At 36.9% G+C, this 144179-nt stretch overlaps 2 long non-coding RNA genes across 4 annotated transcripts; both read right to left on the reverse strand.

Annotated features, from left to right (window-relative positions):
• Nucleotides 1-5333: 5333 nt before the first annotated feature.
• Nucleotides 5334-99483, reverse strand: LOC123639411. Of its 3 annotated transcripts, none has more exons than XR_006735720.1 (10): nt 98798-99482; nt 73109-73253; nt 72425-72529; nt 71717-71913; nt 70996-71185; nt 69819-69946; nt 38418-38622; nt 17984-18343; nt 9713-9875; nt 5334-9614 (listed from the first exon to the last, which is right to left on the reverse strand). It is a non-coding gene; the product is annotated as an uncharacterized LOC123639411 (long non-coding RNA). The 3 variants fall into 3 exon arrangements; XR_006735721.1 differs by having other exon boundaries at nt 72425-72533; XR_006735719.1 differs by lacking the exon at nt 69819-69946 and having other exon boundaries at nt 71717-71845; nt 72425-73253; nt 98798-99483.
• Nucleotides 99484-101138: 1655 nt separating this feature from the next.
• Nucleotides 101139-106950, reverse strand: LOC123639412. Its single transcript, XR_006735722.1, has 3 exons — nt 106872-106950; nt 105861-105984; nt 101139-101364 (listed from the first exon to the last, which is right to left on the reverse strand). It is a non-coding gene; the product is annotated as an uncharacterized LOC123639412 (long non-coding RNA).
• Between the last annotated feature and the right edge of the window lie 37229 nt (nt 106951-144179).

A 144179-nucleotide genomic window follows, 5' to 3' on the forward strand; every position in this document is an offset into this window, starting at 1 on the left:
AGATTGTGCAGAAACGGAATAAGAAGTGATGAAGCCATGAACGCCTTAGGAGACAGATATGCTCTAAATTTAGGAGACTATAACTGCTTACAGATGTTGGGGGGCCAGCTGGCTTTAAAGATTTGGATTTGATAAAACTGAGTAAAATGTTTGCTGAAATTACTTTTCATGATCTGGATAAGAAGGGGCCATAACCAAGAAGTACATATTTAAAGTGAAAATAAAATTTGCAAAAACATGTGCAGTATTTGCGTGAAGCCTGGTCTCTTTCGGGTGAGTCTCGTGCCTTTCTGTCCTTGAATTTAAAATACATTTGTGCTATTGAAACAAATGGATGCACCCACAGGTACACATCTACATATACACCCAGAGCGAGCAACTATTAAATTTGTTCATTATTGTTCCCTTTGGAGTTCTCCCGTCAATTTGAGTCATTTGTTTATTTTACCTAGGCTTTTATATTTTCTTTAGAGACATTAATGCCTATCTGTAAATAAACAATAGTGTGTTCTCCATAAATTGCTTGAAATCTCAGACCTTCTGCATCTAGAGTAGTCAGCAGGTTAAGAAATATTTTCATATACTAATGGGTTTTATCAGAACACAGTGTCCTATTTAAAATCAACTGATTCATCCTTCAAAATCTGTCTGGAAATAAACAGAGCTCTGTTAATTGTTCTTGTTTACTACGGATGTTAACCACCATTTTATCATTAGGGGTGGCATTCCTAGAGCAATTCAATTTGTGAGACAGGTAAGAACACCTTATCTCAAAATATCTGAAATCTTACTCAGGTATACACATGTGAAAAAAAATATATGACCAGTTTTGAAGATTTCAAAGGAAAGAAAATACAGTTCCAAGTTTTTCATTAATGTACATTTCTCTACAGAGAAATGAGAGGTTGTATATGTTTATCTGTAAAGATGGATGCTGATATGTCTTCAAAGTTGTGTGTAAATGTACATGCTGGTTTGAACCATCAATCCCACAAAGTCTCCAAATGACAATTTTGTGTCAGCTCAGAGAAGCACAAGACCTTTTTCTTTGGTCTTGTGGTGAGAAGACCAGCTATGTAAATTGTTTTACTTATATTCAAACAATTGCAACAAATGCTACTAGTTTCTTGGTTGCCTTGTGATTTTATGAAATTCAGAAGGAAGACAAATGTGAAGGAGCCAGATTGTACAAGAGAGACTAAGATAAACAAAGGACTCTAGCACAAGTTAACAATGTAAGTAGAACAGGGCGTACAACTTAAAATATAGGTAATCTCTCAATATCAAGAGATACTCTTGTGAACATTTTGACATTAACTTTAATGAGGAACAGGTAGACATTGTTATTTAACAGTTGGCACGGTGTACTATTAGCTGACTCATGGTTTTCAAATACTTTCAGGTGCTGACTTGAGAGTCAGAAGTCCTGTGTCCCTCACTTCTAACCTTGCTAGTAGCCAGCAGTGTGATCTTGGAACTCCATTCCCTAATATGTAGAATCGGGGAATCAGAAAATGTAATTTATGGCTTCCTTCCATTACTAAAAAAAATTATTTCATTCTAGAAATTTAGAATCCAAGTTGAAAAAGTAAATAAAAATAGCACACTTTAACAGACACTCAGAGGGAACAAAACAAGGGAATGCATATAGCAAGGGAATCTGATTCGCTTTGTACAAACCAGCATAACACTGATTTAAAAAAAAAATTCAAACAAAATTTTCTGCACATTTACCTTCTCCTAGGAGTGCGGATTGGTACAATATTCCTGGAAAGCAATTTGGTAATATATATGAAGAGCCGCAAAGATGCCCACTAACTTCTGACTCAGTAATTCCACTACTAAGAATTTATTCTGAGAAACAATAGAGATAAAAATTGATGGGCAAAGATGCACCACTGCTTTATTTATAAGAGGGGAAACTAGAAAAGCAAAGCTATGTATTTTACAAGAAGATACTGTTTAGAGCATAGTTAATTCATATGGTTAGAAATATGTGATTCTTTGTTGTTATGATATATAATGTCAGCATCTTGGCACACTGATACCAGGAAGTGGCAGATGTGTATATCTTCATTTAACAAATATTTGTGTTTCTACTACAGGCAGACATGATTCTAGGCTCTGAGGACAAAGCAGTAAATAAAAGAGGCACACTCATCCCCTGGTCTCCTGGAGCTTATGGTCTAGTGAGGTAAGACAATAAACAAACAAACAGGTAAATATGTAGCATTATCAGATGATGAAAAGTGCTATCCATGGAGAAAAATGAATCTGGGCAAGGTGATGGGAGTCTGGTGTAGAAGACATGATTTTATAAAGGACAGTTTGTTGGCGGGGAGGGTGCTGGGCTCCCTGATCAGAGATTTTTCAGCAGAGCCCCGAGTCAGTGAGATAGGGCACATGTAGATATCCAGGAAGAATATTCTAGGCAGAGGGAACAGCAACTTCAAAGGCTGTGAAGTAGAAGCACATTTGGTGTATGCATGGAGTACCCCAGAGTCAGCAAGGGGGAGAGTGTCAGGAGATGAAGACAGAAAGATGGGGTGAGAGCAGGCCATGTGGGCCTCAGGGGGCCTGTAAGGACTTTGAACTTAATTAACCAAGCAGTTAAGTCATTGATATTTATTGAGCCCTCATTATATAACCTAATTTTGAACTAGCAATAAATTTCCTGCTAAAACATACTTCTAGAATATTTGTTATTGTTTGCCTAGGAAGGGGTTTTTATTATTATTATTATTTATTTCAGGATATTATGAGCGTACAAACATTTTGGTTATATTTTATATCTTTGCCTCACCCAAGCAAGGATTAGAGGCATGTCCTTCCCCTCTACAATGCTCACCGTGTCCATTAGTTGTGAGTTGGCCCCCCCAACCCCCTAATCCCTGCAGAATATTACTACCATGTGAGCACCATAGTGTTGATCAGTCAGTGCTAATTTGATGGCGAGTACATGTGGACTTTATTCTTCTGATCTTGTAATTAAACAAACTTATGAAAGAGAAAAAAAACCTAATGGAATGAAACAATGAACTGTAAAGGTAAATATTGTTACCTTGAACCAAGCAATTTAATTTGTATTCTTCTTGATAAGGAGTAAAGGTGGAGAGAAAGGTAAGAAGGCCTGGTATCGCTGGCCTATGTCTCCGATTGTCCTGTGTTTAGGTGTCTCTTTTATGGAAGGTTGTGAGAAGGGCCATCTGCTTAGAATTGTGAGAGATTTCCTCAAACCCCATCCCGCACTCCACCCTTTGGCCATCAGTGTTTCAAATCCAGGGATAGTCTAATCTATAAATGCAGGGCCTGGGACAGCCATTTCTGGAGTAGCTATCCTTGGGAGAGCTGAGTTCAAGAATTGGTTTAGAGGTGGAAAACCGGAAGCCCATGACCAAGAGGATCAATGTGATTCAGTACTCACAGAGGTCCTGAGTTCTGCTCTCCTGTATAGAAACTACCTACTCTGATTCCCAGCTGGTGGTTAAACCTTCTCCTCAGTCATGCCTCACATGCAGATGTGGGTGACTTTGGTGACAAAGGGAGATCAGAGGAAGTGTGTGGCCAGCATGTGATCATTCCCAGCATGTGAGCAAAGACAATGCAGAGTACACACTACTTGGTGAGGTCAAACTATAATTCAAAATGTCAGGCTTTACTACCCAGAGAATGAGGGAAGATTTCCAAACTCTAATTTCACCTTCTTAGGAGGCCATTTTGGGATTTGAATGTGTAGGATGATGTACAGTTTTTCTTAAGACCCCCAAACCCAGATTCCATGGATATTATTCTCTATTGAAACCTCTGATGAAGAGAAACTTCCGATGAGAGCATGGAGTAATACAAAGTCAGAAGCATGGTTCTGCCCCATTTCCACATTTTCACTCTTTCCTGGTGCTGGTGTCTCCTGCTTGTGCAGAGAACACTGGCAAGATTGAGAGACCTACTCATTCCCTTGCTGAGTGGCCACGCATTTGTGTGCATTTTGCATAGGAATACCCTGTGACATTTATCGCCCATGAGTAATTCTAAAGAGGCCAGTATCAGATTCAATATCCAGAGATATTGGGAGATACTGAGCCCCTCTTGAAGACAACCATTTTCACACAAGTTGCCTCGGCATTACGGCAAGTGTTGGAGTTTACATACAACCCCACAAGAGTGAAGGAGGGAAACTGGGCGAATACATGGCCACCCTTGAAACCACGGGCGTGCCAGCAGCTTAGATTCATCTTATCCCATATGGGTAATAGCTAATTGCAGCCCCCTGAGACTCAGCAGTAATTAATTAATCTAAGTAAGTATGTCCATTAAAACCTACTATCTGCTTCTAATGGGACTTATGAAGATATTTAGAAGTGAGTATATTCTCCAGGGTAAAATACTCTGTGTGTTGGAAAAATTCCTGAGAACCACTGACTTAAGCTTTTCATGAATTCCTTGACAAATTCATTTGCAAAATCCTTGACTCTTGCCTATTGAAATTTGGCTGATGTTCTATATCCTGACTTGGATCTTTCCCTGATTCTAGGGAACTTTCCTTGCACCGGATCTCTATAGTAATGTTGTCTACACCACTTGTATTACATTTTATCTTGAGTGGTGTACTAATATCGACTCCAGTACAAACTTAAACACTCCTCACTCTTGCAGCAGGTGTGTGTGTGTGTGTGTGTGTGCGCGCGCGCTTGCCCTGCTTCCCTAAACATACAACATCTTTTCTATGGTGATAATGGCCTTTCACTTTTTTATTCCCCATTGTTCTCCCCTCCCCTGCCCCTCCCCCATCTTCCTCCCTTTCCCATTCCTTTATCCATGAATATCTGAATGCCTTCTAGGTATCAGTCAGGGACACAACAAGGAACTGGGGACATAGGGGTAAGTATGGGGTTTAAAGGACAAATTCAGTTGTAACAAAAGAACTCTGGATATAAATGTGGTATCACTGATTTTCACTACATTGTATTTTATAGCAATATACCTAAGTTATTCTATAATTTTAATTTAATATTTGTTACTAATAACAAATAACTTTTCTGTATCCACAATTATTCCATAGACGTTATCAATAAAGTCAAATTCTAATTTTTATATATGTAAAAGATAAATGAGCATCAAAGTTACGGGTGAATTGATACATTTTGTGATTTATCAATGTGAAAAACACACATTGATATGAAATAAAATGTGGGGGTGGGGAATGGGGAGCATATAGTTTTCGTACCCCCAGTGGGTGGTTTCTAAGGAAAAGGCATCACTTGTCTTACTGGGGCAGCCCAGAGATTTTCAGAGTACAGGCTAAGATCCCATTGTGTGGAAGAAACACAGAGGCATAAGATAACAAAAATAATTTTTATTAGAATTTTCATTGAGAAAGATACAGAAAACCAGTAGAAATAAGTATAGGTCAATAGTCAATATTAAAACAGCTCAAGCAAAAATACATATACAGAAAACAGTAAAAATGAATATAGGTCAATAGTCAACATTAAACAGTTCAGTTAAACAAAATTAAACTTTTGATCCAACCTAGGCACTCAAGTCACGTATGGACAGAAGGTGCAACTAGACATGCTTGAAGAAGTCTGTCTTTCTCAAAGATGCTGCTTAGATCCAAAGGTGCTGTTTTAGGTTAACATCTGAAGGGAGGGGAGGGCATAGGAGGAAGAGAGAAGGAAACGGGGAGAAAATAGAGAGGAAGAAAGAGAAACTAATATTTCATGAGCTTTTTTTAAAAAAAATAAGTGATGTTCAATACTTTGTCAGGCACCGTATTTATGCATTACTTCATTTAATCCTCACAACAGCCCTGCAAGGTAACTATTACTTTTCCCCATTTTAAACATAAAGAAAGAGGCTCACAGAGTTTAAATCACTTGTCCCAGGTCACATAGTTGAAGTAAGTGGCAGAGAGATTAGAACCCAATTCCACTCCTAAGTCCTCCTTCTTTCCAGTCACATCAGATGTTTCTCCACCACACCCCACCCTCAAGTGGAAAACAACTCTTAGGGGATGTTGATCCAGCCCCCTCCAATGTATACCTTTTTTGGTGCTTGGGAGTAGAGAAATCTGGACCACATTCCAAGAGGACAAGTCTGATTTGTCTACTTCTTCTTTGTTTCAAAAGAAAGACCTCAACAGTTGGTGAGAGAAGGCATGGAAAGATTGAATATTGCCTGCCAGACTGGTGGGCTATTAATAGTTCCCCTAAAGCATGTTCGTTAATAGAAAACGGAGGAAAATGTATGATAAACAGACACGTGCAAACCCAAATGTACATATGAATCAACTCTTGTAACCTAGGTTCCTTAGCTGTCAAAACCTAAGGATAAAGAAACTCAATGGAACACCAAGCACGTACCAGCACCATCCACTAAGTCATGTCTCCATCACGTTCACAGCCGTACAGGCTACCGGTCTCTATACTGATGGCCCCTTCTTAGTTGATGATTTTTCACAATGTATTTCATGGCTTCCATCCCTACATGAGACTTTATTACTATCACATAGGAATAAAAAGCCATAAAGCACTAGAGTGAATTGATCTTGGTCGGATGCAAAACTTATTTTCTTCACATGACTTCACAACCATTTCAAAGCTAACCAATCATTTCATGCTACATTAAGGAACATTTTAAACTACATGTAAGTGACAGGAAGCACACTTAAATTGTGACATCACGAATTAACAAGATTTTTATCCTTCAACGACATTCTGAGCTACAAGGACCAGGAAACAAGACCAGGAGACACTCAGCAACATTCAACCATCGAATTCACCAAACAAAAGACACTGGGAGAATTCCTGGAGTAAAGCTCACCACTTTGACATTGAACTTGGAAACACATAAGGCAAGACAGAAGACAGACAAATCATTGATGCAAACTGAAACCAGGGGAATTATTTCAAGCCTCTTGCTGCAACATCTTCCCCGGAAAGCTTTCTTACAAACCCAACTGCCGGCTTTTAGACTTTTCATTTGGGGGCAGGTGGGGAGTGAAGACCTTAGCACCTGCTTGCACTATGTAACCACTAAGCCTTCTCTACACCCAAATTACAAAAAGGAAAGAAGAAAGGATGGCATGCTCAGGGATCACAAGTGCTAACTGCTCATCTAGAGCCTTTCATAGAGGCTGACACCATTCCCCACCCCTATCTACAAAAGCAAATATCTAACTATGCCAGAAACCAATACTGTGCACTGAAATCTCTCAGTGATCTAACTAACTCAGGTCCAAAGACCAAGATCATTCTTTATGCTACATTAAAGTGACATTGCTCTTGGTATTATTAATACACTTCTAAGTGTCCATGCTGAAACCCAATTCTCTGGGACCACTGAAAACTCAATACCATGAGGTCCCACGGTTTTTCTGTCCTTTCATAGATAAACTTGAGGTGCCTATTTACCGACCCCTGAAACAGCATTCCAGACTACTAAGCACTGCCCTCTGCTTTTTAAAAAAACATTGTATTATTCAAACTCACATAAGAAACAAGAACTTGAGTCCCTCATTAGGAGTAAAGTCTAGGGCAAAGCTATTTCCATAGAGGTTATTACAACGAAATCTTGATTTATGTGAATCACAAGGAAGAGACTGGAAATAGTTAAATGAAAGGAAGTGCATACATAAATTCAATTATCATGCAGGAAACATGCAAATGATTTAAGCACTGCATCTGAAACTCTAGTTTATATTCATTAATCTCAGGTTGCACTTTTGAAGGAGAAAGACATGCTAATTGGGTCCAGATTAATGCACTCCCAAACCTCTCCAATTTGTTTTTAGGTGAGGGTTAAATGATATGTTTTAAAATAAACACAGCTGCTCATCTGCCTCCACCTTCTACCTCCCCGACTCCACCTCTGCCTCTTCCCCTAGCTGGCTCAGCTCCGTCCCCCATAAGCCACCCCCCAGTGGCTCACCTCCTCTCCCATACCTCACCCCTGCTGGCCCGGCTCCCCACCCTGCCACACCTCTCCTTCCTGTAGGGAAGGGATTAAAGACCCCTAACAATTTCCTTTTGAAGATATACTGCAAGAATAGCACTGTTTCTTAGTCATTTCAATACTTTCCTTTCCCCACAAGCCACCAAACTCCAGGAAGGGACTCAATCACACATCACATCTGATGCTTCACGTGGCACCAAGGATGTGCACAGATGGGAAAGCAGCCCCCCGTTTTCTCGGACAGCAGGTTCTTTCTACAAGTTTGGACCTGGGTCCTTTGAACCAGTACTAAAGGGTGGTTTCAAAACGTCCAGGCACATGCTTGCTTAAAGCCAAATTGCTTCAGGTTGGCATGGCGATCCTGTGACTCAGTTATGTGGGAAACAAGAGGCTCCGGAGAGAACTTGGGGGTTTTAGCGGCTGTTTTTCCGCTGTGGCTTACTCAGCCAGCAAACACTGGCACAAAGCAGGGGGCACTCTACATTCTTTCCAAAAGGATCCCTTTCTTTCTTTCTCCTTCCTCCCTGGCAAACTCGTCTTTAAAAAAAGAAGAATGCTATTTATTTATGTATTTATTTCATTTATGTAGACATTAAATAGCATGTTTTAGGGAGAATCTTATCTTGTGAGTAATGAAGCTTTTGAAATAGTAAAATATTCTTTTTTGGGACCTAATCTTTAGAAAAAGGCAACAAAGGAAGAGGAACTATGGGCTGCTGGGAATAAATTCAGGCACAGAGCTGGGATGGCAGGGAATTCTCTCTGAAAGAGCAGCCTCCAAGGGGTTAAACCAGGCACCAAAAAAAAAAAAAAAAAAAGAGAGAGAGGGAGAGAAGCCTTCAAACTAATTTCACAGTGAAAGCGATGTTTAATTTGAATCATGCTCGTCCCAAAGGAAAAAGGTTAGTCTTGTCACTTGACACATACCCCTTCCTCCTTTCATATGAATTGAAAATTCAGATTGACCATTAATCACAAGGTGACACGTTCTTTTTTTCCTGTTCCAAAAATCAAATGAAAGGCCTTGGAGCACGTCTGCGAACCCACTGGTTGGCTAATTCTCCCAACCTACGTTCACAACAGAGAGAAGACGAAAACAAGGGCACAAATGTACACGGAGACATGAACTACTGAACGTGCACTCACAGCGACACACACAAACACGGACAGCGAGCGACAGTCACTGGCTCTGAGAGCCTTTGCGCCTAAATTGATTTCTGCATATTCGCAAATGTAAAATTAGTCATAGTAAATAACAACAAGGGCAAGACTGGTATTAAATCTGTCAACATCCAGACACATGCTCAAAGCACTCTTTAGTTAGGAAATACACTTATGATAGTCATTGCTCCTAGAAGAGAAAATGATTATACGCTAACCAAACCCTAAATACAAGCTAAAGATATTCACCTCATGAAGCCATTCCTCAACTAGCCCCTTGGCACTTGCTGGAATTATTCACAGCACGAGCTCTACTTTCTCATTTTCTGCTGACTCCATGTGGGTAATTTCTTTCTCATGATTAAAAGTGAGCTTGGCAGATCCTTCAAAGCGTGGCTTTAGGTGTGGTGGGGCTCCGAGTGCATCCTTTGTCTATGGCAGGTTTCTAATAATTCATCATTGGACCATTGGATGGGCAGGTCAGGGGAATAGTCATGCACCTAAAATGATTTTTTAAAAGGCAAATTTTAGAGATATCTTTATATAAACATATTGGTATACTGAAACATGCAGCTGACAGATGAAATGAACTGTTTACCTTGGAAAGAATAGGCAGGCTTTTCTCTTCCAAATAATCACTCCAGCCTTTCTGAATGTCATCCCAAAGCGACTCTGCCTCCTTCGACTTATCCAGCATCTGAGGTTGTGAGATAACCCTTGCAGCACTGGCCTCCTTCCCTGGCCCCTTCATTATTAGCCTCCTGGTGAGTGAGATAGAATACAGTGAATGTAATAACCCTACTTCACACAACAGGCTCGCTCTCTCTTTTAAATTGAAAATCCCCTTATTACAAAACAAGGGGTGTTCTTTTTCTTCTACCTTTAAGTAGGACTGCCACATTCATTGCTTTTTACAAAAACGCAGCTGCTTTTTAAGCTACAGATAAATAGAATCTGCTAGGCAGTAATTCGACTCAGTCTGAATGCATTATTTTCTAAGACACTTTAGCGAGGGGCTTTTTATTATAAACTGGAATGAACAAGGAAAGTCCTTTTCTCTTCTAATTATGAATATGTTTCTTTTCCCTACTATTAACCTACAATGTCAGATTGATCTTCTTCTTCATCTTCTTTTTCTACAGCCAGTTCAATAAATCAACATTTTTTTTTTCCTGGAAAATCAGAGGGCTAATGATTAAGTCTTCATAAACTTCAATGACAAAAATAAAAATAGCACAAGGGAAAAACAAATGCAAATGCTAAAACCATAAATAAAGACGATGAAGTGGCCCTCTGATGTCCAAGGTAACAAATCCTGTTTTGACACCAAAAGTTAAGGTAAAAGGGATTTACCTGTTAATTTCAATTAATTTAATTTTAATAAAATTAAGGCTTTTGGGGCATCTTATTATATTTGTTCACCTAGAGAGGAGATATTAAAAAAAAAAAGGTAACATTTCTATACAGTGCACCCAAACCTCTTGTGTTTGTTGTTTACTTGTAATTTGGGGCAATAGTTTGCAATTTTATCAGTCATCCCTACACTTCTAGAAGCAATGAAATAAAGAATTAAAACATGAGATGAAACACTGTGATAAAGCGTATTCAATCTGAGCTTCTGCCGACATTTCTTTAACTCTGAATATAAACACTGAGAAAAATGGTGAATTCCTAATAATATCAAAAGGCAGTCTTGAAACTAGGTGTTGGTTTAATTTTGATCCCAATGTTGATATTTCTGACTATAATATTACAACAGACCATGGTGGCTACGCTCTGGGTCTATATGGATATATTGCCTTGCCAAAGGCAGGGTTGGGGGGAGAGAAATCCCACAGGGTGTCAGTGGGGTTCCAATTAAGGAAAAATAAATAGTGCTGCAGCCCTGACAGTAAGTGGAGATTACCAGTATATCACAGAAGCACAGGCAGGTGCCCCATTTAAAGCTGATGCTGTCATTCCCTTCCTTCGGCAGTAATGGAAAGCAAAGTGCTGAAGACGAACTGTGTGCGGCAGATAGTTTCAGAACGATTTATTCTTGTTTGTTTACATTATTTCAAGTTTATCTCCAGTAAGAGTGATAGTGGGAATTAAAGGGGCCCTGTGCAAAGCACGAAGTCTTTCATGAACCATGAACTGAGATCACATGCATATTCAAAATACCCCAGACGCAACGTACATCAGAGAGAGGGAAAGGGAGAGAGACAGAGACAGAAAAAGAAACTTTGAAATCATATTTGTATCTAAAACCATGCTGCCAAACACATTCCTTTTGAAATTTTTTTTAAAAGGGGATATTTATCACAAGTGAGATGCAGACCAAATTTTCAGAACACCCGCTCTAGGAAGAGCGTATGTGCCCTGCGTGGTGGTGACAGAGCTTTAGAGATTCTACTACTATGCTTAGATGTCAATCAATTGTTTGTCTTCTGATATGCCTGGGAACACTGCAGCACTGTCAGGTTGCCGGCCTTGGTATCAGGAGTCTAAGTGATGCTGTGGCAACACAAAAAGCCCGGTTTACCCAGAATAAATAACCAAGCCCCTTCACTGAGAGCACAAATTGGAGCATATTAGGCATCGCCATAGAGTGAGATTGAATGGCCGTGCGTCAATATCTCCATTGAGCCAACATCACAATAACAAGTCTGCTTTGGCAGTCAGGAATGTTTATTGTTGTACTACTGATATGTGAGGCAAATAAAAGAAGCGAAAGATTTCAGCTGTATATTTGAAGGAATTTAATTTCCTAGATAGCCTGATAGAGAAACGCATCATTTTTATAGAAACAGGTTTTACTGAGTTACTCACAGAAATACCTTTGAACATCTGCTTTCCTCAATTCATTCTTTCCTCCTGTTAACCCCGAACAATCATTAACACAGACAAAAGGTAGATTAGGCGGGGTTGAATGTGAGCTAGGGAGGACAGCAAGCATATAACCATCACCTTCTGCCACCTGTAGTATTGCTCTAAGGTCATGAAAAGGTATGTGACAATAATATAAGCCACCAGCCAGAACTCTTGGCCCTTATTAAACTTTCAAAATAATTAAATAAGTAGCTCTACTGAGAGCAACAGAGAAGGAGAGAGAACAGCTGTCCTGTTGACGAAGACCCCAACGGGACAGTGCTTTGACAAACTGGCTTCATTTCATTCTCTGTTGGAGAAAAGAAAAACGAAAAGGAGAAGCTAAGAAAGATGGGAAGTGGGAAGGGGTGATGAAGAGGAGAAAGATGAGGAGGAAGAGAAAGGAGAAAAAAGTAAAAAAATATCCAGTGATTGCAGCAAACGGATTATTTCATTCCTTTCCATGTAAAAATAATCCTCTTCACACAATTCCCCTCTCTCTGCCTCACACTCTGCCCCTGTGAGGTATAACATGAGTTATCTGTGACAAAGCCTGTAAACAGTAGTTATCCAATAAGAAGCAGCTATTACTGTTATTGGCACTGTTAATTAGGTGACCTGAAAGCCCCTGATTAATTCCCCAGCCATCCCCCAAACTCTAAGAATACCCAGCAAAGTAAAATAACCCAGACAGACAGACACTGGCCCTACCCTCTTCCTTTCTTCCACCAGATTCAAATCATTCTATGCCTGCAACAGAAAGTCTGAACATGGACTTTTTGTTTTACTCCAGGTCCTAAAGACTAGGAAAGATGATAGATCTTAGAAATGAGAAAGAGAAGGCATTAAATGTGTAATGATTAGAGCCAACTGGCTAAGCCCTTCTCTGTTCTGAAACGGTGATAGGTATAGCCAAGTTTCCAGTTTACTAAGACACGACATCCACAGGCAGAAACTAGGATCCATTTGTTTTTGGAGTTGTGGCCTCCCAATCCCAAGTTCAAGTTTAGTGTGCACATCTCACACGTGGCTGTGCACACGCGTGTAGACACACACACCCTTTGATTAACAACTTCTCAGGTGTCCTGTGACTCCAGTCAAGAAACAGACCTGCTTTCATTCCAACACCTGAAAGTCTCCACTCTTCCCCAGCTGGTGAAAAAAACACCAAGTGACATTGCAAATATCAGGTGAATCTGACTTTACAAAATTCCCAAAATACCTCATCTCTACTACACAAAATGCCAGCTAACTCCACCCTGGTTGTGAAAGAACAGCGTCAAACTGCGACTCTACTGTCAAGACAGATTAAATTTCAAATGATAAAGTAGAAGCTTCTTCTTAAACATACTTTATACATTTCAAATTTAACTTAAAATTTTTTTAAAAAAATTTAAATGAAAAAGATAAGCTATAGTATGAACATGAACTTTGGCATAAGCATACTTGCTTTCTTTTAAGGAAAAAAAATACATTTCTGTGAATTTGAAAAAAGTCTGCTCTTCATCTCCTTGTATGCAAGCCTTTTTTCTCAATAGGGTTGTTTGAAATGATTTCATTTATGGAACGCCAAATATCTTATGATGATCAAACTTGACAAATTAGCGTACAAGAAAATGCAGACTCTTAGAAGGGCAACTTCAAAACGACTTTCTCCTCCTGGTGGCTGTTTGCCCACGAACATGCCTTCCAAGCCAGACAGAGGCTCCAAGCTCCACTGACCACAGGAAATTCCAGCCAAGATTCTAATCTCCTCTGCCGAAGGCGTTACAAAGGCCATGTATGGCAACAACAAAACAGAGCATGTGATTGAATTTAGTGTGTCCTACAAATGAGGAAACACCGATATCTCCCCAGAATCACATTCAGCATGGAGATGCTCACAATATAAAAAGTCAGACAAGCTTTTTACTTTCTTGTCAAGGCTTCCTGACATCCAACACTTTCATAAGGTCAAGAAATGTGTCCCCAGCTGCTGTTTTCTGTTCTCCTTCAGGGAACACGGTGAAGAAGGGGCTGCCCAGCTGCCTTTTAGCACTTCACACTTGGATGGCTCCCTTCCTTACTGGGGGGGCATGTCTGCTGCATGTGGACTCACAGAAGAAAACTCAAGATCAATTTAACACAAAAGAAATTCACATATTTTTGCCTCTTTATCATTCTGGAGAGTGCATATGGTTTGGTTAAGTAAAAAAAAAGTTTTATATAATGAAGATTGCTGAGGCATAAGTCACATAGGTAAAAACTGAGATGTAAGATGGTACAAAATCTAAAAGCTAATTAAATTCAACAAGGGCTTCTCAAAAGAGAACATGCCCACTAATCTTTTTGTGCTAATATTTTGTTTTTCAAGGGGGCAATAAGTGGAGAGTCGTCATGGTCGTAGATTCTACAATGTGATTCTTTAGCAAAAACCTGAGAAGGGGAAAAAAAAAGATTAGATGCATGCATGGATTTCTGTGATGAATGGATGTTGGGGCCAAGATGCAAAGAATAGATAAGTTGGAGCTTTGGAGGAACTAAATTTGAAGTCAGCCAGTAAAACAGATTGAACCTTATTACCTCTAGTCACTGAGAAATTCCCGAGACAGTTGGATGCAATTTGAAAAGGTCAGAAAAATATTTTCTGCACAGCATTACTGCTTCATGGTTTAAGGGTGTACATTTGTGAGATGCCAACTCTAATCATTTTTATTGACTTTGCTTTCCAAAGACAGACAGACAGTCTGGGAGGCAAGACCACTAGATAAGAGAAAGACAATCTTATAAATGAAAATCTCTCTTATTTTGTTCTCTCACTTGTGACTATGGAGAATTCCAAATCTTGCCTATTTGAGGAGGAATTATACCAACTTCAATGAAGACTGACAAAATGGAAACCTAGGAGAGCATCACTATAATTCTAGCGAGGTTTTCTTTTAATTGCTATTTATTTAGCCTCTACTAGATGCTAAACAAAAGTGAAAGGTAAATGATGTTGCACTTTAATCCAAGTGTGAACGTTTAAAATGAAACACCATAGAATACACCAGAGTATGGACATTAATTTACTGTCGGCATTTCCTTTGAGGGATGATGGCTTCATGAAAGAGGGAAGTTCACAGGAGAATGCAAAAATTAAATGAAACAAATATACACTCAAGATATTATTTTAATGAAGGATCTATTCTCATTAGAGCTCTTCCAAATATAAAGAAAAAATGATTTCTCCTTTTACTTTAAATGAGACTTGTATGTAACAAGACCCTTTGTTAGCAAATATATTTGCAGGTCTTTCTTTTTTTTTTTTTTTGGCATGCAATGAGAAGTCAAAGCTGACTTTTCAATACAGAATGGCATGATCCTTTCCACTCTTGCAAAGGTTTAATTAACATCTGACTTTGCTTTCTTTGAGGAGCCATATGCGTTAGAGGCAAACACAACCCTATTTATTCTTCTCTTGTTCAGCAGCAAGGCCAAAACTTTTAATGGCCTTGAGACCTGGCCCCATGAATATGTCCTGGTAGCTTACCAGGGCTTTTTGACCAGCAAGATGTCTTTTCCTTTGGAAAGCCTTCATTCTGATTGGTGCCCTATCTTACAATACTCAAGGATTTTAAATTGTACCTTGTTATCAACAGGGCCACTTCTACCAGCAGCACAAGAAGTCAATCACAAAATAGCTTTTCATAATATTGGGTACCCAGAAGAAAGGTGAAAGAGAAATCTCATTTGCTAGACACCTAGATTCTTGGCAGTGAGGGTAGAAATATCTAGCTTGTAATTGACTTTTTTTTTTCCTATTTCCCCCGAATATTTGGCATTGGCTGGACATAAGCAATAACATTTTGTGAGTTTTTAAAAGTTTCACCTTGTGCAGCATCTTAGACTTTATTTTTATTAAAAAGAGAAAAGTGTTTACTAAAATTTTGTGATGATTTATAGGTCTCCAGTGGATAACATTGAAAACACAAAGTTTTCCACATCTTTATTTTTATAGGCTGTGTTTTATGGGCAGAAAAAGTATTCAGTGTACCATTTTTTGATTTCCACTACTTAAGTTCCCCATAAGGAAAAATTGTGAACCTTTTGCATAACACTTTAATATCATTAATAACGATAATAACAATCCTAAAATATTACTACTATTAAAAAAATACTGGTAATAGTGATAGTAGTCCCATTGGTTGAGCATTTACTATGTGTGGATATCATGCAAATGTATCATCTCATTTAATCCTCACAGTTGACTTCAATAAATATGATTTTTTCCTCCAAATATTGCCCATGAAGAGAATAAGGCTCAGGGAGGCCAAGAGATTGATCTGGGTCAGAAAACCAGTAGGTATTGATTCTGGGACTCAAACCCAGGCTTATCTGATTTGAGACCTTATTATTTCAAAGCCTTGAGCTTTTAACAACCATGCTCCACAGGCATTTCAGGAGTAGGAGTGCCAATCCTCCCAAATCAAACAGCATTTCTGAAGCTGTGTTGAACCAAATTTCACTGTTCATACAGACTGAGCCATGTCCACCAAACATTTGCTAAAAGCCCACAAACTGCAGCCACCTCCTAGAGCTACAAGCTAGCAGTGGATGACAGACATCTTTCCTATCCTCATGGAACTTAGTTCACCAAGAGAATAACACAGTCATAGCTGTCACCTTAACCACTTTGCATAGTTCACCAGTAGCCAGTACGTTCTGGAGCCTCACTGCACACACATTGCTTTTCTATTTGAATTATCTTTGAATTATGTTCAGGAATGAGCAAGAAGAGAAAGTTTCTTTCTCGTTGGGGCTACATTAAGGCCAATGTGTTAGTTCAGTGAATCCTTCTCCAAACACAACTTTTAAAGGGAAAATGTGTAGCTATTTTGTTATTATCACTGACAGGTAGGATAAAAAGGAAATAATGATGGGGTCACAAGGCTTTTGCACATAAACTATTGCAGGTCTTTTATTGCAACAGAATGTCCCAAACATAGACAGGTTTTAAGAAAATGTTATTGTACCATTATTTGGCAACTATTTCTTCTAATCAGTTTACCAAATGTGTCCCCAGCAATAGTTCTTATTTATAGAGAGATTATGACCGTAAGTGTCGCAGTGCTGTTTGGCAGTCCCAGCACATGCTGTCCAGATACCTGTCTTCACCTGCCTTTTGTAGGCTCACTCTGATCCCTTGGAAGAGAGCCTAGTTTACTTGTCAGCCTCCCCCACCAACCCCCTTCCAGAAGGAGACCTTTCTTCCAACCCTGAAAGCAAACTCTCCTGTTAACAAAGCTGTCTTGGAGCTCAAGAGGCATGAAAATGAGCCAAGATGAGAAATACCAGTAGCTGGGCTGCACTTTTGCAGAATAAAGTTACTGTTGAGGTCTAAAAGTGAAAACATTTGAGGAAAAAAAAAACCAGAAAGGGAATCAGGTGCAGCTACTGAAAGATAGAGAGAGGAATAGATTAAGAGGAGGCTGGTACACGAAATGAACTTAAATCTGGAATATGAATCCCCCAGCGTTTCCAACTCCTTGCTTTTCTTAAACACAGAGCAGGGCAGAGAACAATACAGAGGAATGTGGAACCAGGCCTTTTCTTTGCAACCCCCCAAGTGCTTGCAAACAAAAGGAATCCAATGCTCAACCAAGGGAGAAGTGTAAAATACCCTCCAAAGTAATCTGAATTTTAACATCTCCTGCCAAGAAATCAGTTTTTAAGCCTTGATTTCTTCAAAAGAAGATGCCTGAAAAGATAATTTTAAGTCGGGTTAATTTGCTAACTTCTATTTTTTCTTTAATAGCAATCTGCTCTCAAAACAAATTATAACTTCATAAAAAAAAAAAAATTCCGTAATGTAAGTTCTGGGAGAAAACATCAAGTCAGCTGATTGTATGAGATATCTATTTTACCTGATTCTTCTTCTAAGCATAAACTCAGCTTCTGGCATTGGTATCATTAAAGTTAACTTTCTAGAAATGATGCTAAGGAATAATAACATACAATTAAAAGACAGCATTTATAGAAATAGAAGCAGTTAACACACCTAGGATGCTGTGGAGAATGAAAACGGCCTTTCCTTCTTCCTTTTTTTGGAGCAAGCATAGTAATTTAGTGGTTTCTAAAAGCCTATGATTAGATTTTTATTTTAATCATTCTTCCAACATTTCGGTGCCACAATGTTAAATGTTTTCTGTAGCTGGCTGTCCTTCTCGAGGGACTTTGGCAGCAGGAGAACACAAATGTTATCCTAGTCCATTTTCTGCGAATTATAGGATTCTCCAGAGCATATTCTCCCCAACTTTGGGAGATAGCATGGCTTCAATTTTCCTGAATAATTTTCAAAATCAAATTTGAAAGTTTTTATGAGAGATGATCCTCCCTGGTGGGTGATATGAAGCATGACCTAAGGGACAAACATGAAAATAATAAGCATAAAACATATTAGCATATAGATGCCTTTGAAATAATAAACAGTAGAAAACCAAAATGCTTATCCCCAAAAGAAAGTTATGAGAAAATATAAAATTAACGTACCCTTCTCGGATGACAACCCTAGCCTGAAAGCCAAACAGAATATTCTCATTCAGGGAAGGCTGGGATGGCCAGAGAGTTGGAGAAATAACTCCCAAGCCAACTCCACTTTGCTCTTTGGATCATCATCAATATTCTCTATTTACTCTTCACTCCATGACACCCCTCTCCTCTTTCAAACAGAAAAAAAAAAATTATCAGGAAAACAAGCATTTTCCTTTTATTTCCTCTAAGGGCCACCACCAGGCAAACAGATGCAACATTCTCTTTTTCTTATTTTTTTTCCCTCTCCTTTATCCATCTTTCTCAAACTCCTGGCCTCAGGCGATCCTTTCGCCTCTGCCTCCCAAAGTGCTAGGATTACAGGCGTGAGCCACTGCACCCAGGCTTTATTCATCTTTCTTGTTTCCTTAGGTGGCATATGAAATGCAAGCCTTGGTTGTTCAATTACCAAGGGGACTAAGGAGTCTCAGTTGAAAAATGGGACAAGACTTAGTCTTTTTTTTAAACAATAAACCATGAACACCATTGATTCTTTTTCTATTTTAAATTGGTACAGCCTTCTGAGATCCTAAGAGAGCATATTGTGGTGTTATAGGAAAAATAATGGTCTTCAGAGTCAGCCTGATTTAAAAACCTAACCTGAGTAACCTCAGAAAACTTGATTTAACACAATCAATTTCAGTTTTTTTAATCTACAAAACAATGATAATGCTGTTCACTTGCCTGGGTTGTGACAATTAGAGGTTGTAGATGTGAACTACCTGGAACATAGTAGTTGCTTGATAAAAGTAGTTCTTTTCACCTTTCTCCATGGCTTTAGTGAAGACTCCAAAATTTTGTGATTCTAGGATTTGGTAAGCCAAGTACTTTCCACCCTCACTTTACATGTATGTGAATGAATGTATGGCCCCAAAGATATTTTTTAAGGAGAGATGCCACAAAATATGATGCTTTGTTCTGGATCCATGGTGGCATGGGATTATGAAGGAGTAGTACAGATTGCACTAGAAATAATAAGGTCAAGAAAATAGAGGTCCTACAGAAATATTTTACCTTGTGGTGCCAAGAACAGGATTTTATTTATTTTTTATTTATTTATTTTTTTTGAGACAGAGTCTCACTCTTTTGCCCTGGCTAGAGTGCCGTGGCATCAGGCTAGCTCACAGCAACCTCAAACTCCTGGGCTTAAGCAATCCTTCTGCCTCAGCCTCCCGAGTAGCTGGGACTACAGGCATGCGCCACCATGCCTGGCTAGTTTTTTTCTATATATATTTTTAGCTGCCCAGATAATTTCTTTCTATTTTTAGTAGAGATGGGGTCTTGCTCTTGCTCAGGCTGGTCTCGAACCCCTGAACTCAAACAATCCACCCGCCTCGGCCTCCCAAGTGCTAGGATTACAGGCGTGAGCCACCGCGCCCGGCCCAAGAACAGGGTTTTAAATTTAACTTTGTAACAATTGACAGGAAGCCACAATTATTTTATTTGATTCAGAGGAAATAAGGATTTGCTAACTATACCTTACATTATCAGATACAGGTGAATTCCCTGAGCAAGCTCATGCAAGATTGTTGAAACACGAGGTTCCCATACCTGCACACCATGCACATTATTTTGGTCCTTTTCATATTTATTTTTAAGGGCTCTCAATACAGCATTTAGAACACTAGGAAAGGGTGCTTCTCCAAGGATACCATTTAATATCTCAATTTCTTTTCAACTTTGAACTTCTGATTGATACTAATTACTAAACAAATGTGGTGTGTTTTGGTCTCCTGGCAAGGAAACATTCATTATAAAACACTGAATTCTGTAGAGATTTGAAAATCAAACTTGGCTTATGTGACTTTTTTCTGTTTCTGTGGAGCACTGGGCTTGAACATATCCTTCATTATTTGATGACTACTTATATGTCAACAGTTCCATTTCTTTCAAAATTGACCTGGCAATATCTTGAATGTTTATAATTCCTCACCAATATCTCCCACACTACTGACACACGGTGATGAGATTAGGATGGGGACAACCTAAGAAGGAAAAAGCCTCCATGTGTATGTTTTCTTGACAAACTTGCTGTTGCTTCAAGTTGAGTTTGTGATAAGCAAGTTGCTGAGAATGTTCTGGACGCTCTGTGTGAACGCGGAGTGATGGTCCTGTGTTTACCTTTTCCTGTTCAGCCTTACCGCTTTGAGCCTACATCTTGAGACAGACACCGGTGGAGGGCGCTCCTGCCGTGTGCCCTGTAACCCTCAGCTGTCTCGTCCACTCAGGCCTGGAGAGGCCTGGTTTATTGCCCTTTGGGGCTAATTTTTAAAAGAACATATTTAGAAACATACAGCCCAGTCAATAAACCAAAAGCTAGTGTTTCCTTGGCTTTCAGGATTTGAAAATATTTTGATTGCCTGCGTACCTTCTGAGAATGGCTCCTCTGGCTATAAAAGTAAAAGTCCTATTTCACAAATCCAATAAATACACATGTATACAAAAGGTATATTCTCAACTGTCTGCCAGTCATTCAGCAAGGTAAAACATTTTCTCTTCTGTAATCCAGAAAGGATTTGAAGTTCTACCAACCTGTAGAGGAGATTGCAACTTTTTACAGGGCCTTGTTTGAATGCTAACCATGTACAGGTATAAATGTTCTATAGTCTCTTTCAGAATTTAAAACCATCCCAGGTGAGTAGCAGGGAATGGCCAGGTCTACCTTCCTGCAACTTCTAAAAATCTTTTCTTGTTTTGTTTTGTTGTTATTCTCAAATCTTTCTTCCCAGTTTCCACTGTCAGACCTTAGAGTATGTTAGAGCTTGACAAAATATGTATTGCAAGGGATAGAATAAAAATAAACCTTTCAAGTCAATCTCCATTAGTTATTCTTAAAATTTTTTGGTAGATTTTTCTTCATGTTTTTTTTTAGTGGTCAAAATATGTTTTTTGCATCCAAATTGGGAAGGAAGAAGTTAAGTCATCTCTATTTGCACATGACATTATCCTATATATAGAAAACGCTAAAGATTTTACCAAGAAACTATTAGCGCTGATAAACAAATTCAGTAAAGCTGCAGGACACAAAGTTAACATACGAATATTAGTAGTGTTTTTATACACTAACAATGAACTATCCAAAAAGAAAATTAAGAAAGCAATCCCATTTACAGTAGCTACAAGATGAAAATAAAATACCGAGGAATAAATTTAACCAAGGAGTTCAAAGACCTACACAATGAAAACTATGAAACATTGCTGAAAGAAATTGAAGGAGAAAGAAAAAACAGAAGGATATTTTGTGTTCATGGATTGGAAGAATTAATATTAAAATACCCATAATTAAAGCAATCTACAGATTCACTGCAATCCTTATCAAAATTCCAATGACATTTTTCACAGAAATAAAAAAAAAAAAACCTTAAAATTTGTATGGAACCACAAAAGACCCTAAATATTCAAAGCAATCTTAAGTAAAAAGAATATCACTGGAGGCATCGCACTACCTGACTTTAAAATATAGTACACAGCCATAGTCATCAAAACAGCATGGTACTAGCATAAAAACAGGCATATAGACCAATGGAACAGAAAAACGAACCCAACAAATAAATCCACTTATTTGTCAATTGATTTTTGACAAAAGTACCAAGAACATACAATGAGGAAAGGATAGTCTCTTCAACAAATATTGAGAAAACTGAATATCCATATGCAGAAGAATGAAAATAGACCCTTACCTTGCACCATATACAAAAATCAACTTGAAATGGATTAAAAACTTAAATGCAAGACCTGAAACTGAAAAACTACTAGGAGAAAACAGGGGAAAACCTCCCTGACATTGGTCTGGATAACAATGTTTTGAATATGACTCCAAAGCACAGGCAAATAATGAAATTACATTGAACTAAAAAGCTTCTGCACAGCAAATGAAACAATCAACAGAGTGAACAGACAACCTACACAATGGCAGAAAACATTTGCAACTCATACATGTGATAAGGGCCTAATATCCAAAATACATAAGGAACTCACTAGCAGGAACCCAAATAACTTCATTAAAAGATGGGCAAAGGACCTCAACAGACTTTCTCAAAAGAAGACATACAAATGGCCAACAGGTGTATGAAGGTTCCATGAATGGAACTTCTACAGAAGTGAAAGATTAAATTTCCTTCCCACCAGAAAAAAAAAAAAAAAAAAGATCGTTTTTCAAATATTCTGAGTGACTGGGAAAACTACAAAGTCAACAAAATAACAATGTACCTCAGATATAAGCCCTTCAAGGATAAAGACATCCAAACATGAGATATATAATGGAATAATAACAATGGTTAGGGGATGATAATAGTCGTGATAGAAGCATGTCTCCTTCATTTATACTTAAATTATTCCCTTATATTTCCCACTTCCTCTTGCTCCTGTGATGACTTAGCACTCACAATTTCACCAGCAGATAAATCTTCCTGTTATCTAGAATGTTTATGTCACTTGGTGAACTGTTGTTTAAATAACAAACTGGCATATTTCCATTTCTCATCCCACCCACTGACACATGTAATTTGTAAAAAGCATGTCCCATCCGTCTCTTTTTCAGTTCTAAAGCAGTTAGACATATTTATGTCGAGTCATAGGTAACGCTGCAGTATTAGAAACATAATGAATAAAACTTGTTTACCCCTAGGATTTTGTTTTTCCTCATCCAGTCCATGACCTGCCATATTGTGCCCTTGCCACATTACAATCCTGATGAAAAAGCAAATATTCCTAGTCCTGTGCCCTGATTATCCACTTGCCTTTCTGCCTTGCTAGAAGAGCTTGGGGGCATCTGGAAGCCAATGTCTGAGAACCCTTTCCAAAGATACTAACTGAAGGTGATAAGGGAAGGGTGCACAGGGGAGAATGTCCTCATTCCTTAAGGTCAAAATCAATAACTAATTAGTTTAAAAAAATTGTTCCCTGAAAGTGGAACATACATGCAGACATTATTAAAAATTATCTATAGCATTAATAATCCCGCAAATATCTCATTTATCACTGTGATATACATCCTAGAGTCAGACTCTGAATCTTAAATCTGTCCCTCACCAGCTCCCCGATCAGTTTGCTTTGTACTTGCAGTGTCAACCATCGTGGGGTGTGGAAAGAAGAAAACATATGGAAAGGTGCCTTATAAAGTGTGAACTACTCTTTAAATACTGGCAGTGTTTTTTGGAGATATGGTTATCACGGTGATGGTGATGCTGGTGCTGATAGCTATTAGATGAGGACTAGCTAATTTCATCATACAGTGTATGAAAGGAAAGATACAAGGGAAGAGAGTATGAAGACCAAGAGTGTAATTTAGTATAAACATATGATCTTGTTGATCTGACACTGAAAGGGAAAAATCGTGGGCTCATCCAAAAGGTCTTACGTAAAATGGATTTTTTCAATTCTCTTCCAATGTATTTGAATATGTTTACAAATAACAGATGCTTAATAATGGATGTCATTTATTGGGGTTTGTTATCATATATTTAGTATTGCTAAGCAATTTGCATGAATTATCTCATTCAGTTAGTGGGGTCAGGAATTGTTATCCTACCATATAAGGTAACATCAAAATTGTATAACATAATTATATATTACATAAAAAGAATCAATAGGATTATGTAAACCCAAAATAAAGCTGTTTCTTTTTTGAATGGGATTTCATGAAACTGACTAATTCAGGAGAGAAGAAGATGCCAGACAATGGATTTGGGCATCTGGACTGATTGGAGGAGGTGGCAGAGAAAAGAATTGATAAAACAGCACTGTTGTGTGGATGGAAAATAGGAACGATTTCAAGGAAATGCACAGGTAATCAACATAATTCACAATTTGAGGGAAGGTATGGTACCTCTGGCTATAGAACCCTGTTCCCTAGTACACAAAGAGATCCCTGAAAATTGTGCCATTCTTCTGAAGACTCATTAGCCATTACATTGTACTTACTGTCCACTCCCTGATTACCTATGGCTAGAGGTGATTTTCATCAATTTTTAGGGGATTTACAATTCTATTTTGGCTTCTGCATTTTTTGCAGCACTCACCTGGGACAAAGCCCACACCATCAAGCAGGTTCTGTGCTGAGGTATGCAAACTAATCTTTACTATCAGCACGACCAAACCCAACTGGGCAGGCAAATTTATTATTACAATTTCTATAATATGTTTTACTTCAAATCTAAATCTGATTATTCTATCACAATTTGTGTCAGTGAGAATGAACTTGAGTAACCATGAATAAGACAACATAAAATCCCCAATACCAATTTTTCCATTTAGCTTGACATTGGGCTTGTTAAGACAGTATTTTAACTACCATCAAAATCCAGAGTATTCATTTACAGAACTAATCTTCTAGTCTCTTCTTCTTTTTCCTTTTCCATGGAAGGGCAAGTAGGTAGGCAAATCAATAAAGAGATACAAAATAGGAAAAGTGATTGTGTCTACAGATTCCTACTTCTTAGAGTAAAATCGTAGTAATTCTCTTTACATCACTGGGTTAAATTGAAGAGTATATTTAAGAATAGCACAGAACTAAAAGGTCATGGTTATAGAGTGATTTTAAATAATTGAAAAGGTGGCTAAATTCCTTAAATGACTTATTTTCAAACCCCAGAAGCCACATTTTAATGACATGAGATGTGGAAGATCAGGCTGGTGGGTTTGAATCCTGGCTCTATCACGTAATATTTGTGCTTTAGCTTTCTCATTCATAAAATAGGGAGAATAATATCCCCCACATCAAAGAGTTTTTGTGAAAATTAGATGTAAAGTGCTTAGAACAGTGCCTGGCACATAGTAAACATTCTATAAACACTAGGCATCATCATCATCATCGTCATCATTATTCACAGTCAGACGTTCATCATTTGAGAGACAAAGGGAAGCCCCCACGCTCTGTGGCTTCAGCATAAGAGGGAATTAAGTATCATTTCATTATCTCAATGATAGCAAATTTATTCATTATCACCTATAGAGTGCTTACTATGTGCCCAACACTACAGTATTAAACAGGGCAAAAAAATTTCCCATCCTGATAGAGTTTACATACTCATGGGATGAAAGACAATACACAAATTTGTAATATAATGTCTTGTCGTGAGTACCATGAAAAAAGCTCAAGGAAGTTAGAGAACTGCAGAGTGACCTTTACTCTGGCGACACGCAGCCAATCTGGCAAAATTGCTCAGTGCGGGCCCTGCTTTTCTCCGGAAAGGGATTCTCATGCTGACATTCTAAGCAACTGCTTCGCTGAAATCCCAACCATTTGGATGCAACAAAAATAATCCAGCATATGAACACATCCAGATAGACATATGTACGCTGGTTTTCTAAAATGTAATGTGTATGTAATTTCCCGAATGGCTGGTTGTCACATCCATCTGGTCTTATTTCCATAGCACTTGAATGCACCACGAGGATAAAAACCCTAAAAGCTAGAAAACAGAATTTAAATACCCAAACACATACGAGGTGTGTTTTCAAAAGCGGCAGACCTCAAGTGAGCGCTGTGGCAACTTCGTTAACTTCTCAGCCACAATTGAGAGTAGCCGAGACTACACATAAAGGCCACAGAACATAAAAGACATTCCACCGCAGACCTCATTAAGTGGACTTAAGACAAGCTTGACAGGCTAATGACAAAAATCTAATTTGGACTTTCTGGACGTAAGAACTCTGAACAAGTCCAAATACACTGAAATTCGACCATGCATGCTATCTGAAAAGGCAACGACCCAGTGTCAATTAGGGCCACGCAGTTCATGAATCAAAGCCCCAGGGATGGATGTGGTCCTATTCAACTACATTGAATAGGAAATCATGTTCTATGTGTTTTGGGGCTTGGGCTCTGGTCCTATTTAAATTGCACAGATGTTGTAGGTTCCTAAATTAACAGTGGTCTCTGGGGAGATGTTCATCAGGCTGCACATATTGAACAAAGGCATGGCTAGATGTAGACACTAGACTGTACAGAAAGCATTTTTGCTATTGTTTTCCCTTTCCCTAAAAGGCCTTTCTTGTTTCTAAATTCCGTCAGCACCTACAGAGTATGGACTATGTTAGATTTCACTTAGTTCCATGCTGTAATAAAATTCTCTAGTTGCTCTTGGTATGTTTATGTCCATACCCCAAGTACTTTTATATCCCTTGAGTGGAGAAGCACTCACTTTTATGAAATACTGTGATGGCACTTGTGTATGCCACACATAGGGGAAGCTACCTTACAAATATTATTAATCCCCATATCAATCTTATGTTCAACTCAATTTTATAGACAAAGGAGCTGAAGATTCATATAATTTTCCTCACCTCTAGTGAAGAATCAAGGATCTAAACCCAGGCCATCTGACTTCAAAGCTCACATTCATATTCTACTACTCAGTGAAAGGAGGAATACATGCTTATTGAATGAATGCATAACCGAATGAATGAATGAATGCATGCATGAACGAATGCATTCCTCACTATCCTCAGAATTAAAGAAGGAAAAACTTATCACTTAAATGATATCATTGTTGTAATAATAGGTATATAATAATAGGACAGTTATTTAGAATCCTTGAAGGTATTGTGTCTTATACTTTTAATGTTCCTACGGTGCCTTTTTCAACACCTGACAGAGAGAAGGTAATTATAAGATATTTGTTGAATCAGTAAAATATTTTAACCTAATACAACAAATTATAAATGGATGAAATGATTTCCTTGGGTCATTTACCCTTTCCTGTGACTAACTCCTTATATAAAGGAAGAATGGATTTTTTTTTTAATCTGGCTCCATATGCTACTTTCTTAAGAAATTTCTAGACATTTCTCCATGTTTAGATCTCTGCGCTTTTGTCCAGGCCTGAGGGAGACCTCTAAGCTCTTGGTCCTAGCTTTTCCCACTTCCATACAACAGTGGAAATGGTCATGTTTAACTGTTGTGAGCCATGCAGTGAATCAGAATATCTTAATCAGTGTTTTTTGAGAAGAAACTAAGTCTATCTACTTGTCAAAACCTGAATAATGCCCAGGATTACTCATTCCTGGGCCCTATACAGTGTAGGAATGAGCCCTATCCTATATAGGGCCCAGGCATGAGTAAATAGAGCTATTCACTTAAGACATTATTCTGTTTGCCAGTATTTCATGGAGAAACAGCATTCTTAGCTTCTTTTTCTGAGTGTCCAAAGACTCCAAATATATTCTCTTACCTTCGACTTCTCTGTTTTTCACTGTAGTAAGTGACATTAGGTAAATCACTTAACATCTCTGTGTACTCCATTTATAAAAAAACAATGTAATGTCACTTGTCCTGTCTTGTTTCTGTGAAGATCACATATGATAATGTGTACAGAATTATTTTTGAGCTATAAAGTGTTACATAGCCGTTAAAAATTATTAGAAAAGGAAGAAGCCAGAAGTTCATGTACTGTATACGTTCAGGACGCCAGGTATTTAATTTTGCCCTTATGTAAATGATATATGTATGTGTACCCATACATACACACACAGACAGGTACAACACCTGGGACAAAATGGGCTTGTGTGTGCATGCGTGTGTGTCTGTGTGTGTATGTATGTGTGTGTTTATATAGGAGACATTACTGCATAAAAATCTAAGTTTATGAATGTCAGATTTTAATACTTTATCCAATTGCCTCTGTTGGTTTCTAACAGAGCTATTATATTTTAAACAGTAATTATACTTGATGGTAGCCATTGGGTTAATGCGTTTATATACACCATATGCTTCATTCATCATAACACCACTATAAAGAGGTATTACTTTCTCTCTTTTGCAGATGAGTAAACTAAGGCCCAAGAGAGTTAACAAAATGCCCCAAGGTCACACTGCTAGCAAATGACAGAGGCAGAGTCTGAATTTAGGTCTGCCTGTCTACCAAGCATTGCTTATCAATTCAAATCCCATTTATTCGAAATTTGCATTAATCCAAGTGTATATTAATCCATGTGCTATACTTTTCAGGGAACAAGTTCAAATGAATTCTACTCTTTGTGAAATGTTAGAGTTTCTTCGACCAGAAAATAAACTAATCAAAAATATGTACCTGTAGTCCCAGCTACTCAGGAGGCTGTGGCAGGAGGATTGCTTAAGCCCAGGAGCTGGAGGCTGCAGTGAGCTATGATTGTACCACTACACTGTAGCCTGGGCAACAGAGTGAGATCCTGTCTCTATTTTTTTAAAAAAATATAGCTTTTTCAAAATAACCAGGAGCTTTAAAAATTTTTTAATGTCTTTCAGAGGGTTTATGGACTCTGGGTCATACATGCATCCTGCAATACAGGTCATTGAGAGTTACGAATGGGGTTAATGGCCATGGTTTTTATGCATTGTAACCACTGTTGACTGCAATAGCACCTTGAGTGCCCCTACTGTGTGCACAACACACGGTGTGAAGCTGGGGGTGGGCATAGGAGGGATTAAAAAAGAAATAGTAGACTTCCCTCAGGGAGCCTACAATCTATCCTTTGGAAGGGAAACCAGAATACACAAAGCAGTCAGAGTCAAATTAATTTTAGAATGCATTAGCAATACTTAGAAGTAATAAAACCAAATCAAAATTTCTTCAAAGGATTAAGTCCTTCAGCCTTTAACTCAGTCAGACTTGCCTCCCTCACAGGCCAATTAAAGTTCAAAGAAAAGATTCATACACTTCATTTACAGATCCATGGAACCTTGGGCACAAGTGATAAATCCTTAATAAGTTGGAAAGATAGCTATATTTATTCTTAAAATTAACTAATTTGCACACTGAGTTTAGGTGACTTGCCTAAAGACAATTCATTAAAATGCCTGATTAAACTCCGTAACTCCACTTCTGATCTGACATCACTGACCTGTTTTCCCATTTTAAAGGTGCTGTGTAGAAATGCTCATATGTACCAGCAAAGAGTCTGACACAAAACAAGCTCACATCTACACATGCAGACCAAAAAACCAAATATTTAAAGAATCTCATGCTAAGTAAAAAGTATCTGAAGCATTGTTTTGCATACAGTAGATATACTTTTTAGGGAGGATTTTTTTTTTCTTTGTGTATGCTCTAAAAGCAGGCTTGGTTTGTTCAGTAGATGCCTTAGTGAACCCAGAAGTACGGAGAGTTAACACATCTGACAGTCAAACTGGTTGGCTGACGCTAGAGTCTAAATTCAGATCTTGGGTGACTTTATTAAAGTATGTACACACACACACACACACACACACACACACACAACTTCAGTTCTATAGCAACGAACTCCCCTGAACTATCCTCAGAGCCTTCAGCAAGTTACCTTTAGCCACTGGGAAATAAAATCTTCCAAGTTTTCATCTCTAAGAATAAAGGAATTTTACATTAAGCACCTTTGAAAGGCCCAACGCTAAAATGATAATCAAAGGCAAGACAATTCAGGAGGTGACTGTAGTATGTTTTTCCCGAAAGCATACTATAATATTACATAATCATCACTATAACACATAAATTTTATTTTGAAAATACTGGATTAGCTTCATTGATTAGACACAAAATACCAACAATTCGTTAAAATTGGTATTGATACAGAAAACAGAACACAAATAGCCCAAGCAGTTAATACAAAATGCCCTTTTTTCTTCTACTTTTGATTTAAGCCATTTCAAGCCCTTCCTGTTTTCCTGGACCAGCTAACAGTACTTCAACATTTTTGTAGCAAAGATGTACCTAAAGCAGAGTCATTTTCACAAATTTCTTATTTTTAGTACTAGACTCCATTGTAATTTTGCTGGATCTAAACCTATTTTAGAGAACCCAAATTACACGAAACTTGGGGGATAGAAATTAGCATAATTGAAATAATTCAATTTTTGGTAATTATAATTCTCACTTAAACCTAAATTAAATATGCCAAACTATAATTATGTTCAAATTTGCATCATGAAAATTACCCCCATTTTGCTCATGGCATCTTAAAATAACCTAACAGGGAATCTTAAACTCTTAAGGTTGAGTCAAGAGGCCTTATTCTCACAGCCTTTGGGAAGAGGAGACTTATTATTCATTAAGCACAGTTATTTAGCCTCTTGGGAAAGGGAAGATGGGTCCATTATTTCCTCACTATATGATGGGCAGGATTTGTACTGTAATCTTCGGATAGCTCTAAGTTACGGTGCCATTAATGAGAGCTAAGTGCCACAGCACAAGGTAAAGATTAATGCTTTCTTTGGAGAGAAAGCATAAGCAAAGCGGGTCATGCATTAGGACAAAGGTAATGGGAACCAAAGGCACAAAAAGCCTGTAACACTTTAAAACTAGGCACTTGAAAATTAGCACTGTTTTGTGATCCATTGAAAAGTGATTAAGGATTCAAGGCAATCTGAAGGCAATAAGAACTCACCTTTCAGCCCTGAGACTTGCTCATTGATTCTTAAGAATCCTAGGATCAAACCTTTATTATTATGTATTTGGGAGGCAAAAAGAAAACACCCATAAATACTACTCAGTGTAAGCTGTCTGTTTAACTAACCTTTCTGCTATTTGATTTGATTAAATTAACCAGCTGATGTGATTAAGCTTGCAAGATGGTTTATTTATCTTCATCTTCAGGACAGTAGGTGGATATAATCTGTGACTATATTGATCAAGAAATGGATGTGTCTGGATGTACAGGGCTGGCATATTGTCAAAGCACATGATGGGTTTCTCACAAAAAACATACGAATATATCTCTAGTTGAGTAAAATATTCACACTAATATCAGAATAAGGCAGAAGAACCCTGGCTGACATCCCATCTGTTCTTATGAATTAAATTTAGAAATCATATGTAATATAGACATTTCTGTCTGAATATCATAAAACCCTGACACATCTAGGCTTTCATTAGAAAGCTCCACGATGTGACTTGAATAACAATCTGTCTTGGCTAATTAGTATTTTCAGTTTAGCATATTCACTTCCAGACATATTGCTGTTTGCACATGGTAATTTAGGTAAACAGATACCATCCACAGCTGCATCAATTAACACTGCTAATCAAAACTGAATTCAGGTAATTAGGCACATTTATGCAAAAAAATGTGTAATTTTGGAAAAAAGCTCAATTCTTCAATAATATGTCAATAAGTAAAAATCTCCTTTTGCTTATGAAGATAAAGAATGAGGGGAGAGAAATCAGCATTAATATATATATCATGCAGTGTAAAATTCCTAAATTAAATCTGTCTTTAATTGGCCTGTATTTTCAGAAATTGGGTCATAGTTTTCATAAATGTTTTCCTCAGTGTTTCCACATAGTAAAGTTGATTCACATCTGCCTAAGGGTTTAATCATCATCAAACAGGACTCAAATGGTTAAAGAATTCTCAAGTATTTATATACTTAGAAAGGATGTTGGTCAAACTTGCTCTTCCATCTTGCCTAGCATCTCTTAGGGAAGATTCTCTCAGTAGGTCTCGTGTTATGACACACTCTAATTTTCTCTATTACGAAATATTTTCATTTGCAGTTGGAATCACAATAGTAATTCCTTATTTTCCTGCAAATGTTCTTCAACTTCCCTGATTCCACACAGTGCCCTTTTGTTGCTTTTTCAATCATTTTCAAAATGAATACCGTGAATTGTTTTTCCTTCCTCTCTACAAACATAAACCAAACTGGTAACTTTGATTCAATATCATAATCAGTTCAGAAAAACTATTTGTTGGCAAGTAATAAGTGGCTAACTAGTGACTGATAGGTCCACAGGCATAAAGGCAAAGCTAAATTGGAGCAAAATTGGACCAGTTTTAGGAGCATCTGAAGAGTAGACATAGGACTAATCTAGCATCTAGCATGGATATGCATAGCATGTGAGTGTGTATACACACCCACATACACACACACACACATTTCAACTTCTCCTTTCCGTGTGAGACTTTGAAGCTGAGATTTATTTCTTAGTATAAGCACCCAGTCTTTACAAGGAAGTATTGGGTTCAGTGTGCCTAGCTTTACTTTAATGCTAATAGTCACTTTCAATTTAACAAACATTTCCTCGGTGCCTACCATGTATTGAGAATTCTTCTAGGCCCCATGGGTGAATACAGAGATGGATTTAGACCAATCATGCCCTCTGAGCCAACTTCAGAGAGTTTACAAACCCACAGAATCAATATTCAAAAGATAGATGAAGTCACCAAGTGAAAATTTATTTGTCAATCCTGAATTTTCGGAACCTACTGAGCTAATTTTATAGAGGTTTACTTTTTGTTTAACTGAGGCTAATTCTCTTGTTCTCATAAGAAGTCAGGAAATTGTTCTGCCAATTGTTTTACACAATGTCGTTTTCTCACATCGCAGTAATACAACTTGTATGTTTATTTTTTTATATTTATCAAAAAGACTTGCCCACGTATTTGTTTAAGTGCATTTGACATAAACAATTGGACAATTCTCTATGGCTCAATTTCAAGAGCAGGGGTTGTAAGATACAGAGACACATTTATCAATAGTTTGTCAAACTATTCACACCAATGAAACTGGATGAGGTGGGACAAAGACACCTCTCACTTGAAGACTCTGTTAAATATAACTATTTACGAATTTTAAATGAAAGATAGGTAAACGCAATCATTTTAAAGTCAAGTTTTAAAAGAGCCTAATGACGCGCTTGGGACTCTGACTCGGGGGGATGGGCGGGACATGGACAATGTATATGACCTGAACTTATGTACCCCCATGATGAGCTGAAATAAAAAAAAAACAAAAACAATAAAAGAGCCTAATGACTCGTTTTCAATGAACTAAATGGTTACTATTTGGGGAGTGGGATTTCTTGTCTCCGTGAAATGAGCTAACTGCTGAAGTTCACTGTCTGGGTGGACCAGCGAACAACTCAAGCATTCTAAACCTCCCCTTCACCTACTTCCTCCAGAGTGAATCGGGAGAGGATTAATTCTTTCACCGTGGTTCTTGAGTTTTAGTACATTCCTTTGTCTGGGGAAAGGGTTTAAACTTATCTTCCAAGAATCCCGTTCTCGTAGTCACCAAGTGTTAGTGCGGTGGCAGTCTATGGTTATCCCAAGGGCAGCTTTGGTGAAGGAGGACTTGAGATGCCGCACCAGCTCCCAGCCCAGGCTGTGCCACTGACTGTTATCTGACGTCAGGCAAATCATTCTCCACTCTGAGTTTGAGTTTCTGGTCCTTAAAACATGGCTCATAGACCTACCTCCCTGGGTTGGTGCCCAATAATGGGAGATGCCCAATAAAGATCTGTTGAAACTGAATAAAAAGGTCCCTTAGTAATGGTTCCAGAAATGCTAATGCTGAAGGCACTTCACTTAAAGTTATCTTTTTAAGCAATTCTCCAGATTCCAAAGTAATCTGTAGAGGGAGTGTGCCAGTTTTAATACAACTAGCATAGATTGCATCAAATAAGCCACACACCACTACACCACATTAGATCACCTTCCAACTCACTGGCAAATTGGTGCTAGGGAATTAACCCTCCCAATTAAATCAGAAAATTAACATTGGGTCATTTATTGTTTCTAGATGTTTTTATGATTTTATCAAACAAATTACAAAACATAATTCTCTTGACCATTATTAATCAAACAATTTTATTCTAGACTTATTGTGTGTTGAAGAGAATAATATCTTTAAAAAATTCCTATGTGACTACTTTTTTAACTATGAATAATTAAAAAAAACAAAAAAGAAACTTGAAAATCCTTGAGTTTGCCACTGTTATTTCTCCTTAGTCTGGCCAAGTAAAATTGCTCATGATAGGTCTTCTCTAAATTTTTGTGAAATTAAATTAAGTCACTGACTCACAAACAATGTGCAATGAATAAAACACCCTTGGTCACTTTATAAAACAGTCTTTTTTTAAAAAAATAGAAGGAGTCCAGCTAAAATATGTGGTCCATGGAAATATTAAATGGATTAATCTTGGCCTGTTCATGGCAAAGAATGCTATTTCACAACTATAAGAGAAAACGTCAGGTCTGGGAGTGTGCGGATTAGAGGGGAACCAACAGTCAGAAAACAAAAGCAACATAAAGAAATAAAAATGTCTTCGAAGCACACTGAATTAAAACAAATGATTGGATTTGGGATTTAGCAAAATATAAGCATATTTTCCTTTGCTCTTTCACCAACACTTTTTCTACACTAAGACAATATGAATTTTACCTTTCCAAGCCATGATTTTCTATTTATGAAAAAGATCACTGATAATTAATGGCAAAACAGAGAAAGATGTCATCAGTAAGTAGTTCAGCCCATTAGCTTTTTTATGCTGTAGAGAATGTTGTTGTATTTACAAGAAGTTTTAACACTAAAAATTATTTTCATTTAGTTCTGGTAAGAGGTAAAACAAGATGAATCTAAATTAGAGAAGATTATTGAATTTTGTCCGAGGAATTAATAGTGCTTATTTTAGGGATAGAATTTAGTGGTCATGTTTTTCTTTTAGTAAAAATTATCTTTAATAGAAAAGCAAGTATTATCATGAAACAATTGCATTTTTTTAAAGTTTGACAATTCTACTAAAGCTAAAGCTAATAAACTACACTTTATCAGACAAGGTACAGGACAACGTATTTGTTTACAATTCACGGTTGAATACGTGTCTCACAATTAAGAATTAGGAAATTATCCTTACAGCAAACAGATCTTAGTTAAACATATTATTAATCTATGTTTCAAGGTATTATCTAACTCTCTGGAGGATGCCAGAGTCACTTTGCCAGTTGAATAATCTCAGTCATTCTATCACAAGTTTTTCATCCTTGACGTTTTTCATGGGCTTGGAGTAGAAGCCTACCTTTCAGAAGGATGTTAAAAAAAAAATACATGAAAAGCTTGTGCAAAAATAAACTGTAGCACCTCAGGCCTCTTAATTTTTACACTATAATGCCTTAGAAATTTCTACCTTGCCACATTCAGAGTGAATTCTTTGATGAAAAGAGAGAGAAATAAATTACGTATGGAAGGAAGAGAGCCTTTATTATCATTTTAATAGTTCACAGACACATAAAAGGAAGACACATTCACTATGTGGTGGGAACTAAAACTAAAAATATTCACTGACTTAGTAACAAAAAATGTCATATGTCATGAAAAATGAAAACAGTTTTTTGAAACAATGTGAACGTACAACTTTGCACAAAAGCTTAGAAAATTTAACAAAGAAAAATAAAACTACACCATTAAATGGCATTGTGAATAATGAGTTTGCTCCTCCTTTGACGTTTTTTTAACTAAATGAAAATACTGACTATATCCAGAGACTCTCGGGAATCATGGGGAATAAAATTTGAGGCATCAGAAATAATCAACTGTTAGGAACTGCTTCCTAAGCAACCGAAACAAAAAGCACACATTTTCAGGAGTAATCGTGTAGATGTAACACGAATATGATATGCAGTTTAGGTGGTTGGCACTGGATTGGGATAGAGATGTCATTGTTATTTATTCGGGACATTCCTAGGTTGTTGTTTATTTTTTTTTACTGGGGACATGCATTTTCTACGTATGGAGATTTGGTTCCATGTTCCCTGCTTTTGTTGGGGGGGGTGGTTTTGGTGTTTTGAATGGGGGGAGAGTGGTGCCTGGGACTCTCCTCACGTGCTCCCAGTTATCTATACATTATTCTATATTCTCCGCCACCAGGATGCTTTTGCCAGAGCTATGGTCCTTTTAATGCAGCATACCATTCAGATGTATAAAAATGAAAATTTTTTTAAATTTCAGAATATTATGGGGGTACAAATGTTTTGGTTATGTGAATTGCTTTTGTAAAGTAAGTTTGAGTCAAAGTTATAAGTGTGTCCATCACCCAGATAACGTGCATTGAAATAGGAAGGCTTTATTATTATTATTATTTGAATGACATAGGACCTGCTCAATGTTTGCATTTAAATTAAACAGAATAATTCAGCTCTGGCTTTTAATTTCAGAAGGGTTAATCATCCTAACAGAGGTCAATCAAACTTTAATCTTCAATAAAATTGCTACAGCCCCAATTACCTGCAGGACATTTATTATATTCCTATTTCCATGCGAAAGAATGCATTGCTTTCATTCTGCATCACTAATCTCCTAACTCTTCACATTAGCACATTTTACTAAAAACATTAATTCCTTTGAAACTCTAACAAGAGTTCATTTCTACACATCTCAGGAGATAATCCTCTTTTAACAAAAACGGGACATCAGCTATGAACCATTTTCGAGGCCCTTTCTAATCCTGCTAGACCTGGGACACTCCAACAAAGCACTTACAATACCAAATCTCAATTACACAAAATATTATGGAGGTTTAGGTTAAAATAACAATATATGATTTTAGGAACTTAATCCTCCCTATTTTCTGTGATTGTGCCATTCATCTGCTTATTTCTATTCATAATGTTTACTGCATACAGAGGTTACTGATTTGGAGGAAGCAAATGTTAACCATATTTGAATAACTATAGAAACACTCAAATTCATTGAATCATTCACTTAATAAATATATAATGAATGCCCATTATATGCCAGATATTGGGCTGGGGGGTGGGAATCAAAGTTAAAGAAACATAAAGAGAGTCTCCATTACGAGAATAACATTCTCCTGTGAAAACGATGTTCAGAATACAATAAAAATAATGACATAAACCTCTACTTTCAGCTGTTATTATCAGTGTCATTAAATTTTAGTGAACATTAGAAATGTGTTAAGTCAAATTTTAACAAAAATTTTAATGAACAGTATTTAAAATTATCTGGACACTTAAAGGCTTTAAAATTCATAATCCCATAAAATGATTCAGTTTTTTTATTTGGGAATATGAAATTTGATGGCCAAATATTAAAATCAATATATTGAGACTGTCTAGTCTCCCATGGTTAGCAATAAAACCATGAGAAAGTTTAAATGGGCTTATTAAAAATATACATGCTGTGCACTAATTTGTTTCCAAAATGTTATTTCATGACATTTAAAAACTGCTGTTAACACAAAAGACAATAGTAATAGGCAAAAGACAAATGATTGCATTTTGCCATGATACAGTGGTCTGGAAGACCATGGACGGAAAGTAAAAGAATTTTTACCCCAATTATATTGCAAATTGATCATCTTGGTATTATAGGAGTGGTGTGACACAGCATAAATAACCCAAACTTGCCTACTACATGTTTTCTGAGTCCCCTTCCTCCCTCTTTGTACTCAGATGAAGTGCAGAGGCATATACACAGAGGTGCATGTCCCCCTCATCAATATTCACAGTCATTAATTAGTAATATGTGCAGGCTAGCATTTAGGAAATTCCTCCGAGCTTGAATATTCAATCAAGCAAAGCAAATCACAGTAAAAAGAAAATACAGGTATAACAGTCAATGACCAGACTTGCATTGGAAAATAGCATAAAATTTCAATAAATACTGGTCTTTATAAATGTTGTTTAAAAAAAAAGAAAAGCACCAATTATTTTGTGAGACTTAAGACCTTAGCCCTCCTCTCTCTCACTCTGAGCACTTCTTGAAACGGAACTAGAACCTCTACATATTCTATACCTACACTTGCTTTATTCCCGTTCCTATAACTAGGTTGACACAACAGAATAAAGCATAGCCACGGGTTTTACATCGTTGAGCAACATAAATCCAATGCTACACAATATAAATGTTCAATTGATATTTGTTACCAAATACTTATTCTGGAAAACTGATAAAGATTAGGTAGACACAACAACAGGCAAAATATTGCTCTATATTTCATTCTCAGCATCAAAAGCTATTTAGTTATATTTCCAAATTTGTAGATGTAGGAAAAAAAAAAAAAACCTAAAGCTTTCAGAGAATATGCTGTAAATGCTCAAAAAGCATACGGATATTTTTATGGATCATTTTGGACACGAAAGAAAAAAGCACCCACCGAATCGAATTAAAATCTTAATAAGAAAACCCAGGATGTGGAATTAGGAAAGAAACATACCTTTGGCTGAACAAGTTCTCAATTTCTCATCTTGCCTACACAGCTCTGCCGTTCCACCTCCAGCAAAAGTCGGCTCCGTGTCCCTTGTGATCTCTGTGACAATGCCATCATATCACTGGCAAATTTTTCGATTAAACTTTGCAGACGTAGTAGCAACTTTGTTAATTATGATATTAGCCAGCTGGCGGGGACGATCAGTCACCCACTGTAAGAAAGCCAGACAAAGAGACATCTAATCATTGCAACCAGAACAGATAAATTTCGTTCCTTTCTCATACTTGTCACAGATTCTATCCCTCCTGACCCTCTCCTCAGCCATCGACTGTCAAATTTAGATTCCGAGAGCTCCCAGCTTCCCTTTAGCCCTGCCTTAGATCTGAAACTCCGGTTATCAGGAAGACATGCGTCAGCAGCTGTCTCGGAGCAGGAAAGCAATCAGGTGAATACTACTTATTATCTCGCATTGCTTTCCGTGGAGTGACAAGATTGATTTGGAACCAAGAATACATTCAGATCTCAGACATGTAGTTCCTAGGGTTTGGAGTTCAGGCAGTAGGGTATGTGTAAAGTTGCTATAGGAAGGACTTCAACCCTGAGGTTAAGCTCAGGATATTAGAAAGTTAAGGAGAGTTTTAAAAAAAATTATGCATTCCTTTTTCAGATGGTTTCCTATTTTCTCTTCCACCTCTGCGCTACCTTGGTGATGTCTATGAGCAGACTGTTACCCAGTGGAGCCAGCAGCACGACTAGGTAGCCTAAGTCAGGCCTGCTCAACACTGGTATCAGTATTCTGACGTTATCAAGTTGTCTCCACCCCTTCTTTTGTCACCAAGAAGAATATTCTATAAATTCCAATTCCTGAATGGAATTTTTATACCCTTGTATAAAAATTCAAATCATATTTATATGGAATAAATATGAGAAACTAATTTGGGCATATCAGTTAAAAATAACTTACACAATTTTGGGTTGGGGGACAAACATCTTTACATCTTAACACAAAATTTCCCTTCAGAAAAATCAGTCTATTGAAATCATATGTAACTGTGTATCAATTGATTAATATACACAGACAATGAATTTACTGAAATTTCGAGGTATATTAGGTATTATATAGTAACATTCTTATAAAATGATATAATAACATTTTTGAAAGTGAAGTGTCCAATGGATCAACAAAGAGCTTGGTCTACATGGTACGCCATTAAACTGATATGATTTTTACTAAAGGATTGTTTTCTGCATTGAAATGTTTAAGCATCAACAAAATAAAAAGTTTACACTGCAGAAATTGAAAAGGAATACCATACAATAAACATATAGCTATATTTGTCAACAAATTAGTAGGTCTTTCTGGGATGGAGGAATGTCATGAAAAGTTAAAATGTGATTCTGAAATTGATTTTACATAAGAATTCTGTATATTTGGCCCCCAAAAGGGACCAAAATGGTTATCTGTATCTGTGAAAATTGTAGGTATAATGCGCTGTATTAATAAATCATGGTATGTACCCTAAATTTACATTTTGTTTTTACATGAGGACATTCCTGAGATGGAGGGCCCAAAAGTGCTGAGAAAATAAATGAATAAATATGTTTACAGGCAACTTAAGATATATGCAATGAGGATAAGATGATTTAGGGGCCACAAAACCACACAGCAAGATACTTTCATCCTGGGAATACAAAGGGGTTTCTAAAATCCCACCAGAACTGGGTTGGGATGGGAAAAATACCATTTCAGAAGTGCTTAGAAATTTTACATCTGTAACTGTATGAATCTAGATATCTTCCTGAGAGTAAGATACTCTTTATCCTTTATGTCTTGGGCTGATATTAAGAAATGAGTCACATTCCATAAAAAGCAAAAGAACAAAGAAATCGTAAATGTCAGAGGAGAAGAGTGTGTTGTGGCACAATATCAAGGACAAAGAGTCTTTGATATGACTTTCAGTGACCTTGTGTTTGGAAATGAGCTGTTTCCATCACATTTACTATCATGGCTTTGGCAAGTGTCACACGGCCCGGCACACGGTAGTTTCTCAAGAAATACATGTTGATGAAGAATAGAAACTGGCGTTGCACACAGCAACCTTCTCAAAGCCCAATTCGCCTATTTTTGAAATTAAATAAGGCAAAAATTCACTCTTTAGGCCTTATGTTGATTGCCATATAGTAATGACTCATATGTTTATCCAAATTATATCTTTAAAATACTGAAAAGAATCCTTCCTAAAAAGAGTTCAAAATAGACATTTCTCTTAACCTTTTAAAATATGCTCACTATAGCTCCTATAAAAATGACTTTAACTCAGGGAGTTAGAAAGAGTTAAAAAGATCTTTATTCTTTGACTGTAGAAAAGACTTTTTCCTAGGAAATTCCCAGAAAACAAATATGTTATGTATGCAAAGTTTTCCACTGAAGTAATATCTATAAGAGAAAATGGAAACAACTTAATGTCCCCAAAGATAGAAATTGATAAATAAGTTTTGGCAATTAATCATATGCAGTCATTATGGGGGAATGAGGAAGACTGAGAAAGCCAATTTCTTATGACTATACTGAATAAAAAAGCAGGATACAAAATCGTGCATATATTGATTGCTGAGTATATTTGAACAAAGACTAGAAGGAGAAATGCTAAAATAGGAAATATGTTCTGTGGTACCAAGAAATACTGTCTTCGTTTTCAAAAGCTTGCTTAAACACCATTCTAACTGTTAATCTCAAAAAGAAGAAAAAAAGACTCTATCTGTAATATGGGAACAATAATTATGTCTACTTGATGGAGTTTTGATATTATACCAAATAATATAAATATGCATATAAAACCCTTTGCGTATGTCCTAACCTGCTGGAAACACTCATTATATAGCTTAGTTATTATTTTTACTACAACGATCATATGAATAATTCTGACATGTCTGTCTATGCTACATCACTTTTTTCCCTATGAAACATTACCAAAAATTCACTGAATTCAACGAGGCATTCTGAAACAAGGAAAACTCAGTATTTTAAACTCGAGAGACCAGGCACAGAAATATAGCCTAGAGGGTAAACCTGATTTATAAAATAATAACAGCAATAATAATAACCAACAGATACATGAGACATCATTACAAATTATAATGTGTATAAGACCTACAAGACTTTTGTAATTTTAGAAGGCCTGTAGGTCTTCTAAAGAGGGCTCCAATTTTAACTTCTTTATGGCTGTCTATGGCATACCTACAAAGACGTAGAACTGCTGGAAACACTGAGATTAAAGTAGGAAAAACGGACCTGGAGAAATTGGCAACACTTTGAGAAATTTTAATGCTCTTACTTTTCTTGGCACTCTTACTTTGATTTTCCATTGTGGGCATTTGCTGATTTCTACTCCCTGTAGCCACAAAGCTCAACTCAGCAGAGTCACCTAAGGCTTCTCTTTCTCTAGGGCATGGAAGTGTCAGACATCACAACAGGTTGTTGATGATATAAATACAATGCATAGGTGTGGAATTTTTTAAAGGTTGAAACAGTCAGTGAGAACACAGCCATCTAGATTTGGAAACACTCTCCATGGAGAAGGATCCATTTTGGATCCGCACTGACCACTAAGCCCTACTCACGCTACAGATGCTTTTATTGGTGTGCCGCAGTCTCCTACTGGCCCTTATGACAGCCCTTCCTACCTTTCTGATCACTTGGATATGTTCAAGTCTCATGTATATTAATTTTATTTCTGCCTTCCAGCCTGCTAGATGTAGAAGCAAATGCCTGAAATTCCCTTCCATTGAGCCGTAGTATCAGGAGTCAGACATCCTCCCTCTACCCATCCCTAGCTCCTTACTTATTAGCTCTGGGACTTTGAACAGGTTATTAAACATCATTAAGACTGTTAAACCACAACATCTTGTAGCTATTATGAAGACGGTGAATAATACATCTCAGCTGCTTAGCACATAGTGGGTATCTAATAAGTGCTCTGTCATTGCTAAAGTAGCAACAGAATCCCTGAGAAGCAGCACTGTCCAGCAAACAGGAGGAGCAAGAGATCCAGAGTCAAGCTTCTTGAGTGAATTCAAATCCTGGCTTTCTCCCTTAAATAATTAATAACAACAATAATAGTAATAATATCTTCCCCATAGAATTATAAGAATTAAATGTCTACTTATAATGTACTTACCCCGTAGTTAATAATGGTTTTCAATTATTATTGTGACCCCGCCTTCTATATTAGTTGATTATTACTTTCCCATTGCTTAATTTGTCTTAGTAAAAATCAGTCAGGACTTTGAATATGAAGAGCTGGGAATATGTATATTTACAAATGCTTGATAATATATAGATATGGATCCTAGCGACAGCACTATTTATAAGAGCAAAAAGCTGAGAATGATCTAAAAAGTCACCAAAGGTAACTGGTTAAAGAAGGTGTGTTATATTCATACTGGAGAATGCCATGCAGCCATTAAAACAAGTGAAATAGGAGTACTGACATAAAATTATTTCTATGATATGTTTTAATGGAAAGAAGAATGGTGTAGAACCATGTGTAGTATACATTATTCTTTTGTTTCATGAAGATTTTGCATATGATGTTTTTCATGAGGATATTTCACAACTCTTTGTGAGTTATTTAGAGGATATCTCTGAAAAATATGCAAGGAACTGTTCACCTTGTTGCTTCGGGAGGGAAATGGGGGTCTGAGGACAGAAGAGGAGGGAGAACCACTCTTCATTATATCCTTTGCAGTTGTATGAATTTATGTTATATATGTAGCTCTCTTTTTAAAACAGTAACAACTTTAGAAAAAAAAAATTCACTTTTCATACTTGAAGGTGAAACCAGTCAACTTTAGTTTGCTTCCAGAACTCCTCCACTGGCCCATGCGAGTGGACACGATTCCATGGCTTACGTCTGCCAACTTGATCAACACAACACACAGCACTGCTTTTCTGCGCCATAACATGACCTCAGGACCGTTTGCTTCCAACTCAAATTTCAATGCCATTTTGAACACCACTTGTTGCATTCTCAAGGCTAAGTTCTCTAGACGCCAGTGGCGTGTCCAGAGCTAAGAGCTGCTAACAGGGGAGAAGATGCTGTATGATATACACTCCTAGTACGTAACAAGTTGTTAATTGACAACTTGAAAGTTTGATATGGACTTAAATGTGGGGTTTTCCTTGTCTTTTCAAATATGCAAACTTGAGAATTTATTGCTCAAGACAAATGTTATCTAAACAAACGTTAATTGATACCCTCAGAGGAATCTTTCAAGTGTCACATTTTCTCTCTGTTTGAAATGCGTAGTCTTTCCTACTTTTAAAAGTTGCAACTACTAATCACAGAGTCTACCTTGGGCACACCTGACGCTAAACATCAGAGTGCTTGAATCTATAAGGGGGTGATGATTTTAGGCAACCTGTTGCCTCAATTACCTCGTCTGTAAAACAGCATAAAACTCAGGAGAAAGATGACAGCTAAATAGGTTGGTTGATGTACTATACAAAATGGCCAACGCTCAGAAGCACTTGCTAACTGGGCATTCTCAGCAGCAGCAGTGTCATTTTCATCACCATCAATTTTAAACACCGTTAAATGGTCAATCCCAGCTCTAGGGTCTAAAAAACCGCTGGTTCTTTCTACTTGCTAATTTTTCTTTTCTAGAGCAAATGTTATCCATGAAATGAACATAGGTCTATACAGCAATTGGTAATACTTATCCTATATACCAGGATTTCTCAAACTCTAATGATCATGCAAATCACCTGGGGATATTGTTAAAATGCAGATTTTCATTCTGTAGGTCTGGGATTGAGCCTGACAGTCTACATTTCTGCCAAGCTCTCAAGTGCTGCTGCTGCTGGTTGTGTAATACTAAGGTTATATTCCACCGTGGATGTCACAGAGAGTAAGAATGACCTGATAATGAACACAATGAACATTCAACCGTATAGTCATGTGATTTTTTTTTCTTCTCTCTCTCTCAGCACTTAAATCTCAATCATGAGATAAAATGAAAGCGTACTATAAAACTACAGTTAGAATTTCCTCCCTATATCAACTCCTGGTCAATACAAAGGCAAGAACAAAAAACAATCATATCATTCTTTTTATTATCTTTCTAACTGACATATAATAATTACACACATTTATGGGTACAGTGTGATGCTGTGATCCAGGTATACACTGCATAATAATCCACTCAGGCTGTCTAGCATATCCACCACCTCATATCTCTATCATTTCTTTGTGGTGAGAACATTCAAAATCCTCCCTTCTAGCTATTTGGAAATATACAATGTTGCTAACCATAATCATCCTATGCAATATGCAATAAAACACTAGAACTATTCCTCCTATCTAACTGTAACTTTGTCCCCGCCGACTAATCTCTCTCTACCCCCAACATCATTCTTAATAAATAGAAAGGTCAAATTTACGAAGCTTTTTGTTAAGTGAAAGGGCAAATATTTTAACCTTGGGATATTTTAAAAGAGTGATAACCGTTATTTCCTTTCTTGTCATAACACAAGTGTACATAGTTTATATTCATTCTATTTGGTACAACAACAAAATAAAGTATTAACAAAATTCTTTTTCTGTGAACTGTATGCTTCCTTTGTGCAACTAAATATGCATGTCTGTTTCTTATACAACTACCTAAATCTAAATGATTTAATCAGAAAGAACATTGCGTCTTCACTAAACTGAAACCGTCTAACTTGTAACAATTCCGGAATCATTTGCTAAGCTTTCATTATTATTTCCTATTGCCATGAGCTAATTCCCTTGATTTTCTTGAGAATAATTGGTGAACAAATAATAGAAATTGAATATGGTAAAATAATACTCTAAATTCTACAAGCCCGCCATCTAGGCAAAGGTTTATGAGAAGCTATAGGGTCTAACTCAGTGTCCTGTTTTTCAGGCTTTCTTGTCTGAAATCTAGGTAAGACAATATTTATAGTACAACCAAGTACCACATACACTTGAAATATATTTGAAAAAATGCATCCATGAGACACTCTTACTCCATGTAAGGCACTCATATTTCTAATATTTTCCTCCCTTTTTTTTTTTTAAACCCAGGTTTTGATCTACTAAGTTGATTTCATGAGCCACTGCTGGGTTATTCAAACTTCTGAGTTTGAAAATAACACGGCCTGGGGCAACTTGTGGGACCCAAGGCTGTTTTTCTGAAAGTTTATAGGTACAAGAGACTCTCAAGAAGTGAGGCCACAATGTGATAGTCTCGAACAAAAGGCATGGTCAGAGAGCCTCTACCAAGGCCTTTTAGTGGCAGTTAATAGTTAGAAACCATATCTCCACCAATCTGGCCAATATAAATATTTTCTCCCTGCTTTCTCTGGAGAATAATGCAAGAAAATCACCTTTCACATTTAGGTAAAATAATGGAGGTGAATTTAATCACCCAATTACTATTAGGAAGTAATAAAAAAGGCAAGAATGAATATAGGTCAGAATTGATGAACATAAAGAAATGTACAGGTAGCAATTTAACATCTTTTAAATAAATTCTAATACAGTAGGCTGCATATACCTGGGAGTTACACCAGCAACACGATATTACTTTAGCAAAATTTGAATTTTTAGGGACTTGTAAATCACAAGAAGGCATGGAAATAAAAGGAGAGATTTCAGTTTGTGTAGATCCATTTCATGCCAGATCATAACTTTCAGAAGTTCAAGTAGAACAAAATAATAGACTGAGTGAAGGTATTTTTGTTTCACTTTTATAGAAGAAACACAGCCATCAGGTGTGTGAGCTAAGAAACAAAAGCATATAAAGTCAGGAAGCCTAAATGAAATACGACTTCGAAACCACATATATTTGCTTGGCTGGTTGCTAGAGCCTTTCTTTCAAACTGAAGCATTAACTGGAAAAATAAATAAATAAAGCCACATCCCACTTGGTAGCAAGACAGATAAACTGGATATAGGAGAGAAAAGCTATCTTTAGGGGGTCCCGGCGTAGTTTTGCCTGAAGAAGGATTGGGTAACCTTTCACATTTCCTTCCTGCACAGTTATTCTCAGATGCCATATGGGAAATACAAAAATAGTGATGAAAATCTCCCTAGTTCAGAGTTGAGTACTCTGTGGGGGCTTGAGAAGACACGTGTGAGTGGAAGAAAGTTAGATGAATATTTTTAAAACAGTAATATTATGGAGTTATGATTAGGGATTAAATTTTGTATATATTTTGCCTCTAAATGTATCTAAGAAAAACATACATTCTAACAATTCACTAATAGTTATTAACATATTTAGTATATATATGTTGGGATAAAATACATTTTTAGTAGACTAGAAGTTTATTTCACAATATTTTCCTTCTTGGAGAGAGATTTTTCCATAACTCTCTCAAGGGCCTCTGGCTCTTGGAAAACATCGGTTTTTTTTTTTGCTCAGCTGAAATTATTCTGACAGCTTTGACATTACATTATCATCACAAGATCATGGTATACTTAAAGATAAATGAAGATCCATGGAGAATTAAAAAGAATTAATATAAGTCTCCAAAATACCAGATTAGAATATCAAAGGTTATTCAGATGAAAACTTGATATTTTTTTGGTTCAATTAATCATAACACTATATGCTTTAATGTGGGTAAGAAAACAATCCTTTCTGTTTCCTCCACCCCTGCTTCATACAAGAATGGACATATTTCAAAGATTTGTTTTAAAAAAGATGATATTTTAGTATCCTAAGACCTAGAATGATTTCTCTATATGGATTTGGTTTTCTTTGCAACTCAGTCTTCCTCACTCCTATCAAAAAGAGTAATATTGCTCAGAAGAATCTTTATATTTCTACAGTGGATCTTTCTAAATAGGTTGTACACCTTTTGAATAGGATACTATGCTATCATACCATTTACTAAATTGCAAAGATTGGCATTTCTCATTTTCTATGCAAATGTGACCCTACAAAACACACACACATCCATAAGTGCATAGTTAAATACTCTCAGGTCTGGTAGTCCCTTACAGAGCAACATAACTAAATTGTTTGGGGGATTTTTCAAGAAAATTTGCCATGCCCAAAAGAAAAAAAAATATTTAAAATGAGAAGTGGGGTTTGTGCCTGAACTTTAAAATGGCAATTTTTATTTTGTTTATTTGTTTGTATAATTATTAATTTATTTTAGGAGCACCAGCCGGAATTGGAATATGGAAGACTATGCATTAAGAAGAAAGATGAAACAGATGCAATACACAGTTAAGATCAAAGAGCCCCATCAATTCATTCGGAGAGTCAAAAATCCAGCTGAGCCTCAGAGCCCTGTCTGCATAATAAGAAAGGTTGACTAAAACATAAGGATTAAACAGATGAGCTGTCTCCTGCGGAGGCATGGGAAGGAAGTCCCACTGAGACACTTGTAAAGACACTCTGGAAGCTCACACCTGCTCCTCCACAGCCAAACCTACAGGGGACCCGCACGGCCAAAGACTTTCCACTAATGTACTAAATGGCCAGCTTTAAGGGAAAGAAATATATGTCTGATAGACATCTTTTTATTTGTCAAGACGTTTTCAGTCCAGGCAAATGACATATTAATAAATCGCCTCCATTTTTCTAAGGTGACCTACCAACTACTTGACTTTCAAAATAAGAGAAAAAATAGAGAGTGGAAAATTTCCTATACCATGAAACAGTATTTGGAATGTGGCTACCTCATAATCAATTATTTTTCCAAATAAATAGTGCTTTTCCTGAGATAATCTTGAATAAAGTTGGTAAATATATGCTAGCTCCATTTCCAGTCTCAGAAAATTATCATTTTTTAGTAGCATGGAGTATATTCCAATTTTTATGAACACATTGCCAGGCTATACTTAAAGCTATACTAAATTATTTAACCTGGTTCAATATAGTAAAAAGACAGTACAGGAATCAAATGCATCTAAGATTCTGTGCCTGTGACAAATGTTACATTTATTCTAATGACCTCCCCACAAAGTTACATCGTAGCTACTGATAAGAAGTGATTCTGAATATCAAAACAATTTTCTTTGAAGAAAGCTAAACTATTTTTTTCCTAGGGCTGTTGTAAAATAGCATGAACTACTTTTTAAATGCTAAGCAAGCTAATCCTTCAACATAGACCTACTGGGGAAAAACTGTACGATGTTATACATTAGATTTCAAATAAAATTTTAAAACTCTAACTTTGGTATGGATTAACTTTGTCAAGCACTTGATGTAGGGTGATTGAAATATGCAATTAATAGATAGACTCAAATAAATAACAAGCATTAGCTTTTATTTTATTCATCAAAACAAGCAATACTCAATTTGAAATGATAGCAGCAAAATCTCCCCAGAGTAGAACAAGCCACAAAATGTCAAGAAGTGACATCGTGGGGTAGAAATGCAGACTCTGACCCCCTCCTTTCTAGTCTAATTATTACATTATCATTCACGTAATAGTGTCAAACAGTGTTGATTACGTGGAAGACACTATGAGGGACACAGAGAAGAATTAGACGTGAACCGTAAGTAACAACACTAAACTCTCAGTGTCAAATGTATGACGAGGATGTTTGCTGTTGAAGTTGACCATTGCAGGATGAAGAAATAGAAGTCTTCATTTAAGAGGTGGAATTTGACTTAGTACTTAATAAGGTAGAGACGGAGGTAAAGAGGAAGAAATTGGCTTTCCAGGGGGAAGGAACAGAGACAGGATAGCCTAGAATTCAGTTTGAGAGAGTGTGCGTGATTCCATTTGGCTAGCGGATAGAAGAGACACACCTGAGTGAAAAAGGCAACAAAGGAGTCTGTACTGTAACACTACAAAAACAAGTTAAACTTTTCCCCTCAGTCTTTCTCAAGATCAAGTCTTGAGAATCACCTGACATGCTTATTGAAAACTCAGGTTATTAGACCCACTCCAGACATTGAGAATTAGAATCTGGGGCCATGAGACCTAGAAACTGGATTTTTGAACAAGTTCACAAAGTTATGATATTTTTAATCTCTGTGAGGCAACAGGAACACTTTAAAGCATTTTGGGAAAAGTGAACTAAAGGATATATTTTCAAAAAACTTTGGGAAGGGAAGGTTGAGACACAGTAGGAAGAAACTCTGGTAAAAAGTCCAAACCAGAATTCTTTATTTAAAGCCAGGTCTGTGGTAATAATATTCATCTTTGCTCCAAAGAAGCATCACTATTTTCAATCTTCTGCAAAGCAGAAGCCCTTGATCCAAAAATCTCATCATATTTTCCTATATATCAGCATTCCAGTTTATTTTTAAAAAGGACTCTGAAGTTCAGCTGGTATCAGTAAAACATTTCCATTATCTTTAAAAAGATCTTAACAGTACACTACTCTGCTTCTGATAACAATACTTCAAGTATCCATTTTCAGAAGGTCTTACTCAATTCTGACCATTCAGATAAATAAAAGTGAGTCTGGGTAATCATTAGAGAAATTAGCAAATCATCCATAAATACTATCATATTGGTTAAAAACTAAGAAAATAAGTAATATTTGGTACTGGTGAAGGTACTAGGAAGAGGACAATTTATACCTGTTTATGGGAGTTTAAATTGATACACTATTTCAAGGGACAACTGGTAGTGCTTAACAAAATTTTTAATGCACATATTGTTTAACAACAAAAAAGTGCTCATAGTCTAGCTTAGAAAAGTAACTACAAAGGCACACAATGATAGGTAGATACCTAACTACATACATAGCGAGCACACACACACATACAGATGTTTATATAATCATTAATTACAGAAATAAGTGGGAGAAAATTTACAAGAACATCAATAAGAAAATAGTTACATCAATGTGTGGACATACTATGGAAAACTATGCAGTTATAATCTTAAATTCTGAAAAATCTGTTACTGGGGAATAACATTCAAGAAAAATAATTGATTTGAAAAAGCAAATTATGGAAAAATATGTATAGAATAATCCAATTTTTAATGAACAAAGATGACATGTTCATATATGTATTAATATATGTGTACACGTGTCTGTTTACAGGGAAACCTCAGTTAGCAGCAGTCTGGAGAATGGGAAAGGAAATGAAGACAGGACTTTCCCTTTTAACTTACACATCTATATCACTTAAATTGTTTTAACAATGAGCAAAAACTCTTCCGTAACTTGAAACACTTAAAATATTAACTTTGAAGTAGCTGAAAAATTCATATAGTATTTGAAAAATCTATTAAACGCTTGTCAAGGATTTTAAATAACTTCAGAAAATAGTGTCACTTGAAGATGGTGTGGAGTGGGAGCTGGCTTCCTTTCCTTCTGATTAATTCCCAAATTTAGTGAAATTGCCATCTTTAAAAATCATTCAGAAAAGTGAATAATGTACCTATTGACTTCTATGTCACAAAAAGCTTTCCATTTTAATTATCTATTAAAAGATTTATCAATCTTTCCATCTGAGGGAGGAGACTTTATATTTTTAAAGAGGAGAGTATGAAATAAATACGTATACGTAATACTAGAATTTATAGGCTAAAGTATGTAATTATGCTACTTGATCATTAGATACCTTTCATAAGTCCACACCACTCATTCTTTGATTTAATACTGTTAGGTACTTGGTTCCCATAGAATATCATAGCTTATAATATACAAGAAGTAATTTAATAGCAATTCATTTTCAAAATGATGCCTGATAGATGCTATTTAAATTACTAACTTTATTCTATATAAACATGGGTTTTTTCCTGTACCTTACATGGCAGTTTCTAAAATAATTAACACAAACTAACTTATGAATTTTTTAAAAGTCAGAAAATTTCTTTGAACTTTCAAACATTAGAAAAAGAATAAAACTTCATAACAAAATTCCATATAGTTAGGTAGACCTAGGTATTTCCTAGATTTCATTTTTCAAGTTTTTTTTTTTTTAGCCATTTGTTCTGAGTTTAGCTTCATTTCAATTGTCAAAAACATAAGAGGAAAAGTAAATCATAAAGTAGTTATGGTGTAAATTAAATCAAGTTTTCAAATGTTTAACAGTATCCCAGATACACATGTATCCCTTGCTGGGTGTATGTGTTATAGAAAAAGGAATAGCTTTTCCAAGGCTATTCACATAGGAAATAATGATGAGAAAACTACTTACTTCAGGGTTTCATAAAATTTGATGTCAATTAGCAAACCCTACACCTGTTATTTTATTTAGGTTACTTTTAAAGGCATGTTTTACAAACTGTGAGAACACTGGAGGCAACATTAGATTCTTGAGCAAACTTATTCTTTCCATAAATGTAAAATTAAAAAGCTTAAGAACATGAAAAAATAAGATGAAAGATTTCCTCTAGATACATGATAAAACGAAATTGACAACCATTGTTGAAATATTTTTTGCACATAAATCTGTAAAAATTGGAGATTTTTATCTCTTCATTGTACAAATGACCTACAACTTTCAGAAACTCTTTGAATATATAGTTATAGATAGGTCAATACAGAGAACAGCTAGCAAGGAAAAGAAAATTATGAACAAAGAGCTTATAGAAGGGACAAATACCTGTGAAATAATTAGAAAATATTTTTAAAATAATAATGTGTTACTATGTCCAGTACAATCAGAGAATAAAAGGATGGGCCACAGAATACCCATGATAATTTTTCTGGTGTTTCCCAAATCCACAGGCATAGTCATTTTTCCTCATAACTATTCCAAACATGTAAACATATATTTTCATAATATATTTAAACATTATTCAGCTTCAACAATGCTCATTTTTTTCTTCCCATCCCACTCCTGGGATGCACTACCCTGTAGCCATGTGAGAATGATAAAGATTAGAGTTAAAATATGTCAAGTTCCATGACACAGGTTAGTAACTCAACAAACATTGGCTGCTCTGATGATTTTTATTTCTTTCCCCATCAGGAAAAATTGTTTATTCATTTAACAATTACTATTGAGCTCCTACTGTTAATACATGCTTAACAGTATGTTCGGCACAACAGTGATGGGGACAGAAGATGAATAAATAGGTAAGGTCTCTAAAGAGACATGAGTTATTTTTCTCATTTTAAAGTTTTTTCAGAGAAAGCAATTCTATGACTTCCCCTAGCAATGTTTCCAGGTGTCCGATGGCCTATTTCAGCATCTTAAATACCTCCCTTTGTTTCTTATTTCTACTCATTTCCAAGAAACATACATTTAGAGGATGATGGGTGTGCAGGTTTTCTTGTTTTTATTTTTTTACAAAACTTTCAGGTTATAAGGCAGAGGGTAATGGGCAGCAAGGCAGAATAATAAAATCACATTCACATTTGGTCTAGTTTAGGCCTAACTGTAAAAAGCTTAGAGTGAAAAGGAAAACAGTTAAATTTTAAATTTAGTCGGCATCAATTATATCAGAAATATAGACTGCTCTCCATAGACTTCTCAATATTTCAAATTTAGTTTCTGTCAGTCATTATTTACTTTTGTCTAATTTAATTGAAAAATGTCTTTCGATATAATTACTCTCACACAGCATGCTCAGGTGTACTGGGGATCAATATCACACCTTTAGTTTTGAAAACAGCGACTATTAACTTTTTAAAAGGTTTCACAGAACTAGCTCCTCCAAAGTATTGAAATTGGTCTTAATTCTTCACAGTGTTTGTGCAGCTGCAGAACTTCCCATTTTTTTTTCCTCGAAATACTTCTTCTACTTCATCAGCAACAGATGAATTCATTAACTTCATTATTAATTCAAATGATTTATTCATTTTTGTAAGCCCTAAGGTTGTCTCACTAAGATCAGCTCTCTCTCTGTGTTCCATAAAATGTAATCAATCTCTATTATAGTCATGAAAATGGTATTTGTCACTCTGCTGAGAAAAAAAAAATCAATATATCTTCTAAGGCTGAACAGGCATTTAATGCAATGAATTGAAGACTGTTAGATAAATTTAACATGCCAAGAGTTTAGGACAAACTAATCGAAATCCAGAAAATTTACAGGAACCTGGCTGATGAAACATATAGATAAGGCATAGAAATTAATATTTGGGCATTAGAATAGCCTATCATTTTCAATCCTGGTCAAAAAAAACAAAACAAAAGGACTTAAGCAGGCAAATCTCCAAAGGGTCACTATTTTAAAAAACAAAAGTAAAATCTATACACCAAGAAAGCATTTCTTGAACATGGCTGATAAAAAGAAAAGCTTTAGTCTCTTTTCCTATAAAATTTTCCAGGTAGAGAGATAATTTTAGAGTTACAAAATTGTAATAAATCTTAAGGGTCAGAAACCTATAAACATGTTGTCCTCGGGAAATATGTTGTCTGAGCTTTATTGGGCTATAAATTATTGCAGAAAGCAACTACAGAGCAAAAATGGTGTCATAGAATTGTAGAATCCAGAGCACACCTTGCTAGACTCCTACTCAGACATCACTCTTGACCTGTTCTTGCAGCTTCTGTTGAGTCACCTTCAGCAAAGAGGAAGCTGGTGACCTCTTGCCCCTTAACAACCTGTTTACGGAATAACCCTTCTAATTGGAAAATGCTGTCTTGAGCTAAAATCTGCCTTTTTTAAAAACTATCACTCTTTGGTTCTCAGTCGTACAGTGGAACAACATAAACTCTATTGCCTTTCATTTAAATCAGCCCCTTACTGCTCAAGTTCAGCTATCATTTCTCCTGTCCCTTTTCTTTTCTGGACATAACCTATCTAGTTCCTTCATCCATCTCTTATGGCATGCTGTTTACCAAAGGACATGGTTTTCAGAAAATCATGGCATTGTCTTCCCAAGACATTTCAATTTATCAATCCCCTTTTGATTTGCATGACCAAAAATAAACACAAGAAAACATGTATATTTAATAAGAATAAAATCCAATAGAGCTCTGATTTACTGTAGTTGGAAACTGCATCTATATGGATAATAGAAAACTTAATTCCTTCTTTCTCATAACAGTTTCATCGGATTTGCTTAGGGTTAAATATGTGAATGACTAGAACAGAAGCTCCATGAAGGCAGAAATTCTGGTCTGTTTTATTCACTCTTCATCTTTAGCATCAAGCATATAGTAGGCACTCGATAAATACTTGATGAGTGAATACAGGAATAAATCAGTCAATTAAAGCTGCTGGATCTTGCTTATTTGCATTTTTAACAAGTCAGGTCCCTTCTATTCTCTACTTATAAAATTGATTTTTTAAAATCTAAAATCTATACAGGGCTTCATATGTGTTGAATATTCTCTTGTTGGTTTAGATGGAGTGTTTCTAATAGTTAAAACTATACTCAAAGGCATATAATGAAGGTATATGTATAAAGATGACTATAAAGTAACGGCCCTGGTCATCTTGTCATTGTCACACCCTATAGCTTCAGCTACAAAATAAATATCTCTCTATGGGTTAATTCATTCCACTTTTAATCCTGATGTAATTAGTTATTTTATTTACTCTTCAAAATAACACTCATCATTTCCTAGACGAGACAACTGAAGCACAATACAGTTAATAACTTGCTTGGGCTACACCATAAGTAAATTCCAGGGTTAGGATTCAAAATCAGGTACTTCAGAATCCAAATGCCATATTCTTTTCACTAATTCCATGCTTCCCTTTTTAGAAAATTTAAAGATAATATGAAAAGAAAAAAAAAATGGTGAGGAATTCCTAAAGAGAAATCTTTTGGAATAATTTGTATCCACAGAGGTACAATTTCCCAAAAAGTTTATTATAATTGCCCAGTAGAAAATTATTTTCCTTAAGATACTTTCCCTTCTCTGCTCTACAGTCTCAAACAATTAGAGAGCAAAATAATAAAACAAATTTCAACTGCAAAATTCAAGTCAAATTTTGAATTTTTATTCCTATGGCTAAAGAAGCTAGTGGAAATAGAAAACAAAAAAGATTTAGGAGAGGGGAAACAAGATCCCTCTCATGGATTCCCTATTAATACACTGTGTTTGCATCATGACAAAACAACTACTCCATTCAACTTAAAAAAAAAAAAAAAAACGTGGATGAAAAAAACAAAATCAGCCCCTATACTTGATTGGTGGGACTGAACCAGAATAGATTAGTGGTGTTAGGGTACACTTTAAAATAACTAAAAAAGTAGAATTGGAGTGTTCCTAAAACAAAGAAATGATAAACATCTGAGGAGATGGATACTCTAATTACCTTATTTGACTAATTCACATTGCATACCTGTGTTAAAACATCACATGTACCCTATAAAGTTATATAACAATTATGTACCCATAATAATTAAAAATAAATCATGGGAAAAAAAAGAAATCATGGAACTAAAATTTTATTTTTATTTTTTAATATTTTGGTGGATGTCACAGAGTGAACACACATGACAAATGTTTATTTCGCCTAGTGGGTTTCAGGAAGTAACTCCCTGTGTGATAAAAGACTTCAAAGCAATTTTGACAAATGAACTTGAGCAATTGCCAATTTAGTGGAAATATTACTTTCAAATGGGCTAACTAATATTTGAGAAAAACTGGATAATCACTTCTTTGAATAATAGCATTATGATCACACAATGTACCAACCTTTTTAACTGTCTTGAAAATTCACTTTCTTATTAAATAATAACACATGATGGTTTATCTTCATTTGTAACAAAGCCGTGGATGCTCAATTCATTTTATGCCTTGCTCAAATACAAAATAAATAAGTGACCCATAGAAATCATTTATTAGATGACAACAATGAAAACCAAAGATCTTACTTTCTCTATGGGCTCAAACTGTCCTTCTGGTTTTTATGAATAGGATTTTTAATGCCTCCATCTAGTTTTGACACTCTCAAAAAATGCTTCTCATAGAAATTTAACTGTAACTTTCACCAGAATCACAATGTTGCTTCATTTCTAAGGTCACAGAATCAGTCAAGTTAATTAAATGTATTTCTTTGTATTAAACAGGGCAGATAGTTAAACTCTCTCTTCCATAATGTTTCCTCTTTCATAAGTCTCAGAGTGTAAATGATTGTACCTGTATATTAATTAATCTATTACCTAATAAATAACTTACCCAACACATCTTTATTGACCACCCACTATGTATCAAACACTGTGCTAGACCATCGAGATTCGAAGAAATAAGGCACAATCCTTTCCTTCAGGTAGCTACAGTCTTGCAGGTAAGTTATAAACATGAATGTAAAATTTCAACGCAGTGGGGTAAAAATAGCATTACAGAGAATGCTCACGGATGTTGCCAGCATCCAAACAGGTGCCTATAACACACTGGAAACTTTAAATATTTGTTGACTGGCAATGACAGTTGCCCTAGAAACACAGAGGAGGGGCACCTACACCGAGCTAGGGCACCTGCGGTGGGGAATGGAGTGATGGCTAAGGATGCTCTCGACCTTACTTCTATTTGTCTCCAGAATATTCTGACTTCATTCAGTATGCGAGGAAAAGGAAGAAGGGAAAAGGAAGGGGAGAAAGAAAACGAGGAAGAGAAGACAGAACCCACTTAATTGTCCAGCTAAGGAGATTTTATTATAAGGTGACTGCTCCTACCTGGCAGGCTCTCAGTCTGAACCTTAGAAGAAAGCACAGGTTTTTTTTTTTTTTATGCTGATTACATTGAGGCTCTGAGATATTAAGTGACATATTGGGACTTAAGTGGTTGAGGGCAGAACCTGGCCTGCAAGTTCAGTATATAGTCCACTGTGTCACACCCTGTAGAACAAATTAATGAAAAAGCTTTTTATATGTGAAGATAGACTTCAACACATTTCAGTGGCAGTAAATTAAAGGTTTGACCTAAGATGCCAACAGATCAGAGGGACTCAAGTATCAGCTGTACGCCTACAATGAAATTTTTATAAATAAATTTATAATGATCTCTTCCCAAAGGGCAATCATTATCATCCTGTGCTAACTAGAATGCAAGGGAGAAGGCAAGCAATTACACAGATAGTTGTTGAGACAAACTAATAATGGGCTTCTAGTTAAAATCCTATTCAAAAGATGAACTTTCTGAGAACTTATGTTACTACACAAACTCAAGAAAATTAAGCCAATGCGTCTAGGTTTCCTCCATTTATGCTGCCTTACAAAATGATGAATCTAGTAAAAAAAAAAAAGAGAGAGAGAGAGAGAAGCTGATTCCTGTCTAAATATTTATCTTCTTTTAAAGCTGCCTTGGCATAAATTAAGTCTTTCTGCCTAAACCTCAGAGATTTCAGTGAAAAGTAAAAGTGACCTAAGTCTTGACTATTTAATTTCTGCCACCCTACACTGCTACTTTCAGACAGTTATATTTTGCCCTCCTGTCCTTCTGTCATACCCCTGGATCAATCACCCACTCTGGGTAAATTAATCAATCAATCTTCTCTACTCCTGTTCCCAAGCTATTCAATGATACTGAAAAAATATGACACCACCGGGCAGATTGATGCCACTACAAAGGGATGGCTTCCAGTCTTAACTTGGCACCTCACTACCTCTCAGAAATTCTTTCATTTCCATCTACTCACAGAAGCTGTTATAAATCCTTACTACTCTCCTCTTGTCACTTCTCAGCTAACCACCTTGCTTCTCACTTTAGAATAAAAGAGCCCAAGGGGAGGAAATCTCTCCATTTTAGCAGTTGACAATTGTCCTTAGCTTTTTCCTCCCATCTTGGGGGAGGGAGGTATACATTTTCCTCTCCAAGGTGCTGGACTGCACCCTCTTCCACCTCCCCGACCAACTGCCCCATTAGGTAATGTGTTTCTCTTCTCTTTCTGCCTTTCATTACAAACATCTTTCCCTACTAACATGCTCAAGTGTCTCACTTTCTCAAAAGCCTTTTTTTGATCTTACTACCTCTTGTGGACACCATTTTATACTCTTCGTTTACTTCAATACCAGATTTGTAGAAAAGGTAGGCTGCCTATCATTGCTGACTCAACTTCCTCAAGTCATATTTTTAATTGATCCATTATCATATGGTTTACATTCCTACTAATCCACTCTTTCTAAGATGACCATGATCTTTTTATTTCTAACCAAAGGCAGATTCCACTTCAGCCTGTCTTTGTGCTACTTGGCAATTTAGTGAAATTTGACACCAATATGAGTTCCTTCTGTTCAAAATCCATTTTTGCCTTGGTTTCCCCGGTACCACTCTTGTCTAAGTCTCCCTTGCTTCATTCTATCTACTTTGAGACTCTTCCATTCTACTAGTCCTTTAAACGTGAGTTGGTTTGCGAAGGGTTCAGCTGTGGTACTCTTCCACGCTTCCATTCATTCTTCTAGATTAGGCATTGAGGGGAGAGGTGTTTTACTGCCACATAGATACTACCTCTCTATTCAACATTCGCCTGTCTCAAGAGGTAAAAAATAAGAATAAGACAGTTCACAACCTTTTGAGGTTCATGCCCAGATTACTAACCTCTAGAGATATCTATTAGAATTTCTTTTTTCTTTTTTGTTTTTGAGACAGAGTCTCACTTTGTTGCCCTGCACAGAGTTCATTATAGCTCATATAGTGGCGTCATTATAGCTCACTACAACCTCAAACTCCTGGGCTTAAGCGATCTTCCTGCCTCAGCCTCCTGAGTAGCTGGGACTACAGGCACTTGCCACAATGCCTGGCTAATTTTTTCTATTTTTAGTAGAGCTGGCATCTCGTTCTTGCTCAGACTGGTCTCGAAATCCTGAGCTCAAGCAATCATCCTGCCTCGGCCTCCCAGGGTGCTAGGATTATAGGCAAGAGCCACCATTCCCAGCCAAACTACTGGGATTTCTTATAGGCATTTTGGAACTTAATATTTATCCCTCTCCCCAACCCCATTAAATTGGCCTACTTCCAGTATTGATCACAATGGCACTATCACCCATTATTGTCTTTTCAGCCAGAATATTCAGTGTTATCCTTAGCTCCTCCCTCTCTCTGTCCCATCCCATTCAGTTGGTCACCAACAACTACTGATACTAACTCAGAAATGTTTCTTGAATCTAGCATCTCTTTCTCATTCCTATGTGTAAAATCAGCTCCTTACTATTTTGAGGGCTGGGAAAAATTGTGAAATTTTCCTAACATTTCCCCTCTCTTGTTACTCCCCATGCCAGTATGAATATTTTTCCATGGTTGACAGTTAGCCATCTTACAAAAACAATAACAACACAGCATTTCAAATCACAAAGCTGTTTAAAAAATGAAATTTTTTTTCTTTATCTTTTGCTTGGATATTTTTTACAGGATTAAAAATCCAGATTCCTTTGCTTTGCGTTCAAAGTTCAAGGTTCACCTGGTCTTATCCCCTCTTTCTAACTCACTGTTCCCTCTTTTTCCTCACACATGAATGCACGCAGAGCTCCACCATGTTGAAATTCCCGGCATAGCTGAGGCTTGGCTTTGCAGGTGTTCTTTTCTCTGCCATGTCTTCATTCTGCATATTTCAGTAATCAGCTTAAAATTCAGCATTTTAGGTGAAACCTTTCCCAGTTATCCCACAGAGATTTACTGACACTAAATCCTCTCTAATTCTTCGTGGGGCAATTTATTGATTTTCCTGTCATCCCCACATGACAGTGTCCCAAGGGACAGAGCACTTATCTCACTCATCTATCTTTAGAGCCTAGCACAGTGCCTGGAATATGAGGTAATCAGTAAATAGCATATTGATAAATTTTTTAATAAGTATTTTACATTAATCACTGAAAATTAATAATGGGAATTCAGATAGGGAAAGAAACAATCATTTTTATTTCAATATTCCCTCATGTTAAATAGAGGTCACTTTTATGAATTAGATAAATCAGTCATAAAGGAAGTAGGTTTTTGAACCATTCTATAAAGTTTTCATTATGGTATAAAGTTGGACAGTTAACAAGATAGCTTGATAGCCAATAAATGCTATCAATTAGCCAATAAATGCTAATTATATTATAAACTCTAACACAGTCACATATGTTTATATTACTCAGTCTACCTATCTGATTTATATATGAAGAATATAATGTACCATTAGATGCATTTACAATAGTTATAATGGCCACTTTTATTAAAATACAATTTTAGAATAATAAAATGACTTCATATGTACATCAATATATAATTTAAATGATTCACCCCTGCATATATTAAATTTATGGTGTATTTTTCCTCCTGGCAATGTATAGGAAAATAAACTGCTTTTCAGGTATGAAGATCTAACCATACTTTTTTTCCACCCTATCTGAAAATGTACAAATCATATTTTAAAATTTTTTATAAGAACTTTATAAGTAGCAGTCATCTTAAATTCATTTTAAGCACTCTGTCACAACAGTTTTATCAAACTTAAATCCAGCTCTCAAAATTTTGGGGTTCTATTGAAAACTCTAGACGAATAAAAATAAAAGTGATCTTAGTAAAACAAAAACTACCTGTATGTCATCCACCCTATTATCCATATGCAACAGCAACTTTGTACATTTTGTTAGTTAATGGATAGGAATAACCAAAGTTAGCAATACATAGCATTGTCACCATTTATATTTATGGTTTGCATGAAAGAAGCCATTTGTAATTCACAAGGAGAAGCTTGCAGTTCTCAGTACTGCAGAAGACACACGTGTTACTCTCAGTTTTATGTCCCTGTAAACCTGTTCTGTTTTTGTTGTCAGACCCAAGCATCTGCCAGTGCACTACCATGGAAGAGATCTAAACACAGCCCTGTGCAGCTGTCAATTTTTGTTTAAACTTTTGTCAAAATCCAAATTCCTTGCAAGCAGCCACTCATTTGAGGAGATTGGCATTCATCATTGATTACCTAGGCATTCTTAAATCAGAACTATTTTTATGCTCACTTGTGATTCTATAATCATAAGAATTAAATATTAATATTTTTCTAATTGCCTTGCAAGTGCCTTAAGGAAAACCATTACATTGATTTTTGCCTTAAACACCTCTGAATAATTTGCACAAATCAGACAACGAAATTTCACTTATTTCAAAGTATAAATCCCAGAGAGAAAATGGGAATCAAGTAGTTTCCAATTAAAATCTTTCATAAGCCATGACTAGCAAAGTGAAATCAAAGTGAACATAACATGAAGATTAAAATGAGAGAGGCTCTCTAACAAGAGTGTCCAAGATTTCCAGGAAAGTAATCCTTCTTGTATTACTTCCTTTTCCATTTATTTCCTTCTCTAATCAGAGAGAGTAAGTCCAAGAGTCATTTTCCATGCATCCAAATGCTAGGACCCAGTATAGTAATACATGAAAAGAAATCACTCATTTTCCCTATCCTCATATCCTGGATATAAAACAAATTGAAGTCTGAAACCATATGTATTAGGATATCCAAGATATGGTGAAAATAAACATAAAAAATAAATATAAGTGACCCCTTTCAGGAAACGTAATTTTTCTAGGAACCTTTTTGCTTCATGTTCACAAAAAGAAGTGCAATACTCAGAACCCCTTTTTATTGCTAATACAAAAGCCAAAAGTAAAAGGTGAGGTTTTTATGATACCACACCCCATTACACATGAAGGTAATTGTGATAATAATGCTTTTAAGGTAATATTTTAATATTATGATGAAAATGCTAACATAGAATAAGAAGTATATTTTAGGAAACCTAGTCTTTAAAGTTTGAATTAAACCTAGTCATTAAAGTGTGTGTGTCTGTGCATTCTTAATCAGGTATTTATATCAACTTTCAGTTGGCTTGAGATTTAATATGCTTTAATAAGACAGAGCCATAATAATGAACGATTAACAAGGTTCACATTTCTCACTCAGCTTAAGAATATTTCTGGGAGTTTATTAAAAATAACTATAAGCTCAGCAATTGCATATTTGCAGTTTTAAGAAACTCTGAAGGTTGATAGCCAATAAAAATGTGTTTCAGAAGGTTCCATTTGCATGGATAAAAATCATGCTGGATCTTAGTAAAATGTAGAGAAGAAGGAACAGGACCAAAGGAATAGATCCTAGTGGAATGAGTGAACTGAGAGACAAAGCACAGAAAGGCGGGCAGAGGTTAAGATTTTGAGTTTGATGTATTACGTGATGGAAGCTACCCGAAATTTTTGAACAAAGGAGTGACACATTTATTATAGAAGTCATCAAATATCACTCTTGGAGTTGCACTAGGTTTTATAAAAGGAGAAAAAAGATGAGAGAGTAAGCAAAGGGTCTTAGCAGTCTAGTGACAAGGAACGTAGACTGCCATTTACACCATTCAATACTCTGGCCCAGTATTCTGTCTCTGAGCACCAAAAAATATGGTTCACTTATATAATGTTGACTTGAATTTCAAATGCTAGAGACAGATTTACTCTCCTTTATTCATCTGAACCTGACCGAACAGTCCACAGGTCAGAGTTCACAGATTTGAGGTGGGGAGAGGAGCGTTGTTATTTCACTCTGACCCACACTGTGTCATTGCCGAATATTTGAACTATGTTCATAATCATAAATATAAGCATCTGAATTTCCAGCTTTAAAATGAGATCTTTAAAAACTTAGAAGTTAAAATTAGATCTAGCATTGCTATATCTATAGTCTCACACGACAACAGTTGTCTTTATTTTCAGGCAAGACCTGCCTTCTCTAATTTGTCACGGTTGCCACTATTCCATGTCATGGCCCTTGAGCTCATTGGAGTTCACCCTCTCTGATCTTGACGTCCCACAAATGATTTATATTTTGAGATCATTTTTTCCTCAAATGGTTTGCCAGTTAGTCATGCAGAGTTACAGTCTTTATTCCTCAAAGTGCTTATTTTTTTATATAAACACCACACCTTTTTTCCTGGAATTCTAATAAATTAATAAAACTAAAAAGGGGATGTTCCAAAACATCCTCTTATCTCCCTATGGGTTATTTAGACATTGTCATTTTTTTAAACAAAAGCCTTCATTTTGTCAAAGTTCTCATAGTTAAAATTGAAGAAATATAAGCTTACTTTTTTTTAATTAAATGCTATCTTCAGTGTGCCTTGTCTTATAAGTCCTTGGAGTCAAGGCTAAAGTCCTATTTAATAGTTATAGGAGTTCAGTAACTACTGATGAATTATATCATAGGGGAAGAAGTTAAAAATAAGCATCAAATGCTGCATTTTTGAAATGAGAAGGAAGCTGCTGGCAACCAATATGGCAAAGATAGGCATTAAGGAAATAGCAAAAGCATAAACAAAATTTGTTTTTGCCACACTAACTTTTAGCTATTGTCCAGACAACAGGAATGTGATGTGGAGAAGTAAAAAAAAAAAAAAAAAGATTCCATGAAAACAGTTGTTCCATCATGAATAAAAAGAGCCCAAGGAAAGCCACACTGTACAAAAATATTGACATAAGCATTCACCATGACCACATTTAAAACTCTCATTTATTTTTTCATATCTAGGCTAAATATCAACTATTTGGTGAAGAGCTTTCTGACTACACATCCTACACTTGTCACTTCTTCCATGTTCGTAGAACAGTCAGTTCCCTTGTTTACTCTAGCAGGCGCTATAGTGTTCTACATCTCAGCATCTGTGCGCCTCCCCAGCTAAGCTGGAAACTCCCTGAGGGCAGAACCAAGTCCTCATAATTGTATCTCCAAGATCTAGCAATTTCCCACAGGGCTTGGCATGGAGCAGGTACTCCATTAATGAATATTCAATGTATGAATGATTACATTAAATTTAAATAATGGATTCGATACCAAGACAAGGCATTGCTTAAGAATAAAAAGGGAGCTTCATTTGAATTTCAGAGCCCTAAGGTCGCCAATGTAATAGTCAGCAAAGGCTCCACTTTGAGGACAAACAAGGGTCCTTTGTAGGTTCTGCCATTATTTTTACCTCCACTGATTGCAGAGAAAGGTCTACATTGACATAGCTTTAACACATGTAACACAATGATTGGTCCCAACAGATCATCTAATCTAGTACCCGTTCCTTGAATTTAAAGCCCAATCAAGATTAATCATCACTGGCACTAATAGAGGTAATGTAGTTTTCCAAACTGTACTGATGTGCTTGGAGGGATGGGCCAGGAACCAAGATAAACTAAGTTTCATCTTGAAATCTGGTATATGATGTTGCTAGATAAACATCAAAAATAGCAACTCTTGCATTTTCTGTTTATTAAGCCTTTTTCTCGCATCTATTTTCTGCAGAAATTTCTATAGGTGCGTGTGGACACAGGTACCTGCTGCAGTCCCCGTTATCCCTGGGGAAACACACACTCGCTATTTTTCATTGTCATTCTATTTTAAGATTTGCTTTCAGGAATGCTGAGACAGGGACTGATCCTATGCTAACTGGCTCAAAGAGAACCAGGAAACAAGCATTTCGCTAGTGCCACTGTGGGAACTAATCAGAAATGTTTGCTTTGCTGGCTTTGTTATCATACATCTTTTAATTTCTTTAACCTACTCGGATACAGTGGGAAAGAATATTAATCAACACAACAATGAGCCTGTCCTCTGAGAGAAAGCAATATACCTGCAATATGGTGGTATCTCTATTATATCAAATAAGCTAATTTACAGTGGTCTGCATTTCTTGGTTATGTAGATTACAAGACAGTAGTCTTTTAAATATGCATTCCACACAAAATTAATTTAATTCCTATGAATATATTGCTAATACATATTATTTAACTTTGGTTAGATTTTTTAAAAACCACAAAAAGTAGGGGCAAAGATTTTTAACTTTTAGCTGTATTTTAGTGTATTTTCTACCTGGGTATTTGAGGTCTCACTGGTAAATATTGAAATTAAATCCATGGCTATAAGACTTTTGCTAATGAATGAGGAAACTGTCTCATCTTTAGCTAGGCTGTGTTCCAAAGTCGTCGAACAGTGCTCCCCAAGCCTGGTTCACAGATGGGTGCTAAGTCAAGCAGTTTTGTTACCAGTTCACCACAAAAGAGGCACAGAAATTGTGAGTGAGCATTTCAATGTGAACTAATTTCACGATTGTTGAATCTAATAATAAAAAATTGAGTTTGAGTTTTGTATGTTTTTTATTTTTCTAGTAATTCAATTATATTCTATTTTGTGAAAGTATTAATCCACAACAGATTGTAAATTAAAAGACAAAGAAAAAGAAAGAATCTTCCTAAGAAACACTCAGCAAGGCAGTGCAGTGTAGTGAGTAGGGTCAGGCCAACCTGGATGGGATTCGTAGAGCCATGTGGACAAGTTACTTAAACGCTGTGGTCCCAGTGGCCTCAGCTGCAAAGTACACATAATGATATCTGTATCCCAAGATCCTTGGGAAAATCCAGTACATATTGGCTTTGGCATCAGAGAACCCTCAAGTTTTCTCAACTCTGAAATGGCTATAACAATACCCGTGTCACAGAGTGGGTTAAGGACCAGATAACTTGAGTTCACGTCTGTGGCTCAAGTGTCTATTCAATGTTTAGCAAAAACCAAAAGTTGGCAGCTATTATTATTGAAAGTGTCGTAAGCATAGTAGGTCCTTGATAAACATTAGCTTTTATTTTCTCTCATTTGTGTAGAAGATTCTGAAACTATGATGCCTCATGATCTCAGCTCAAACATTTGAGTGATCTGGGAGCATCTCAGCCTGATCATGCCATATACTGATGGTCTAACGGATGGTCTGGACTGTGGAGAAACAGTTTGTGAATGTGGCCCATCAGTACAGGCCACCTGTGTTCATCAGGGGACATTTCTACTCTTATATGTACATCTGAGAATATTCTCCTCTGGGCTGTCTCTGCATTAAACGATATGATGCTGGGAGAAGACCATGGACAGCCATATCATAAGAATGCACAGAAAGGCTATTTCAAGTAATGGGGGGAAATGTCAAAGAGAGATAATCCTGTAATCTTGCACAAATTACTAAACATAATGTGTCTCTTCATGGCTGTTCTTCAAAGAAAAAAATTACATGAGCAGGTAGTTGTGATGAGTAAAAAGAGGACCAAAAAAACTCTGCACCACTTTGAGTTTGCAAAACACTTTGATTTAATTTGATTCTCACAACACTATGGGTAGACCCTTCTAGTCTCACCTCACTGATAAACTTAGACTGAAAAACTAAATGGTTTTCCAGGCATATATTGCTAATGAAGGCATACCTTAAACTTGAATGCAGTCCTTCAAACTCTAAAACCCGTGCATAGAAAATACAGGTGAAGCAAGTTACATTTTAAAGAAAGAATATTTCAGGAGAAGGTCTCAGAAAAATAGCTTCATGTGTGAAAAACTTTGAATCATGAATACAGACCTTTGTGAAAGAAATACAATAGGCAACCAAGAATGGAAATATGGATAGGACGTGAGTAGAAAAAAAATTGATGTATATCCAAAAATAAAGAAGACTATTTAGAAAAAATGCTCAAAGCGTTACAGCTTGTGTCCAAGGCATAACTAGATTCAAAACCCACAGGCACAAATGGGGGAAAAAATGGAAAAGCTGACAGACATTCCTAAATGGCCCCAGGCTTAGTGAGAGAGGCAGCCTTTGAGGATGTCAGATAAACCCCACCGAGAGCCCCAGCCGGCACCTGCAGCAGCAGAACTAACCTCACCCCTTGGCCCAGTTAACCATTCCGTCTCTAGGGAACTCTCCAGAAGGCCAGGGATAGATCACACTGTTAGACAAAGTCCTCCAGCTGCTACCAGATGCCTGCAATCTCATCAGCTCAGCGTTTGACCCTTGAGAAGAGGTCAGTAACCTTTATAAGGGCAGCACCTCAATGTTCTTAGTCATCTATACCTTTGCGTGGATGAATTTCAGGTCCTGCCTTGAAAGGTGGTGTTAGCAGTGAAGGGAAGCAGAGACGCAGGGCACTGATGGGAATAAGAAGAGAGCGCACCTTCTCAATGTGACCTGGAGATGCTGCGGGAAGGCATTGCCTTTTCACAATTTTCCCCAGGATTAGACAACATATTTTGAGTAATAAAGTATTATATAGAAAAACTGAGTATATGGGGTATGTGTATCTATGCAAAGACAGACAATAAATAATAGCAATAGTAAAGATCATTGCTAATGTTTATTCACCTCTTACTATATGCCAAGCACTGTGGTTGACACTCATTGTCCCATTGAATCTTTACAGCCCCCCTATGGGGGTTTACTTTCCTCATTTTATAGATGAAGAAGCAGGTTTAGAAACTGTTTATACAGCTAGTAAGTGGTAGAGAAGGAATTCGAACCAGTCAGCGCAACTCCAGTTTAGCCACTACATTTGTGCACTACACTTAAGCTGCAATATTTTCATCATATCGCATATATGCACACACACACACACACACACGTGAGCATGCACATCAACATTCTAGACTCTGTAGCAAGGAAGCCAGAGCCCCTTATTATTATAACTTTTTTTAATGATAAAGCAATCATAAAATATAATGGAATAAAATGCAAAATGTGGGTGAATTTCTAAGTTAAAACCCAAAGCTTCAAATTAAAAATGGTCTTGCTTTGTTACCTGCTTAGGGCAACACCTGTAGGCCCTTAGGAATCCTTATTCTTTTCCCTCTACTGTTTTTATTACTTGGCTGAAAAATCTGGGCTAAGTATGCACATATAAATATGTGTATGTAGGAATTTAAGCCGGATCATGGACCCCTGATCATCATATTTAAAAATGAATCTGTCCAAGGGGACTGTTATCTTTATATCATGTTAGAGAGAAATGGTGCCTCTTTCTTTATAGCTGTAAGCTTATTAGTAGCATAGTGGGTCTCTACAAACCACAGCAGCTAAAGGGTGACTGCTTCCTTCCCTTTCTCTTACCATGGCAATTACATTGCAATTTGCATTTTATGCAATTCTTTGATTCAAAGATAAAAGACATTTTATTCTCTAGCATTTTTTATTTAACAAACTAACAAAAGAAACACACCCCAAAAAATCATCCTTATGCCCTACCTCTTGAAATTTTACCCTCATTCATGACTACCTTTGGAAAAGGTTTCAAAAACCAGAAAACACAAGCAAACGTAAGACCTCACACTGTTAGATAATGAGGAGGCCACTTATTTAGCACACTAGAGTGCAGTGGAGGTTGCTGGGTCCACTGTCTGAATGAGTGTGGCCATATCCATGGCAGCGCTGCTACGGTCAAACAGAGAAGTACATGGTAACTTTGAAATATTTTGAACTTGTTGATCCTGAACCTTTCTTTAGAAAATAAATCAGTATCCAAAATTCTTCATGGATCCAAGGGACATTTATAAATAGAAAATCTTTGTCCACTTGAGGCCAGATTGGCTACAGAATTTGTCTAACTGCTAAACCAGAAGGGACTTCATGCCCTTGAAAAGATTCTAGGTACAGTCATGACATGGACATCCATTAGCCTTTAATCATTCATATAGTTCTTGCTAAAACTGTGAACAAGTTATTTTATTTTTTACTGCATTCTCTGTTAACTTTTGATCCAATCTGGTAAGAAATATCCATAGGATGGTTGTAGAATATAAAATAAAACAAATCAGAGTTATACTCTATGGCAAGATGGCCCACGTACAGGCTCTCACTCTACTGAAAGATGAGGCTTTGTAAAATTTATTTGAACATATGAGCATGTGGGCCCCAGCTGAGAAACGTTTCGATTCATTCAAAAAATGAGTTATGTTATTATCACAATAATCTGACATCACTCAGAACTTTAGTCTTCCCACTGTAAACGTATATTGCATTCATCTTTCCAAGATGACTTTTATATGGGGATCTAAGCTTCTTTAAAAATAAGTTCCATATGGGTACAAACTAATGTTATTCATCCCAATTTCACCACTCGCAGAGGAAATCCCCCCTGCAAAGACAACTGCACTGCCTGCTGCTGCTCAGAGAGAAGGGTTAATGCCTTTCCTCACTCTTTCTGCCCCTGGAGCTTTCATCTGCACAGACAAGACAACAAGGCACCCGGCATGGCAGAGTGAGAGGCCAAAAGATCAAGAACCAATATAGTGATGTGCTTTGTGACATCTGCTTGATTAAGTGACTTTCACAAAATACATAAAGAAGTTTATACTTACCATAAACAGTAATCAAATTAACAGAACACTGTGAAAGCAAGTCTCAGTGTCTTGTTCTAATAAAAGCAAACAATGACATGTAAAATGTTCTGTTTGAGGTACTGCCCAAAGATGTCTATGTGGAATTCTTACCCCACATATCTCATTTTTAATAACCTAGGAGTTACTGGTAAAACTATTTGGTGTTCTTCTACTACATTCCATTTAGGTAGTGGTAGAAAGTACCCCCTTGCATACTAGCTAGAAGGGTACACCTATTTGGGTTGAAAAATCCACCATAGTTAATCCTCGAAAGTGAAATTTCTGCATCCTATAATCAGGAGTTGCTGGGCATTTGATTAAATACCCCAGGCATTTGCTCCCCAACCTACTTTCATTTCTCCCCCTAACTGGCAAACAAGAGAAATCGGACTAAGAACCTGAAGAGACAAGTGTGTTCTTTAATACAGAAACGCTTTTACCTGCCATCCTGCTGTGAACGAAATGGGCTGGGCTTTCAAAACGTTAGTCAGCTTAACTCCCAGTTGGTGGCACTGGGAAAATGCAGCCATGCAGTCTTATTGCTCTGTTTCTGTTCTTTAAGTGCCAACTGGAATACAATAGAGGAGTCAAATGGAAACAACAGAGAGATGGATCCAGAAAGAACCAGAAGGATGACAACAAAGCAAGCAAGGAAAATGCTAAGATTCAAAAGACACTGTGTCAGCAAAGTTGGCATCCCCAGACTATTTTCACACTGAAGATAATGAAGCTTCAATTAACTGCCACATCCCCTTAGAAATTCATGGTATTTTACAAATGGCAGATTATCTAGTAGATATTCATCCTTGCAACATTTTAAGAGAAGTCATATGATATGCTTAACCCAAAGGGAGAAAGGCCATATCACCACATTGCTCAGACGTGGATAATATATGTTTTATGTACTAGGAGAGATTTTAGGATAAACATACAGGGTCGAAGTGTTGAACTCACTATTTTTGGACTACAAAGAGAGTACCTTCATTTTAAGAGATTATAGTATATGTAGTAAATATAGAGGGCTAGATATTTGAGTATTCTCATATTGTATCAACAGGTACCTGGAACTTTACTTATGAGCAGCTTCTCCATCATCTCACCATTGTCTTTTGTACTTTTTTTCTTCTCATGCAGACATTATATTATTACAACAGCAGACACACGGCTGACTGACACTTACCACAAAATCTCTCTTTCCCCTTCTAACTTTAGAACATGTCAAAGTATGTATGCCATTGTCTTTGGTTTATGCACGTTTAAGAATTCACACATCAAAAGTTAAACTTCAAGAGTTAGAGAATAGCATGCCTTCCCCCTGAATTATAATGTGCATAATTTGTATTTTATTTAAATATATTGCCTGACACCCTGAATTACAGTTTTCTAAGCTGCAAAGTATGGAAAACCAGTAAAAATAATGTGATTTATACATACATAAAATTCATTAAATAGCTTGGCTTTAAACGTCTCAAATTGGTCACAGTTTAGACAATGTATATGAAGATTTATATTACAGGTTTCTGTATCAAATTGATAAATGTCAACTTTCTTGAGGCTAAAATAGTGATAAATAAAATCAAATATAATCTCATTTTAAGGGACATGATAAAATCTTACCTCATCAGATGTGATATCCAAAATGTTTCATTTTCCCTGTGATTTTATTAATAATGCATTAGCATCCTTCCATTGGTCTTTTTATATAGAACACTGTCTTTGGGTGTAATAAGAGCCAGAATATTAACTAGGTGATCCAAAGTTAGAGTACCAATTGTAAACAACTTTTGTTGTTGTTGTTTCAGCCAATCTGAAAATTCAGGATAAGGAAAAAAGAATAAGAATTTTCCACTGGCCAGCAAAAAGGAAAAAAAAAAAAAAAATCAATACTAAGGTCATTATATACATTGCTGTGAGCTTGCTAGCATTTTATACTTTAACTTTCTTATAAATCAATTTTTGATTCCACAAATTACTAAAACTCAGATTATATCTATCTCCAGACAAAACAAGGTGGTAATTTGGCAATTTTCTACTTTGAGGCCTGAATTATCTTCCTTAATCATCTATTCTGCTCAAATTCATTATAAAAATGACCAATTTACCACCTCACGTCACATGAGGAAGACAATACTGTAGAATGTGGGTCCCAGGATAGAACAACCAAATGCTACCTGGGGACAGATGAGCATGTGTGTGTAAGTAATTCAGATTGTTCCAATTATTCTTTTGCTTATAAAACAATGTCTATATGAGTTCCAAAAGCATATACTTTGAAGCAAGATCCATTAGCATACAACATTTTCTTCTTCTGGAAGCCAACTCGCAATAAATCTCTTACCTTGTAGAGAGATGGAACAGCACAGGGCTCATAATAAGATGAGTGATGCATAAAATGTTCTTCAGCTGACTTCCCGTGGGATTTATATTTCCAAACCTAGGAACACCGTCTGCCTGCACGGATGGAATGCTAAGCAATGCAGTAAAACAACCAATGTGCTATGTATAGTTTTTCAACTTTGGGAAATCTAGAAGAAACTGTAAAATAAGTAAACAAGCAAGCATGTGTCTAAAACTTATAGCACAAATTAGCCGGAAAAACACACAGCTTAAATAAGGAAGCTTCATGAGAAGCTCATATTTTTAGTGTGATTGTGTAAATAATATGCTTTTTCTTAGAAACTGAAGAGTTATTGCATTCTTGGTTATACATTTAAGAGAGGGATTGTATTATTGTATAACACAAGTATTCTTCAAGGAAATCACTGGATCTGAATTACAGATAAAATGTGAGTCAAAGAGTCAGTGCTTTGTTTTCCCCCAAAAGTACCACGAGAGAATAAAGAAGTGAATCTGAGAAAAATAAAATGAGAAAATTGTATATGCTCAAATTCTAATTACATTTCCTCATTTATTTGTTTGAAAAAATGATCCTTAATTTTTTAAAAATATGGGTTCAAATCAGACTTGTTTCCAGTCTAAATTTAGCCTCCATTCATTGTGTCATATTTCTTCAGGCATGAGAAAGAAAATCAATGCCCCTACTCACCTTTGGAAGAATTTCACTGCCAAGTCTCCATGGTTCTGTGGGATCCAATAATCCGTGGCTCAGTATTGATTTTTTGAAGACACCTGTAGAAACAGCCTCTCCTTCCTTTCTAACAAAATATAGCAACAAAAATCGTGTAGTTTCTGAATGAATTAAGCATAGGCTATTAAGCACAACTTCATCCTGTAAGGAAATGTGGTTTATATTTGCTAAGAATGTTAACTTTGCTTGATTTTTCTGAGCCATTTAACAACTGTTTAAAGGCAATGTGAACATCTATTTTCAAAGTTAATTTGAACATAATTTTTTTTAGGTTTCTGGCAGCTAACTCATGTATTACAAATAGCAATTATTTTTCTAAGGAAATAGACAAATGGTAAAGCCTATTCAAGTTCAATTCACAATTGCAAAATATTTCCAAAATCAAGACCTTTTTGAATATATTTGAAAAAAAAAACCACAATCATGCTTTTAAAATCTAAAGCTTTGATGAGCGAGAGGACCTTCAATGGAGTAGACTACATTAAATCCTAGGAGAGAGAGTGGGTTAAATTTGGGGTGTGTTTTACAGCATTAAAAGAGTTGGAAGAACAGGCAAGGACCACCAGCCTTCCCACTTTCCTTGACAAACACAAATGCAAGAAAGCACCCCAAAAACTCATGTTTCCAACATTCTTCACACACCTGATTTAAACCTCAAAGGTATTTGTTTCACCCTGGGCAGACTTCTTTGGGCATGTCTGAATATATTCCCTGCAGCCATTCTGCGCTGAGTGGAGTGACTACAGTTGGCAACCCACTCCATCACTCACTCCATCAGCTTGAGAATCTGCAAAATAAAAACGCAGTGTTAAAAAAACAAACAAACAAAAAAACAAAAGAAAACCTTCCTTTTACATTTGCCTTCCCAGGAAAATCCTAGGGAAGAAAACACAAAGCAGGTTGTTTCCCACAATATATGTGACATCTTGGTTAAAAGTGACAGGACCATGTTGCTCTCTGACAGGTTTAGTGTTAAGACGTGACAGATATAAACCTGTAAGAACAACCTCCCTGCCACAGATATTTAAGCTCATGTGAAAACTTTGATTTGATAGTCCCTTGATTAGCTTTTGCAACAGTGAGTACTCCCGCCTTTCAAGTTCATTATAAATTACGCTATTCATCACATTACTGTCAATTTAAGCTCCCATTTTACTAAAATGCAGGCATTTTAACTACTCATCAAACCTGTGCACATTTTTGAGTCAAAGAATTAGATCAATCCAAACTCCAGTTCTCAAGGGAGAGGTTCCATTGTTTATCAGGCCATGTCTACACTGGCTGAGCAAAGCGCTCTGTTCAGAAGGAGAAGCGCCTTTGGCAGCTAGAGTCCACATAGCTGACCCATGGATGCTCGGGTGGAGCTTCTTCACCTAATTACACCAGTGCAATGAAATTGCTAAACATTTGATGAAAATGACCCATGACGACAGAAAAGCATGACGTGATGATTGTTCTAATCTATTCACATGGTAGTTACTTACAATGTAATTCAAACGACCTATAAGAATGAGAAGGAAGAATGATTACACTTTCTTTACATGAAGTGACGAATGTGGGTATTGCAATAGTTGATAAGTCAACATTTGGTTTAATACAAGTCATTCCTCTTAAACAAGACAGTAGTGGCACAATTTTAAAATGCAAAGCTTTTTCCTAACTGGTCTGGGTTAAACTCACAACTTTAATCTTATATTTATGGAGAAAAGTCCTCAGGGTTTAAATAACTGAAAGTATGATTTTGCTCTTACAAAAAATAATGGGTCAGAAGGTAATCAATATTTTAAAGGAAATATTTGTACTCTTCTGATGGTTCAAGATTCAGGAACAACTGAGTATGTACTCTATTCTGGTGATAGTGCAGTGCCCTCGAATCTTCTAGAACATTAGGATTCTTTTACTAATTTTTAGAATAAAAAGAGGTTTAGCTGAAATGTTATACTAAAGAGCTGTGAAATTATAGGCTTTCCCCTCCACCCACCCAAACACACTCCACCCTGTTACGTAATAGATACAACACTAACCACCTTTGGAATTATGCCAGCCTTCCCCATAGGTGAGCTAGCAGAATTGGACCAAACTGCCTTGAAGGAACAAAACCTGTCTCTCCCTTGTGAATGCCCTTAAAGGGCTTCAGAGAGCATCCATTTCAATTCATTGAAGAGAGAAGTGAAGATTTAAATGTGTGGGAATCTATCAGAACTATGATCTACGAGATATACTCATTTCTACCAATTATCACTCCCAAATAAATTATTTAGGTCAAACTCAAAACCCCAGTTTCCTCAATCACTTGGACCTTGTGGGCAGGAGTATTTCATGTTTTTGCTAGTCCAAGCTTCATATTTTCAAGATAAATGTTCAGTCTCTCTGTTTCAGTTTGATAATTGTATGTAATCTATATATCAAATCTCCTTTTGCTGGCTGCAAAATTCCCACTGCAGACTGAGTCATGACAACATATGGGTTGATAAGTTTTTAAATTACAACTCAAATTATAAAACAAAAGAAACGTAAGTTATCTAAGAATTGCCTTATTTAGTAAAGTTTATCTATGGAAAGTTGAATCTTGTACCTTGTTTCCCTATATGAAAGCCCTGAGGGTTTCTAAATATAAAACTACTGTCAACATCTTTGCCGCATGTGTTTTAATCCCCTATGATGATAATGATAATGATGATAATGAGATAGCAAACACCCTTATGGTAGTTAGCTTTGTGCCCTGTTCTCAATGCCTTGTGTACATGAACTCAATCCCACAACAGCCCTACAAGGTAAGCATCATTAGCCCATTTTACAGATGAGGAAACAGAATCACAGAGACAGGAAGTAAATTGCCCTGGATCACGTAGTTAGTAAGTGGTAGAGCTGGATCTGAATCTAGGCAATCTGGTTCTACTCTTAGGTTGCACAGCAAAGTGCTTGGCTGAGCCACGGTAATGAAACTGGCATATCATCATGCATAGAGATTTAAATTAAAAGGTGGTGTTTTTACATTGGCTCTTTCCTTCCTATATGAGTGGAATTAATATGCCTGGAACTAGAGCTTCACTCTAGGAACTATTCGGTCATTTAGGCTCATTGTCCTACTTCTCACTTAGAGGCATTTTCTTCCATGTTGAACCAGTGTCTCCATCTTTCAGAATAAGTTAGATGTATGCCAGAACAAAATTTATTCTCCCTGATCATCATTTCAGGATACCACCATGCCTTTAAAACTTAAATTTTTAGATGCTCATAAATGTGAAAAATATCAGATAAGAAAGGAATTGTGAGGATAGCAACGATTAAATAGGGCCTCCTAGTAGAACTTGTAACTAAATGTAGCCTTATGGAAACAGGCCTCCTGAGGTCCAATCCTGATGGTACCTGTTGCAAGTTGGACAAGATATTTTTATCTTTCTATAACTTAGTACCCTCATCTATTAAATGGGAATAAAATGATACTACTGTTTAGGATTGTGAAGATTAAATAAAGTAATCCATGTAAAATGCTTAACCCGTGACACATAGCAAGCACTCGACAAATATAAGATATTGTTACAATTACGTTTAGTTTATATAGACTAGTTTCCAGCAGCAATTAAGCGCCAATAATTAAAAGTTGTCATTTAGGTGTGAAAGTATGAATTTAAATTGAGAAAAATGGGCGTGGTCACAGGAAATCCTTTCAGCACAGGGACAATTGGCTTTAAAAATTCATTGAGGCCAGGTGCAGTGGCTCATGCCTGTAATTCCAGCACGTTGGGAAGCTGAGGTGGGAGGACCCCTTGAGGCCAGGAGTTCGAGACCAGCCTGAGCAACATAGAGAGACCCCCATCTCTACAAAAAAAAAAAAAAAAAGAAAATTTGCTGGGTGTGGTGGTGCACACCTGTAGCCCCAGCTACTTGGGAGGCTGAGGCAGGGGTGGCTTGAACCCAGGAGTTTGAGGCTGCTGTGAGCAATAATCGTGCAGTCCAGCCTAGGTGACAAAGTGAGACCCTGTCTCTAAAAAACAAACAAACAAAAAAATTCTGAGACATCTTCACCAATAATTTTATTCCCCCTTTATATTTTGAGGACATAGGCAAATCATAGAATATGACAGAATCCCCTAAAAAGTCATCAGAGCTTACAATATTGTCATACACTCACTTGATAAGCCAGAAGTAGCTGTTTCTACATGGCAAATTTTTAAATAACATAAAAGGATTGCTTGCTGAATTATTTGTTTTTTTTGTATCCTAACCCATATTTCTATACAGTTACTTACCTCAAATTGACCTTGACGGCAGTGATGTAATTTTAACCACTGTGCAATTCAACAGTCGTGAAACTGTCAGTATATTCATTCACTTGGTCTGTGTTTTTCTTTGCCCCCTTCCTTCTCAATATTCGAAAAGCTTAGCCTTGTGCTTAAGTCCAGACTCTTTGAGGCCAAATAGGCAACTTAGAAATGGCTGCTTACGAGTCTGAAATAGAAACGTCCATCCCAAAGAAAGAGTAAAATGCAAGTACTAGGCGGAAATGACTCGCTGGATGTCCACTTGCGTGGAGCTAGTCCATAAATGTTACACAAAGGAAATGGAATGAAATGAAACCTTTTCCCTTCAGTTCTAAAATGGATACTGTTGCCAGAGAAAGCATGAAAAGCCCCCAGGTCCAGAAGCTAATCTAGGTAAATCTCACACTTTGGCCTGGACATTCCCAGGGTGTACTGAACCGCCTTTGTGCAGTCTGGACACCATGGGACTGGAGAACCACTTGCTGGTCCCCAGGGGGCTGGCAGTGAGGACAGGCTCCTCGGCCTCCTTTCCCAGGACCCGAGAGACCAGATAATCTCAGGCAAGCCTGAGGGGAAGGAAGTCTTGGTGTATAGACTAGGGCCTTGGTCGAGAATTAAAGTGTTGAAGAAAGGGGTCAGTGGAATGAAGAGAGTAGACAGAAAAGGGTGTGGTAAGGTAAGACAAAGTCCACAGGGTCTCAACTTCAATTCTACAATTGCACCCATACTAGCTCCCCGCCATCTACCTTCAGGTCCCTCATTAGACCTCACAGACTTATAAACTCACAGACCAGAGACTTTGCATTCTGAAATGAGATCTCAGCAATCATCTGCCCAAAATCTCGTTGAGTGAGTAGTAGCTCTAGGATTAGAGCCCATTCAGGTAGAAGAAAGTGGTTGAAGTGTAATTTCAAGTGAACGCGAAGTCTTTATTTCCAAGTGGAAATGCCAGGAAAGAGAAAAACAACTTCTACAGGCAAGAGATGTCAGCATAACTCGACTGAATCGTCTACACAGACGACCCAGAGGACCTATGCAGTGCAATCTGGTTTCTTCCTTGAGATGACCGAGCCACCCTGGCAAACGAACCGGACCGTTGCAGTAACCATGTGGAAAGCTACCTGGTGCGTAGGCTTTCTACGAGACAGCGTCCTCGTGTCACTGGAGCACGTGCCAGGCACAACATTTTCTTCATCATTTACTACAGACATTCGCAGCTGCTGCTGCCACTGCTGCTACTTCATGACTCCCTCCCCAGGGCCCATCCAGTGTGTTTTCAGATTTTCTCTTTTTAACTTTCTATTTCATTTTTGTCAAATAGTGTCAACTTAATGCCATTTGTTTTCAATTTTCTATTTTTCTGTCAATGTTTTTCAGATTTTCTGAAAATACAAAATTCTTATTTTCGTGTGGCAGTTTCATTTTTTTCTTATTGCCACGTTTAGGTCTTATTTAAGGCCAGTTAAATCCTCTAACCTGAGTTATTTTAAAAACAATTCTATTTATTTCATATCATATATAAATTTCAACAAATAATCTCCAAACATCAAATGGAAAGTTAAAAAAAAAAAAAAAAATAGAAGAAGATCAGATCTACCCAGTGTCCCTCACTGGCTACTCCACAGACCTGCTGTCATTCCTCATTATCCTTTTTTTATGATTCCACACACAAATTCCACCCAGGTGATTTGATTCTTAATGAAATGAATGTGAATTAATTCTGATGATCATAAATTTTAATGAGACAACACTTCAGATGCTCTCAGACTGTTCCAAATGCAAAACTTATCTTTTCGGTGGTGAAACTGGAAAGTCTTTTCTTAGGAAACCTTGATTGTTTCACCTCTGCTATTTTTCACATAATGACACAATTTGCATATCAGCAAGGTCAGAGGGGACAGAACTGGAATCTCCAGCTCTCCTGTCGTCTCCCCACCCCCACACCACCGCTTCGTATTGCTCCTTTCCTTTTGTTCACAACTTTTATAATTTCACAGAATGACAAGTCGTACAGCACGACATCAGGCTTGATCTCACCATTATGCCTGATTGTTCAAAATTACAGTCATCCCGAAATGTTGACAGAATTCCTTTCAATATTTTCTCTTTTGCTTTATTAAGTGGCAGTGTCATACTTAAAGAATGATCATTTCTGGGGCCACTCATTCAAATCTTTGAAGACTGACATCCCATTAAAAATTCTTTTCCCCCCAATCTCCTTCTATTCTCTCTATCCCGAGCACATCTGACATGTCAGAAATAATTATAAGTGGCTTAATAAATACAGGAGACATTTCTCTTTAATATTCCAGAATGGATGAGCATAGGATCCCTTTGTTATCAGCTTTATTCTAGTTAGAAATGTACATTCAGTATCAGCAATATCTCACAAAAAAGTAGGAGACCGCCCCAATGTTTTAGATTTCTCTGGACCAGCCCTACCTTCCAGGCACTGTTTGTCCCTTAAAGATAATTATTAATAGGAAAGGTCTGTCTTCCTCACAGAGGTCCCTCACCTTCTGCCACTTTTCATATGAGTGTGTTCTCTATGTCACTTGTTAATAACAGGGCAGCTTGTTTAAAAACAGGTTTCTGATTAGAATGGAAAAAAAAAAAGCATAGCTAGAGCTTTGCATTCAGAGTTCCCTCTTATTTCACACTCTCTCCTTAGAATGGGCACTGCCTGTTCTTTTCATCAGACAAAGGCGGAAAACATGTTTTGTATCCAAGGTAAATGGAGAATGCCTGTACCTATATTTTCTTTCAAAGTTTACTACTCTCATATATGGTAAAAAGCTATTAGCAAGTGTCCTAACCCTCACACCTGGAATCCTAGCACTCTGGGAGGCCGCGGTGGGAGGACTGTTTGAGCTCAGGAGTTCAAGAAAGGGTCCTACCCTACCATGGTCTTGGCTGAATAAATAAAGCCATCTCTCCACAATGTGACGCATGCTATGCACCTCTCTCCATGTGGATAGAAAGAAATGTATTGTTGGGAACATTATCCCTTTGCACTGATAATCAGGATTACAACAAGTTTTCTGAATCTCTGATTTGTGAGTTGATATTACCTGTTTTGACAAGCTTAAGAAGGAAACTCTGCCAGATGGGCCTACATGTGGAGAGGCCCAAGGCTGGCTGGAACCCCCTGATACAAATGCTGAGAGACTAGTTTCTGAAATGGCTGTGGCTTGATGGAAAAAGTTCTTGACTTGGACAGATGGAATTGTGTCTCTTCTCTACCACTTATTAGCTATGTAGCTTTGAGCAAGCCATGTATACTCCCTGAGGCTTACTTGATAAAATGCTGGTAATAATGCCTTTGGGGGGCTTATATAAGAAACCAGATAATGTATATGCCAATGAAAGCACTGGCTCATAAAAAAAAAAAAAAGCATCATACAGATGCTCAGTGTTATGTTTCCTAGATAATGGCCTACAGCTAATGAGCAAGTAAGTCAAGATCACAGACATCAAACAGAAGTCTGGGGGAAATCCATGTATAATATAACCGTATTTATTCAACACTAGCAATAGGGCTTTCTTCTAAAGAAATATTACCACAAATAAAATTTAATCTTATGTATATATCATATACAGGTGACCAATTATCAGGGAATGGTGATGCAGTAAAATACTTGAAACTACATACAGAGTAGACATAAATTAATACTTCTTAATAATTCAAGAGGCATTTCACTGTCCTACCGCACCTAAGGGTCATAATTATGATTATCAGTGGCTAATTTACTAGAGAAATGGATGGAATCCAAATGACTCTATGTTATAACTGAGAATAAATCTTTGGAATTAATTCATGCTATCCATTTTTAATACTGTCATGTATCTCTATTTCAAAAAAGTCGCATGACCTCAACAGTTCAAAGTTATCTGACCTGAGCTTGTTAATAATGTGTATTCCCTCTAAGGGGAGGTTAGCCACAGCGCAAATTTCCCCGTTATATCACCAAGCAGGTTGGCCAAACATAAGGACTTTTGGGTGCTGTTCAAGGCTGGGAATTCTACATCTCTGCCCTGATGCGCCACATTGGAAAGAGTAGCAGGAAGTAACTACAGGGATGGGGACTAGAGAAGAAATAATAAGCTCTGTGCTGACTAATTGATGAGACTGTCAAAAAGATGAAATGAATGAGATGCTGAGGAAGATTTTGTAAGACTTGGTAAGTTACATGGCACTAGACAAGTGTAAGGTGTTATTATGATCATTACTATTAATAGCCTCAGTTTACAATGGAAGAGTTATATATAGCTTGTGAGAGATGAGTTTTTTCAAACAATGATACATTTATTCCTCCATCATCCAATTCTTGCTCTTTCAGCTTATTTCTCAGCCAGCATGAGTGACATGTATACTCTACCCTTGTTTGCTTCTGTTTTTGTCATAGTTTGACACAGTTGGAATACATGGGAAGATCTTGCAGAGAATAAGGCCGCGAGCAAACTCTGAAATTTTAAAAATAACTGTCTCTGAATAGTAAAGTATGAAGGTTTCTTCACATATGAAGATCAAGATGCTCTTGTTAATAGGGCTAAAAGCATGTAACAATTCCTGGAGGATGGTAGAATATTCCGAAAGCTCAGCATATGCCCTCTATAGCTGTAAAATGTCATTGTCACAAAAGGCAGAGACATGTCAGAATGATCTCCGCTTCTGAGCTTGGCCATCTGAATTGTCTTCTTGAAATAAGTCTGCATACGTGCGTGCACATGCCTGTGCAGGCACAGGCTCTTATGGTTGTGTAATTATAAGCACACACAGTTATACAAAAATATAGCTTTGTGAGAACGGAGGGCACATTTGGCAGAGGGCTATAAAACTCACATATGTCATCAATCATTCATAAACCACTTAAAAGTAAAACTAGATTAATACAAGTAGATATTCAGTTGCCCACCATGGGAAAAAGGGCTGTTTTCTTCTCCTAATTAACTACTACCAGCATCTTTAGAATGCTGCTGTAAGCATAGCATGGTCCACGGTACTTAAGTGGGCAGGGGAGAAATGTGTAAAGTGGTTATAAAAAGGGCAGTACAGTCATAAATAGGATGAGGAGGTTTACATTTGCTAGTATGGAATGATACATTAAGTCAGAAAGCAACTTGTAGAACATTAAATATAGTAAGGTCCCACTTAGGTTTTTATACACACATACAGACAAATGTACCTATACAAAAAGTATGAAAAGGCAAAAATGAATCTATTAATTGTTCTATCTGGGCAGAAAAGTTGAATTGGAGAGGGAGGAGTAGGAAGAAGGAGGGAGTGCCTTTTCAATCTTTGAATTTCAGTATGGCTACTATTATTTTTATAATTAATTTTTAAAGAAACAAAGGAAATATAAGTCACAGCACCTATATTTAGGGGACACTGAGTGTAATTACAAGCCTCTTGTCACAGAGTCTACTCATTTCTGTTGGTCACGTCATTCTGTAAAATAAATAGTTTTTAATTGATGGAAGTAGCACCTTTTCTGGCCTATGGCCACTTACCCTTCACAAGTACTTCCAAAGCTTCATCCAGGACATTATGTCCATGTTAACCTCAAATCTAAGGAATAGAAAATACTGGTAAATCCATTGTGCTCTCAGTCCACATTCACAGCAAAAAGGATTTTTCTTCTTGTTTTTAACTGGACAGATTTGAAGCACTGGAAGCAAAAATTGTACCTTCCTCCTTAACATGGATAGGTTTTTAATGCATACATGCTACCATGAGAATCTCACAAGTGGCTGCTTCAGAATATGGGCTCAGGTGAAAGCACATCCTACTTTCACCACCACTGATGGCAGGATTCATTAGCCCTTTATCAGGGCACCTCATCTGGGATCTTTTGAAACAGCAGTGCACAAAGAGCCAACAGACTAAAAATTTGGGTCTGACATTTTGTCTATGGGGTGATCCAACTGACTATAGTTAGCATGCAGGGCCCTAGTCATTCATTCATTTGTTTGAAAATATGACCTGTGCCATGAACCATGCACTTGGTCACAGTGAGAGCATAAGATGAATTTTCTTCTATTCACTCCCCTCAGGAAACTTACAATTGTGCAAACAACAACTTCAAATAGAGAGAAAATCATAAAGATGACCACTCTTATCTAACCTCTGAAAAATTCGTGTGTTCATCTGTGATATAACCTAAAATTTTACTCATAAAGAAAGTAAAGCATTAATCTTTATTTCCATGAGGTTAGAAATCAAAACAAAAGAGTTAGTAATGGGAGTAATGGGGAGTAATGAGAGGCTACGTGAGGAGCTAGCAGACCATGGCTGGGGGGCCAAACCCAGGCTGCTGCCTGTTCGTGTAAATAAAGTTTTATTGGAACACAGTCACACTCAATTGCTCATGGATTGTCTCTGGCTGTTTTTGAACTACAACAGAGCAGATGAGTATTCACAACAGAGACCATGTTCCACACAAAAGCTAAAATATTCACTAACTGGCTTGGTATAGAAAAAGTTTGTCAGACCCCAATATGTTAATAAAACCTGAAAAATATCCTTAAAAAATGGAATATGCCTATTTGTCTACTTTTCATTTTGCTGTGCACTTTTTGGGAATCTTTGTTGCTGGAGGCCAGCCTAAGGGATTCCTTAAGATGTGTGTTTATTCTCTCTCTCATATTGGGAGGAAAAAAAGAGACTATAAACAGTACGGTAAAACATAGGTAGAGGGGATATAAATTAAAATTAGAATGACTTTACAAACAATGTTTTTATATCTGAACTTAGCCACTACATTCACACTCACGTTGGCCAAGGGCTGAAGTTTTGTGATGAGTGTAGAAAGAAAGGCCAGAATTAAATGAGTAAGATCATAATGGGGCTTATTTAACCAGCCTTGAAAATGTTTATCACATTGTGTGTACTGCCCAAATTTCTGAATGTCCCAACTTTATCCTAAAAAGAATCTGGCCAATTTAAAAAAAAATGCTTAAGCTACATTTTCACAAAACATTTGCATGGATGGAACCAACCTACTGCCAAAGATGCTCCAATTTAATTCTGCCTGGCAAGTTGGCTAGGCTTGTTTGGCATTTCATTAACAAAAAATAAACCTCACTCTTCTTCCTGAGAAAATAGCATGTATAGTATTTTGGGGGACAGCAAAGCTCAGTGTGCTACTTGTTGGTATGAAAAAAATACATATCTGAGATGTGGATAAATAAAGCTTTAAAAAGCCTTTCTCTGGCATAACTTGCCACCCTGGGAAATCTATTATTTTAGGTAGGTGACTGAATAAAAGTGCCATATAAAATATACTCTTAAATGTTTAAAAATCACAGAGAAACAATGTCATAACATAGTAAGAGGACTGATCTAGAAATTTGGAAAACAGTCTCGTGACATTTTTACACTACGATGCCCCATGCAAGCCAATAATTTAGTCTTTTTAAATTTTAGCTTCTTTTGGGGGGGTAGAATATGCATAAAATATAGATGTTGGGAGAGAAGATAAAATAAAGATACTTGTATGTCTGTGACTCAATTGCTGTTCCTCAGAAGAAATGAAAGGTTAAAATTAAAGGTTAAAATATAAAAGCATCCTACGGCTTCCTGACTCAATTATCAGCGGTGGCACAAAGATTTTTTCAGTTCTGTGTCAAATACTTATTCAAAGAAGTCTGAATTTAGTTGACGAAAATAAGTTGCAAACAGCTATCAAGGGGGCTGCATAGTTCATGTAAACACAAATTGGATAATGATGGAGTTCATGCAATGATTGGATAATGCACAGGGTATTGACAAGGCTGAGGATAGTTGGGATGGGGTGGGAACAAGACACAGGAAGGAAAGGTTCTTGAAGAAGGTGCCACACTGTGTTGACTAAAGGAAAACTAGGAACAAGCCAGGGAAGAAGAGCGAGAAGTGATCTGAGGCAAAGTAGACAGTAAATGCAAAGAAGTGATATGGTTCATATGTAGAATTCCAAACTGTTTGCATTTTGCTAGAGAGCAAAGTGTAAGACAGGGAATTCTTAGAGACAAGACTAGAGAGAGGCAGAAAATAGCAGATTTAAGGCCAGAATTTAGCTTGAGACTACTTTGGACATTATCTGTCAGGGTGCAGAAACACGAGAGGATTTTAAGCTCGCGAAGGGCAAGTCTACTTTGGGTTGTAAGTTAGGTGGATCTCATGGTGACAAGGCTGATGGAGGAAAGGTGCAGATGTCCAAGCAAGAGATGAACCACTGCAAGTGGCAGAAGTTCTGAACTACAACAGTGGTGGCGGTGATGAGCATTACAGATGGATTCAAGAAACATTTAGGATGGCAAATCAGTAGATCCTGGTAATGGGTTTGATGTGGAAAGCAACAAAAGTGGGAAGAGAGGAGCCAAAAATGACTCCCTGCAGTGCCACAAAATGAGCCAGAGAACACAGGAAGAGAAATCAGGTTCAGGGGAACGGTTGTGAGGTCAGTTTGCACATTGGGTTAGAAGGTGCTAGACGGACACAGCAAGCAGCTAGATATCTGAATCTAAATTGCAGACCAGGGACTTGAACTACATATAAAATGTGGGAGTAGCTGCAAATCACGACGGTGGAGGAGAATACTCTGGGGGAGTGTGCGGGGCGAGAAGAGCAGTGGGCTGAGGATGAACAGAATAGGAAGGAGAGAAATCCATGAAAAGACATAGAACAATCAGAGGACCATCTGGAGGGTAGGTGCCAGGAGAGCAGGGAACTTGCAGAAGAGGGAGTGATCAGCAAGGTCAAATGCACACAGAGATCTAGGAAAGAACCAAAGAACCCACTGGATCTAGCAATTCAGGAACCATAAGTTCATCAGTCATGAAGAGCAGATGCCAGATGCTAGGGATTGTAAAGCAAAGTACACATACACCAAAGGTTCAAGAGGTTTGAATGAGTGGGGAGGAAGAGATCAAAATGATGATGGAGAAGAACCAGAACCACGGACGGGACGTTCAGGACAGGAGCAACGTGGGATGCACTTGAACCAATGACCGTCAGTGTCTGAGTGCCACCCTGACCACAGCCATCCTTTCTGTTCTCCTACCACATTCACATTTGAGAAACTTTCTGGGCAATTCACCCTGGTCCTAGGATGGTGGCTCTTTGGCAAGCAAAACATGGAATAAGATGAAGACAGATGTATTGTTTTCTTATTAAGTCTCCTAAGGAAATCAGACAAAAGGTGATTTCTTTCTTAAATAAGTACCCTCCTTTTAAAATCTCTTCTTTCATTCCTATTTAAGCCTTGTCAGTCATTATCAGAGTGTTTATACTTTACATATAACCATGTTTTTTGCAATAGATGTGCGGTGCATTATGAAACATCCAACATGAGATCTGATTTATTGGGGAATGACAAGTCTTTGTCTGCAGTTTAGAATCTCATACACTTGTAAGGGACAGTACAGTGTAGTCAAAAGAGGCTCATCTGGGTATGAATAGATTTGAGTTTTTCCTGGCTCTGTCACTACCTAGCTGTGTGACCTTAAACAAGTCCCTTCCCCAAGCTCAGCCTCATTATAATTATGAAATGAAGTGTTTCCACTTGACGGTTTCCTCTCTTGGAATTTCCAGAGAAGAGAAAACAACACCAGATAATCCATTTATACTTTCTAAGATGCAGGAAATGAAATAAAAATGTTTGGTGAGTGCCGAAACAAATATTGAGCAGTTCCCAGGTCATAAAATTATGGTGTACATCTTAGGAGAGAAATAAGTGCTGCTAATAATTAGAAAAGATAGGACTCTACAAAGAGCCTTTTCTTTTTCAAATGAAAAGCTCATTTGAGTCACACAATATTTTTCTTCCCTTTCAAAGTCCAATACCAAGTGTTTGGTGACAAATCAAAGCAGGATTGTTCCAGTCTCAGTACACATGCCACTGTCTCCAAAAGCAAAGTCAGAAAGACAATTTCTGGAGACAAATGATTCATTTCTGTTTCTGCTCTATTCACTAGAACGACAGAACCGCAGTCGAGACTCACTCTGAGGTTCAGTCGTACTGACTTGATGCTGGTTACCACACAGACTGCGGTTTCTCTCTGTAGTGTGTCCCTAGACGATGCTGGATACAATTACCTCGAAGAACCCTGGCGTGTGGGGGCTAGGACGCTTAAAATGTGCTCTTAGCTTTAAATAAATTTGAGTAACACATACTTGTGATCCTGGAGATAAAATGGAATAAATCAAAGTACAAAGAAGTAACCTCATTCCCTTTCTTCTTCATTCGAGAGACAAAAGAAAAACTACGCAGATCTCTGGTCCCCTTTCTAGGATTTGCTGGGATCCTGTAGCCTCCGTCAGTCTTGCTCGACGTGTTGTAACTTTTCCATCAACCCCTTCCAACAACTTGTAATTTCTTTCTAACCTTGACTCCTTCTGAACCCTCCTTCTATGGTGGTGGATTTTTTGATGTTATTTTGTTTTGTACAATTATTTCCTTCACAACTACTAAATATATTCCCCCCACTTTTTTTCATATAATATCTACAGTTAGTCCAAGACCTATTGATATCTCACTGAGATTATTCTGGCTTCTTTTATCTGGTCTTCTGATTTCTGAAAAGTTAGACTCTTTATCTGCCTTTATATGGCCCCCAGTCTTCATAATTTATAAATAAGCCAATTATCAATACTTAGCAGAAATACTAAGGTTGTTTCCATTGCTTTTTCATGGGCCTCACCACTTTTGCTTCCTGCTTAGGTTTCCCCACCGACATTTTGTGTGGTTGGCTTTCCTAACTTCCCAGTGCATGTGGGCACCTCTCTCTGCCGCACCTACCAGTCTGCCATGTTCTCAGTTAGGTCACCTTAGTGTGCACGTCATCCAGCCATTCCTCTTTTATGTCTGAAACCTCCTCCCAGTGTGCACCCTGAGTTTGTAATAATGTCTTCAGTTCACCTCCTCTTCTTTCTTCTTTCCCTCCGTAATGCCTGGCTCTAACTTTCTATAAGAAGTCCACCTTTGCGGGCAATATCTGGAAAGCAAATGTCCCTCAGTTGCAATTTCTCAACTACAGACCATTCTCTACCCCCAGCTTTTTTTAATACCTAAAATTACCCTGCAACGTGAATATTTCATGTCTTCATGATTTTAGTGGTATTTTCTCACTCCAAATTTATTATATCTGTATCTCCTTTATTAGATTTTAAACGCCTCAAGTGCAGGAATTGTATAACTATAAATCAACCTTTTTGGGCACTGTCCAGTCATCATTTTGAAAATGTAGAAATTTTAATGGTAACAATAAAAGAGAGAGGATTATGCAAATTTACCTGTTCTTCCATGAGGACATGAATGAACAAATCATTTTGGAAACCACATAGCTTGGCTCTATCAGCTCCCCAGTGGGCCTTGAAAGCACTAAGCCTATTTCTTACCTTGCTTTCTGTCCTGTGGAGCTAATCCAACCATACACTTGCCTTTGAAGTCAACTGGAACATCATGCATGGGTGAGCTCCAGAGAGCACACAAAAGCAAGAAAAGAAAACTGACATGTTATTCTTAACCAAAGGGACTGTGCTATTTCCGTGTTTCTGTACACACTTGGGCATCCCACAGACTTCGAGAGCCTGCAGATGAAGTAGGAGAAGAAGCTGAAGTTATCAGTGTCCTGCAAATGGGCAGCAGATAAAGCCACAATAGAAGGGAGGTTTTAAATTCCAAACAAATCATTCTCGGTTTTTTTATTCTTTATCGAGAGTCATACAGTCACAAATATAAAGTTCTTTTAGGCTATGAAACGACTCCCTGAGAATGTCAAGCCCTTCTGCAAATGGCATCCTCTCTTCATCTAAGGTATAAAAATTGCCTGTAGACTAGCATTCAATTCCATGTAACAGACAGGTATCCAGAATCTTTACTGAAAAGGAATTGTGCTCATCAAGATGAGAGGACCAGCAGCAACTTCAAAAATAAAAGCATAAAACAGTTCTCATAGCATATAGCCCGCCACTTAAAAGCACACTCTCAAATAGCATCAGTATGTAATGTGGCAACGTTGGTGAAATAGAATTACAGTTTTAATACTGTAGTATTACCACTGTAGTATTACTACTATAGTATTACTATTATACTATAGTATTACCACTGTAGTATTACTCTAATCCCATATTCAAGGGCTTAAACTAAATGACATTTTGGAAACTACCTAAATTTATTATATAAATACTTTTTGACCCTTTCCTAAAAAAAAAGTTCTACTGAAATGAAAGAACCAACAAGAGGATCCACTACTTAACGACTACGTGTGTTCTTGGGTGGTTTTCTTCACCTCTCCAAACCTCTGTGTAGTAATTTGTAAACTGTGAATAATAATAATACTTGCCCTATAGCCCATGTGGGAATGATGCCTGACATGTGAGAAATGGTCAAGAAATATTAGTAACGTAGGTATTATAATCTATATTTTACAAAGGAAGAAAAAGTGTTTTAAAGATGCTAAGCAATTGATGGAAATAAGTAGCAGGTCTGGAATTTTAATCTAATTTGGTTTGATTCCAAAGCCTATACCCTTTCTACCACAAAGGTTGCTGCTTCCCTTAGAGTCCCAAAGTGAAAATGAAAAGGAGACATCAGCAGAGAAAATCCTCCAAATGCCATCACAAAAAGATGCCTGTATTCTAATAACCCTCTCTTCAAAGTGTGTGCTCAACTATTAGAATATTAGACTTTCAAAAACGATTTGAAGCCCTCAAATCACAAGACACTAAACTCCAAAGTAAAAATGGCCAAACCATGACCAGTCAATGTAGCCTACAAAAATGAACATGCACCTAAGATGCAGAAGCTCAGTGATGACTGTCAAGATATGGATTCACCAGAGGTGCAAGAAAATCACGTTGTGCTGCTGGACGTTGACTGATGTAGTGCTATAATTTAGATTTCATATTTAAATATTTCAAGATGAAGCCTAAGAAGTTGTATTTGCCATCAAAAGCATCATTAATCAAAATACTTTGGCTATATTATTGGGGGAAAGACCTAGATGGTGATGAGCAACTTATGCAAAAGTTACATTGTTATTCCTGAGTACCCTGGAGATATACTGAAGAGGTGTGGCATCCCCTGAGAGTTAACAAGGTGAGGTTGCCTAATCTAGAACATATTTACTTTAGAGCTATGGCACCAAAATTAAATTTAAAGAAGACATGGGACATTATGATCTAGCAAGTCAAAGCGAAACTGAGACTAGGTAAATCTGAAATTCAATAAAAACTTGATTTTTTTCCAAATATTTTCTTTCATCTCTCCTGATCCCTGAATTTAACCATATACCATATTTCCACAGTGTATAATACTTTGGCTTTCTCAAGGTTTATTATTATTATTATTTGTTTCTTTTTTTCTTCAAATGGTGTGAGTCTAAATGTGTGTTTAAAAGGTAGGTCAGAAGTAATGTCTCTAAGTCTCAAATCTTCATGTTCCAAATCTCCCACTGGGGAGTGGGGGGAGGAGAAGAAATTTCGTTAAAGACTTTCTCAACCATACCTTTCACATCGCATGGAGTTCGAAGGTGCCTCCTGCAAATGGGGATCAAAATGAAATGCAGCTCAGAGCAGACAGCAGTGAGAGGAGCTCCTTATTTGGGAGCACCAAAGGCAATCGCAAGTCACAGGGAGAAGGTGTGTAGTGTCTCTGCTGTCATTTTCTGTTTAGATGGTGAAGCTTGCTTCCCAAAGACACTGCGAACCGAGAGCTGCCACATCCGACAGGGAGACGCTGCTGTCTGTTCTCCATGTGGGTCTCATTAAGTATCCTCCTTTCTGATTCCCTCCACGATGTGTCTAGTATAAGTCCCTTCACATAATAGGCTACTGGGGATAATTAGCCCTTTGTAACACCCTACCTGGCCCCCAATAAAAGGACATCTGTCTTCCCCTGAGTGGAGAAGGCCACACGCTGTCCACAGGACACGTCTGCTAGGAATGGGTGTGCGCCTCTCTATCCAATTCTTCCCTTCCCTGAGCAGAGAAGGCAGAAATAGCCAAGGCTCTTCTCTATACAGCTACGCAATACAAACTCCACAAGAGAAAAGAAGAGAATAATTAAGTTGTTACTGGGCTTTTGCTCTTTACAGGTAACTAAATGCAAATTCAAGACTTTTTAAGTTTTACAACTTTTTTTTTGGGGGGGGGGGCTGGCTACTCCATGGCTTCCCTGGAAAATGACAATCAATATGCATATAAAGTTGTTGTTTTTCCCTAAAAATCGTAAAATTTGATATTTGACAGAGAAAGTGAGAACTGAACCAATCCCAAAGCTCTTTACTTAATGTTAGGTTTTACTTGGAATCGTGTTTTTCTCCCTGTGGGTAAATGGCATAATATTTCTGCCAGAGAGTGAAGCCATGGGCAGGGCTTTACACATCCAGGGATGTTGAAGACAGCTTTGAAAAGTTTTCCATCACACAGAATGTGTTAGCCTGTCTTCTCAAGATAGCGAGGAAGTTGAAATATTTCAAAAGATAGACACATAAGCGATGATTTCAACTATTTTTAAAACATTTCAATTTGCATTTATGTCCAAACTTTGGAAGAATATTGTGAAGCACAATTAAGACAACAGTAAACTCCACCGACTCCCTGTCCCCGAATACACACACACATTTTATTATTAATTATCAATAAAGTATTTGAAAGTTTGGGACAATTAAACCAACTACTAACAGTATGGCTTAGTTAATTTTTAAAAAAGTTCTCATGAAATGAATACCTTGTGTTTTGCTGATAAAATCACTTGAAAATTCTAAAATCCATTTTTAAGAACTGGCCATTATTCTGAATATTTTCACTATAGTTCTTACAACAAATAATCTGAACCAATACCCTGAGCCTAAAATCTATATTTGATTGTTAATACTGCCTTCTACCTGTGAGGAAATAGCTTTTCCCTTCACAGTACTGAAGTATGATTGCTAAGAGTAATTTCATTATATTATTCAATTAGTTCTTTAAGGTTTTTTTTCTCTCCAATTATATTATAGTTGATGAGGGAAAGATCATATTTTCTCCTTTTATAAAATCCTTCACAGTGCCTTTAGCAATGCTGTTCAGATGAGATAATTAAGGGGAAAAAAGGTCAACTGACTGAGTGAATGAATGATTGAAAATCGTCCCAAATTTATGACAATAATCATGATTCTTGGGTCAGAGATACCATCTTAGTTAAAAAGATTATATACCACACCAACTTTTAGCCAATGTGGTATGGAAAAAATAAAATTCCCCAATTGAAATTCTGAATGTTTTAAAATACCTTGTTTTGTGGACAAGAACGAGAAATTCTTTGCCATAGGTACCCATATATCTTATTGTATTTACCCAACCAAAAGATGAAATAATACTGTCAAAGAGATAATTGACTAAAGAAATTTAAAATGTTCATAAATATTAGAGTAACTGAGTGAATTGAAGCAGATTGGACTGCATCGCACTGAATTAGCAAGATTAAAGTGAGCACTACTAAACTCTGGATTCAAATCTTCCTAGCATTTTTTTTAAATTACCAGACTTAAAAAAAAAAAAAAAAAAGATCTCATCTTTAAGATGATATGCCTATTTATATAGATAACTCTATTCCATACCATTTTCCGACTAGTCAAAACTGTTTCTCCATACTCAATATAAGCACATCTGATGAGAGTCAATGCATGTCTCCTGCTTCCATTACATAAGTATACACCTTCTAGATGACTTCCTTGCCACTTAAAATTTATACCATTCTCAATATTTTTTTAAATTAAAATTAAAAGCTGCTAACATGTAACTATTTCTGTAAATGTCACCAAATGGAATTTCTTTTAAAGATCAGCAGCATCATCATACAACATGCCTAAAAATGGAATGTTATTATTCGTGCGTCACTTACAGCCTTTTTCATACTAAGCCCACAGCCAACCAACAAAACAGAGGATTCAAGGAACTTTTTTTAAAAAAAACCTTTTGACCAAAATGAGTTATTAACTTAGCATATTAAAAAGAATCTTTTTTATGTTTGTACATTCAAATAAATATGCAATGTCCCCAAATTTGTATAATATGAATTTAAGAGAGAGCCAAAGGATTTATCTTCACAGTGACAAAACAAGCAGTTAATTCAGAGGGGAAAAAAAATCTTCAACGGACTCAACTGATGGGGACTGCGTTGAGAAAACCGGCCGATTAAATATTTCCCTTTCCAACTGCATGTGGTGTGTTCTTATGGCAAATCACAGGGGCTAAATATTGTTCTCCATTTGCTACTCTCATTGTGCACCCAGGTGGCAGCAAGATACCAACAATTACACACTGTAGCTCAGTGCCAAGGTTCATGCCTGAAATTAGTGTCAAAATGAAAGGACCATAGAAAGTTAGGGTCAAAGGGGAGCCAGGCTCATCCTCTGCATTTTACTGACATCAACCCAGCATGTGATAACCATTTGGAGCACAGAAATGTTTCATTTCTGGAACTCTCCTGGGTTGTTCAGCTGCTACTATTAAATACACACTGCAGAACTATTCCTTGTTTCTTAAAAGCAGGACAGCTCAAAGCCTCACGGCCAAAGCTTTATCCTCACTGGTCTCAACTAGCAGGTAGGAATCCCCAAGGAATGGGTCTGCTTTGGCAGAGGACTGTCATATAAATTAGAGGGTACACAAAGTCTTTGGGATACACTGGTTCCAGGAGCGACTTTTCTAGCTTGCTTCACCCAGGAAAATTAGTATGTAGTACATATATATAAAATAATAGTAACACCTCCTTGAAGTACACGCTATATTTATATCTATGTATGCAAGTCTCGCTCTTACAGCTAGTAAAATAGTCCCAGAGCAGAGGTCAGATGTAGTAGTTGCTTTAAGAAATATCCACCTGGATTTTCGTATAAAGTAAAATGTCTACCTTAATAACTTGGTCTGAGAGCTCATCACATACATACCTATAGATTTCTCTTGAGGTTTCAAGGCTACACTTTTCAATACCATTGAGCAAAAACATAAATATTAATAATTAACCAAAAGAGCTGCTTATTGATAGAGGAGATTGAGATTTGCACTAGGAGTTTGAACGTTGAATTTGACTTTTATTGAAAATAAAAACCCAACATAAAGTATCAACTAACAAAACTTTTATGATGGTTAAGGGAATAGTCCTTTTGAGGGGGCTGGGGTAGGCATGGTCAGCAACTTCTCTAGTACTGAAATATGTCCCAGGGAATAGAGAAATAATCATATACGGTGTAAAACAATAAAATCGACATAGAGTCAGTAGCATCATGGGTCTGAATAGTGGTAGAAAAACATGCAAACACAACACAATTGCACTTTCCTTTAGAAACACCTGGAAGTCCATTCTATATCAAATGTATTAATGTTGACATGACAATTTATTCCAAAAAGAAGCAAAAATGTATTTGAAAATAAAGATTATTATATCTATCTATACATTCATTAATAGGATCTATGACCCTAATTTAAAGATCCTTAAAGGCTCTGGGTTATGACTTTAGGAATATTATTTTCTCTTTTAAAGCTAGTTTTCCTCCAGTTACTATTCTCTCTCTCCTCCCCTCCCCTCCTCCCCTCTTCCCACCCTCAAAGGTTTATTAACTGCACATTCTATGCCAGGCACTGTACTAGGCAATAGGGCTCTAACTTCCAAGCCTTCCAGTCCTCCCTTTTTTAAGTTCTTGTTTTATTTCACTGCTGGTTTCCTGAACTCTTGGCCAGCATGTCAGTTGGGCATGTCCACAAACACAGACACAAGAAATATGGGAAACGTTACCTAGCTTCAAATCACTGTAGTTGCTGCAAATGTCATATGTCAAATGATCAATGCAGATAAAAGAATTTTAGGATTTAATTTCTAAGACAGGCTTCCTTGGATCCATGGGCTATGACCCAAACACTGAAGGTTGGAAGGCTTTTAGAAAGCAGTGGCAAAATAGTTACAGGTGCAGGAACACTCAGAGAAAATGCAAGGCAAAGTTTCTGGGGGCAATGAGCAGATCAACCTTACGATGTAGAAAATTTCTACTTAGAAATAGGCAGTGATGCAATTGGAAAGAAAGGCTGAAGCCAAATGGATAGGAGATCTAAAAAGGTTTGAGTTTTAAAATTTTACGCTATTGGCTCTAGGGAGTCCCTGGATGCAGAGGGAAATAACATAATAAATGTATCAAGGTAGGTATGAGGCACCTTTATCGTGAGGGCAGAGACTTGGGCAATAAAGTCTAGGGCTTTAAAGCCTGTGATATTTACTGCTTCATTTTGGGCACCTTGAACAAGCCCGGGACATTATGAAATTTCAATAATACTTGTTGAATGACAAAAAATAATTAATAGAACCTGAAGGGCCTAGGTTTTAAGTCCTCTCAGCTGCTTACTAGCTCTGTGACCTTGAGGAAGTTATTTAACTTCTCAAAACCTCAGTTTCCTCATCTATAAGCAGGGATAGTGATGCTACCTTTCTCATAAAGTGATTGGGAAGATTAAATTAGAAAACAAAGGTAAAGGGCTTAGTACATTGTCTGGCATATAGAAAATAAATGTTAGCCATTAATAATTAGCATTAGAAATTCCTTAAAATAGTACAGGAAGCATTGGAAGGAAGCATAAAAACAGTAAAACCAGTTTACCATCTGCTGCATCATGGGCCTGAACAGTAAGGGGGAAAAGATGCATTCAGACTTTTTTAATGCATATCAATAAGATAACTTCTTGAAGCACATTCTGTTTTGCCAATACAGTCTTCTAAATTGGTATATACGCCTAAAATATATTTTAAGCCACTTAAAGAACAGACAAGAGAAATACAAGCTCTAAAATGATATACATTGCAACGTGATTAACTGATGACGTATGAGCAACTAGTGAGATTTCTATAATCTGCAAAATCAGGAAAATAATATTGAATACCGGTAATGGGGACAAATTAAGAGCCATAGGAAAAGTGTCTGTCACATGGTAGGCACTAAATAAACATGTGTTGAGTGAATGAATAAACACTTTATAAATCTGTGTGGGAGGGGATTTTTAAAATAATTTGTTTGATTTCCATATTTCAAATTTCCAGCAAATTGAATTTCTTCAACTATTTTCTGGAAATTTAACACTTCGAAAGATCTCTGCAGTAAACTATGTTAAAAACCCTTAAGACTGTGGTAATTACCTATGCACCGTATGTTCCTGACCACTGTGTGCTACCTGGTCTTTCTTTCTCAAAGGAAACTCCTAGCCTAATGGTATATTTCAGTGTTTGCATCTGAACTATGAACTCAGTTGTTAGAAAAACACAGGAAATTCAAAGATTTATAAATCACAAGTACACTGTACTTAAATCATGTCAAGTAATATTGAGGACATAAAAGTATGGCTTAGAGATATTATTAAGGATACAAAAGGTTCCGTCGATGATACAGTATTATAAGATCGTAAAGTCTAATAACTTTATCACTCAGGGTCATAACAAGTCTATACAAGCCATCTCTTGAAAAAGAGATTATAAACACCATTAAGCAAATACAATTTTCACATTTTAAAATCTAAATAAGTTATTAGTGAGTGTTAGAGTGTATAATTAAGCTTTCTGGCATAACTTTTATTTTCTTAAGTCACTCTGGTATCATTTAAACAAAAGCTATCCAACTGACACCAATGCAAATTAAATTCTGCTGTTGGATCACAAAAATGATTAAATACAAAACCCATAAATAAAACTTGACCATGTATCCTTGCCAACAAGTTAAAATAGTAACTTGGGGTGATATCTTCACTAGCTATCTAAGAGGGCCCCTTCCCTGCCAGTTCGCCATTCTCTATAATAAATGTTCTAGAATGATGCTGTTTTGTAGAAAATAAACTAAGAGCTGAAGGCAAGATTTTATTAATTACGCAAGTAACTAGCTACTTCTGGGAAAAATCTATATCCTAATATCAACCCCACAAACAAAATTCCAAGGCCAAGTTAAATCTTTCAGGACTTCATACACAAGTTTTAGGTTTTTTCCTCTCAATCTCAGACATTATTTATCTGAGTTATTCTCAGATAAATAGTTTCGAAGTCAATACAACTTTCTAGATGACAGGTAAGAATAATGGCACACCAAAAAGACAAAAGACAAAATTGTAGTAGGCAGAAAGAAACTACGAGTAACTAGTTGCTCTCTAACAGTGTTATTTGAAAAGGAATACAATGATAAAAAGAAAGCAAACTTCGGAAAATTTAGTAAATCTATCAGGAGAGAAAAATAATTCAATCAGATACAAGACCTTAATTTTACTTTTATAAAAAAATCACACCAATTGCATGTTAATTCAGCAATATTACATTCTGACTTTAAGTTTTCACTATAATCAAGTTACATCCTATAAACATTTTTCCAATTAGCATTTAGAACAACGCAGTTTGGAAGCTATTGGCTTTGTGTAACTTGTACAGAAAAATTAATGTAAGAATTTCATTTTGACTTACATGAAAATTGATCTAATATGTCACAACTTCAGCTCCCAAAGGATTTGATTCTTTAAAAGCTACATGATTAGCTTTACTTGTGTGTACACCTCCCGAAAGAATTGAGGTGCAAAGATGTTCCTGGTAACATTAGCTGCAATCTTATTAATTTTACACATTTGCACTTACCTATTTAATAAGGATAGATATAACAACTCTATATTTACATACTTTTTAAAATTCTTAGTCCCCAATTTTAAATTTTAAAAAACACTTGACATCTGGAAAGCAAAGTAAAATCACATCTGTGATAGTATGTAATACTTATTCCTTCTGTTTTCTCAGCTTTTTCTGGCTTTCATGCCTTTTTGCTTTTCCCCTTTAAACCACAAATTATCATATTGAATATTCTTCCCTTTAAGACACACCTAATTCTACAAAGGAAGTGCCAAATTAAGGTAGGAGCAATCTGGAAATACTCACTGTTTTATCTCAAGAGTTGAATGCAATTGCTTCAGCTGAGATAAATGCATGAAGACTTTTCTGAAATAACTTTTACATAAGGATAAAATGATTTCTACATAAGAAACAATTACTAGCCAACATTATTATCACCAGAAAATCGTAAGCTAGAATGAGCAATAAAAATATTGTATTTGGAATGAGATATTAGAGAATAGCTATTAAAACATTTTACTCAATTTCTATTACACCTTAAAATGAAAGTCATCAAAATGTCATTACAGGCCTTTTCCCCAGATTCTTCAGAGAGTGAATTTAATCATTTCAGGAAATTGAGCACTATCCAACATTCACTTAAATTCTTGGAAATAACAGCAAAGCAAACACAATGTGAAATTTATAAGACATTTTATATTAAAATGTGTTTCTATACATACATAGATACATACCGGGGAGTATTTTTCTTTGGATACCTACAATTAAATATTTCTTGTACAATTAACTGCTCATATAAAATATTACCTTCAAGAAGACCTGAAGTAAGAAACCCAAGGAGCCACAAGTTGCGCTCTGCAAAACCTCAGAGTTAATAAAGCCCTAAATCTATCAGCTTTTAAAAAAAAATCTTCAAAAATCAATTATTAGGAAATTACTTCCAGTCACAATTATTACTTATACAAGGAAGCATAGAACTTTTGACTGAAGAGAGCTAAACAGTAGTAGAATAAGTGCAATTATAATAATAAAGGCATCCTTATGTGTTCTTTCAGAAAACTAGTATTTTATGAAGAATTTTTAAGCCTGAAGAGACCTTTTGACATCACCTAACAACCCTGGTTCCTAATGTACTGGTTCTAGAAGTAAAATCTACATAAAATAAAGATCATTTTTATTGATTCCCCAAATGATCATTTTCTCTAAAGGAATAAAAAGCTGCTGATTTTCAGGGCAGAAAGGAAAACCTACGAAGCACCTGACTGCACTTTGTTAACAAAAGCTAGCCAATCTTCAGAGAAATGACTAACAATCAGATTCTCTAAGCTGCTCTCTTTAAACCTTTGATGCTAAAAAAATCAAATTTTAAATAGTTATATTTAAAAAGCAGTTTTCTAGCGTTACTGGCAAGAAGTACATGAAATGGTTTAAAAATTACACTTTAAAGAACATTGAATTTTTACCTTTCAGTTCGAGGAGGATGTCACTTCTTATGGAACCCATTTTCCTGGAGATACTCAGCACCGGCCGATTTAGAATAAAACATTAGCATATTACTTTTTAAAAAACTACACTACAAAGCCACACTCTCTCTCAGAAGGAAGCTGATGGCGCTTACAGGCAATAAATGCCTTTCCTGATACCTATTTTGTCATCACCATTTCATTAGCAGAGCGTCTGTTTTCTGCAGCATTCATCAATTAGCAGTTTTTAAGGGAACGGGGAAAGGTATCGGGGCTCATCTGCTCAGCCAGGCTGCATACTCCACAGCCTCTTAATCACCGCAGCTCCTTTCTAACAAGGTTCTAGAATGCAAGGAGGTCCAGGGACCATAAAGTAGCACATAAGCAGAACATTCCTGGGACTCACCAATATTGGCCACAACTTTCCCTCAAAGAACCAGCCCGTGACTGAAGGCAACAGAGTCGCCCGTAGCCTGCTGTGCCTTAGCACTTGGCACTTGCGAAACAGAGGCCAATACCATCCGAGAGACGGCTCCTGACTTCTTCCTCCTCCCAGCAGAATGCAAGCGTTTGGAGAGGACCGGCCAGTTTCGCAGGCAGCCCCAACTAGAGAGAAGGTAAGCAAATGGCAGGCTCACCCTTTCATAGTCAATCCACCTAGAGCCGCATCATCCGAATCACAAATGAAATGCTAATGTACAAGAAAACGAATGCCAATTTCCTCCACTTTGCTCCAAGTTTCCGTGGCCCCTCCACAATAAAAGATAGCTGTTTGTGGAGGCTGCCTTGTTCCATACCATTAACTCAGAACAAAACATATTTTTAGTGGGACAGCGGTGTTTACTTGTAAGAACTGATGAATTGTTCGGCACCATTTATCATTCGCAGACAAAGCCGTTCAGCCACAATTTTGGACATAAATCAAGGTACATGCTCTTCAATAAAAAAAGACTGCTTAAGTCCCCAAAACCACAGAGATTGAGGTCAGACTGGCCATAGCAACCGTGAACAAGACTTGGGCCTCTAGAAGGACCTAGCAACCGATAAATGAGTTCAGATCTCTTTTCATCTCCACTGGTGTGAAAGCCAAAATTAAAAAGATTAGATCACCCTGCACCCATTACAAAAGGCGCCACAATGAAAAAGTCATTTCCAGCCTTTGAATCACATCAAATAAATAACATTCATCCCTGCTATAATGAACAACTTTCAAAGTAAATTGAATCTCCATAGTACTGCTTTCCCTGGCTGCACGGTATTTACATAACAATATATCACAGGAAGCCCCGAATGAGTCTTATAAATGGGGAACAGGGGATAAAAACCATCTTTAGCCCCGACTACTGTATATTCAGACTGGTTTACAGTCCCCTTCATTTAAACAATGTGCTGTAGCAGGAACATAAACAATGTTTTTAAATTGTGGGAAATGAAAGTTTTTTGGTACATTTTTAAATGTCTGGACTCATCCCAAAAGACTCCCTTTTGTGGGGCACTGAGAACGTAAAAAATCACTTAACCTCCTAAATCCATGCCTTGGACTCATTTTTGTGACAAAGAATTCTCATCTATGTGTACACTTGCTTCTTTGTTCGTGCCAGCAATTTTTCACCCTAAATATCTGCTGAGTTTTTATATATAACTTAAATGAAAACACATTTGCAGATTTTTTTTAAGCATGTGGCTCATTCATTATTTGTCATTTCCTCGAAAGTGTAAGATATTCTCCATCACCATAACAGTAATGTCTATTAAGTTTTAGTAATATCTCCACACAAAGTGTTCGTCCTCTACAGTCTAATTTCGAGACAATTTCTCCTGGTCATTAAAAAAAAAATTAAGGACTAATCTACAAAAACATATAGGCTCCCATAAACTGTTGTACATTTCATATATTTCAAGTGGAGTATGTTCAAAATAAGGCAGTTAGATCTATGTTAAAAATACATCAGCATAATCTTATCTTTTTGTGGCAGCTCATGTAGATATTACTATTTGAACTCCACAGGGAATCTCATTAATTTTTGAAACTCTCTGACCTCAGTACAGTTGAGTGTAAAAATAATTACAAATTAAGAATGAAAGAGCATCACTTGAATTCTGCATAGCCATATGCTCCACGTTGCACAAAACATTGCTAACTATCATCAAACAGAATTTTTTCCAGATATAAATTTAAACAGCATGGATAAATGTCACCAGACAGACATAAAAAGCAGCTCATCCTTCCACTCAGCCCCGCTCACACCTCACCTCCGACGATTCTAGTAACACAAAGCCCCGAGAACACAGGTTTTCAGGCAAGTGACAGCACAGATGATACCCTCACGAAAATATTTCCCCTTCCAGACTCTCTTTAGAGCTCAAAGTCTCAGCCGCAAGGATGCAGAAATACAAGAATCAGAGCATAAATATTTTCTTACCTAAAACTTGTCCGAAGACGGTCTTGTCATTGTTGTCACCTCTGGTGTCCCCTGTCCCCTCTCGCCATCGCGGAAATTGGCTCCACTATGTTTATCGCTCTTTGCCTCAGTTACAGCTGTAACACTCATCTGCCTGCAAAGAGCCTACGAGGGAGAAAGGAGAGAAAGAGAGAGGATTTGCGCTTGTGTGTGTTTGTTCCTGTGTGTGTGTATGTGTGTGTGTGTTAAAGAGAGAGAGAGAAAGAGAGAGAGAGAGAGAGAGGGGAGAGAGAGAGAAAGAGAGAATGAGAGAGAGAGAGAGACTGCTGACTTTAGCCTAAGAATCTAAAACCTCTGGCCAAGTCAAGCCTGAACAAAAATGATCAAAGCTCTGTCCTTCATCAAGAGAGTAGACAGATATTTTTTCTCCTTCACTGAAAAGTGGGACCGTCATTGGGGATTCTCACCAGGAAAGTGCAGACAGAGGCAGACCTTCTCCAGAGTGCCAGTGCTGCCCAGCGGTCCGTGCAGAATACAGGTACCTATTGTTCCAGAGACAGATATGTAGCCAGCCAGTCAGACTCTGACAGATCTCAGCAAACCAGTGAGCCTGCCTTCATTTTAACTCCTTATTTACTAGTGCTTTTTGGTCAAATGCAAAGGTCTTCTCATCACCCCGGAGAAATAAATAGGGATGATGCAGATGAACTCCTGGCAGGAACTACTTCTCTATCTTTCACAAAGAGGGATTTTTCACTATTATTATTGAAATGCTGAGTTTGATGCAAATATTTTATTTTATCTTTTTCTGGGAAGAAATGAAGCATGAGATTACATGGGGGAAGTCTTAGCGAGTATAAGAAAACCTTGACATCTAAGGTGAACAGTGAAGCCAATTTAAAAAGGAAGAGAGAAAGCGGGGTTATTCAAAACACCTGAATGTAAATATATATACTCCAACATGAATACGGGGGACCTAAGCTGAAGGGGTCCCAACCTTTTGCATAGGGGTGTGGCACATTGAAAACCTGTACAAAAAGCCACCCCGTAGACCTGTTTCCCTGGAGGCTAGGGTCATTTGGGTCACTTTTTTTCTAGACCCCACTGCTTTTTTAAGTACCCCCAAACCATCTCTTGTCCCCAGTGCTACACCAGTATCTAAATTATGCCTATGGCCGTAAAACAAAATTAAGGAAGTTCAGAGAAAAACAACTTATTCTACATTCTCCCTGATAAATCCCAAGATCCAGAGGGTACATTTGATTCTTTAAATCTCTGGACCTTAATAGATTGCAGTGGATTTCTAACTTTCATCTTTGTGTATTAATTGAATCATTTTCTTGTAAGGAGTAGAAGAAGACAAAATGCCTTGCATTTGATTGCTTTGCAATAATGGAAGGCAGGCAATAGAAAAATGTAAAGAAAAGTAGCTTGTCATTGAGTTAAAACAAGAGATGGACCTATCCTCCCCCAATAGACTTAATATACAAGCACTTTGGAATTTTTTTTTTTTGGTATGAACACCAATTCTCATTAATTGTTATTCACCCAAGAAACATACTCTGATATAGTAGGTGTAGTGCATAGTGTATAAAATAGTTATGAAATGCCTTTGTCAAATCCACACTCAGGCATCACTTTATAAAGCCAGAGGGTAAATACTCAATGCAAGAGGGGAGGTTTAACCATGCGTGGCTGTTAACGGTAATGAGACATGTAGAACATATCTGTGCACTTTTGAACAGCTTCTTCTAAATATCTACAGTTTGCTTTATTTATTTTCTAAAAAGGAACCAATAAGAAATTGCATAATGATGTTTCAAAACTCTGTTTAAAAAACCCGAGAAAATATAGTTACCTCCTTTCACATCACCTCCTGTCCTAATCCCAGCATTTTGAAACCATTTCAAGTCATGCCAATTTAACCAGGACTCTGATCAATTAATATAGGCTTTACAAACTCTTTCAGAAGTTAAAATTGCTTGACTTGGTGACTTCTGAAAAAGCTGCCTTGTGGTTTGTACTCAGGGAGTGCTTCTATTATGCTCAGAGGGGAAAGGACGTCAAAAGACTTTACCTGAACAAGGAGAAAAGTATGTAGGGTTTCTTATTAAATCATGTAGCCTGTTTCTTCTAAGTGGGATGAACTGATTTTTTTTCCCAGACCCATTTTAAAGAACATGCATATTTTTGTAAGTTCAAGGGACAACCTCATTTATCATGACTATCTCAATAGCAAAAAAGCAGAAGCCCATTCAATAAAAGAAAGTAGGATAGATGATAGGTAATCCTATAGAACAGAGCTGGATCACAGTGGAGGTGACAGCTTCCATGCAAAGCCCCTATGACTACCTCTAATGCTGCAGTTTAAAAGGGACATCTAAGCTCTCATTCCTGAGCATGTGATAAGACTTAGGTGTAAGTACCATTAATTAGCGTATTACCCAGGCCCCATCCAGATGTTATCATCTTTCGTGTTTTTTTTTTTTCTTTTGATCTTTCTGTCCCACTTCTGTTATCTTCAGAAAACCAAGCTTGGTGTGCCAAACAGATTTTAAATATTGAGCTCTTAGTGTGTTTGAATACAGACAGTTCTCACAGTCGGGGTCCACTATTTTCTGGAGGCATATGCAGAGGGTTATCAATAGTAATGAAAGTCACGGGCACGTGTAAATAAAAAACACATACACCATAAAGAATGTGGATGTGTGTGTAAAACTGAGTATAAGTATTTGTGCAAGGTACACATTTTTATATGCTTCATGAGTATCATTTTTTTAGCAATAAAGTTTTTTTGTGAAGTCTCTACTAAAATGTCTCTGTCCCTAGAATACCCCTGAGATCCATCACATAACTCTGAGTTTATAATTCACATTTCAGTCCCCAATTTGCCAAATAATTCATGTCAAGCAAAAGTGCAAATGAAATACCAACTGTTCCTTGAAGAGAGGGAAAAGAAAGCACAATTGCTAGATGTGCTGGGTTTTTAAGGAATAAATACATGAGGGTTAAGGGGCACCACTCATTAACAGTAATAAGAGGTAGGCTAATTATCCTGATATTCTACTGGGTATTTATTGCTTTTCATCACATAGCTTGACTGAGAGACTTGAAATTAGGTTTCCCAGAAGAAATGAGAAAGGAAAACAGAATATCTTCTTTATATTACAGAATATTCCAATTTTTATAATTTTCCCCCAAGCAGGCTGCAGACACATTCAGTTATTCATTCACACAATAAACCTCATGCTCATATAACTTCTGAAGGACTCTCTGGGAATGTTTGAAGGTAACCCAACTCCAGCAAAGTTAAAAATAGTCTCTCCACCAAATTAAACATTATCTAAGTTCTCCATGCAGTTATTAAATACATAGAAGATCACCTCTGTGCATAATCTACAAATGGCTTAGATTACATATTAAAATTCTAATTAAAAGTCTTCATCTTATCTCAGTTGGCCGATTTGAGATTAGAGAGTAAATACAGATTTGGCATGAAAGCTCATGAGGAATCGAGATTTCTGACGATGGCAAGTTAGAAATTAATGGCAGTTTTACAAAGTATGGCTAATAGAAATAAAATAACACAAAATTATAAACAATTTCTGAGACCCTGTTTAGACCGTGAGTATTTAGTGCTATAAAGAGATTTCCTGGTTACTTCATTTCACAAAACTTTACTTTTGTGAGAGTAGGAGAAAGATAGACATGAAAGATGAAATTTCTGCAAAGTATGAAAGGAAAATATTCCCATGGTTACATTTAAAATTGAAATTAAAAAAAATTTGACTATGCACTTTGGCTGAGTAGAAAGCACCTTATGAAATATAAATTATGGCTTTCTAATATTTAAGATCCTAAATAAAAAAAATATTAGATTTCCACTTAATCCATAACCACAGGAAAACACTATTTCTGAGAGTACTGTCCTGAAAAGTCATGGAAAATTAAATTTGAGGTACTTTACACCATCAAAATGCCTGCAATATTTGACAATATGGCCATTTGATAATTAATAAAAGAAAAAGTATGCATTTTCCCTAACAGTCCTCTCACTGCCACACAGTAACACATGTTTTATAGAGTCTATGTGATCAACTTCCTGACATACAGTTTAAATTAGATAAATCTTTGGTTTCAGAAAAGCTCAATGAAGTATTTCACTCATTAGTTAGTGAGCAACCAGGTATTTTGAGGTAATAGTAGAGTATCTTGCCTTCCTTATTCAAAAGTATCTGCTAAAAGTCAACTCCGAGAACTTGCATACTGAGCACAGAATGTTAATATTTTGAATGGTAACAAAGGGAAAGTATTTGAATTGCTGCATGTATAAATGAAACAATATGTTTTCCATGTTTTCATAAAAGCCCTCTTAAGTAGTTTGAGACTTATAGCACAATGAAAAAACAAAACAAAACATGTAGCTGATTGATAAGAGTTATTTATCACAAAAGCATTTCATAAAAGTTAGGAAAATCTCAGAAGGGAACTAGGCAGAAAAATTGGCAAAGATTTCCATACATTTATTTTGTATAGCATTTTTAAAAATCACAGAATATTCTAGAACATGAACATTTCCTTTAAGAATTGAAATTTTGGAAATTTTTCTTAATAGACATATATTATTCTGTATCTCATTCTTGGAGTGAAATAGGACCTACCTGGCTGCTCCAATAGCTGATTCCAGGGCTTCACAGCAATTGGTAGAGTGTTCTGATGCCTTCAAAGCTTCAGCTGAATGTCTCTTCCCTCTTCCTCCCCATGTACAGTCCTCCCCATCCAAATCTTTTGATAAAAGTCAGCATAAAGCATGATTTATTAATATGGCAAAGTCATTATACTACTGAGCTAAAATGTTATTGGACCTTTCCCTAGCCACTGCTGTTGAAGGAAGTCTTTAAAAACCAATTTAATTTCCTTCCACCCAGTCAAGTTTTCTCCACAGATAATTGGCTTTCATTATATGCACAAAAAGCATCAGTAAAGTCAGTATGTATGAGGCATTGAAATATTTTCAAATGAAAGTATGTCTGTATTTATGTTTGGTTGCCCAAACACACCGCCATTTGATTCTGTATAACTGATCATTAATACTCTTATAATGTAGAAGAAAGCACTGTGGAAATTGCAAAGGCCACACAAACAGCCAAGTTAGTCATTTGTAGCAGAGGAAGTCCAAGAAAAGTCAGTACTGCTGTTGTCATATTCTTTTACTTTAAACAAATACTTTGTGTAAAGCAATGTATTCTCTTTGCTAGTTGTGAATTTTTGCATGCTCACTACTAGAACATTCCTGTTTTATTTCCAGACTTTTTACTAATCATCATTTACAAAACAGCTCTTTCAGGATTTATAGAACTTATCTTAATGTATTATTGTCATCAAAAGTGTGTTTGAAATGCTACTGCAGAAATGCTAATTGTTCATAAGTACCTTGAAACATTAGATTAGCAATGTTTATAATTGTCTAAATACAGCATGACGATATAAAATCAATTACCATGCACATCAATCTTTGACATTTCAGTGCATTACAACTGTAGTAAAGTTGCCATCAACTTTTTTAAAAAGCCAGTTTCTAGTGCCTGAAAATCTAATGAAGTAGTATTTGACTGTAAACATTGGAAAAATAAGCACAGTAGCATATGCAGTGCAGAAATTGGTCTACTTACTTGAATACTCATCTTCTCTGAATTTAGACTCCATTCTCGAATTTGAAGAAATTCACATTTGAGAACTTTTCAGTGTCCTCTTGATCCCAGGATCCCTCTTCCACAGGTCAACTATTATCAAATAAAAACATACCTGTCTAAATAACGATACAAATATTTTATACACATCACTTAACTTCTGGGAATGGACGGATATTCTGAAACTCCTTGCTGACACACATGTCTGTTGCTATCTATCGTCAGATTAGGTTCATCGGAGCTTGTGTAGTCACAGTCTCCTTTATTCTTCCCTCCTAGGGCCCAAAGTAGTGAAGTAGGAATGGCTGCTCTGTGATTTTTATTTGCTTTTTGATTGGAAGAAGAGGGCTAGTGTTTTTCAAGATCAAAGACAGACATGTCATGGGATGAAACATAGTTTTCTTAGTTAATTTTGGGTCTGAGATTTGCTCCATTTCTGAATGGAAAATAAACTAAAACAAAACACAGAGCCTGACAATTCACTGTGCCTTCTTCCACCAAGTCACTGTGATTTAAAAGAAAAGGACAATTAAATGAGAAAAGAAAGGACACACACTAAGCAAATTACTTTCTCCTCTCAGTCCCGCACCATCCCCTAAACCTGTCTGCAGACCACAGTCTTCCTCCTGTTGAATAGTAACTATTTCTGAACAGACGGCACTCAAGGAAGCTAAGGTCAGGCTGCATCGAGTTGGCATTTGCAGTGATAACAAATCAGAAATGATAGCATCATAGAGATTTATGAATTTTTTACCCCTGCAGTCACAAACATCAGACGTTTACTTTATAAAGAGAGCTTTTAGATCCTTCCTGCAGTTTCCATAGTGATTTCATTTTTTCCCTTTTATCACAGATTGGCTGAAGAGCTGCTACCCTTTGTGCGTTAAAAGGCTTGTGCTACCAACTGTCGATTTAAAAGGTAGCTGAGGCAGAGATGCAATATATACTGCCAAAAATAATTGAAACAGAGACATGTCAGTGAAAGGTTCCAGAATTTTTTTGTGTGTATCAATGTGATAGTACAGGAGAAAATAATTTTGCCTGAATTCTCGTAATTACTTTGAGTTAAATGTAGTTATATTTTATGCTGTGTACCATACTTATATTAAAACACTCATCATACAAAACATAATCCTTTCATAAAAGGCTTTAATATAGCTTACACTGTTCCAAGTGTCTGGGCTTGTTAAACATAAAAGTTCATTATGAAAACATTTTTACTTCAGTTATTTTAGTTTCAGCTGCAATGTTTATTCCAGTGTTTATTCTTCTTTTCTTATCTCTCAGCTTATTCAATTTTATTTTATTTTTTTCTGTTAAGAAAAAGTGTGCTCCATTTCTAAATTAATCCAGACTAGCCATAGAAAAACAGTAAAAAACTGTGGAAGAAACCCACGCATTTCTAGCTAGCGCTTAATAAAATGAGGGTTCAGACCTTAATTTAGTTCTACCTTGTTTTATGTACGTCTTCCCCCTATTAAAATTGAGCATTTAAATGGATTTTAAATGTTATACTGATTTTTCTTTCAACTCTCATATTATTTAATAATGTTGGCACCTGAATAATCTTAGTCATAGGTTGCTATAATCCTAAGAGAAATGTCTGCTCTCTAACTACTTATTAAATATATTGAATTCTTGTCACAATGCTGTAGATATATTACAAGTAAACTTTTAGCTCAATATTTTTTTTAATACTGGGAAGAAAATAACACCACTGCCAATTACTACTACAGTCCATGTTGTATTTCTATAAACAGTCGGCCCTCCGTATCTGAGGGTCCCACACCTGTGAAATCAACCAACCATGGATCAAAAATACTTCAAAAAACCCAAAACAATAAAAAATAACAATACAACAATTAAAGTAATGCAAATAATAAAACAATACAGTACAACAACTATTTACATAGCATTTGCATTGTATTAGATATTATAAGTAACCTAGAGAGGATTTAAAGTATATGGGAAGATATGCACAGGTTATATGTAAATACTATGCCATTTTATATGAGGGACTTTAGTAACCTCAGCTTTTGGTATCCAAGAAGTCCCAGAACATATGCTCCATGGATACTAAGAGAGGACTGTATTAAACTATTCAAATGACATTAAATATAAAAATAATCATATTAGAAAAAAACATTTCTATGAAAGTAGTTAAGATATACAGTTGACCTTTGAACAATGCAAGAGTTAAGGGCACCAACTCCAAGTCTAACAGAAAATCCGAGTATAACTTTTGACTCCCCAAAAATGTAACTACTAATAGCCTACTGTTGACCAGAAGCCTTACTGATAACATAGTCAATCAACACATATTTTATATGTTATATGTATTATATACTGTGTTCTTACAATAAATACGCTACAGAAAAGAAAATCATAGGGAAGCAAAAATACATTTACTATTCATTAAGTGAAAGTTGATCATCATAAAGGTTTTCATCCTTGTCCACTTCATGTTGAGTAGGCTGAGAAGGAGGAAGAGGAGAGATTGTTCCTTCTGTCTCAGGGGTGGCAGAGATGGAAGAAAATCTGCATATAAGTGGACCCTTACAGTTCAGATCCATCTTGTTCAACAGTCAACTATATTATATATTTTATATTAAAATCTTCCAATTTCTATAAAGATATAGAGGTCTGTGGGCTCTGTCTTATGGTTATTACAACATTTATTTTATTCCATTTCATACTTTTTTTTTAATTTTCAAAAAACATATAGCCTAAATAGGCTAGCTATTTCTGAATTTTCACTCAATGTTAACAAAATTATGTACCATAGTAAGATTTATTTTTCTCTTTTTCATCCTATTTTCATCAGGGAAAATAAGTAATAAAATGGGTTTTTAAAAACAGGATATGAATTGACATATATGGTGAGAACCAAGAGATAGTGGGACAAGTAGACATGGTATAAGGACACTATTTTAGTTAGGCCCTTTGAGGGTCAAGAAATAAAGATTTCCTTGACTCATCCTGGTGAGTAGTATAGTTAATTGTAAGAAAACACAAAGTAATAATTAAAATGGAACTCTCACTGCAGTCTACAGATTCATACTTCTGAACTGCATAGAGACTAAAATAGGAGTCAAAGAAGCACTAGAGAACTCATCAACTAGAATTAATGAATTCAATCATTGAACATATCACATGCCACACACTTTGGTAGATGTTGGGTATATCTCCATTTGTGAACAAGAGACATGCCTTCATGAATCTTTGAGTCTGGAGAGAAGGTGGGGTGAAAAAAGGAGCAGCAAGCAAATAAAATATATAATTTTATTAAAGAGAATAACATTGTCTTCAGGACAGGCATTTGTAATCTGATCCCTGAAGAACGAAGAGGTGGCTGTCACACACAGCCTATGTGGGAGGAATGTTCCAGACACAGCAAGATTATTCTACTATAGAAGTGAAAGAGGTCCAATGTAGATGCAGGATGGTGAGTAAGAGTGAGGGCAACTCCAGACTTGGTTAGAGAAGGCATAGCCTGTGGTTTCTGGTCAATTTAGTTCAAAGGGAATATAATTGAAGGGTTTTAAGCAGAGGAGGGACATGATGAAATTTTATTTTTAAAGATCATTCTGGATGTCATGTGTAAAATAGATTGGAACAAGATGAATGTAGAAACAAGGAGATAAATTAGGAAATTAGAGATCCAGTAAAGATGCTCATAGCCTGGACTAGAGGAATGCTGTCAAGAGGAGACGATGAAGATGGATTTGAGTAGATAGAGGAGGTAGAATTGTCATCCTGTGGAGATGGATAGGCTGTCAGTGGGGAGCCAGAAAGAAGAGTCAAAAGCTCCCAGGTTGTTGTAAAGCAGTGGAGGAGAGGGTGCTGTGGCATGGGAAATACAGAAAAAGGAAAATATTTGTCAGGGTGGGAGAGCAAAACTTCAGTTCCAGACTTTTTAGATTTTAGACATCCATGAATGTCTCAGAGGTGTGGTTTGGGTTGGGGATATAAATTTGTGAGTTGTTAGTATAGACATAGCATTTAAAGACATTTTTTTCTTTCCTGGAAAAAAACAGTCACCTGGGAAAAACCTGTATGAAAAGAAGAAAATGAGCGCTAAGTTGGAGATCTGAAAAATGTTAACATTTAAAGTTCTGATAAGAGGAGGAGCTGAGAAACAATCGAAGAGGTAGGGAGAAAACAAAGAGACTAGGTGCCTCAGAAAGTCAGAAAAGAGACTATTTCAGAAGGAGGGAATGGTCAACTATGCAGAATATTGCGATGAGATCAAATAAGACAAAAATAGAAAAGAGTACTTTGGATTACATGGAATTCATTGGTGACATGATGGAATACTAGAAATAGAAACTATGTTGGAAAGTGTTGAGGGATGCCTGGGAAAAGAAAGTGGAGATCTTTATATTTGGACAAATTTTTGAGAACTTTGGTCATGAAAGGAGGTAGATGGTCCAAAGGCTTTTGGGGAGGAGATGAACTCAAAAGAGGTTTCCTTTTTTGTTGTTAATACAGAAGATTCTGGAACATGTTAACAATGATCAGATTAATCCATCCATAAAGAAGTGTTTAATAATTGAGGAGAAAGAGAAAACGAGGATAGAACTGAGGTCCTTGACAAGGTAAGAAGAGATGGGATTTAGAGCTCAAGTGGGAGGATTGCCTTTTGTGAGGAGAAGGGACATTTGCCTTATTGTAACTAGAGAGAGGAGAAGATGGGTGAAGAGCCAGGGAGGTGCGATTTGGGGTGAGAGGGGAGTAAGTTCTTGGCTGACTAAGAGCTTCTATTTTCTAAATCAAGTATGAGCCAAGGTAATCAGCTAAAAGCAATGGCAGAAGAGAGCTTGCGAAAGTCTGAAGAGAGAGAAAGTATGAAATGTGTCATCTTTCATTAAAGAAAAATCATTTATGACACTTGGTAGAGGCAGTAAGGAAGACTTTTAAAAAGCCTCCAAATTGGAAAGGAAGAAGTCAAATTATCCTTATTTGCAGATAACATGATTTTATATTTAGAAAAACCTACAGACATCACCAAAAGCTCTTAGAGTTGATAAATAAATTCAGTCAAGTTGCAGGATACAAAATCAACATTGAAAAATCAGTAGCATTTCTGTACACCAATTTCAGTGATCAATCTGAAAAAGAAATCAAGAAAGCAGTCCTATTTACAAAAGAAAAAATATCCCTTAGGAATAAATTTAACCAAAGAAGTTAAAAAAAAAAAAAAAAACTCTACAAGGAAAATTATAAAACAATGATGAAAGAAATTGAAGAGGACATGAAAAAGATGGCAAGATATCCATGCTCATGGATTGAAAGAATTAATGTTGTTAAAATGTCTATACTACCTAAACTGATCTATAGATTCAACACAATTTCTATCAAAATACCAATAACATTCTTCACAGAAATATAAACAAAAACCAAACAAGACCCTGAATAGCTAAAGCAATCTTAAGCAAAAATAAGGAGGCATCATACTACTTGGATTCAAATTATACTACAAAGCCATAATAACCAAAATGGCATGGTACTGGCATAACAACAGACACTTAGACCAATGGAACAAAATAGAGAACCTAGAAATAAATCCACACACTTATAGCCAATTCACTTTTGACAAAGGTGCCAAGAATATATATTGGAGAAAGTCTCTTTAATAAATAGTGCTAGGGAAACTGGATATTCATACATAGAGGAATAAAACTAGAACCTCATCTTTCACCATATACAAATATCAACTCAAAATGGATTGAAAACTTAAATGTAATAATGGAAACAATGAAATTACCAAAAGAAAACATTGAGCATATACTGCATTGGTCTGGGCAAAGATTTTTTGGATAAGACCTCAAAAGCACAGGCAACAAAAGCAAAATTAGACACATGGGATTACATCAAGCTAAAAAAACTTCTGTACAGGAAAGGAAACAATCAACAGAATGAAGAGACAACCTACAGAATGGGAGAAAATACATGCAAACTATCCAACTGAGAAGGAATTAATAACCAAAATATATAAAGAACTCAAACAACTCAATAGCAAAAAATAACTAACTAACTAAATAAATAAATAAATAACTTGATTTAAAAATGGGCAAAGACCTGAATAGACATTTCTCAAAAGAAGACATACAAATGGCCAGCAGGTATATGAAAAAAATGCTCAATATGACTAATCATATCAAAACTGCAATACATTACTATCACACTCCAGTTAAAATGGCTATTATCAAAAAGACAAAGTTTACAAATGCTAGCAAGGATATAGAGAAAGGGGAATGCTTATACACTGTGGGTGGGAATGCAAAGTAGTACAGCCACTATGAAAATCAGTATGGAGGTTCCTCAAAAAACTAAAAATAGAACTACCATATGATCCAGCAATTCCACTGCTGGTTATATATAAAAAGAAGTAAATCAGTATATTGAAGAGATATCTGCACTTCTAATTTTATTGTAGCACTATTCACAATAGCCAAGATATGGAATCAACCTAAGTACCCATCAATGGATGAATGGATAAAGAAAATGTGGTATAGATACAGTGAAATATTATTTGGCCTCAGAAAAGAATGAAGTCCTGTCGTTTGTAGCAACAAGGATGGAACTGGAAATCATTATGTTAAGTGAAATAAACCAGGCACAGGAAGACAAATTTCACATGTTTTCACTCATACGTGGGAGCTAAAAATGTGGATCTCATGGAGGTAAAGAGTAGAATCGTGATTACTAGAGGTTTGGAAGGGAAGGGGGCAAGAGGGAATGAAGAGAAGTTTGTTAGAGGGTACAAAAATAGAGTTAGATAGAAGAAACAAATTATAATAATTGGAAGTACAGTAGGAAATTATAGTTAACAATAATTTATTGTATATTTCAAAATAGCTAGAAGAGAAGAATTGTAATGTTCCCAACACAAAGAAAAGATAAATGTTTGAGGTGATGGATATCCTAATTACCTTGATTCAATCATTATACATTGTATACGGTATACAGATATCACATGTACCCCCAAAGTACATATAACTATTATCTATCAATAAAAAATAAATAAATAAAAGAAAAGAAAATCTCAAAAAAAGGAAGAAAGACTATTGCAACGAAGGTTTTGCAGTAGGGAAGAGAGATTAGCTTAACTTCAAATACAACAAGGATGAGTGGGGATTTATAGCCATGAAGCAGGGTAGGGGACAGTGGATGGAAAATTCTTAGTACTAAAGGATACATCAGAGTAAAGGAGATTCTGGCTAGACTGATTCAACAGGATTCTTGCTGAAGACGGGCCAGAATGATAAGACATCAAGTATAGGAGACGAGGAATTTGATCAGATATTGAAAGTGAGCAAACACCAAGAATGGGGCATTTTCACTTACCTGATTGAACAGGATTCTTGCTAAAACTGGACGTAAGGAGGCCAAGGACAGAGTCCAAGTTCAAGGCCTAGTTGCAAAAGAGCTCAGAGAAGCCTACATTGAGCTTGGTCAAAGAGAGAGACTTTGTCACTTACAGGGTGGAAATATGAATTTACTAGATAAATATAGAAGGGTTGTCAGACAGGTTTGAGTGTCCATTTGAAGTTTATGATTTTTTTGTTTTTGAGACAGGATCTCACTCTGTCACCCAGGCTGGAGTGCAGAGTCATCATCATAGCTCACTGCAACCTCAAACTCCTGGGCTCAAGCAAGCTCCTCCTGCCTCAGCCTACCGAGTAGCTGTGACTATGAGTGTGCGCCACAACACCCAGCTAACTTTTCTACTTTTTTTTTTTTTTTTTTTTTTTGTAGAGATGGGGTCTCACTCTTGCTCAGGCTGGTCTTGAACTCCTGGCCTCAACCAATCCTCCTGCCTCAGCCTCCCAAAGTGCTAGAATTACAGGTGTGAGCCACCATGCCATGCCCTGCCTGAAGTTTATGATCTTAAATTTAAAGTGAAACAAAATTCTGGATGCAGGTTTGATTGGACTTTTTTCTAATAAACGTTAACTGCTTGATTTGAGAAGGTACCAGGCTAGGGCTTTGCCAAGAAAAATAACAGATGGAATTAGACAGAATAAGCTGGCAGTATTTGCTGGATCATAGTTATATTAATGGACTAGGGAATTCTGTCTTGGGAAAGAGGGAAGAGAAGCTTTCCCTCTCTTCTCAGAAATAAGAATGGTTGGGGCCTATGGATTGCAGGTCTTGAAAAGGTTGAAGATTGTATAAATAAAGAATCAAGATGGAAGGATGGACGATGGTGATTTCAAAATGAGATATTGGAAACTGAGATATCAGAGGTCATGCAATGTCCATCAAGGCCAAGGGTAATGGCTATGAGAGCACATAACACCCCTATTTCTTATGGTTTGTAGTAGTCACAAAAGGGAAGTGTGTACTCTATATGTGCAGATTTCAGAAAGCTCCCAGGAATCATAGATGGGAATCTGCATTCCAGGGGAGAGACCAAGAGGGAAGATGTCCCAAGGGTGTTGAGAACTTATCAGAATCTCAGTTCTGGAAAAAATACAAGAGATGAAGAAGAAAAATCAAGGCAAATTTGAAGAAAGTAGTGTTGTTTGATAGGGTGTACTTAAAAAAAAACTTGCTTGAATAAAGGTATATATAAAAGAAAGAAAGCACATATCCAAAAATGGAAAGAATGGGATAACAGAGACCCTCAGGAAAGAAAAGACCAGAACTAGATGAGCTGTGTAAAAAGTGTGAAAAATAAAACAGAATTTTTAACCCAAGGAAGAATAGGAAAGAGATAACTACTTGGGGCAAATGGGGTCATTCATTCATGCAGTTATCCAACAGGCTTTATGGAGTCTCTACTGTGTGCTAGGTATTAAACAGCATGAGATTGAAAAGTACAAACCTCACCCTCAAATAAAAGCAAACAAAACATTTTTAAAGTAATAGTTACTAATAATTGAGTGGCTGCCATGTGACAGGCACTGTTTTATGCAATTTTTATACATTAGCTATTGAATCTTGCTAGCAAGGGTATGGGTAGATATGAAAATTATTTCCATTTTACAGATGGCAGCTCTGCAGTAGAGAGAAGTTAACTAAATTGTTTCATATCACTCAATTTATATAGAAAAGGCAAGATATGAATTCCAGGTATCAGGCTATAAATTCATAAATCTCTTATCAGAAACTCTTAGAGCAAGATGTGTTTTAGAATTCAGAAATGTTTTGGACTTTATAAATCTAAAATAATAGATATACAGTCATCCCTCCGTATGCATGGGGGACTGGTTCCAGGACCCACCACCCCTATAGCAAAATCCACAAATACGCAAGTCTCTTAGTATTTACATATAACCTCTGTACATCTTCTGGTATTCTTTAAATCATCTCTAGACTACTTGTAATACCTAATACACTGTAAATGCTATATAAATAGTTGTTATACTATATTTTTAAGATTGTATTATTTTTTACTGTCTTTTTTATTGTTTTTTTTTTTTTTTCCAAATATTTTTGAGCCGCGGTTGGTGGAATCTAGTTAGTGGAACCTGTGGGTGAGGAGGGCTAACTGTACTTTTATTTCATAATGCCCCTAATGTTTGTGGTAGTGGTTATGATGAACTTAGCAATGTTTCTGGAGTGAAACATATTAGTTTAATACTAAACAGGATAATAAATAAAAATTGTGAATTTCACACAGCAGTTCAAGTTGAGTTTTGAGGTCAAATGACCTCAAATGACTTTTAGTATCAAGTGAAAAGCAAGGAAAGAGAAAGCAAGAGAGGGAGGGAGAGAATATAGGAGGAGAGTGGGATAGAGGGGGAATGAGAGAAAGAGAGAGCAAGGAAACCTTGGTTTTCATTTTTTTTTTTAAATTTTGGGATTGTGGATAAAGGATGTGGGACTATATGCTATATAGGTCACATAGAGATAAAACAGGCGTAAAATTCAAAATGTTTGACAACATTATAGCTGGTGTACTGACCAACTAGATGAGACACTGGAAACTAGCATTGAGGAGGGATCCTAAGGACGCCCTGCCATGTTAAAAATTAACCCTTATTTGCTGTATTTTAAGAAATGCCAAAGAATGCCAGAGATGTGGCTTGGAGCTGCCAGGGTGACAGTGAGAACAGTGGACAGAGAGGTGGCTTTGAGGCAAAAACTTTCGGTTTTTTTGGTTTTTTTTTTTTTTTTTTTTTTTGAGACAGAGTCTCACTCTGTCACCATGGCTAGAGTGCAGTGGTGTCATCATAGCTCACTGCAGCCTCAAACTCCTGGGCACAAGTGATCCTCCTGCCTCAGCCTCCTGAGTAGCTTAGACTACAGCCAAATGACACAATGCCCAGCTAATTTTTCTATTTTTAGTAGAAATGGGGTCTCACTCTTGCTTAGGCTGGTCTTGAACTACTGAGCTAAAATGATCCTCCCACCTCAGCCTCCCAGAGTGCTAGGATTACAGCCATGAGCCACCACACCCAGCCTGGCAACAGCTTTTAAAAACAAAAAATAGGAAATATTTTACTACCAGTCAGTACCTTGGACAGGGACCATAACATTACACCATTGCAGTGTCATTATCAATATGCATACAGAGTAGTATAGCAAAAAGGAAGAGAACCAATACAAGGGAGTGGGCTGGGGACAGGAGGAAGGGAGTCAGAGGATTTTTTTTATTGAACTTATACTTTAATAATGATGAAAATGGATAGCAAACACTGAGATCTCTTATGTGCCAGGTACTAACCTAAATACTTCGTACTTTAAAAAAATACTCATTTAATTCTCACACAGCTCTGAGAGAGGGGTACTGCTATTATACCCTGTTCACAGATGAATAAACTGAGGCAAAAAGCAGTTAAAAAACTTGCTGCAGGCTAAAGAGTTGCTAGGTGGCAGAGCCAGGATTTGAAGCTAGGCTGTCTGGCTACTGAGTCCATGCACAAAACCACCACCATACACACTGCACTGTAAATGCAGCTTCACACAACAGTCTCTCACATTGTACCAAAAATCTGGGACCTGGCCTGGGAGCAGGTCTCATTCATTTCCATATCACCTGCCGAATACCTGGGGCATAGGAGATACACAATAAATAAATAGTTGTTGCTATTATTGCTGTTTTATGAAACAATGCTAGAAAGTTATTGAACAGTTAGGAGGAGAACTGAAGAAAAGGATCTTAGACAGCACAGTGCAAGCCATGGAATGGAGACCCTTTGGCAACAACTCCTACTGTGTGAGTCCATTTTCACTACCAGGGAGAATAATCTTCAAATTGAAAGCGGTGGAACCAATCAGGGCTGCAAACTCAAAACACTTCACGGAGCAGTCGGCAGCATAGACGTGGAGAGTGGATGCCCTGCCCACAGGCATTCAAGTTCAGACTTCCTGAAACATTGGTTTTGCATCCTTTGGCTCAGAGGGATTTAAAGATAAGACGATTTTAAAACAAAAGTGTTTAGGGACTTTGAAAAAAATTTTTTTGAAAATGATGAGCTGATAGGATCATTTTTGTTCCTCCTTATGTAAATGGATGAATGAGTAAAAAAATCCAGAACATAGAAGATGGGAAACGTCTTAGTACCCATGCAAAGAAAAAGGAGAATAATTCACTTTATGAATCTACAAATCAATGAATCTGACATGAATTTCTGGGGGAAAATTCTATTAGAGATGATTGAATAGATAAATTAGGAGCAATTAACAAAGAAAATGGAAATAATTAGAAGGCCCCTTGGATTCTTAAAAAATGTGCTATCCTAAACTAAGTTTATTTCTTTCCTTGATAAAAGCTTTCCAGGCTAGCTGATCATTGCCTTAAGACCTCTTGCAGACAAGATGGAGAACCCTGGATGGATCTGTAGCTAAGGAACCTTGGTCTCTTTCCTCTATTCTGGTGAGATTCTATAAAGACTATTATGTTGAAATCAAGAAATCCAGGTTTCCTTGAACAAGACATCCAGACAAGACAACCGGGTTGGTAAAGTGATTAGAAACTATTTCATTGTGTAGAGTAACAAAGCTATATGGTCTAGAGAAAGATAAAAGTATGAAGAAGCCGGGTGAGGGGGAATAAAATGCTGTCGTTTAAGGCTTCGGAGCATGTTAAAAGGAGAAATAACAGGTGTGTACAAACATATAATAAACTACCTTATAAGACAATGAGATCCCAGGTGCTGGACCACCATGGCTATTGGGAAAATCCCTTTCTAGTAAGTGGGACAGACTCAGATGGTTAGTCCTTTAGTCAGAGTCTTGTCCGGTCCTATAACTTTATTAATAAGGAAACTGAAAACTAAAGGAGAAAGATGTTTTTGTCCAGTGCCATAGAGTGGTAGGAAAAAACCCAAGATTCTGCGTTTCTAGTTCAATATTCTGTCAACAATTCTGTGGCCCCTGGAAGCTAATTTAGCTGCTTCTTCACAGTACTGGAGACTAGATAAAGATAATGTTCGTTATCCCACTAAACTCTACTGCCTTTCCCCAAAGCAGTAGGGTTGTAAGTGGAAAAAGCCAGAATCTATGGGTTCAAAACAATATTTCAGCCTAAAGTGGTATATTCTTTAACTGTCATGTAACAATTGTCTCCTTCTGAAGAATTTAATCTGCTTCATGAGGCAGACTGAATTCAACTTGCTGGTGTGAACTGAAAATCTGTTATTTTCTGGTTGATAGTCAAATGTATTAAACTGACAGAACTTTAAACCAAGTATGCAAATACTCTCCATCAATACATTAACCAAAGTTTGGCATGCCAGTAAGCAGCAATTTCTAATCATGAGTGCATGCGTGTTTTCCTGTCATCTACAGCAATAACAACCACAGGGGGTCATTTTATAAACCACTTAAATACTCAGTACAAAAAAAAATACTCAGTACATGTTCCACGTCAGCTAACTTTGACAGGACATATTTCCAATGGTGCCTTTCCTTAGAGATCTCAAATAGCCTCCCTCTATAGGATGAAAAGTAAAAACTTCACCTAAGCAGAGCTAAGTGGCTCCACCAGTTTAGAAAAGGAAGGGAAATTAGGATTTAGTAATTTAGCAACACTTTTTCTATGCCTGGCACTGTCAGGTTATGTATTCCCCATAGCAATCTGTGAACTGTTTTATTTATGAAATGCATAATTATCTACCAAAAAAATTTCAGGTTGCCGTTGGAGCAAATACTAATATTCTAGTTTTGCAGATAAAAAACTAAGGCTCTAATTGTAAGTAGCTTGCCCAAAGTTTCAGCTAATAAGTGAAGAGGCCTGGAATAGAACATAGATTTGATCATGCTACAGCCCTTTCTGCTGTGTAGGTATGACATGGATCAAAAGTGGTACCATCTATGTAATATAAAAATATCAAGTTTAAGGAAAATGGGTTTGGAAGTTGATGTGCTTGTATGTCATTATTATGGTATATCTGTAAAATCTGTATATTTTCAAGACGTACTTTGTCACCATTCTATCTTTAAGCCAAGTTAATGAGAAAGCTAGTTTTGATACACAAATAAGGAGCAACACCGGGTCTAACCCTTGTCTTGCTCCATGAGTGGGGGTGGTTAGGAAAAGTGGTTTGGGTAGGAGATACGGGAACCAGAATTCTCACCACTGTTCCACCACGTGTGCTTTCTGGGCACTAGTTGTCTTATCTGTAAAATAAGAGCCGCTGGACATATTATTTCTACAGCCCCTTTGATCTCTGACCTTCTATAATTCTTAGTTTCTTTGCTTTCTTCTCTCAAAAACTCAAAGTAGCTCTGTATGGGGGCATATCTAGAAGGCACTGAAAAGTGGAATAAATATGAGAAATTAAAAATCAAAACCTGAAGCAAACTTCTTATTTGGTTCCAGAAGACAAAGGCCTAGATTATAATACATTAAAAAAATATATTTCCCCCTTGCTACCTCAGGCTTTCCGATTTAGTATAGGATCAAGGGGAGAAATGAGAAATGTGTGGAAAAAATTTGATCTGCTTCTTGTAATTCTAATCCAATTATAAGCAGAAAATGCCAAATATATCTTCTAAAAACCCATCATTAAATTCCTTCCTCATTTTTATAAGCTTAAGAGTTTAGGTAGTTTTGATGCAAATTCTAGACTCCTGGGTACCTTTCATATTCAACCAACATAAGAAGTAAATATGTAAAATTTTACAAGATTAAAAATTCTTCCTTAAGGACACTTAATTAGACTCATTTCTTTTCTTTTTCTTTTTTTGTTTTCTTTGCTATGTTTCCTATTGTCTGAAAGATGTATCTGTTTTGTGGTAAAATAAAACAGGGGCTGACACAAGTTAGCACTAAATGATAAATGGTAAGGATCATTATTAATTCTGTCATTCACTTATTCATTCAACACATATTTATGAAGCGTCTTCTATGTGCCCGGCACTGTGATGAGCAAAGGGAATGAAACACTGTGCAAGAACAGACATGTTCATGGATCTCACAGGTAGTGAGGGAACATGAAAACTGCAAAGGAAAGGGATAATTGTATGAGAAGATAATGGGAAATCTAGTCTAGGATATCAGGGAAGCCTTCCTGGAAGAGGAGACACTTAGGCTGAAATCCGAAGTGAGTATTACCCAAATAGGCAAAGACGAACAGTAACTTTATGCAGGCAGAAACAACATATAGACACGCCAAGATGGAGAGCATATTCCAAGTATAAAGGAAATAAGGAAGATTTCCTACTCCACAAAAAGCAACACAGAAGCATGATGTGAGATGGAGTTGGAGATGCAGGCAAGAGCCTCACCACAGAAAGCTTGCTTGGCTATGTTAAGAGCTTCAGTTTTTATCTTAAGAGGAATGGGAAGACCAATAAGGGGTTTTAAGAAGTAGGGTGAGTGGGAAAGGGAGTGAGACAGATTGTCATTTCTGAATTTATTATGATAATTTTTATATTATTTCTGAGAATGCCTTCAAAAATGTCCCTCCTTATTTCCAATTCATATAATTTAGGGGGATATTTAATTAGAACCTTTCCATTTTACTTAGGTTCTCCAAGTAAAATGAAATAATATAGTGAGCTTGGATTTAATTTTATATACTGCCAATGGTAATCTAACCATGTGATCATATTATGCAGCCAAAAATTCTTTATGACCAACAAACTCAGAGACCAGGTAGGGTTATCAAACACTGACAGTTCTATGGTACCATATTTCTAGTTATTTTATTATTGTTACTAAGGGAAAAAAATACCACTTAAAAATTAGGCATTTAATTCTCTAGATCTTGGAGTCTATTTGTTTCTATCTTTTCTTTTAAAATGAAGGCTGAAATACGATTTTTAAGGTAAAAGCTGACTTTATTTAATGATTATTGAAAAGAATCACTAATACTATATTGATCATTAAATATTGGTTAAAATAAAAATGACCAGAATAACTGTGTGGTAAATGAAAACATTTCTATTAACTCAGGTTATATGAAATGTGATTATTTCTGATCAATCTCAAAATCATTACTGAAATACCTGAAATGAGTGTTTGGGTTAAACTATTAAACTAGAAAATTGTAAAGTTAGTATTTTCCCTTCATCCAGTTGGAAATGTCCTCTTCTTCCAAGGAATTAGGTAAATGTGAACAAGAAATTTAAGTTCTACTTCTGATTAAATTAGGAGACAGCCAAAACTCTAAATCAGAAAATGGATAGTGTAGCTACCAATGCAGTGTAGATGATGGGGAGGCACATACAGAAGGAAGAAGAGGGGAAGTCCTTCAGCTGCAGAACTGAAAAAAGAAATAAAATAAAATAAAAAAGCTACTAAATTATTCTTCCACAAACGTAAGATGAAAACCTAAATATGTGGTTTACTACCAGAGGAGAGACATGCTGGAGATAGAAGTTACCCTGGATTTGATTTGGTTCTGAAAAGCAAAAGAGTCTCAGTCAAAGAAGAATAACACAGAAAAGCCACATTTTGTAGGAAGCAGCCTCTGGCAGTGTGGAGGAGAGTTTGTAGCATGAATCACCCCCCAGTTGGCTCTCTTTCTTAGGGAGATATTCAAAGGCCAAACAAAGTCCCACATAATCCCCTGGGTCAAAAAGAAAACTCCCACTCAACTAGTCATGGGTCTTCCTCCCACACAGACCCCTCCTGGATTTGGAAAAAGAAAATCATACACTTTAAGACGAACTAGCAAAGGAATAGATAAGGATACTCTATAAAGATACTACGATAAAGAAAATAAGAGAAGAATATAAAATATGATGATAAAGGAAGAATACTCACCAGAATTTATTTTAAAGCTTCAATGAAGCAGATGCAAACTTAAAAATATATTTAACTATGAATTTAATAGTAATAATAATGTGACAATTGCCTCTAGGAAGCAAGAGCACAACCTAGAAAACAGGACCCCAGAGAAGAGATGGTTAGAAAACAGTAGAAGATGAAACAAGAGCTCCCAAAGATCTGAAAAAAAGTGAAAGAAAGACAAAACAAGGAATAATGTTGAATTAGGAGAATAGAGAGTATAGACATTGCTGAAAACACAGTAAGAGATACAAAGAACAGAAGTAAGAAAACTGACCAAAATCGAATGGAAGGGAATGAGAGAAGATGGGAAGAGAATGATGGAGGAAAGGAGACATCAAGGGAATAGAGGGAAGGAAAAAGGATGGAAAAGAAGGAACTTAAGCATGATTACGGACAGGCACAGGAAATCCAACATACACACAATTGGGGGCTCAGAAAAAGAAAATAAAATCGATGAAATAGAACAAATACAAAAACATATAAAGAAAAATTTCCAAAAATAACAAAGTATTTCAATCTTCCTATTGGAAAGGTTCACCATTCCCAGAAAAAAAGGAAAATGACTCCAAATGCTCAATCCTAAGAAGTTACTAGAGTCCAAAGACAAAAAAATTATTGGGTGTCCGGGTGAAATGGTAAAATAAATTATAATAATTAAAAAGAAAATGCGCACTGTCTGGGGAATGGACACGCTTGAAGTTCTGACTGGGGGGGATGGGGGGAGGAGATGGGTGCATACCTACGTGATGAGTGCGATGAACACTGTCTAGGGAATGGACACGCTTGAAGCTCAGACTCGGGCGGGTGGGGGGGCATGGGCAATATTTATAACCTGAACTTTTGTACCCCCATAATGAGCTGAAATAAAAAAAAAAAAAAGAAAATAATCAGGTTGACTTAAACTTCTCCAAAGCCTACAACCTACAACCTACAAAATCCTAAAAGATAGACAGTGTCATCCTATAATCTAAAACTAGCCAAAAATATCATGCAAGTACAAAGAAATCAAGGTTTAAATTTTATAGCATTCAGAGACTATTTTATATGAGCACATCATGACAAATATCCTAGAAAAGAAACTTAAGCCAACTAAGAAATAACTGGATAAAACCACTATTTTGTGTAGAAGAAGGAAGGACGGTAAGAGGAAGAGGAGTGGGGCAGTGAGAGGAGGAGGGGGAGGGAAACATGCACATATTTATATAGGCATGACCTATTTCTAGAAGTCTATACAGGCAGTCCCCGAGTTACAGAAGATCCAACTTAACGGCGTTCTTATGAATGGGAACATAATGGTTCTACTTACAAATGGGCTCCCAAGGCTCTCTGTAAGGATAATTTATAATTGAATAATTAAATTAATAATTCAGGAACTAGTTTCTGCAACAAACCCGCGTGGCATAAGCAGTTCATGGGCGCAGCATCTTCACACTAGTGACCAGTCTCATGGTTTATGTGGTCCCCTACGCACAGTATCACTTTGGTCTTAAGTTTTCTATTTGATTTTGTGAGTCTTACGACTATGACTCCAAAGAGAAAGTTCACTGCAAGTCGAGGTGAACCTGCAGCAAACAGAAAGGTGATTATGGTGGAAATAGAAGTAGAAATAATTAGCATTGGGAGAAAGGCCAGACGCCATCATTCACTGGGAAAGCATTAGGCTTCTGTGGCTTGACTGTCGGAACAAATAAAAAGGATAAAGTGAGAATAATGGAACATGTGAAAGGCAGTGCTCCCATGAAAGCATCAATTATTACTAAGCAGCGTAATGTATTAATTATTGAAATGGAAAGGTTATTATTGATTTGGTTAGAAGATCAAAATAAATGTAACATGCCTATTAGTCTAGCATTAGTACAGGCAAGGCCCAAAGTATTTCCAACAGTTTAAAAGCTGCGCCTGTAGAAAGTGAAGGTGGTTGTGATGAAGAATTTGTTGTATGTCAATGTAGGTTTAATCGTTTTAAAAACCGGGCAAATATGCATAATATTAAAGTATAAGGAGAGGTAGCTAGTGCCAATGTAGCTGCAGCAACTGAATTTCCCAAAATTTTGAAGAAAATTATTTAGGAGGTGGGTTGGGTTACTTGCCCAAACAAATAACATAGATGAAAGTGGATTGTTCTGGGAAAAAAATGCCTGAAAGAACTTACACCTAGAAACAAGAAAAATAGCGCACCAGGGCACAAAGCAGCAAAGGGCAGACTAACCTTACTGCGTGGGGATGACGACCTGAAGACTAAGCTCAAGCCTTTGCTTATTTACTGCTCTGAAACTCCAAGAGCACTTTGCCGCATTATTATAGCAGCTCTCCCCGTTATTTGACTCCAGTGCTAAGCGCTCCTCCTCCAGCAACAGAATCAGATCCTGATTCCCCAGCACACACTCTGTCCTCTCTAGCACCATCTCCATTGTCATCTTCCAATTAATGTCAGCTACCTTCTTGCCTCAAAAATGCCCCTTCAGTAAGCAAGACATTGATGCAGCATTAGGTCAGTGTTAACCTATAATATTCTTTTTTGAAATTTCTCCTATCTCTTATCTAAACTTTTTGTATGAATTTTGTTTTTATGTTCTGTTTGTTGGATTTAAAAAAAAGAGGACAATAATTTCTGTAACATTATTACAATACAGGGGGTATTATTACTATTACCATATTACACTGTATTATTAACACATAGGAACCATAATAGTGTCGTTGCTATTATTATTACTATTACTGTATATGCACTGTTCATCAGGGATCTGAATTATATACAAATCCAAGCTAAAGATGTTCTCAGGAACATATCTTGTCCATAACCTGGGGACCACCTGTATAGGAAATTGATAAAACTTGATGCTTTGGGGTAGGAAAACTATATGAGGAACAGAGACATGAGGGAGACTGTTCATAACTGTTTGTGAGGTATAAGACTATTTCAAAAATTAAAAAAAAATTAATTTCAATGACCAAACAAAAGAGAGAAATAATTTAATACCAATTAAATACATACACATACACACAAACACACACACACAGAGGACATACAAAAATATATTTAAATGAGTCAAATAACATCTTGCCTTTTCCAAATTCTGGAATAGGAGAAAACTACTCTTTAAAACATTTGTATATCATATAATTTAATATATATTTCGATATTTCAACATTGTTTTTCATTATTTTGGTGTTTTGTTTTGTTTTGTTTCTCTGCCCAGCATCCAGTCCCCTTCTTATGGCATGCCCTTGATTTTGACCTTGAGGACCCACCCTTCCCAGCTTTCTCTCCGGGTGCTTCATGCTGAGTGATGGAGCATGTGATGCAGGCAGAACCAATTACTGCATTGCAACCCTTGCCACAGTTACTGGCTCAGGCGTGGACTCATAACCAAGTGGGGCTAATCAATGACAACAAGACTGAAAGCCCAGAACTTTTAGTTGACCTATTGAAAACACAGACTCTCTCTTATACTGGTCTGGTGTTGGATATAAGTCTGAAGTAGACAGGGGTCACTATAAGGAGCTGAGAATATACTCAATCAATGAAAGCATAGCTGAGAAAGGAATCTTTGTGACATTTGAGCCCTAGATCAAACCATGCCTGAAGTTAGATAGCTCTACCCATGGGCTTTTTAGCTTGTATTAGCTCATAGTTTTTTTCCCTATGCCATTTTGAGTAAGTTTATATGATACTCATGACTGAAGAGTCTTGATAGATATAGTAGCCATTATTCCCTTGCCCTATAAGCTCTAGAATACTAAGAGATTGAGAATTTAGAAATCTTGTCCAGTTAATAATGACAAAGCTAGAATTGTTAAAATATAGCTGAATTGAATTTAGAATTATCTGGCTGCAAAGCCCTCCTTCTTCCTGTAACAGCTCAATGTTGAGGTCTCAGATACCATGGAGACAGAGAGAGAGAGAGAGAGTGTTCACTCACAGAGCAAGCATATTGTTGGACAATGACTTTGCATATAAAAAAAGATTAATATCTTAAGTTGCAAAAAAAAAAAAAAATCCCTGAACAAAGCTGATACAATCATTACGTAGAGTAGTTACATAGTGTTAAAGACCTAAAGTTATTTTATGCGTCTGGCAGCACCCTACTCTAACTGGTATTTTAACCATCTTTTAGGTTTTCTCTCATAGAATGTGACCAAAGACTCTTGACTATGAGGGAAACGGTGAAATTTCATTGACCGTTTCCTTCGTGCTTTTCCTCAAGCCCCTGAAGAATAGGAACACAAGAGATAAGCTAATGAAGTACAGTTAATAATTTAAGTTATGACTTATTCTTCACAGCCAGTATTTCTTTTGACATTTTCTAAAAAGAAAAAAAAAGTGCACAAAAAACCTGCTCCAGGATTCCAAACTGCAGGTGGCATCAAAGGAACTAAAACCAAGAGGAAAGTCCCATTCATCAGCTTGCCGCTGGCCAACAATGTCATCTGATAGAGCCTGTGGAGGATCACTGAGAGACACGGTCATCTGCTTTTTCATACTCTTTTCCCTGGTGGCAACAGAATTGATTTTCTGAAACATATTCTTAGAGCTTTGTGCACGGTGAAGTGCTAGATAAACAAAAGGTGTAATACTAATAAGTGTCCTCATTATGAGGGTGACTTTGCCCTCCAAAGGACCTATGGCAATGTCTGGAGACATTTTTGGTTGTCACAACTGGAGGGGTGGTCCTGGTATCTAGTGGATAGGGCTCTAGGATGCTGTGGTGAGAGGTTGTCCCAGAATTGTTGAAACCGGGGTTTGAATTTAGGATTATCTGGCTCCAAAGCCCTCATTATTTCTGTAACACCTTGATACTGCTGAGATAACATTAAGAGAGAGAGAGAGAACATATTGCTGGACATATGAAAAAAAAAACAGTAACTAAAGGGGCAACAATCCCTAAACAAAGCTGAAATGCACAGGACAACCTCCCACAACAAAGAATTTTGTTAATAATGACAAGGTTGAAAAACTCTTGGTTTGAAGAAAGTGCTGGATTTGTTTTGTATTGCCACTGTGATATGATGTCATTGTGTGTGTGTGTGTGTGTGTGTGTGTATGTGTCTGTGTGCACGTGTGTGGGTGTGGGTAGGCGACAGGAGGGAGGATTTGTAGATTTAGCATATCTCCTCCGGCACCTAGTGGGCACCCAGCTTTCTGAAGCTGAACTCATGAGCGTGTCTGAGGTCAGCATTTTGCCAATCAAGTCATTATCCCCCTTTGGCAATTTCAGGCTGCCCTTGTGAAAGGAAAACCAGATGTTTATGTAGAAAAACGATGGTTTCAATACCATATATAAAATTAGGCTCAAATCTGAGTCATTATAATATCCTCCAGGTGGGCTTTTTGGTTGCTGCAGTTTGGGGCAACCTCTTTTCATCATTTTGGAAGCATCGTCACATCTCTGGGATATGTTTTTGTCCTGTTCCCAATTTTAGCACCTGTTCATCTGACAAGAATGAAAATGACTCTCTTTAAGCCTACCCTGTTATAGAATAATTTCCTAAGCCTTTCCGTCTCCCTCATACATTATTGTCTGCACTCCTCACCATTAATAGGTAAGTAATCTTCCAAGCCACCTGTGGCCACACTTCAACACACCTTGAGAGGCTCTTAGAAAACGCATTTTAAACAAACTCATTAGCGAAATGCATATAATCAAATAACATGCTTAAAGGAAACACAAATTCTGAAGAGTGGGTCCACTAGCAAAATTTTCACCTTTTCTCACAAACCTGAAAGTTTTGAAGGCTACAGAATGGGAGGCTGACGGTGGAGAAATTTCTCATGGTTGCTGTCCTCCACTGGGACTCCAGGGAGGGAAAAGGTCATCTCAAAGATTGATTAACAAATGCTCGTTACTTCCTAATCAAGTCTGAATGTTTTGGCATAGTTATTTATTTTTAGTGATAATTGTGATTCAGACTTCCTATTTTAAAAAATTAGCTATTCAGAAGAAGATAGAGTAAAAAATAAAAACTAGATTTCCTCAGCTTCTGTAGTTTCTCCCCTCTTTGAAAAAAAAAATCCCTGTTAATAGTTTAACACGAATCCTTCCATATCCATATCAATTTTATATTCCTTCATCCGGCAAATGTTTATGGAGCACCTACAATGAATGTATTTGGATGCTGGGGTTGTAATGGTGAATAGAACAGACGTGATTCCTGCCTGTAGATGATTTATATTTTAGTGAAGGAAGTAAATAGAGAAAAACAATTTCAGATTAACATATAAATAAAAGAATTATATTAATACATTGTGAGCAGCCCAAGGAAGGACACAAACACAGGGCTGCAACAGAGAGTGCGGGGTGGGCCTATACTTTAGGGCGCTCAGAGAAGCTGCAATCTTGGGGATAAGAAAAGGCAAGCATAGAATGGGGAGAAAAGTTGTGACTTGCTTTTTTCACATAACATATAATAGGTATTTGTTAATTCATAAATATTTCTTCTTTCTTTTAATTAACAATCACTGAAAGCCTTGTCTATGGGCCAGTCCCATGTCTTGAGGATAAAATTGTGAGCAATGTCTTTGTCTTCATTGACCTTACGCTCTAATGGTAGAGTTTAGATACATCAGACTAATGTTAATATCTGCATAATATTTCATAGTGTAATGCATTAATATTTATCCAGTCATGCACCTATGGATGGACCTTTTGGTTGTTTCCAGTTTTTCACTATTACAATCAATGCTCCTGAAGACACCTTTGTTCACATAGGACTGTACATTTTTTGTAGACACTTTTTAAGTGTTTACCATGTGATATCACAATTATTAATGTGTCTTTCATAGAATTCTCACTTTTACACTTAAAGTATGTAAAGATCTTGTCCCCATTTTATAAATATGGAGACCATAGCACAGATATGTTGAGAAACTTATCAGAGGCTGTAAGATGATAAAGTGACAGATGGAGTGTCTGGATATAAAGACAAATAGTCTGACTTCAGGATCTGCCATACCCCCTCCCAAGGGATATTGTCCTAGATTTTGTTTTCTGGTTACAAAAAATTTGTATTGATAAATATAAATAGGAAAATTTTTAAAAATTAGCTTTCTTTTAAAAATGTTTTTAAAAAATTATTTATTTAATTTTAGAGACAGAATCTTGCTATGTTGTCCATGCTGGTCTCAAACTCCTGGCCTCAAGCAATCTTCCCACCTCAACCTCACAGGTAGTTGGGACTACACGCAAAAAAATGTTAGCTTTCTTAATAGTAATTTGCAATAAAAATATCTTTTGTCACTGAAGCCATTCATGAAGTAAAACACAACTAAAAGCAATGTCATCATCATAAAAGAGCCTGATGAGTTCATTCTACAAAAAAGTCCTATAAAATATTCCTGCCTTCCATCATCTTGGACATTCCCTGGGGAAAGACTGGTAGACCAGTTGTACATGGAACTTCACAAACTCCATGCCCCAAATGAGTAGTTAGGGTTCTGAGATCTCTGCCCTCACTGCAAATGGCTTTCCAGAGGCTCCACCTGGAGACTGCAAGCTATTTCACATTCTCCAGGAAGCAAAAGCCTAAACGATAGTCCCAAAGAAACCTTTTGAATATAGATTAGTGTCCCAAGTCCTCAGATCTGGAAGTTCTAGTGCACCGAAGGTGGCATCACAGAACAGAGGTTACAAACACAGGCTCTGGAGCCAGGTAGCCTAAGTTCAGAAATGTGTGACCTTGGACAAATGACTTAATCTTTCTGTGTATGGGTTTCCTCATGTGTAAAAGGGGGCTAATATTAGGACTTATTCTGAAGTTGTTAGTAGTAATAGCAAGTAGTATATTATTTCATATCTTTAAAGCACTTAAGACAGTAGCCAGAGTAAGCACTTAATATGTGCTATTAGTTATTGCATAATAGAGTCACGTTTAGGTCTCCATAAGATTTCTTTCTTAGTTTCTAGATGAACACCAGAAGAAAATAGCAGTGGGTAAACATAAGTGAACATAGAAGACTTGGAAGAGCCAGTTACCATTGTTTTTCTACATTAGAAAACCAATTAGACTTAGAGCAACATTTTTCTTCTTCCTTTTGATTTCCTATGGCTTCTAAGTTGTCTTTACTAAATATGTGTTACCTTTTAAAAATCAGAATAAAAAGCCAATAATTTACTTTTAAGTAATTTTACCAATTCAACCAGATGAGAGAAAATTGAATGATCAAGCCTAGATTCTAAAAATTGATGTTAGAAATGTTATTCATGGTGACTTAATTCTTAGTTACTTCCACTCTCTTGACTGTCAGCTATTGCCATTGTGATCATGAATATCATCATCATCTTCGTCCTCATCACCCAATGTTTTTACTAGTGGTGATTGATACCTCAGGTTAAGAGGGCAATTCTAACATTAATCATATCATTTTGACACTCAAGGTCCTCATCTGTCCTATAGAGTTAATAATTTCTGCTCTACCAATACCAACACTTTGTAAGAGAATAAAACAGGACAAAATATTATGATTAAATAATGAAAATGACATGGAGGCATATATTAGGAAAACATTTAATTATGACTTTCATAGTTATATTTTATAGTATTTTATTCTGACAAGATAAAAAAAAGCACTCTTAACCCCACTGCAGATATAAAGAAATGGAAACTGTATTTACAGTAGTTTCTTAATTCACACATTGGATAGTGGTAGAAACTAAGCTAAAACTCAATGTCTTAATGCCCAATCAGTTCTAAGTAGTCTCCTAGTTTCCCATTTACCTGTCTTAATCCAAAGAAATCATTCTCCAGCAACAGGCAGTTTCTATACCTCTGCTGATTACAGTACTACTGCACAGCAAGCCTTGGAACCCTGGGGAATTTTTAGAACCATTTAGAGATGAGGTAAAGTCACAGTGACCTTCTCAGGCCAACAATTCTAACAGACAAGCTGAAAGGTTTGAAATATAACTATTGTCTCCCTGGTAATTCCACCCTCAACTCTCTTTGAAAAATCAAAGTTCTAAATGTTATGGAGAAAGGGTTCCAGTAGTGTTAGGTTCACATGTAAACTTTAGTAGGATATAAGACTGAAGATAGATACTTAAGTAGATAGACCAACAGACAGATATAAATATAGTGATACCTTAATATTGTACCTTGTATTAAAAGAATATACACCAAATATTCACAGTTAGTTAACATTTAGCTAGTCATAATTTCCATAAAGTGAAATTATGAGTGATTTTTTTCTTCCTCTTGAAGGTATTTTTCAAATTTTCTACAATGAGCATAGATTACTTTTCTGGTCCCTAAGAGTTCTAGATGTGCGGATAGTAATGGAAGTTGCGGCCGTTTGCCTTGTGACGATGGGGCAGTGGTGGGAGTGGGTGGAGGGAGGGCATGCGTCTCTCTCCAACTCCCAGGATAGACCCTGGGGTTAACGCAGTCTGTTGGACCTATGGTTAAAACTGTGATGCAACCCGCCTCCCTGGCTGCTTGTCGAATAAACTCAGGCCTAAGCAATTCAACCTGTGGAGTGATTCTGACCAGAGGTCTTGATCCAAATGAAACATGAGGGGCAGTTTTCTGAAAGCTTCTGGGGAAGAAGGTGATCTGTTCTTCTGAGAGAGCCGGGATTCTCTCTTTTGATCAGGTATAAAATGTGGATACAAAGCATAAAACTGACAATGCATCCTGTCACCATGAGAAAAGTCAGTCCCAGGATGAGGCTGACAATATGGAAAGATAGAAAAGAAATGAAGACCTTTATGACATCAGTGAACAGCTGAATCAAACCAATCCTGACACCCGACATGCTTTTAGACTTTCCATTCACAGAAGCCAATAGATCTTCATTGTTGAAGCGAGTTTACATTTTCTGTTACTTATATTATAGAGTCAGACATTGGGCATATAACATACATATGAATATATATGGAGAAACCCCTTCCATTAGTACAACAATTTTGTAAGTAAATGCTTTATGAAGGATAACTTCCCAATTGAATCTTTTCTGCAATATTTCCTTTTGACAAAATAAATAAGGATCGGAGGAGATAATCTCTATAGCTGAGATAATCTCTGTAACTACCTCCAGATCTAAAAACGGTATGCTTCTTTGAAAATTCAAACTATAATTACATGAGATTTTTGAATTTCAGATGTTTCAAACTTAAGCTTCAGGTGTTTTATGAAGTTATGTGCTTTATGACAAACTCCCCCAATTTAGAGAACATTCTGCCAGTTGTGATTTTATGCATATTTGTAGCCTTCAAAAGTGGAGAGAATAAACTATAATTCTGGCAAGATGGATGGAAACTGTAGACAAAGCTCATTAGCCTTGTCAGGACATTTGATAAATAATTATAAATCAACTGCTGTAAGATGTGTGCATAAAGCCAAACTTTGATCTCTTTGGAAAACAACTGCTCCTGTAACAATTTCAAACTTTAATCACACTTAATGTGTCTTCAAGTATAGAGCACATAAATGTTCTTTCAATTCTGCCTGAATCTGGATTATTTCCCACACTCTTGTGAGTTAAGAAGCAGATTCTACCGTATACCACATTTAAATAATAAGCTAAATTGTTAGCATGTAAGTTGAGAACTAATAAATAACATGTTTGTCATACACTAAATGTAATCTTTCCCACAATAACACTGTTGTTAGACTGTGGAAAGATTATGTACACCAAAGAAATATACTCATTAGCTTTTAATGATTGTAATAGATAGATACCAGAGCTTTAAATTGCTTTTCAAAGTCTGGATTCTATTTTTATAATCAATGCCCTAACTAAGCATTCATCATTATGAAGACAAATCCTGTAAGTCATACACATATTTCTGTCTCCCTATGACAGACATTGATTTAGAAAGGAAAGACTAGATCCAACCTCCAGGAAACAGCTGTTCTCCTTAGATAAGGAAACCACTGAACTGGCTTTTAATATTGTAAGAAAAAAGGAGAGAGCAAGGAAAGAGAGATTTACTGTAGGAGCAAACGACAAAAATCTGAACTACCTAGATGACATAACACAATTTATAATTCACAGAACATAACTTAATTGTCACATTTCTTGATAGTTGGCTTTAAACTATAGGTTATATTTCCTCCCAAATCAAAACGGCCAGCCTTGCCACTGATAGCAAAATGAAACATTCCAAGAAAAATCAGGTGGTATGAAAGGGTTAAAAGAGAACAGCTGAAATCCTAAGATCTAGGGAACCTGCAATATCTGACAGGCTACTGGGGAAAGCACAGGTAGCCTGAAGAAAGCTAAACACTAAGGAAGATGTTTTATTTTCCTCTTAAACTAATAAGCTCATGTTGCACAATGATTTAATACACATAGATGTGAGAGACTGTTAGAATTTATGCAAATTTTCCAACGTAATCAATGATGAAGTACTATTTGCCCAAACTTCAAAAGTCTTAGGAATGAAGGTACATTTTATTTTGGTTGCTGTTCTCCTTTTGAGAAATTTAAATCAAATTCTCCTTTTCCCAGTTGCTTCAAAGTTTCTACTGGAACCTTCATATCGTCATTATTTTTAAGAAAACTCATGTGACCTCTTCCATATTTGGAACTAAATGTTGCCTTAAACAATGTAAACAATGAAAATATGCATGAACGAAAGACCATTTCAAGTTGCTCAGCTGTTTTAACAATAGATTTCCTTGGTCAACAATTTTTTTAAGAACTGGAGTATTTAGAAGTGTCTTGTCTTTCTTAAACCTATAAAATACTTTGAGGCTCTGAAAATGGAGCTGCCCACTGAGTAAATGAAAGAGATATTAATCCTTAGAGATTTTAAATTAGTTCATCAATGGCTCCTCACTCTGCACAAGCTACCAGGTATCAGCCATGAACAGGGAGTAGGTGCTTATATTGTATATTGTGCTGTTCAACCTCAGTATACATTTTGTTTTCTTAAAACCGAAAGTGGTATTAGGAAATGTACTCCTAGGATTACGTGAGCCAATTGTCAGTTTTCAATTAGCACAACTCCCACATGGAGGTTCACCGGCATAGATAATACAAACCTGAAGACAATCCCCAAATCCTTATTTGGGAGGATTAAAATGCATTATATGATTTAAAAAATAGATTTAACTTTCTAATTGTATTTACCCTTCCCTAATACTAAAATGGCTTTGCTTTTCCAGGTCACACATCAATGCTAACCTCTGAACATTTCAATGGTATTAAAAATAATAATAATAAACATTACGAATAAACACAAAAAGGCTAATACTGGTTTTTAGAGAGAATTATAAATGTGCAATCTACCATTATGTTTTACTGAAAATACATATAACATTAGAATACATTATTAGTGATAGAGTGGTCATGAAATCATCCATAATCCTACCATGCAAATATCATTACTATATTTGCATTCAAAATTGCAGATCACCTTCCATGTGCACTCTTAATTTTTATACTTGCTTTTTTAAAAAAGAGAAACTCATAGACAGAGCATGAAAGAGAGCTGGGGTGGATAGTAAGGAGAAAAAAGAATAGAAAAGAGGCCACAGGTGATGGAGAAGGGATGAGATAGAGAAGGAAAGGGATGGGGGAGAAAGAAAAATCAAGAGACTGAGTAGAAAGAAGAGAGATCAAGGGATCAGAAGTCAGTATATACACAATTAGGGGAAGAGTTAAAGAAACAAGAGTCAAGGGAGACTCCCCAGAAAGAGGCCATAAAAAAAGCTCTATTGGACATTAAAAAAAAATGTCTGGAAGTAGACAGACCGGGGTTGGTATGAGGGCTTTTTCTGCTCCACCATCCTAGCTCCAACATCAAGATCATGTCATTTGATTGTGCCAACAATCACACCCAAGATGTAAACCTGCAGAAGAAGGAAAATCAGAGGGACAAGGATGAGGTGCCTCCCAGCTGAATCAGCTCCTTCTAAACTGATTTCCTGGATTCCCACACGCTTCCTCTTGTATCCCATTGGCCAGCTCGTGGTCACAGGGCACCTGCACCTGTAAAGCAGGCTGGAGGGTGTTGTCTACACTTGAGCGGCAACATGACCAGTCGCCTTTGGGTTACTGTTGCTACACAGCAAGGGGAGAACTGAACAGCACCTTCTACCACCCTGCGAATTCTTTAGTTTGAGGAAGTATCCTCTGCACTAGAAAACAGCAATCTGGACCCAGAAAGTCTCTGATGAAATCCTGGTTCTGCCCCTCATGAGCCCTGTGACCTTGTGCAAGTCTGTGTTCAGTTGTCATGAGGATTTTGTGAATCAATAAGTGGAAAGCACTTGGAACAGTGCCTGGCACACAGTGAATACCCAAGATAAGCTAATTAGTGACAGTTGATTTTCAAATGTTAGTTTGTTCTAAAAATAATGATTCATTGCTTCCTGGAATTCTGTACGTTTAAAGTATGTATGGAGAAATAACTTGGATTTTAGAAAGTATCTTCAGGATCCTAGCTGTGTTGGTCTGTTTGGTAAGAATCTTCTAAAAGTTCCTTGTCATTTAAAACTTGTCAGGTTATTAAATTCCTGCCGGTGGCAACATTTTGTGATTCTGTGATTGCTTTATCTTTGTTATGTGAGAGATTAGGTAGGGCTGCATCACTCCTTAACGCCCGAAGGTTATGTAACATTTGAAAATTGCATTTATATCATGTTGCTGATACTTTTTTTAAAATGTCAGATTCACTTTTTTTGTAATTGAGTTTGAGTGTAGTGAGAATAATGCTCATGAGGGCCCAAAAACAGAGAGAGAGAGAGAGAGAGAGAGAGAGAGAGAGAGAGAGAGAGAGAGAGAGAGAGAGAGAGAGAGCAAGCACGTACCAGGGAAAAATCCCTAAAATAAAAATGTTCACCACTGTTACCAACTTACAAACTATTCTTATGAACTGTGAGCTACTGACCAAGCCCTGCTGTGGTCCTTGCTTTGTGTCTGTTCATCTAAGGGAGCAGTCAGGCTGCCAGGGATTTGCCTAGCTCATTGACATAGGGTGCCTCCCTTTTCCTACCCCCAGCTTGGTGAGTTCCTGCCTTATTCTCGTGTCAACCATGAGCAAACCCACAGCTCAGGAAGATGAGACTGCCAGCCTGAAATCTCAAAGTGGTGAGTGGCTAAGTCAGACACAAATTCCATACAGCTTCTTCAAATGTAACCCACCCCATTTAGAACTCTACTGATTCCATTAAACTCCTAAAAATGGATTTGAAACGGATTGAGCAGCCTCAGAGAGAGGCACACAGCCAGTGGAGGGCAACCTTATCTCTGTTCTGTCTTTTCTGAGGCTTTGGAGAGACAGATTAATCTTTCTGTTTGCAGAACTGGTTTACCAATAACTTCAGCAGGTATCTGCTAGCAAGTGTTGATATGCATAGGGGATTGAGGGTTATTTTTCAGGAGGGAAGGAGATTGTTTTGTTTGGGCTCAAGGAAGAGGATTTTATTGTTTTGTGTGTGCATGCATGAGTGTGCGTGTGTATATTTATATGTGTGTGTGTGTGTGTGTGTGTGTGTGTGTGCGCGGTTGGGCTACCCAGGAGAGAGAGAAATGGAGCAGAGGGTGGGAGAGGTTGGCAGGACATCTAAGCACACTAGCTGAAGGGTAGGTACACTTTCAAGTCTTTCTCACAGAATGTGTAATCAGATCTAGAAGCTGAAGACAGGTTCCTGAAAGATTGCAAACCTGAAAGCATCAACAATCTGCTTTTAGGAGATATATACTGAGCATATTTTTCTCATCAAATCTCCAAGAGAAAGGATTCTATTGATTAGGACGTGTGGGCACATGATGGTCTCATGTATTCAGCGGGTTTGTATTGAGGACCTACTATGTTACACGACGTTGTGAAACACTGCCAACTGGGTTTGGCATTAGGTTTTCAAAAAATACTAGACTTGGGAATATCAGAGTTCTGGATCTAGGCAGAGGCATTATTACTAAAATTCAATTGCTTGTAATCTATAAGACGTTAACAACACACATGAATTTCTCTACAGAAAAAAGGCTTATCTGTAAGTGGTACATAGATATGATTTTAGCTACATATAACTATCACTGCCCTAAACAGTGGGCACATGGAGCAGGGAAGACAGAGGCACTAGGAAGGACAATCTAACTGTCAGCAAAGCCCCCATGCCTTTTCAAATAACAGTAAAATTGTAATAACAATTGTCACTTGATCAATCCATCGATACTTTATATACACTTACAGTACCAGTCCCTGGTCTAAGTGCTTTGTGTGTCTTCACTCATTTAATCCTTACCACATCCCACTGAATGATGACCCAATAAGCTCCGACCATGAAAAACCCTACTGAACAGATAAGGACACTGTAATAATTTGCCCAAGGTCACACAACTAGTAAGGGGAGAGTTGGGATTTGAACCAACCACAAACAGAATTGCATTAAATCACATGTCACATGTAATGGGACAGCCTCTTCCCCTAGTGATCTTTCCAGAAATTTTAGGGGCAGGGTGGCAGCTTATATTTTTTTCTTCATCACCTCTGGCTTCAATTTCATGCTTTTGCTGAATGATTTTGGTTCATAGACTGTCTTACCATCCCCAGTATATATTCCTTGTTCTGTACCACAACACTACAGATTTCATACACAATTCCTTGTTCTTAATCTTCCATGTGTATGTGTGTGTGTGTATATACATATACACACACATATATATGTAAATATATATGTATATTTTACACACGATATTTGTATGAGTCCCACAACTGGCAGGGCAAGTTTTAAGGAATCATAAAACAAAAATAGATTTATGAGAAAAATTAGTTTTCAATCCCATTATCTTGAGATCAAAACTACAAAACAACATTCCCAATCTGGTGATAATTGCGTTATGTTTGCCTGGCATAACTCTTTACAATGTGAATTCGATTACCTTCAGATGGATCAGGCACTTTCTAACTTACCCCAGACTCCACCTCTCCCTACTCGTTCAGGTAGACCAGCTTCGTGAGTTGGCATTACCATCCTAGACTGTGAAAGCATTTCTATTTGCCATCCTAACCACACTTTACAGGCACTGAGAAAGTTCAGTGCATAGATTGTCAGCTTTCAGAGTCCGGAGTTGAAAACCAGAAGGCAGAATGTGAGATTTGAGGTATTGAGACTCTTGTGAGAATTTCATCCATATTTCTAGAGTTGAAAGAAAAATCACTGCTCAAGTGAGGCTAAATAATAATGTTAATAAATGAGAATAGAACAAAATTCTATCTCTATATAAATTAGCAGAATCTGAAAAACCATAAGCCTTTTCCTCATAAAACAAAACAGTATGCAATGTAGTCCATGCAACTGGGACTATGGAGAGAGGCCACAAATTTATGCAATGCAAAATCTAGGCTACTGGGACAGAGAAAATTGCGGAAAAGGAGGACTGCTAGAACTTTAAAGTGACTGGAGAAACCTTCAGATGATACCAGCCAGTAGATTTAAATAAGGTCACATTAGGCAGGCTAAAAGCATCCTCTGGGTCTCTCCTGGTTTTTCTGAAAGCCTTATGGGGAGTGGTAGCTCTCATTAAATCATTTATTCATTCATTCAAAAGTATTTATCATCAACTATTCTGAATCACGCACTGCTATGGATCCTTAGACTACATCATGAAAGAAATGGGCAAAATCTCCTCTAGTAGGAAAAGTCAGACCATAAACAAATATAAGTTATATAATAGTTGCAGAAGAGCCACTCTGGACTTTACGAAAGGTTTTGAGAGAGTGAGGAAGCTTATATTACAGAAAAACACTCAAAATTCAATATTTGGCTCTCTGTTCTTAAAATGATCATCATTTCTGCCATTCAGGGCCCAAATCCTCACCAGCATCTTGGCCTTTCTTTTCTCCTATTCTCTTCCACTTTATCGATTCCTTTCCAGATATCCCATTCCTATTTATTATGTAGTTAAACTAATTTTGTTCTCTTGTATTTTCCCTCTCCTACCAACCTAGACACTTCCTGCCCAGCCAAGAACTGTACAGCAAATTACCAAATCGTCCTGAATCTACAATTCATCTCTATTCTCTTCCTATTCTTCCTCTTTCCAACTTGGTTCTTAAATATCTGTGCCGAGCCACTGTGTTTCTATCTGGAAAGCGAGCTACAATAAAACCATTATTTTGCATAGTACTATTTGCACAGTGACCTTTTTTTTCATTCAAGTATCACAAACTTTGCTTGATGATATCATATTTTATACGAAGTGTGACAAAGATTTCCACATTCAATTTTTTTCCGAGGACATAATACATATCCTAGAACAAAATAGGTTTGCAGTTATCCAAGGAAAAATGACTTCTCTTTTACAAAACAAGTTTCATGTTAGGAAGAACTATTAGCAATAGAACCATTCAGTTAAGAGTTGTAACAAGTAATTTCAGTCGCTGGTGCTAAAGATAATGAACCACTTCTCTTTTGCTTATCACTGGAAATGGCCAAATCATTATGGATCTCAATAGTAACTAATGGTCTAAGACAACGGGGTTTGGCAAATGAGTATTTTATAGCTCAGTGACTCTTTGAATGCAGGCTAGACCATTCAGGTATTTAAGTGTTATCCAAGGCCTCTTCAATTGAGCAAATGGGTCTATAATAATTAAAATACTGTGGTGCCACGGTTCCTGCATTTTCAAAGAAATCCTCTTTATTTCCCAGAGAAAGAAATGAGGTGTTGCCTTGTTAGGAAGCCACTGTTTATTTACATCTAGAAGCATCTTGAAAAGCTGGTGAAAAAGCCTCATTGGTGAACCTTCAGCTGCCCCTCTCCACAGTTCCCTGGAAGTTTCTGTGATGACAGCAGCAAAGGCTACAGCAGCTGGGCCTTTCTGGAACTTTCCATGTCAATGAGCAGTTCTCACACTTCCTGAGTCAGATTTCACCAACATGTCACCCTCTACACAAGAACTCAAGGCAGCAGCAAAATAAATAGTAGTTTCTATTTTTAAAATGTTTGGAGATACTTACTCTACCTACAGGAACGCCTTCCTTCTCCTCACCTTTTGTCAAGTACTCCATTTTTACAAGAGAAAATGTTATCACAATATCTTCAGGGGAAAGGAAGTGTAAAGTGAAGGAATCTTGACACATAACTGTCTTAACTGTGGTCAGCAAATAGTCACTGGGGGAAGATTTACATTGCTCCAAAAAAATTTTAAAGGACAAAAGCTATATTATTAATTACAGCTCTGAGATATTTTGTTGACCTTCTGCTAAGGGTATATGAGAACAGTAAACCAAAGTATAACAAAAGGTACTGAAAGGAGGTCAGGCAGTGAGGTCAGGTACCAACATGTTGAAGTTTAATTAGTTGTAGCTCTGAGGTCTGAGAGAAACTACCTGAGTAACCACAATAAATTGGTTTGCAGGAAATAGAAAAAAAAAAAAAATCCTTCCAGGGACACTTTCAAGAACATATGACCTGAAAAAGGATGCGGTTGATTTTTGATTGACTATTTGGGGAATGTCATCTCCTATAGGATAGAGTTCATGTCTTTTTCATTAATTCCAGAATGCAACTAGCCCAGGGCACTTACCAGATAAAGATTTAAGCCATTCATAGAATCAGAAATGGAAGAAAACTCAAGAGGCCATAAGGCCCCTGCCTATAGGAAAGACCTGATTCAAAAAACTGTATTTTTAAAAAGGGAAGACTCTTATCTTTTTTCCACAGAAGAATCCAGAACAAGATACTCCAAAAATTTTCTTAAAGTCAAGAAGTTCTTCCTAATGTTAGAATCCCTCTTAACCTGTCAAATGCAGGAGCACACAATAGCTGCTTAAAATCATTCAAGTAATATCGCTTCATTCCCATGAAGACAGTGATTAAGGTCTTCCTCTCCCCAGGGTTCTCAGCCCAGGCAGAAAAACCTACCTCTTTAACATTTCTTCGCAAGACTGTTCCCCAAACCATTAATAACATTTAAGAAAGGATGCCTTGGTGGTCTCCTCCAAGTTCTCCTCAACACCCTTCCATTATAATATTTATATGCTTCTGAAAGCAGTTGCTTTTAACATCCAGCCCCTCTTATTTTAAGCAGAATCCTCTCTTCTGAAATTCTTCTGATCCATTCTTATCCTGTGTACTTCAGAGTGACCAACTCTCCCAGTTTGCAGGGGACTGAGGAGTTCCCAGGACACAGGACTTTCCGTGCTAAACCCAGGAAAGTCCCAAGCTAACTGGAATGAATTGTTCACCCTACGAATTAAAGTCCAGCCTGCCCTGACTGGGGGGAGAAAATCATGCTCTAAGCAATATATGTAAGAATGTTAAGTACAGAGCAGAGTTTTCCAGCAACAGCACTATTGATATTTTGGGTAGGATAATCCTTTGTGGAGGGGAGCTGTGTTGTGCATTGGAGGATGCCTTACAACCTCTCTGGCCTCTACCCACCAGATGTCAGGAGCACCCTCCCAATTGTGACATCCCCCAAACACCTCTGGGTATTGTCAAATCTCCTCACTCCCTGTCCTCTCGAGAACCACTGGTATCAGAGGGATAATTCTCTCATCCTTTTCAGCTTGCAACCCACTAGGTGGGTCATAAAATCAATGCAGGGAGGTATGCCCACACTGGAAGAACAAAGAAGGAATAAAGACAGAATAGGGTAGGACAGGACAGAATAGGATAGCATGGAATGGAATGAAATAGAATAAAATAGAAATAGTCTCATACATGGTAAGGGTAAGTATTATTTTGTCAAACTTTTGTTTCATATTTATGCATATGTGAATGTACAGTTTCTAGGTCACAATGTAAAATTATTTTTTACTATGCGTCATGATAAAGAAGTTTGAAAACCCCTATGCTAGTCCTTGTTCATCCTCTTTGCACACGCACAGCACATATTAATCCAGGTTAGGACATCTTCACACTCTGCCTTCACCTGCCCACTCCACCTAGTCTCTGATACCCAGTCATCACTGTTTTGCAAAACCAACCCCATCTGTAGCTTATATTTACAAAGTTTGAATTATCTTACATGAATTACCTCTGGAATCTCTCCTTGTGTGTATCTCTCCCACTTCTCCAAATTTTCAGTGTCACCTTAACTTGAACTTGATTTAAGTGCACTAACGCAGGTGTTACTGACAAATTTAATATGAAGATGTTTTATTCCACTATGTGAGTCACTCGCTGTAATTGTGTAGGCTCCCAGAGAAATACTCTCTGCGTAGAAGTTCTTCCTATCTGGTAGCCCCCATTCGTCTATATCCTCTCAAGTTCTGTGAATATGGGAGGTGCTCAAATGCAAGCCATTTCTCACGGTAAGCTTCATTTCACTGCCTCTCTCGGAGCCTACTACTATTTGGGGAAGTTGGTCCACCCACGGCGCTTTGCTTTAAATCAAGGTTGTTCAGCATGTAGCTGACTTTTTCAGATTATGCATAGACCACACCTCATGGACACAGCAATAATAAAACCAGACCCTGGGGACCCTAACAGAATGCCTAGTAAAGAAAATTGCTGACATTTTAGTGTTCCTGAAGCTGTAAGGACTGAGGGCCTGGTAGATTTGTAGGCCTTCATCAGGATCGGTTGGGCCATTAGAAAGAAATTATGGTGGGTTAGATTTTTAGTGGAAATAAACCTTGCCAGTAGTCCATCAAAGATCATTTGTCTTGGTCCTCCATTCACTCACCGTCAGGAAGTAAAAGTCAGCGAAAAGGAAGGATTTGTGTGTTTCGAATGATGCACAGCATAATGAGCCTAGGCTGCTGCGACCTCAAGGCCAGGGAACAGGAATGTCGAGCAGTTAGTTCCCCATAGTAGTTCTGATTTAATCCCAGGAGGACATGGGATGACAGGGAGGGGGATTCAGGGACCCTCAAGTCCTCCTTCTCATTTGTAATCTCATTGAGGGTTGAATTCTGTGCCCCCAAAATCCAGATGTTGAAGTCCTCACCCCCAGTACCTCCGAATGTGAACTCTTCAGAGCTAGGGCTTTCAAGGAGGTAATCAAGCTAAAATGAAGTCATTATGGGAGGCCTCAATAAATATGACTGGTGTCTTTGCACAAAGGGGACATTTGGAGATGGATACAGAGGAACAATGGAAGAACATCACGTGAAGATTGAGCTAGGCTGCCACAAGCCTGGAGACGACCAGGACCGAGAGAGAGGCCTGGAACAGACCCTTCCCTGGCACCTTC

Source organism: Lemur catta, chromosome 6 (genome assembly GCF_020740605.2).
Source record: "Lemur catta isolate mLemCat1 chromosome 6, mLemCat1.pri, whole genome shotgun sequence".
NCBI lineage: Eukaryota > Metazoa > Chordata > Mammalia > Primates > Lemuridae > Lemur > Lemur catta.